The sequence below is a fragment of the Thermobia domestica genome, chromosome 9 (assembly GCF_964235325.1).
Source record: "Thermobia domestica chromosome 9, izTheDome1.hap1.1, whole genome shotgun sequence".
In the NCBI taxonomy this organism is placed as follows: Eukaryota; Metazoa; Arthropoda; class Insecta; order Zygentoma; family Lepismatidae; genus Thermobia; species Thermobia domestica.
Window position 1 is genome coordinate 208408387 of NC_137462.1, and position 144179 is coordinate 208552565.

The window sequence follows — 144179 nt, forward strand, 5'->3', positions numbered from 1 at the left end:
ACTCCCGAAAATCGCTCCGAGAATTCTTCTGGGAGCAGGTGAAGTCATTCAAGGAGCTAAGTCCGACAATGTCGGAGACCGAGGTGTTGTCCAATGTGAAGAACATGTTGCCCATCCGGGTACAGCGACAACTTATTGGGATCCATCTACAGGACACAGAACAGCTGTCCATGATATTGTGGGACAGTGAGGAGTTGGATCGCATCGAGAGCCAGCAGCGAGAACGAAACGCTCAGCGAGGTCAACGGGGTGGAGCAGTTCAAGGTCCCAGGAGAATCCAACAGGTGCAGACACCCGTCAGCAGAGAACAAAATTCCCCTGGAGAAAGAAGAAGGAGAGAACGTCCACACCCCTACCATGGACGAGGGGGCACCAGGACACGAACTGAAGAGCAACCCGTCCAAGATGGTCAGGCACATAGGGACACACGACCAGGGTTGCAAAGAGGATCCAGCACAGGGCGGTATTTTAGAAGAAACTCCAGAGGAGGAAATCAAAGTCGACGAGGGAGTTCCACAGGGGAACAGACGAATGGAACTCGAGGAATCAGGACACAACAAGTGTCGCAAAGAGGAACTGCCAGTAATCGCAGAGGACGGGGTCAGAACCGTCCGCAGGACACGACCTCCAGGAACCAGAGCGACAGTGAACCAGATTTAAATCAGGTCCTTGAGCAGTCCTCGGAAAACTAGAGGAGGACCGCCAACGTAGGGCTCGAGTTGACGGTCTGCACCAGAACGAAGATGTAGAGTCCACCATATCAAAGCATAGCGCAAGCATTAACGCCCCACAGTGCCACGTACAGAGACGTGAAGTGGAAAGAAATGGTTGCATGGAGCAAGGAGAAGTGTCAGCAGAAGAAAAACAGGAAATTGATCCTCCCGTAGTCAGCGTACGCGTATCCGCAACCTGGCTCACTTGCGATGACGCAGAGCAGAAAGAAGAAGAAGAAGAAGAAGAAATCCAGCATTTTACTACGCCGAAAATAGAGGTGAAAATAAATGGTCATCTATTAGAAGCAATCGTTGATACAGGCAGCGAAGCAACACTGATGACGGAGGAGACTTGGAGGAGAATAGCTTCGGATGTACGCAATCCGACTTTGCGCCCCGCCACCGAAATTCGATTAGTTGATTTTACTGGGAAGCGCCAGTCCAGAGCCTTCGGAAGAACGATTGTCCCGATTGAGCTCGCTGAAGTAGAGGTAGCGATAGAAGTACTAATTGTGAAGAGACTCAACGCACCCCTTCTGCTTGGAGTTGACTTCTTGTACAAAATACGCGCCGAGCTGGACTTCAGTCGCTCTGAGCTGCGAACGTTACAGGAAAACAATCAACTTCAGTGCAAATTCTTGAATATTGATGTAGAAGAAGAATTATGCACCAAAGAAAGAGATTTTCAGGTGGCTGCAGTGGTGGCGGAGGAAGACATTGCAGGCAGCATCAAAGAGAAAGTGCGAGCAGCGGCCTTGCCCTCGCTGGAAACACAAAGACAATTGGAACGCATCCTCCGAAAACACAGTGAGCTATTTTCTGAGAGACCAGGACGCTGCCGAGTATACAAACATGAGATTGCCGTAGAAACGAACGACGCCATTGTTTCAAAGATCTATCCAGTGGCACTGGCACATAGGGCGGAGGTGCGGAAGCAGTTACAACAAATGTTGGAATGGGACATCATTCGACCCTCGAAATCATGTCATCTAAATCCACTGCTAGTAGTGATGAAGAGCGACAAGACCTTGCGCCTATGTATAGATTTTCGGGCTCTCAACAAGCACACGAAGGTGTTACAGACTAGACCTTTGGACATCCAAGAGATCTTACAGAAGTTTCATGGCGTGCAATACTTCGCCCGAATTGATATGAATTCCTCGTTCTGGCAGCTCGAGTTGACCGAAAGCTCGAAACCCTACACAGCGTTCCCATTCGAGAACCAACTCTACGAATTTCAAGTAATGCCTTTTGGCCTTTGCAATGGGACGCAATCTTTCACTAATGCAATGAATTTAGTGCTTGGAGATGCCGTTCAGGATTTCACTATCTGCTATGTGGACGATCTGCTAATATTTTCAAGGACACTGGAAGAGCACTTTACCCACATTGATACTGTATTGAACCGGATCAAGCAAGCAGGAATGACCGTAAAGCTGAAGAAATCTGAATTCGCTTTACCACAGATCCAGTTTCTTGGACATGTAATATCCTCAACAGGAATCGTCAAAGATCGTAGCAAAGTTGAAGCCATCCTAAGTTTGTCGCCGCCGCGCACAGTCAAGCAGGTGAGAAGATTCTTAGGAATCTTGGGATATCATCGCCAATATATCCCAGGATATGCCCTGAAAGCGCAACCACTGTACGAGCTCCTAAAGAAGAATAGACGTTGGAAATGGACTCCAGAACATCAGAAGAGTTTTGAAGAACTGAAACAAGCAGTCGCAGAGGATGTTATGTTGTATCATCCCAACTTCGATGAGCCATTTTACGTCCAGTGCGACGCATGTTTGTCCGGAATTGGAGGCTATCTGTATCAGAAACAGGGTGAAGAGAAACGCGTAATTCAATACGCCAGTAGAAGTTTGAGAGGAGCAGAGAAGAATTATGCCATACATGAACTCGAGTGCTTAGCTATTCTCTGGTGTATCCAAAAATTTAGAATATACCTGCTTGGAAGACGTTTTACCGTCATAACGGACCACAAAAACCTACAATGGTTACATCGAAGTAGGAACTGGAATAGTAGACTCACAAGATGGAGTATTCAGCTTCAGGATTATTCGTTTGAAGTTGAGTACTGTAAGGGAAGCGACAATACTGTTGCGGATTCTTTATCCAGATATTATGAAGAAGGACCTGCGAGCACCCTGAATATAAACTCACTTCAAACTAAAGCCTCAATTCTGGAAGTCAGTAGATCGGAACTGGCTAAGCTGCAGCTGGAAGATGACCAATGGAAACACATCATCGATTTCCTTATGAATGGGAACAAAGAGGATACTGTCCAACGCAGTAGAAACTGGATCAATGCATACCAGCTAGTAGATCAGATTCTCTGTTTGAAGAACTTCCACAACCCAAACGTACTAACGATTTGCCTACCGAGGGCACTTGTCAACAAAGCACTACAAGATGCTCATGACGGCAATGGTCATTTTGGCTTTTTCAAATCATGGAGAACGCTTAGTGCTGCTTACTATTGGAAGGGAATGAGGAGAGATCTGAAGAGCTGGATTGCAGACTGCGAGATCTGTGTAAGATCCAAAGTAGATCGCCATCCTCCTGAAAAGACATTGACCAGTTACATTGCTACAAGACCCAGAGACATCTATTATGTAGACCTGGTTGGGCCTCTACCAAGGGCACCCACAGGAGAAAAATACATCCTTACGGTTATGGATGGATGTACAAGATATCTGGTAGCCTTCGCACTAAGAAATACATCAGCGAACTTGGTCCTGAAGTACCTGCAACGATATGTACTGTCAGTTATTGGTGTGCCAAACAGCATCCTGACAGACCAAGGACGTCAGTTCGTATGTCAGCAGTGGAAGGAGCAAATGGAGAAGCATAACATCAGGATACTATATGCACCTCCATATCATCCCAAATCTAATTTGGTTGAGAGAATGCATGCAGAGCTCCACCGTTTGTTCCGAGTATTCTGCAACAAGAATCATACTTCATGGGCGAATCATCTGCCTTGTTTAGTGGTCTTGTTGAATCACGCAGTGAGTGAGTTCTCATCGTACTCGCCTGCAGAATTATTCTTGGGGAAGATCAGGAACAATCCGATACTGGAACACTTCGGAATTCCACGAAAAGAGTGTGAAGAGTGGGAAGACAAACTGTTCCATGCTACGCGCAGAAATATTACGTTAAAGAAGATGCGCAATCAGAAACTTGCGAAGAAAGGACCAGCAGTGACACCAGGAGAGCTCGTTTTCCTGAAATCACACAAGCTCAGTACCCTGGTAGATCAAAAGATCCAGAAATTTTTTGAACTTTATTCTGGCCCGTATTATGTCAAAGTAAAGGCAGGGGAAAACACTTTTGTGTTGATTGATTGCAGCAGTGGAAAGGAGACGGTTCCACAGCACGTAGAAAATATCAAGGTCTGGCAATGTTCTCAGGAGAAGAAGGAAGAATGGATTAGACTAATGAACAAGAAGCTCTCTCCAGACGCGTCCACTAGCAGATCAGAGCACACGAGGTAAAAACAATTAAGGTTCGGATTTTTATGTACTTCAACTTTTCTATGAACTTCAAAATTAGGGATAGGATTTTTATGTACTTCAGAATGTTTTTGTGAACTTTGAAATTTCTGATTAGGGTTCGGATTTTTATGTAATGTTCAATTTGCACTTAGAATTCATGATGCAATGTCAATCACAAAGTTTCTCTTAGGATGGAGATCTGCTTCAACTAAGTTGCATCATCTGCTCCATCTTAGGAGGGGGATAACTGTGACAGTTGCATCATTACCATTTTTATTTAATTTTTAAATAAATCTTTTAAACTCAATTTTGCGTATAATTATGAACATTAGTGAATATAATTTTCATTTTCATTTTTGTTTGTTTAAAGAGGAAAAGGACATTCTCTATTTTCCCTTACTATCCGAGAAGTAAGATGTTTTATTTTTTTCTGTATACCTGTCCGTGCGGCGAGGACAGTTGGAAGACCCTTCCATTGTCTCTCAATACCACTGCCTAAGCCACACACGTAGAAAACCACACACAGCAGAGTTCCCCGCGTGAACGCAAGAAAGAAGAACAAAACAGCTTTTAGCATCTTTTTGTGAAATTGAGAAAAATAATAAAGTCCTAACACGTTGAATAGAATCCAAGTAGAAATATAATCTCTGCGAATTTGTCAAAATCACAGCATAGACCTTATGTCGCCACGCAGAACCAAGATAAAATTTTAACATAGAACTGTGAAATGGTCCAAAACCACGCACGAGACGACTAGGTGCCAAATCAACTCTCATAAAAATTTTCGATATAACATGTGAAATTTGAAGGAAGCACGTACGTTAGAGAAACGACGCCCGAACACCGTAACTAGGCGGAGACCAAGAGAATCAAAATTTAGGACACCAAAATGACTTAACGAATAAGAGAGCAGAGACGAAATCGAAGACACCGTTAGAGGCGTATCCAAAAAGTTCGGCAGGTTAAAAATTCAAAACTCCAAGTCAGTCGTAAAATAATTCTTCACCGGGAAACAGCGTACCACCGCAACACAAAAACATACCCGGAACTTACACACACACTACATTCATAATCAAAAGTTAAGTTCACAATAACAATGTGCGGCTAAACTCACCGAAGCCGAGTGTACGAAATTACAATCTTTCCTTAGCATAGTAACCTACACATTGATCTTCTTCAAAATATATTTATATATATAAACATATATATATAAACTTTGTAACGCTGCTAATATATATATATATATACATAGATCGCGAAACGCCTACAAACATTGTTTTTGAGTGACAGAGTTTTGTACTTATAAACGTAATCACGAGCTATTACAGACAATTAGAATAACCTACATACGCACCGAAAGCACTTGAACTAGTTTTAATCATACATAATCAGTTTTTGAAGTATTATACACAATGCTTAAAAACAATAAACACTGTTTATCCGTGTAACACTACACTTTTAACACCGAGAGTGATGTTGGTGCCGTGTGACGTCTGAAAGTGCTTTTAGTGAGAGTGCATCCTATCAGAAATGGACCAACAGAAGCCCCACCTTGATGGATCAGGAGACGCCCAAGAGCGACGCCCCTTCCAGTTTGAGAGGAGGACGCAGCGGGAATCGAAGAGAGGAACTCCGAATCCAGGACACTTCGCACGAAAGAAGGAAGCCAGTAAACGCAGGGACATCTGTATGTGTGTGCTGAGCTTAGTGGTGAGCTTAGTGGTGAGAGCAGTGTGTACGGCGAAAGGTAGGACCCATCCAAATTCTTTTTTGTTGATCCCAAAAGGGAAATTTTCGTCATTGAATAAAATGCAAGACGTTCGCGATATAAAGTCGGAACTATTTAAAAACTGTTAATGTATTTACACCGCGTGGAGAAAAGATTTTCCAACTCGAACTGTAATTGCTAAACAATTAGATTTTTTTCTTTCTTTTTGAGCAAGGCTTATTAAAAATAGAGATACTTTTTAAAATGATACTTCTATATATAGATATTCTGTGACTTTAGTGAATATGTCGTTGTTTTTATTAAGGAGATAGTAGTTTAGGTCATTTCTCTATTTGTCGCTTAGATTTTTTTGATAACATATAAAGAAAGTTAATTTAAAAGTAGATCGAATGGCAGGTTGTAGACCTTTAACGATGAAAGAAGTATTTACTTTAACATATGGAAATTTGTATGAAGTAAAAATGCATCATCTGCGCTATGTACATGTAATATGAGAACTTTAAGATAATTTTGAACAAGACATAATAGATATTCCTAGAAAATATATTCAAGACATTGCTTCAATTGTCCAAAGATTATAGTGTTTGTAAAGTAATTTTGCATAGAAGTGAACGTACTAAATGAGTCTATTTCGATCTATATACTAGTAAAACTCTAATAAATAATATTGTAATGAGTCATCAAAAATATGTTACGTAAGAGAGCTAAAGGATTAATTAGTAACTATGATGTATGTGCGACTAGTCTCGCAATTAATCATTTTCTTGGTTGGAGATACGTAATCCATAAATAAAGCGGAACCGACATTAGTACAGTCAGGTAGAATACAGATGAAAAATACGAAGTAGGCTAAGTAAAGCCGCAATTATTACGTCAGTCTGATCCTCTAACAATCGAGCGATCAGACGTTTATGCGCATAAACTAGACGAACAAACTAGAGGAATACATGAAAATGTCCGGCCGTATACCAATCCTATTAATGATAAAGAGAAAAATCACGAAAAACTCAATATATTCAGATTAAAAATCTCGAGAGACGTCTTGACATTTATTATTAATATTCATATGTTATTTGATTTTTATGTGTGTATGCATGTATTTACTTATGATTTTATATATATATATATATATATATATATATATATATATATATATCTATATATGTTTGTGTCCATTAATTTTCTACTTGTGTTAATATGAGTATATATATGTAGCCTTTATGCATAACGAAATGGTAATGCTACGCTCATTGATTTTATGTACTTAATAGTGTATGCTTGTTAGGTAAATGTCAAATTGCATATTTATTGCACTTATTCTCATTCTCAGTTATTAATTTAAATAATTAGAAATGGTTAACAGTCAGGCAGTAGGTTTACTTTACTCCTTTAAATCATTCTATGTTTCTTTCATACTTCCCACAAATCTCAAATCAAAGTCATGACTTGTTTCTCAATTTATTTTATTTTAGTTCAAGTTACTTCAACTCATTTCCACTTACTTCAACTAGTTTAACTCATTTTAAATCATTTCAATACTTAGTTTTCACCCGAATAAAATATAGGTTATTATATTCAAAATTCCGTCTAGCTATGTAATATCTTAATCTCGTAAATATTAAAAAGGTTATAGTCAAAATAAATCAGCTAATCAACGTAAACTATATACTTAGCATATGATGTCAAATAATTAGGTATTTCTCAAATGCAAAATTGTAATTTAACCAGTTTGGTATGATATCTATGTAAATCAGGAAAGCTCTATATAAAATGTAAACAATGTAAGATTGCATCTAGCACTGGTTATAAACATCAATTCCACAGATTGTTTATTATTATCAGGTTAATGATAACAATTCATTCACTACATAGTTCAATGTAATTTACTTAAATTGATTTTTTTTTGTGTTAAGGCCTTATGCCTTATTCTGAACATTTGTTGTCAGAAAACCCAAAATTCAATATTAACCTTCAGCTTGCTTAATTTTTTTAGAAAACATTTTTTTGTTATTGTTTTCATTTGCTCATTAAAACTTTTATTACATTGTTAATCAAATTCGTAAGCTTTTTCTTTCATAAACAAGTTGTATCCCTAACCTTAAGCATAACATTGGTTTCCAGAGGATCTGTTAGGCAAATTAGGCAATATTAGCATTTCTCGACTATAGTGGGGATTAGACTGATTTTCAGAATTTTCAACTAAACTCTAAATCCTAGATATTCGTTTATTTTCTGGTTTTATTCTTATTACTACTATTATTGTTCAGTCCACTTGGAAAGTGAGAGTCAGTCTAGTTCGTTCACACAAACCAAACATTAGAGCAAAATTCTCTTTCAGCGTTGCAGCATGTGAATTCAGGATACGTATGCGAGTAATATCAGGTTTCATTTGCTTACACGGTTTTAGAGGGATCTTATTTCCCTAAAGCCCTGGGACACCGCGGGGAGATAGGATTTCCTAACCGTGAGATCAATCCTTATCGAGTCACAAACCATTTTAGTTCGGGGAACGAAGACTTTAACGGTGGTGCAAGGGAATAAATAGGGACAGACGGAATGTGAACCCAAAACCCGCTGTCTATTTTTTTTATTTTTATCACTACAAAACCTGGCGCTACAAGCGATCACCACCGGGATCTTTCTCTTTTCATTTTTCAAATTTTACATGGTTGTTACCGAAGTCCGCTTCGCGGTTAGGCACTGTCTTCAGGGCTTATATTTGGAGACCTAGTAGATCAGGATTATGGATACAACGCGTACAACTACTTAATAATGCTATTCTAATGTTCCTTTGATAGAAGAAAGACGAGGATAAAAATGAAGTTATGCCTCTTATGAGCTCTTATCATATATCGTTTCTTTTTGAACAAAAGAAAATCTTGTATGTTTATATTCGTCAAAATATATGGTATAATTACAAATAGAATAATCCTAAAGTAGATAAAGTCTCCAAATTTGCTAATTTCTACTCAAAATATATGTGTATAGATATTTATACTTTATAGAAACATTCATTGTTCATGTCTATATAAACATCAATACAATATTTCCCTATTAATGTTGGTATATTTACAGTTATGTGATGTTATTTCCAAATGGGAAACTGCGCTAAGGGAAAAAGGCTCAGGAAAGTTCGAGAATACTCGTGTCATCCAATTAACGTATAAGAATCGTTTGTACTGGAGAAATAGTGCCAAAATGGAAACCGATAAGGAGCGGCTACTTTTATGTTACCAAGTGAATCAGCAAGTTATTCAGGGACAGTTTCCTCTTACCAAAGAATTAGCACTTGAGCTGGCATCGTTAATGGCGCAGGTAAGTTTTTAACTTAAATTTTTACTGTAAAGTAATAAAATATCAAACAGGGTTATGATTATTGATATATATTTCTTGAGAAAGCATTTGTAAATTTTTAATTAGAAATAACTGTAAATCATTACTTAATGTCGCAATGTATTGTCATTATCGCTAATCTTTATAGGTAAACTGCATAGATTATTAGTTTTTCTTTTTTTGACCTGAACGATATATTTCTGTAGTATACATTTTTAATACATTATTTGTGAAAGGCTTGACAGAATTGAATGTATATTACCAAAAATAAGTTTTAAACTATCGGAAATTGTTTAAGACTGAAATATGGAGTAAGATTTGTACGCATGAACAAGAAAAGCTATACACGTAATACTAAAACGAATGGACTAACAGCTATAAAATGCTGAAAGAATAATGTGAATAATCCATTCGAGTCAAAAGTTTATATAAATAGGTGCTGCGTAAGCAGTTTCCGAGCATAGGTCTGTTCTGAAATTATATCAATATCACGTTCCAACAATTGCTTTAATATTTGACTTTTTCTGGTTTATTTCTTCTTCTTTTTTCCCCTTTCTCTCTTTTCCTGTTAGTTTTGATTTTTAACACGTACTAGTTAAAAATTCCAAATTCCTTTAATTCACAGCAAATACATTTCACATAAATATCAGTCTGAATTCTTTGTAAGTGTTCTGTAGATATGAAAAACTTAATTACAACAGAGTATTGTTTATCCGCATTAGTTGGGACTGAAGGTTATGCAGATTATCAAATATGCGTTTATTAAATAAAAAAGCACGTTCTTACAATATACTGCACTTTATATAAAGAAATGATCGTACAGTATTGTACACACTATATACACATACAAAAACACAAGATGATAAAAATCAGTAAACACTTGTCATATACGTGCCTAAATTACCCCATTGTGTTACTTGTGCAGAAAAATAATACGATTTCTTTTTCTAGACTAGATTTAATCGTCTTTTATTTTATCATTATTTTCTCCCTCTAAATTCTGGATTCTTTTCAATAGAAGAATCTGGGTTTGAACAACTTTCTTCTTGTTTTTCGTACCACGATAGCGCAGTTTCTAATGCAGTAAACGCCTCTGCGTGACCTGCTCCATTCTCTTTTTAATCGTATATTTCACTCTCTTCATCGTTATTCTTTTTTTGCACTAAAGAAACAATTTCATCATCAATTAAAATTTGGAAGCCTGGGGTCACTGCCACTTTCGAAGCAAGCTTGGGCATCTTTATCGCTCAGAAAAAGCAAAAATTTGTGGAGATAAATCTACAGTTTCATTCAAATCCTCCTAAATATCTGTTTCATTTTGAAACTTTCCTCTCGCTCTCCCATTAAATTATTGCATGCATTTTGAAGATTTTCTTGTGACAAGGTATTCCAAGCATCGGCTAACATGTAACACCAATCATGAAGAACTTTTTTTTTTCGAAAATGCTATTATATTCTTATCATCTTTTAAGAATAAGCGACGTTTAAGATTTTTTTTTTTTTTTTGTACATTCGTTTTAGCTTCTTTATCACATCTTGATTCATTGGCTAGATTAATGCTGTAAAACTCGTTCGTATACCAGTCATAAAATAAGTCATGTCTCATCGGCATTATAAACATGTTCAAGAGATAGCCGTAACTCTTTAAAAAGATCCTGAAAATCATTTTGGAATTCTTCAACTGCAGTCGAATCGCCTCATAAGCGTTCTCCTTGGAGATCTAACTCACGATGACAATGACAATATTTATTTTATTATTATTATTATTAACCAACCGGCATTAGCCTTGAAATTGATCACCACCTAGTTTCTTATTGAATTGCAACCCATAATAAAGACCCAGAAACAGGAACTCCCTTACTTCTTCTTTGAATGAAGCATAGATGCATCTTCTTCACTACTTCACTAACACAAATTTCAGAATTTCATCTTTTCGGATTTTTATATCATAAAACGTCCTTTTTTCAGTCCCAAAACTTGTGGCAAGACATTCAATACTCTCGCCTTTATTGCGACTCCTTTTGCCTTTATCAAAGAAGCATTGTTAAAACATGTTCTCAGTACTATGCTACTGGTTTCTAAAGAATGCCAGGTTGACGAATTTCAAGTTGCTTGGTAGGTGTTTCCACCCCTTCAGGTTAATACAAACTTGAAGCTGTGCGGATAAACGACGTTTTAGTGCACATCGAATGTGGTTTTATACAGTTTGGCATAAATGTAAATGGATCTAGTTTAGTGAAATAAGTTTTAGATATCTATAATCAGGGGTGCCCACAGAGGGGGGCTATGACGCAAACTGCGTCATTGAAATATTTGGGGGGGGTAAAAATCTATATAAATATGTTTGAGGGGGTGTAAAAATTAATCGAAAAGAAGATTTTTTCATGGAAGAACACCTACGGATAGACAATTGGGGGGGTGCGTCATGGACATAAGGGGGGGGGGGCACCACTGCTATAATAATAATCTTATCACGAATGCTGTTTATAAAATATCTAGCTTGTTGAAGGATTTAATATGGTTTGTGTAAAAATTTCTTTTTTAAAATTGTATTTATTTATTTACTTATTTATTCAGATTGATTTTGGAGAGTACAATTCCGACAAGGGTCGAGGCAGCGGAGGTACATCTGGGAATCCTCACCATCAAGTCCAGCAGGCATTAGAGAAATTTTATCCATTAAGATACAGGGAGAGTGTGTCTCAGGAAGAACTGAAGTAAGTGTTTCAGCAGTTTTTCGTTGGGTTTATTTACAGTATGCAATAAAAAAATGAATAGGAAAAGAAAAATCCTGTTGAAGTTAGAAAATTAAATTTAAAAAATGCTCAGGGATTTCCAACCAACATTATTGATTTCAAAGTGAATGTTACAAAAATCAGGGGATGCCAGCATAAACTTGAGTTGGAGCTAGCCAGTTTAGATATTTAAATTAATACTTTTTAATGCAAATGTCTTTTCTGTTTAATTTAATTACCAGCTTCACTAGTACCTGAGGAAAGTAGCATCAAGATAGTAACAATTGAGATTTAAAACATTGCAGTAACATGGCGATTAATAGTGGTTCATACAACAGTATTGATAGTAATTGTGGTGAAATCTTCACTGTTCAAGGTAGGATTGAAAATAGGGAAGGGAATTGCAAAATGAAAGTATATATATATTTATATATAGTACTTCAACACAGGTTTAAACTTTTAATTATGCTTTTGCTCAATCTTGAATTTTAATATTCAGATCTCTTTACTATATTTTCAAAGAGTTGCTTTTAACATATGAAAGTTAAGCTCAATTTCAGCTGAAATCTGAACTATTAGTATACGAGAAGTAAAATAGAAGTATATTAAACTATAAAAAATTAAATATTTCAGTTTTACGTCCCAAGGTTATACCGGCTAGGCTAAAGGAGACGGTGATGATGAGAAATGAAGGCAATAGTGGAATGAATAAAGTGGGAGGAAACGGAAGAATTCCGAGAAAACCCACGCACACGTTGTTTGCCCACCACTAAGTCCACTTGGCGCGAGCTGGGATCGATCCAGGGACCTCGCGCATCAGAGATGAACGATCTACCACTGAGCCATCGCGGCCTCTATATTAAACTATAATAAACATGATTTCAGTAAGACATCGATTTGAAATGTAAGATTTGTAAGTATGGATCTTATATAGCATAGCATGAAAGAGACGAAACTGGATACGTTAAATTTGTAACTACAACTTCCAAAACTAAAAATAAAAAAATACATAATCTTTGCAGGGTAGTAAACATTATGGGTCTTACGCAGAGTCGTTCTGACACGTGATTAGTGCCATACTAAAGAGTTCGACTAAGTTTCCTGCAGTAGTCAGGCCTTTAGTATGACGCTAATCATACATCAAAACGACTCTGCATAAGGGGGTATATTTTTTGATTCCAATAATCTAGATGATCAATATTTCTTTGATCTAATCGCTCATCGTTTTTCAAAATGCATTATAATACTAAACATATTAAGCGTCAGATTTTACATTGTTATCTTCTTAATTTTTATGAAACAATGAACGAAACATTTATTCACCTCAGTGTTTCTTAGGTAATAATTAAGTTTTACATATCAACTATTTTATTACACTTTTTTACAGAGTTGTTTTGAATTATGACATATTTAGCAGAGTTGTTTTAAAGAAAGAAAGTGCTTACTCTTTATCATAAACGTAGAAAATAACGACATATTTTTTCTGTTTATTTTTAGAGAGCTACAGGAGAGCTTAATGACTAAGTGGGCATCTCTAAAAGGACGTAGTCTTTTGGACTGTGTTCGTATTTATCTAACGTGTACAAGGAAGTGGCCATTCTTCGGTGCAACATTGTTTCAGGCCAAGGTATAATTAATTTACTATCTTTTTATTTTTTATTATTTTTTAAAGGTATTTAAATATTCCTCCAATTGCAACACGTTATTTCTTAATTACTAGAAAGTGTATAAGGAATCGCTACTGTGAAGTTACTTTATAACTCAAATATACATATAAAGACTTTTGTTTACCATTAGAAGCACTATTAGGTATTGATTGCATATAAGTGCTGAGAATCACTATTCAAATTGAAATACAACGTACTTGTCACATTTATCTCTGACTAGTGAGTTTTAGCCAAGTTAAGCTGTTGGCATTATCAGGGAAAATATGTAGAGAAGAAAAATGACAAATGGAAGGGTAAAATGAATTAAGTCCATAAAAAATATTAAAACCGCAAAACACATTTCTTGCAATAAGAAACACTATACAGACTGCCGAAAAATTAAAGATAGTTAATTGCATGTTGTAAACAAACAGTGGTACTGGGTAAATTCAAAAATTTCACACGGTCGAATTGTTAGCAGACCTTGTCCCAAGTTCGATCTTTAGTAGGAGACAAACTACAAGCGCTTGGGGAAAGCTAAGTTAAGAAGAAAGAAAAAAAAAAGGAGAGAGAGCAACAGTTAAATCGCAATTAAACAATATTAAAAAATAAATTAAATTACAGTTATTGTATGTATATAACAAATGTTAAGTCTATATTAAAAAGACAGACATCTTACTTAAGCATCCTTGTGTTAATTTTAACACAAATGGTTTCAACGTTTTTCTGGCCCTTTTCTCTGCGTCTAGTATTCCGGTAAGCTTCTAAACTTATGGCATGATGAATAGATTTTTCACTCTTAAAAAAAACCGGTAACTCGAATAAATTGGGAAAACTACCATTACATTCCACACTTCTACGTTGTGTAGGATGAAAGAGTTGAAATATTCTCTTGAAATATCGTTGCTAGGTATTGAAGTGTTTAACTCCTGTTTGTTGTCCTGGAAACATTTAATAATCGCAATTGAAACTTATTTCCAAGACAACAAACAGTAATACTTTACTGTTTCCAATAATGCTTTTTCTTCTATCACAGCTAAAGAATGGAGATCCAATGATGGTGTGGCTAGCAGTCTCCGAGGACAGTGTAACTCTTTTAGAATTGGCTTCCATGCAAACGGTGGTGCGTTACCCTTATACGTCAGTAGTTACATTTGGCGGATGCCAGGATGACTTCATGCTAGTAATAAGTGCAGAAGGTGGATCGCAGAAACTTCTATTTTCACTCAGTAAACCAAAGGTTAGTGCACACTTTTAAAAATGTTTTTCAATAGCAATATTTTATGAATTTCCACATCAGTAACTACGTATACAAAGGGCCGAGTCCATAGCATCTGATGGTGGTTCGGTTTAGTAATTATCGATTTTCTAAAGAATTCAATCCTTCAACGAACGCAAAGCTATAAAAATCCAGTACTGGTAGTTCAAATATACATTCAATTCCAACTTAATTACTTAGGTATAATACGAAACTTTTGAATGAAATGTGATTAAAACGAAGTTAATGTTATTAAATAAATAAATTCAATTTTTGGAATTCCATCCATCTATTATTTATCACGTAATCTAAAAAGTATTAAACCTTTTGTGCACGAGATGGCGTTAGTGTCCCACATCTCAGGATATATGAGTCGTAGCAGGTCAGAACTAACGTTATTTAACAGCTAACAGTTGAAGCTAGTAGATATGTAAAAAAAATCCTGGAATCATATAATCAATCGTAATGTATTGCGCCGTAAATGTGAGTGACTTTCACGCAAAACCGTGCTACATTTTACAATTTTATTTCGATAAGGCACAAACTCATGACCGGCGTGTAGGCAGTTGCGGCATCGCCAGTGGGCTTACATCCATCACTAATCAGTGTTAAATCATTTGGAGAAAGCTGGCTTTTAAAAAAAAGAGACGTTTGGGTGTCTCATGATCTAATTCAAAAACATTTACTTGATCCAATTTCTATCTGCGAATTCTAGTTCTACCCTCTCTCTACTTAACCGTAATGAATTCGATCCATTTCTGAAACTGTTGATCACGAGTGATGAAAACTGAATAACCTACAAACTGTGCGAAATAGGTTGTGGGCGAAGTGAGGACAACCCACACTGAAGCTTATGGAGATTATACTGTGTATTTGGTAGGGTTGAAAGGGCATCGTTCATCACGAGCTGCTGCCACGGGGCACACAACGGCGGGCTCGGACCCTTTATTGTCAACAATTAACACGAATGCACCTAGCAGTGAAAAAAAGACAGAAACTGGTCAACAGAAAGGGTGTTGTATACCATGCTGACAACATCAGACCGCATACGTATTTAACAACCCGTCAGAAATTGAGAGAACTTGGCTGGGAGATTTTAATACATCTACCGTATAGACCGAACCTGGCACCGTAAGACTTGACATTAGTTTCTGTCTGTAGAACTACTTGAATGGTGTTAAGTTAGTTTCAATACAGCCTTGTGTCACAATTTTTGGTCCAGAAACCACGAAGTTCTATAGCGATAGGGTTATGGCGTTGTCGGAAAAATGGCAGAAGGTCATCGAACAAAATGGTACATACGAAATTTCATAAAGTCATTTTCAAATCACAATACATTTCCTCTCAATTTTGACCTCCAAAGGTTCATGCTTTCTACACAACCTTATATTTTATTAGAACTCTGATAATAAACACAGTTCATGCGTTTTAAAGTAAGTTAAAATAATATAAATAAACCGAATGGCAAAATATATTTTTCTTTAATTACAGATATTTCCGTGAAAATTATGTGGAATATGATTTAATGTTGTTAATCATTTTCTTTCAATTCACCCAGCTATTTAAATACGAATACAAACTTTCTCGCCCGAATGCATACTCGCTATTTAAATATCGTGCCTTACGAGCGGGATTTCCTGCACGCACTTCTTAATGCAGAGTATTCAAATTCGCCATTGCTGTGCTATCTATGGATATTTATATTTTAAATAGAAACTTTAGACAGGGAATTATCTGAATACCGCCAGTAGGGTAGAAAAGTAGGGATATAAGTGCCAATTTGAGGGTTTAAATTGCAACAATTAATAAACCTAAGTATACAATGACACGGTCACTGCTTAGCCAATTGAATATAAAATTATCTGATTCAAGTATAATTTTCTTTAAAAGTTTCTAAACCGTTTTCTTTGAGATCATTGCTGTTGTGCTATGTGTTGAGAAATAAACCGCCACTAATATGGTACTTTGGCCGATACTACCAAATCCTGTTCTTATCCAAATTAGTTGGAACTAATCGACTACAGCCTAGTGCATAAAATTCGATCACTTGCAAATAACGCTATATTAGTAATCCACTGTGTTAAAAATTTATTTCCTTGCTGACATACGGCTATCAACTTATGATCTTCCAATCACTTCCATAATAAATTGCCTTGCCCAGAATTTAGTAGTACAAATTAGCACTTAGTTTCTGATAACAATTCTGCATATCAACAAAGTAAACAACGGCAATCGCAAAATTGCTTTGTTTTCTTCTCCACATCACGCATCTACTTACCTAGAAAATATATATAGCCCAACAGGCTATCTCAGCACAATACGTAAAACACATCAACTATTATACACAGTAACCCCAACAACTAAATTTGTGCTGTACATTCTCAGTGTTTATTTTCTCGTACATTGCAAAGCTCAGAAGCGAACCCCATGTCGAATTTTCTTCATATAGATTTTTTTTGGCTTGTTTTCGTGCGATAGTCTCTGAAATATTGTAAGCTGAATTTTGAAACACCCTTCCTCTCTCTATAATATACGTAATGTTATTGCTTTACTTTGGACAAAATCAATTTTGCTTGTTAAAAAAAAAGTTAAAAAAAAGTCGATAGTTGACTATCAATGCAATATGTGATGAATGGCTACAACTGATACATTCTTTTACATAAAAAGTAGTTTTTTTTTCTTTCTTTTTCAACCAACTACCAGTTTTACTTTTCTGCAATATACTGTACATCAACGAAGAGAGTTTACAACATACAGCACTTCTTAAGTCTCAATTTTAACCTTAGGACGAGTATCTTAAATGTTTTTCACAACGGCATGCTTTGTTTCCCTGCAGGATTAAGTTATGAAGCACAGCGCGTATCATTTATGCTGTTTGGGTTGAATTTGTAAGCAAGAAAAATACTACTACTTTGCATACTGAAATAGATACAAAAATACGAAAGCGAATTAATATTAAAATGTATCTCTTCAGTTCAATCTCCTCTTCTAGGAGTTCTCAAATATTTCGTTGAAGACCCTCATGTGAATTCTGTTTGCAAAATTAAAGAAATGAACTACCAGTTTAACTATGTTCTAAACCAAGCGCAGAAGTATAAGATAATGTATTCATATAACTTTTCCAGTGTTTTCTGTGTGGAGATTTTTCAGGTAAATATGTTCGCAATAGAAACCTTCGTTCAGTCTATGCTTCCATATGAAGTATGACTTTAGTTCCTGAAACATATAACTAAGTGAAGTTTTAATTAATACCTTAATTATGAATGAACATTATGAATTATGAATTCCGTGGAACAAAAATAGACATTTAATCTTTCAATACAATTATTACAGACATTATGAACGTTTCGATTTAAAAATTGTTGTTAAACTATATACGAAACTACGAATCATTCGTTAGAACTGGAGAACCCACTACGTCCATGATTGTTTTTTTGGAGGGAGAGAACCAGTACGGAATGACTAATTTTCTTCTTAATTTTCTTTCATCCTGTTTCTCCAGAATAGTTATTATTATTTTCGTATTATACAGAGATGAAATAAACCGTTGTTCCTTCATTTAAATTGAAACTGATAAAGAAAATCGTTTCAAGCTTAATAAGACGGATTTTTCTTTATTTACAAGTAGTGTGTACATCACTGTTTGAACAAGACAAACAACGACACAATTTACAGTACATAAATTCATAAACAATCTGTTTCAGCAGAATTAAAAATACCAGTTATTGCCAACAAACGTCATACTTGTCAGCGCCATAAAAATGAGTTTTCTCGATTTTCCCTAAATAATAGGAGTTATAGATATAAGTCAGTTAATTTAAGGGAGTGAAACCTGCTACAGTTAGTTACCTTGACGGCAAAGAAAACTGCTCAATTTACAAGCATAAACAACTTACAGAGTTGTCCAAATTTAGCAATAGGTTTGACCGTGAGTGTAGAAAAGAGAATCAAGTTAATGAAAGTATTACGAATTTTTTATTTATTTATTTCCTGAACCTGTGTTCATTATTTTTTCACAGATAACTGTATACTGTTTCCTTGTTGATGTTTGTGTATACGAAAAAAGGAATTACGTGAAACAATAATTTAGTTGCCTACCAAATACCTTTCTGATGCATGTATATATGAACTAATATGCTACTGTTTCTTACAGATCTTAGAACTTACGTTATTAATAGCAGACTATATGAATGCAATGGGCCATACTTTACCTGGAACACCACAGACCGGAACACTAACACGACATGGTTCTCATCGATCAGCGCGTGCCCGTCCAGGAGGAACAAGTTCTGGAGTAACACCTCGACTTGGTGCTGAACCTGACATCCTGAAATCCACTCCTGATCACCAAGTGGACGTCCGCTTACAACGAACAGACTCAAAGAAACGAACTCATTTAGATAGTGGGGTGGCATGATGACGAGAGGCATTTAGGAAACAACAAATGACGTTGTAGTGTGGAAATTGGGCCTTCTTTCGGTATGTGAAATTTTGTAAGAAGATATAATTCTGACATCACTGAAGGATATCAAATAGTAAAGAGAAGTGAAATTATTATTTTTCAAATGTAGAAATTAGGAAAGATATGTATAGATTCCTGCCTTAGAGGAAATGCCAGGCGATATGTATGAATTGCCAAAAGTAAAATATGTGTCCATTATGTCTAAGCTGCAAAGTGATATTAAGAACAACCTATAGCAGTATTTTTATGTACTTTAAAAAATTTCCATCTGTATGTATCTGTTCTATCTTCCGGTATTCTGAACAACACATTCCTCATCAAATATACGCAACTGATAGTAAGTGTTCTGGACCGATATTTGCGTCCTCAGGTGATTAAGCTGTTCTTTAGTTATTTATTCCCCTTCCGACAAACTAACTACAGTAGCATTAAGACGTAACTCAAGGCTCTCCATCAATAATTTCTATCTCATATTTGAGAAGAAGATTTCGTATTGGTATCCATTTGATCAACCAATTTTCAAAGTGCTCATTTATATAAATATTGTGTATAATTTTGTGTTCAAAGTGTGAGAACAAAAATAACAAGTTACCATTAAATTGTCTTTCCGAAATAAATGAACTCTTTTTCTGGATGAGTGTTCGAATTTATGATTTGTGAGTATTACTGTACAAAAAAAAGAGAGGAAATGAGAGTAATGAAAAGAATGTTCCTATGTTTATTGGGTGAATCTGACAAGAAAGAAAAAAAGTAAAATATTTTCTTGTGGTAAACATTGCAGACTTGTATAGTACATGCTTTTCGCTCTGTTTCGTAGGAATTTTATATATACTTTTTAAATTATATGTTTTAAGATCTATAGATATCTATAGAGTGAGATTTCATCAAATATTGTTGATTTTACTAACGAAACTAACGTTATTGGTCCTTCAGATATCTTGTATGAAACAAAGCAATTTAACGGACAAAACTGTCAATTTAACTTCTTAATTTTGATTTATTTAATTCTTACCCGTAAATATACTGTTTGTGTTAATAAAATTGTAACAGAAAATACTCAGAAATTTTAAAAAATGCAATAACCAGGAATATAGGTAATAATGCTGGGACAGGTTTTTACAGGTTATATTTTCTAGTCTATGCATTGTTGAGTGCATGTTCTACTAGTCATGATATACCAACATACTAAGTTCTATTTCTAAAAAAAACAGAAAATGATATAAAATGAATAAATAAATAAATAAATAAATGAAAAAAATAAATATGAGAGACTTTACTATACGATCGTTTGTATAGCGTATGATATTAAGATAAATATGAAAAATGAACTAAGTTTAAAGAGTTTTGAATATTAGTTTCTTTTGAAGCAAGAACCTGGAGTAAAGTTTAAAAAAATGTCCTACGAAAAATAAAAGACCAATGATTGACTTTTTACTAATAGTGTTTTCTTTATTGGAAAATACCTTTTTATCTGCATTCCCAGTGCAGTGCCCTACTACCGATTTCTTATAAGTTTTTATCCAAAATGCTGAAAATGGAATTGTGCGATGGGAACGAGCCTCATCTTGTACGGAAATGTAGCCAGTGATATATGAAGTATGGAAGCCTCAAGGAATTGAATGAAACTGTTTTTAAACCATCCCCATAGCTGTCTACAATCACATTTCTATACATATAATGATTTTGTTTTTCAAAAGAAACCCGACAGTAACATATTTTGGATGAAGGCTTGATGTGAATGAAACAGCGGATCTTCTGACCCACAAAAACGCCAGTTTTGCCTGTTTACAATCCATCCTACCAAAAGCGTGCCTCACCTGAAGATATATTAGGCCCGGGTCAATTCATTTCTTTTCAAGTTTGGAGATTATTAAATCAACAAAATCACAATCAAACAAGATTGATACCATATTCATTTCCTTTAGTGGCTGCTGTCAAAATTTTACAGGGAAACAAATAAAAATGTTCTTTAAGAATTCATTGAGGACTGCCAATTTATATCTAATTCTAAAGACGTTCTTCTACTCGATATTTTTCAGCATCTCCGCCTTGCGAGTAGTCGCCCAAAACTGACTCAGTCTTCCGGAAAATTTTTTCACAAGGTTCGATATTGTGTCTGTTAGATCAACATTTCACACCAAAATCTTTACCTGAAAGGCTTTTCTGACTCTTTCTGATAATCGATTATGTTCTTCAGAGATAAATATTAGGCTAAAGAGTAGGTAGTCTATTTAAAAAAAAAAAAAAATAAAAAAAACCTGAAAAATAGTAATAATGAAAACGTGATTTACAAACCGCTAGGTGCGCATAAATTTCATCCACATTTTTACAAATTAATTCCAGTGAAAATTACTTTTACACTTGGTAGCTAGGTTTTGCGCACCCTATACCAAACCAGTGCTTACTCCCACTTTCATCCGCAAATCCTCGGGCAGTGTTTCGGTCGCTGAGCATGGTTAAGTATGTACTTAGCCAATCACCTTGCCATTTTGGCTTGTTGTCCTATCAACGTGTGACTGTCTTTAATGTAGCCACATTCATTTCTTACTTTGTCTAATGGCGTCGCTATCGAAAACTTACTGGATCTTTTAATAAATTTTCACTTCAGTAACACCAAGCTTTTGTCAAATTTGATGAATACTGCTTACAAAGAATGTTTTATTTATATTTCGCAGTTTGTGAAATAAAAGTTTCTAAAGTAAACAGAACATATTGATTCTTCTTCTGTTAATTACTATTTTTCCATTATATCAAGTAGAAATACTGTCGACAAACATGTTTTCCTCCTTTTTACACTGAAGAATTCAGAAAGAACGCTTCAAAAATATTACGAAGGACAGGCCGAAAGTTTCTACATAAACTGAAAAATCAATGTTTACATAAAACATTTACAATTTCTCAAAACAGTCTCCACAAGCGTTAATATACTTTTGCATTCTTAAAAGCCATGAGTCAAATATTTTTTAAAATAAGAAATCATTTCTTGAAATATCAGAAATTTTATTATTATACGACTGCGATAGCCTATTCAATTGTTTGAAAGCGGCGTCCTCGAAGCTTTTTCTTGAGTTTTGCAAAGAAAGCAAAGTCTCACGCAGCTACATCTGGAGAATAAGCCGGGTGCGATAGAATACGGACTTCACTTCCCTGTAAAAACTCCCAAGTTTTCGCTGCAGTGTGTGGTCGTGCATTGGCGTGATGAAGAAAGTGACAGTGGAGACTTTTGGTGGGCAGATATTAAGCTTCAAAGACACTCGTAAAGCAATAAAAAGGAAAAATACCATTCTGCTACCAGTGCACATCGATCATCTAACTATATAGTTGTTACATGGTCGATCTTAGAGGAAAAAAGATGCAACCCTAACTTCATCCATGCTCCGTCCTCGTTTAACTTTCGAAAGTAGAGTTTTATTTTGAAAACACCAAACACCATACTATCGACTGCTATTCTGTTTTGAGGTCATAGTTGTAAATCCATGTTTCATCACTTGTGACGATATTATAAACATCTTTATTTTGCCCCTGTGAACATCTTTTAAGTATATAGTGGCACCAATTCATGTGGTCATTATTTTGCTCAGGCGTAAGCATAGGTGGGACCCAGTGACTGCAACGCTTGGAAAAGCTGAGGTAATCTTGAATTATGGACTGGGCTGTAGTTGATCCAATTTTCAGGTTGACAGAATTTCCTCACATATAATATGGCGATGTTCTTTCACAAGATTTTTTACTACTGCGACATTTTCAACCGTAACTACGAGCTATGGCGACCAGACCGAGGCTCATCTGTCAGGCTTTATCGGCCGCGTTCAAATTCTACAAACCAATTAAAAATGGTTGTGCGTGAAGGGGCAGTCCTCGAGAGACACTTTTAAACGACTACGGCACTGCTCTTGTGTTAAACCGTACTTAAAATCATAAAAGATAATTGCACGAAAATCACGTCGCTCGAGCTCCATTGTTGCCGACTGACAAGTTCAAACTATTACACAGAGTGAAAAAGTGACCGACTGGACCAGGACTCGAACTCGGGACCTCCGGCATACCGTGCCGTTGCGTTAACCACTACCCTACCTAGCCCGCTCTCCAGAACAGCCACCCACTCTTGAGGTTGGTGCTCTTCACTCAGACCACGTGGGTTGTGCCACAGCCCTCTGCTGTGATTGGACAATCCCTGTGTCCATACATTGAGCATCTAACTTACACTTCCAGCCCTCTAATTTTCAAAACAAACAAATTTGCAGTCTTGCAGCTGTACCTTTTACTATTAGAGGGCATATGCTTTTAAAGTGGTATGTTTCAGTACGACATCGCCATTTGAATTTTAGTATCTAAAAAACTTTCGGTATGCCCATCGTATTTAACAATGGAGACCATCGGATTTACGAAAATATTTAAATCACAAAAAGATTTTAAGCCCACTTACAGGATTATCGAAGCTATATAATTTTATTTTAATATCCATTCTAGTTCCAAAACCACATCCACGAAGGAATTAAATATCGACTGAAAGCAGGGAATTCGTGTAGTATTCAGTTCAAACTCTCTTCGCGAATTCTAGGATTAGGAATTATATTTCTGGCTTTTCGCCATGTTAGCCCGTGACGTATGAGGGACGACGTCCCTCGGCGATTACACTACCCGGGAAATTGGCGAGGAACAAAGGAATAGGGAGCGGAACAAGCGCCCTGGAACATTATGTTGGGTACCACCCCGGCATTTGCCAGCTGCGATTGAAGAAAACTTCACTCATACTGGCTGGCCAGAAATAGCTTCTACACTTTTTCAACTATCTCCATAGGAAATCGAACCCGGAACAGCTCGTACCAAAGACAAGAGGTTAGCGACTACATTACTCGAGGCCATTTCGCGAATTTGTCGAAAAATTTGAAGCTTGATATATATAAAACGATAATTATGCCTGTTGTGCTGTATGGTTGCCAAACATGGTCGTTTACTTTGAGGGAAGAATGAAGACTGACTGGATTTCATTCTCAAATACTAAGGCGAATACTCAGATCCAAGAGGGATGGAAATGGGGAATGCCAGAAACTTCATAACGACGAACTGCATAATTTATACCGTTTACTTAACATTGTTAGGGACAATAAGTCTAGAGGCTCAGGTAGGCAGGTCATGTAGCCAGAATGATAGTAGGAACGCTTTCAAAATTTAACTAAGTCGAAGAAGACCAAGTTAGTGTTTGTTCTAGTTAACTCTTCGCCTATTCTTTCCTCGATGCAAAAGGACAGAATTATTGTTAGTAGTGTGTATTTTTATTTATTATTATTTATTACAATAAAAAATACTCAAATAAACGAGCAAATAAATAGAGATATCCAACCCATAGTACATGTACCATTGTTTATGAGTCGACGTTAGAATGTTCCACTTGAATCCTTTTTTATTGTTGTTACAAAGCTCTGTTTCCGATTTTGTGCACTGATCATGGCGTGTGTGCTTTTGGTTGGTTACCCCTAAAGTAAAGTACAACGAAAATAAATTTATGGTAAAAAAAACAAACAACTTTCTGTATTTTTTGCGTTGTTTTTATTCTCATTTTTAATTTATTAGAGCGTGGTTATCACAGATATGCAAAAATAAAATCGCATATTTCTATTACACATCCTCAACAACAATGTACTCAACCTTCTTAAATACATTCGACATTTCAATGTGAAAAGTTAATGAGCTTGAATGTCAAGAATGGAAGCAAGAAAATATATGGAGTTAAATACATCTCTTTCTTTTTTAAAAATAAAAAAAGTAAAATAAAGCTGCCAAGAGTAAGAATGAACCATCGTGTTACCACCGAACGCATATAGTATCTCCATCTTCCACTGAGTAATAGGACAGCGATCGTAAATCATGCTCAAGAGGAACTACAATATCAGGCTCCTGAAACAGACAAAATTTATGTAGTCCTCAACACAATAAAATAATAATAATTACTTAGCTATGAATTCTCATCTTAGGGGTTCGGAGATACGAACATCCTATTGCAATCCCTCCTTTTTTTCCCCACCCACATTAGTTTCTTCCCTTCTAGGTCAAATATATATATATATATAATATCCTCAAACACGTGCCTTACTATTTTAAATGATAAGCCCAAATACCAAATTCTGTCTTTAACCTTCACAGATTCCAAGTTATTGACTCTCATCATAATAATTGTAATCCCTGCATCTTTTCCTTGCCACCTCTTTTTCTTTTCTACATCAAATATGAAAAGATACTAGAACACATATCTTATTATTTTAAATAAGAACTCCATATACTGAATTTCATGTCTCTACCTTCAGATATTCAGAGATATAGACACCTTATTGTGATAACTGTAATTCTCAACCCCTTTTAGGTTAAATATGAAATACGATTTAACACGTGTCTAATTATTTTAAATGAGAAGTTCACCAAACTTCATGTCCCTGACCTTCAGAGATTCCGAAATATTGACATTTTAATATAATGACTGTCACTCCTATTTCTCTCTGAATTTCCATAAATTCTTCCATAGTGGTATTTGACTTCACAAATGTATGAAGTGTCAAGTTTCAAGTTTCAAGTTTCTAGCTTAAGCGGTTTGGCCTGGGTCTTGACCACTCACTCTCCTCTCACCCAAGACTTCTTTCATATATAGAGATTGGCAATTGTTATTGTATTCACTGTTACTATTACAACATAAAAGTTTGATATACCAAGAGAGGACATGATTTCCTTAATTTCAAATGCAATAGCATAATTTTTTTCACGTTTCGAAGACCCCCTCCAAAAAATTTAATTTTGGATAGTTTTGAACATTAGTAATCATTTGTGACAAAATATGATCAATTGCATCAAACATGAAATTTGTTGTGTTTTTTGTTAAAACGACTTTCGCCATCACTATAATTATGAGCAAGATTCGTGCTTCAGTGTAGCGATTGCGTGTGTAATTCTAGGTTCGATGCCGAAGAAAGCACAATTTGGCAATGATTTGAATGCAATTCTTGAGCTGTACACATTGTTCAAAGTAGAGAAAGAATGGCTCCTCATTTCTTAAAATGCTATGTTTCCTCAGATTTTTTGAGCAGCCCTATAAAGAAATGAAATCTTCCAGTTTAGCGTCCCACGATTATGTCTTTTAGGCTAAGGGAGACGATGATTAAAACAAGTTAATGATGATGGAATAATTGGTGGAATAAGAGATGGGAGGAAACGGGAGTACCCCGACAAAATATACGGACACGATGTTGTCCACCACATACTTGGCCGTGGATCGAACCAAACCCCACGCACCAGAAGTAAGCATTCTACCCCTGAGCCCCCGTATCTCTGCCCCATAAAGAAAACATTAATTGCTGTGATACAACTTCTCAACAGAAACAGCAACTGAACAGTAATGTTCCCCAAAATTTTCTAATGCACTTCCAATGTCTTTTATGACCTTGGGTGCTGGGAAAAACGTTATCAATTTCAACAAACCAGTTAAAAAGATTCTATGAATTAGAGTGTACGAACAATGCTCAAGAAACAGATACGTAATACACAAATTAACCATTATTACAGAAAGTTTCAAACGAACTCTTAAGTTTTAATCAAATATGCCTCCTCTATAACAACTGAAAATGTTTGGAAGGCACTGTTTGTGGTCATAATAAACAAAACAACAACAATGTATTCAATAACTAGAAAAGCAGGATTTTTGAAATCTTAGGTTTGGGAGACTAGGAAATAAGTTTCATTAAATATTATTTGTTAATACCTGACGAACATTATATTCTTTCACTAAGAGTAAGATATCCAGCCGAACATAATATACTGTACGAAGTTATAACAAGAAAAACAACCGTTGACTATGATTACGAGATTTTCGAGTTAACGCATGTCACGAAGTTTTATTCTCGAAACAATATTGTACATTACTCCATAGTAATTTTTTTCGCGGACACTTTAGAACCTACTGTAAATATACTGAAGATTGCAACACCAAGAAAAACATGTATGAGTAGAGGGAAATGTATACCATAGGATTCATTACATGATAATAAAGAAATTATTACAATTTCAAAACTGTACAGCATACCTAGATAAACCAATGTAACATGAAGCCTCCATGTGTTGATATCAAAGTTTTATATATATATATATAAATGTATGTATGTCACAGCACCAAATCAAACAAGAGTTGGCTCTGTTTCTCAATAACTGCCTGCCATACATATACGAGTCCATAAGACATCGACACTTTTGCTACAGGACCGCAGAACAAGGTACGAATTAATCATACCCAAATCAGGGATGTTAGTTCTAGCGGCATTCAACACACTTTAAAATTTGCACATTTTCCAATACGGGTGACAGGGCATTATCCAGAGATGTGTAAAGGAAGAGTATGAGCTCGGCCTCTAGAACTTCCCTGATTAATTTGCCCTCAATGCATGTAGCAGCAGAGGTCATGTGCTGTACGTTGTACCCAATTGATTTATTGCATTTCCATACAAACGGGATAGCTCTTCTGTATAAATTAATATGAGGATATGTTGCTGATAAAATGCAGAGTAGATTTTGCAGTTTTTAGACACCTGCTGAATAGTTAACTTGTTTCATAGTATCCCGCGACAACTAGAAATCCCTTCGTAAAACTTAGTTTTGCACTGACAGATGAGGTCGGGACGGGTTTTTGCGTCTCATGGGGTGTACGTTGCGGCTCGAATTTTGCAACATCTAATAGATAAATCTATGTTTTATCGAGCGTGCTACAACGTAGCCTTCTAAAAACCAGTTCACTTTGAGAGCCATGATGCACACCTGGACAAAGGCGAACTGGACATATTACTAGAGGCCTTTGGCTTTCTCCTGCTGTTTGAATCATTCGGATCGGTCGATTCTATGAGTCGGAGTGAAGGCTTAAAATCGGACACATACAGATGGATTAACTTTCTGCAACTGTTTAAATGGATAGAAAATGTTTAAATATGTACCTATAAATGTATAGGAATTAACAAATATAGCATTGTAAGCACAACGTAGAAAGTACACGTTGATTTTCATACACGTATCCCATATTTAAAGACCAAGAGTCCGATTAAGTTAGTCTGGCCATTCACTGAATATTGACCCAATGTATACGCTGACTCATTAACTCGTTAACTCATAAGCACTTCCGATTGATTGATTGATTTTTGGAGCATAACGTCCTTTTCAGCAGCGAGGCTATATGAGACGTGGACCTACTGATTAAGGTGGAATCCGAACCACATGAGCTCCCTCCGGGAATCGAACTCGGGTCTCCCACGCCAAAGGCGCGTACGCTAACCACTTAGCCACGAAGGAGCTCACATAAGCACTTCCGAAATAAACCTCTTTTATGTGAACTAAAATATTACAATGAAAACACAGAAGCTAAAATACGAGTAACCATATTCCAAAATCCTTTCATTTGCGTGATTAGGTACCTTCACTTAATGCAGGATGGGAAACTCTAATAAATTCGATACTCCAGTGAGAATGAAAATCTTCAATCCTTTGCTTTACCTCTTTTTTACCTTAAAAACGAATAGTCAATGCAAACTCACTGTTTCAACAGTATGCAATATTAAAATATAGAAAACTGTGTAATTAGGAGCGCGAGTAAGAGTTACTTCTACAGAGTATGAGTATGCACTAATTTGATAACTAGAAGCATTCACCGCGTTGGGTTTGGCTTTGGCTTTCCGGATCCCTCAAGGTATTGCCAGACGATATATGAAATGCTACTATAAAGCAAATGAAGGCTAATATAGGACGATTGCACTTGGGTAATTTATACAGTCCTGGCAACATCAGTCTAGATAACAGCGTATCCGCACAATTCAACATCAACATTTCCAATCACTATAATGTAAAACGGAATAAAATTTTTGTAGGTCCATGTTCGTGCAAGAAATAAAACAATTCGTAAATAAAACATTTCACAATTCCGAATGAAGTAGTTGGTTGTCTGGCTTTCTCACACGCTTTACACTATGAAAAGCATTATTTTTCTTATCAATCCGGCTGACGACAGTAATTCGGCGAAATACTTATATCGTTTCACGAGAAATTGTACAGTTCGTAGAAAGAACATTCACTACTTTTAATATTTTTGTATTTTTAGTCTTTCGTAGCAAAGAAAAATTATATTGAATAATAAATGTTTGCTAAAGTGTCTTGTACACTTGTAGTAAAAAGTAATATATAGTCAAGAATTGGTTATAATTTCTTCGAAATTCCCTGACTCTTAACAAAAAATCCCTTTACTTTTTCAGGTTAGTTGTCACCCTGTAACCACAATCAAACTGTTTCTATACTATTTAAATTATATGAAGGAAAGACAATTTTTAATAACTTATGTTTGATATCAGCTGACTTAAAACCTAGTTTACTTCTTCTAATTAGTACTAAGCAACGTAGAAAATGTAATAAACACCTTCGAAATCGTAATTCTTTTACCGCTACACTTTATATTTTGTCAAACTAAAGAACAAGAGATCTAAAAGGCAACCCGAACTTACAATTTTTTTCCACGTTCCAATAAAATGCAAAGTAAAGAGGAACCTCTACTACTACATTCTCCAGATAGTTGCTAAGTACTATTCATAGCTATTGTAATAGAAACGACCTGAAGAACAATCTTATCAATAAACTCAAAAGCTATTCATTTTTTCTACTCCAAATTATTGTAGATTGTTTAAAAAATGTATTAAACGTAGAATTTTCACTGGCAGGTATCAATTATTGATACGTGGGTAAGGAATTGTATTTAGTGGGTATAGGGTGTGTGAAAATTAAACGTTTACACTCATAAACAAAAACAACTAACTGCTTCAAGGAATACACATTTTAATTCTTTCTTCTTTAATGGTTGGTAACGACGGTGACTGTGTCAAGATTCTAACTTTAGTCTAAAATGTCCATGTTCATCATTTACTGAAAGACAGACATAAGAGACTTTCTTTTGAACAAATTTGGACTTTGACACTTTTAAACAAAAGTTAGAATACCGTCACCATCGTAATTAAGCGTTGAAGAAGAACAAGAAAGATTGTATTCTGTTGAGCGGCTAGATATTTTTACTTAAGAATGTAAAAATTAATTTCCATATACCCTATCCCTACTAAACACAGTAAATTCTACGAGTGTTTATTAATAACTTAACTCCTAGGGTAGTGTACTATTTCAGGTTTAATTAAATAATCTAATAATATGGAGGAACAAAAGTGAATACCTTTTAAGCTTACTGACTTGTCACAGCTATTTTCTATCCATTCTCAACGAAGTTACTTTCTGATCCTCCCCTAATGTCTTCAATTTCACTTTCATATACGTAAAGAGGAGTCAGTTGTGCTATACTCATTACAACACACTCAACTAAAACAGCGAGGAAATAAGACTAGCTTTTCCAACAGATAGCACTAAACAATCTTTCACTTTCTAATCAACTGAGGTCTGCCTTAGTAGTCAGTAGCAACGTTTTTTGAAACAGATACATACTAATTATAACTATGATTTTTTATTGTTATCTATTGGTAAATTAAAGTAACACATACAGAAATCAAATTAAGATCTAAATGCAAGATATTAACATGAATATAGTACTCAACTAATTTACGGAAACTATCAAATTAACATAACTTGCATTTGTATGCCAGACACATAAATCTCACTACAGTGTTACTAACCTTGTGACTAACATATGATAACGAAGGAATTTCTCCTGCAGTATTGAATAACCGTTGAACTAACCCTCTCACCTTTTCTACTTTCATAGTCTCTGGAAGTTTTCTAACAAAAGGTCCAACATCACTTCCATCTGCAGTAATGGTAACAGCTGCGTACATTTAAGGACCTTATTACATTTATATTTGGAAAAAAATAACGCAGAAATAAATCCGAACTTATTCAAAGGTGAAAGGAGACTGACATGTTATGATTATTTGAAGAATTAATAAGAAAACAAAAATTTTAAAATAACTAAATTTATCACAACGATTATATATATATATAGAATGTTAATGAACTATACCAGCAAACCGTAAGAGATGATTCCTGACACAAAAATAAGGAAAAGTTTCACACGCGTGTAAGTACTACATTGCATATGCGTTATTTCGAACATAAGAAACCGTGAATGGCGGTCTATATCAGCGTACAAGAAATTACACATACAAGAAAGGCCCCAAAAATAATAGGAATTTCCTGAGAAAAAGCATGGTCTTTATTTTTTATTTGTTTAATCCAACATTGTTCCACATACAACTTTAATCACTCTCAAAGTACTCTCCATTAGTATTAATGCACTTGTCCAAACTTTCATTCCATTGTTGGAAGCACCTTGCAATTTCGGCCTCTTTGATACCTGCTAGCGCTGTCGTGACATTGCATTTGAATTCGTCGATATCGGCAAAATGCTTGCCTTTCAAGTCCCTTTTCATCCGACGGAACAGGAAGATGTCTGCAGGAACCAAATCTGGCGAATAGGACGCGTGGGTTAAGGTAGTCGTCTGTGTTGAGGCCAAAAACCGGCGAACATTGAGAGCCGTGTGTGTGGGAGCATTGTCATGATGCAAAAACCACTCGCCGGAACTCCACAAGGCCTTCATTTTCGTGCCACACTTTTGCGCAGCCGTTTCAATATCTCCAAATAGAATTTAGTTGCCAGTCTGGTTTTAAGGGACGAATTCTGAGCATACAATCCCTTTGATGGCCAAAAACAGATCAGCAGTGTCTTCACATTCGATTTAATTTGACGAGCTATTTTTGGACGAGGCAAGCCAGGTAACTTCCATTGATTTCATTGTTGTTTATTTTCGGGATCGTACCCATAGCACCACGATTCGTCGCCTGTGATTATTTCGTTGAAAAACTCTGGATTGTCTCTCTGCGTCCATCAATGCATGATCCCTGTGCTCTTCGGTGAAAAGTCGGGACACTCGTCGCCTTCCCAAATCGTAGTGCAAAATGCGCTAAATGGAGCTCCAAGATAACCGAGATAAATCTTCGAGTTTATTTATTTATTTATTTGTACCTATTACAGGAAATAAATCCCAATTACAATAGGTTTACATATTAGTAAAACACCAGTGAGTATAATATAAAAAAGGAAAAGAAAAAAGAGAACAGATAAATAACAGTTAAAAAATAATAATATAACTCCATAGCGTACAAGATAATTTGAAAATATAATATTCAACTTAAATATTTTCACAACAAGGCTAATATTGGCGCTGTTGTCCTCCGTTCGCGCACTTGAAGGACGACTCGAGCGGAGCTGATCTTCAATGGTCATTTCACCCCTTAAACCGAGCAAACCATTCGTACACTTGAGTTTTAATGAGAGCATGTTTTTTGTAAGCTGTTTTTATCATCACAATAGTTTCTGCTCCGTTCTTGCCGAGTAAAAAACAAAACTTCACAGCCGCACGTTTTTCGTGAGAATCTGCCATTTCTTTGTGTTACAAGTGCACTACAGACACACTCACAAAACTGCAAAAGAAACCACACGCGTCATTGTCGATTGACACCACTTGGCAGACTCAGAGAGGTCCTCCCACAACGCTATGGCGACGCAACCTCGTACTACAAGTACACGATGAACACAAGTACAATTCCGGTTAATTTTGGGTCCCCCCTCGTACGCCATCCAAAAACGTGTATTTCAGCAATACCAATGTGTACGCGAGGGATTCCATACAGGGAAAAATTCCCAGACATGATCCCAATAGAGTTCTCAAATATAGTCTGACTTAAAGTGGGTCTAAAGTGGGCAAAAGGCGGTAAGTGTGCAGTGCATCGGCTGGAAGCTGGAAGTGTTAGGGTGATGAGAAGGTAAACGGTATTAATGTGTATAGTTACTACGTCACAACAAAAATGTTAATAATGGGATATTGGGGTGCACAAGAACTCTAAAGTTGCGGAACGTAACTTGTAAACGATAGAAGGAAATTTATTGAGACAATTATGAATAATTCAAGATCTATGGAAAAGTAAATTTTGTTGAAAATCAATTTCACATGGCAAACGACACTGAACTAAATGTGAAGAAAACAAATAATAAAAAAATAGACACAGCCATAAAATTTCCTTTCATTTCGACATCAAGTACATACTAATAAGTAAAAGGATACTTATAAGCAGGTTCTTCAGTGTCTTTGCTTTCTTTGTGACTTCCCCTTCGTCAGGAGCACCAAATTCTGCAAAAATAAAATGCATATTAGATTACTTTTTTAAAATACCTGTTGTCTTATAAGCTTTTAATCGCAAATAGAGTATTCTGATCCATCATATTTATAATAAAAGGATAAGCACGCTGATTCATTGATTGGAGTTTACTTCAACAACAAAGTTATGTGAAATAAGTCAACTGCTTAAAATGAAATCCTAATCACTACTTGGGTTTAAACTGAAATCTTGAATCTCAACTGGAAATTGAATCTGGGACCAATCATGTGCATTTACTACTTGGTTGCACATTTGTTTAATTGTAGTCTGGGTATATGTGACGGCGACAATAATTTATTGTTACATCTGATCACAAACACACTTTATATACTAATAAACTTTAAAAACTTATCACTGGTAAATAAATTTCGCTGTTCTTTGACTTCGTAACATTAAACAAACACCCTAAAGAATATACAAATAATATTCAGAATAGGATACTGAAAGTTACAAACTTTAAATTCATTCACCAATTGATTCATACATCACAACAGACACTCACCACAATTTGCTTGTGTGACAGATATTTTTTTTTTTTCCTACTCGAAAGTGATGAACATTGAAATACTACTATGGAATTACAGCCAGAGGTCTCCCGATTACGAACAATAACGCTAATTGTTTACTGATGTCTCCCAGAAACTTTAGACGTGATGGATGCTCTCTCTATATAAAGGAAGAACTCTTGACTGATCAACACGTAGTCCAAAATGCTGAAGCTAGAAACTTGAAATTTGGACAGTACATAAGATTTGTAGCGTAACGTACCATACGGAGCAGTTTTTTTGAAATTCGAAGTGGGAGTGAGTGTGAAGGGAGGGAAAGGATTGCAATTAATTATTAAGATGTCTATATCTCGGAATACCTTAAGGAAACAGACATGACTTTTGGTTTCTGCTTTTTGATACTTGATCTAGAATGGAAGAAAATGGGAAAAAAAAATGAAATGAAATCTTTGAGTTTTACGTCCCACGGTTATGCCGGTTAGGCTAAAGGAGACGGTGATGAGAGATGAGTGAAATGGTGGAATGAAGAAAGTGGGAGGAAACGGGAGAACCCCGAGAAAACCCACAAGCACAGTGTTTGTCCACCCAAAGTTCACTTGGCGGGGGCTGGGATCGAACCCGGGACCCAAAGCACCAGAGGTGAACGCTCTACCACTGAGCCACCGCGCCCCCCAGGAGGAAAATGGAGTGGGGGTAGTTCATTACGATGTCATCCGAGATGTTCAAATTTCTTGCAAGACCTCGAGTTTAGAAGGAGAAACGAGGAATATTGCTTGCAGTAACACACGTGGCATATGATAAAACACTCACAATCTATCTTTGATGCATAGTAATTAACGAAAATATACGTACTTTTCACTAGTTGTGGATACTGGGGATGGTTTTGAAGGAATTCCTGCAATAAACCGTTCGTTGCTGTCGTTTCTTCCTTATTTCCACCAGCTTCAATCCACAATTTCCCGTATCTTTTCAAATAGTCCACTTCGGCACCTCTTCTTTCATCGTGATCAATAGCACAACCATTCAATACCTTTAAAGGAATATGAACATAGTTAAGGTCAACATAACTTCGTTATACGTATTAAGGATCAAGTGAATGAATGGAAAACAGAAAACTGTTTTACAGTTGTAGTCATTTACTTTAGAATTGGCGTCCAAAGTCGCCTTCAGTTACAAACTTCTTTCCTATTCTTTTACGTCCTGGTTACACTCAACCGATTTTTGCAGCTTGTTTTGCATACCTTAACGATGTAATCATCTAGTACAATTATCCCTTTTATATTACCTAATGTCGGTATCATTGTCATTCCGCCTACTATGTTAAAGATACAAAGTACGATAGGGAATATTGCGTGGTAGAGTTGTATCAGTGACACTAAACCGGAGATAAAAACAACACAATAAAACTTCCGTATTTCCTTTTAGATATGTTCAAAAATGGTACAATAATGAGCCATTCTTCCCTAAGTACATTTAATACGTTAACTGTAGCGATACTGCACAGAATATTTTATTTTACAATCCAGAAAGTATTAAAAACAAAGTTGGATACATCTTATTAGATGATTGCTGCAATATATAGTTAAGCAAACACTTCCTACATAGCATTAGGCCTAACTATTAAGCCTAATGCTATGTAGGAAGTGTTTGGTTAAGTATATATTGCAGCAATCATCTAATAAGACATCTCCAACTTTGTTTTTAACATTGCCGCAGTTACGGAAAAGAAATACGACTCCCAGAAGATAAATTCAGAAGAGCGCATATGTAAATTTGGCCACACGAAGATTCAAAGGTGATGATTTCTGAAGACTAAGAATGTTGTGCAGCGATGTGCTAAGAAGAGCTTGGTGCTCAAATGTTAAAGGGAACTTAGCGTTAACATGTTAAAGGAAATTTAGTGCTCACATGTTAAAGAGAGCTGAGTGGTCGAATGTTCAAAGGGAGCTTAATGCTTAGATATACGGGAGCTAGGTACTCAAACGGGGGTGAGCGGTGTGCTCAACGGAGTTTAGTGCTCAGATTCAGAAGCTCAAATCCAGGAGGAGTTCGGTACTCAAAACTTAAAGGAGCTTTGTTCTTAAAAAAAAAAAAAAAAAAAAAAATCTTAGTAACTACAGAACAAGATAAGTACGGATGAGGTTTTTGGTTGACAGAAAAGGAGGAATGAACTATGAAGATGGATTGAAGTACCAAATGTTCTTTGGAGGAGACCAGTGTAAAGTGCTGGGAGATAACAGTGCTTTAATAAGTACCTGCTTATAGTAAGATTTTGAGAAGGAATTCAAAAATAAAAAAGGAGTTTAATATGTGGAATATTATGTTACTCACCAAGCTCTTTTAACATCTGAGGACTAAGTTTCTTCTTAGTACATAGCTGTACAACTTTTTTTAGTCTTCAGAGCTCATGATCTTACAGAAAGCTTTTAAACTGTAAAATGTGTTTTGAAAACTTGAAAAATGGAAGTAGTAGATCCGTTGAAGGTCTGACGTATTCCGAAGTTATAGATGTTATTTGCCATAAATAACCACAACAAGATTAGCAGATCGTTTCTAGATAATAATAAATTTTCTTAACTAATCCACTTCAAATACACATAAACAATTAATGTAAAACTTAATGGCATAGCACATACTATACGCTATCCACGAACGTCACGAGAAATTTTGGGTTGTTGTTTTCAAATGGCATTTGTTCATCCTGGTAGATTCACGATTGGCCACCCACTTGGACGCTTCACAGCTGCTTTTCTGCTATTTAAGTTCTTTTTTCTTTTCTTCTTAATTCTTCTTCTTTCTATCTAATTATAAAATGTTTAGCCAAATACCTTATGGCGCACCTTTTCAAGTCTGTATATTTTCTCCACTTTCTAGTAAGTAATTCATTTTCTGTCCCGCTTGGGGATCGCTTAATTCAAACATATACATTACATGTATGCCTTGCACGGTTATTTTCTTGCAAGTAAATGATATTCCCAGCTGCTTCAAATAATGTTTTTATTTCAAATTCCAAAACCAACAATCAAAATAAAAGATACGGTCCACCGCACTAAATTTTCTCGTTCCCACCTCTTAAATTAAATTATTCTGAATTATACCATTATACTGCAGTTATTATGGAAACATTTATTTATGAAACATGAACAAAATTATAATAGGTATTCTCGAAACAAAATGTCCTAAGAAAACTCACCTCTAAGAATACACTATCCCTTGTGGATTTTTTAAAAATGAGAAATGAATTGTATCGTATTGTAGAGATGTTAACGTAACATTTCATGCACAATATGAATAAATTGAATGAGTCGTTTCTAAGATGGTCTGGAAAGAAAACCCATCCATCCCCAAGAGTCAATTATCCCTTTGGATTTTTAAATGAGACATAATCTATACTATATAGTAGATATATTAATGGAAGTTTTACTTCAGAAATATGAACAAAAACAAATGAGTCGTTTTTGAGAATAGTGTTTAAAAAAAACTCACCCCCAAAAGCAAAGTATTTCTAAAAACCTTAAGTTTAAAACCTGGTTCGGATACACTGAGCGGCATGGTCTCTAGGCGAGTAGACATCAGGATGAATGGGGGACATCAAAAAATCACTTTACTGTTTGTAGGGGCCTATATATATTTTATGAAGTTAAGGGATACTCTCCGAAACGATTTCCATCAAGATCAATCCTCTATTTTGGAATTTGCAATTGAATTGCAATACTGTTCTAATATTAGAGGAAACTTAAATAGTATTACTATGTCACTAAAACTTCACATTGATCAATTACATTCATTTGGGATATTTGGGCTTATCTTTAAGGAGGAAATACTAAGTATTAAAAACTAGTAAATATAGTTCGTTCATAGTACAGGAAACAGGCAAGTTCAAAGGAATGATAATCATATAAGGCAAAGAATAATAAGTAGTTTTCGGAAGAGGGGTAAAAAAAAATAAAAGTATTTGTTCACTACAACGCTCGCAAGTCAGTTTTTTAAAAAAAAAAAAATGCTTCATACTAACTTTTCAACTATTTCTATACTGCATTATTTACATTAAATATTTGAACTGTTGGAATAGTACTAAATTTCCTTACTTTGTAATAGGTTGTATAGGAATGTTCATGGTCAAACTTTGTCCATGGGTTCTTCACATCAAAAAATGAAACCTTATTTTAGTACTTGATTATGAGTTCATATCGTACGAGTGATTAGAATTTATAAATCACGTATCTATCAACAAAAAGCAAAAGTAACCATAATGTTATGGTTAGAAATATTCTTTTATTCTTGAATACTCATTAGGTCCACCAAAATATTACTCACCAAATTGCACAAATAATTCTATGTTACATTTGTCTTTGCCCTTCGATGATTTTTCATATTATTTATTTATTTGTTTTGAAGTTTATATTATATTTTTCCGAAACTTTAGTATATCAGGTAAGGATCTATAGCTTGAAGAGGATCCACACCGAATGACCTTCCACAGGGGATAGAGAAGCTGAGTATCATGCATCAAAGACGGTAAAGCTAATCACTTAACTGCGAAAGAGTGAATCTTGAGTCAGGTTTTAAACTTGCTGGCTAGCCATACTTGATCTTAAAAACTCACAAAATAAAAATATTAATACAAAATTAGACATAAAGCATAATATATTATACAATTTTAAATATTCATATAACACTTCACATATTATACACGAACTTAAACTTAAGATTACGTAGAATTAATGTTGTTACGTCTTAAATATATGGCGCCTCTGAGCATAAATGAAAATCAGAGATAATAGGCAAGATTGAAGTGACTGAGACCCAAATATTTGAATCAAGCTACGTATTGACGATACAACTCCAATTCTTACCAACACTTCTCACATTAGATTCATACCCGAAGTTTTGGTTCGTACACAAAATCACTCAAAATCGTTTCTTTCAATCTGTGAAGTAGTTTTGCAAATAATTTTGATTTCTTAATTTTATATTTGGACACACTTAGGTATAAAGAAGCCAGAAATCGCAGAACCTTGATCTTGAGCATCCCTGGCATGCTCCTTTATGCTCGTTTAAATGTTCTTGGTTATGTCAATTTATGTACCATCACACGACATTCTACGTAATCTCAATTGTGATCTGTTTATAATATGATAGTGTTTAGTGAATATTTATAACTGTATATAGCATATTATATTTTTATTTCTAATTTTGGATTTTTTAAATTAAAACCCATGTATACAGAGTTGATTAATTTACAATAAACCGAAGTAAATGTGCAACTGTATCGCGCATACGCAATCCATCGCCGTGAGATTGCCACGAGGCAAGCAACAATATATCGTTAGTTACGTCATAGAGCACTGTGGTCTAGTGTAGTCTGATGCCGCTGAAACTGAACAGATTCTGGGAGAAGCTCATTGTGGCCCTTGATGATGGTAAGTTAACGGTGTCATAAAAATGTGTGAAGTGCGTAATTTTTATGTAGATCGTGCTACCATGACTCGTATTGTATGGAAATATACGGCACAGAGTCCTCGGTCCAACACACCGACGCGAACAGCTAGAACTGTTTCCCAAAACTAGTTTATGGTTGTAGTCGGTTTCTCGTACAAGGCCAAACTAAATCTCCGAAAAGTGGAACGAAACGTCAAAATCAATGCTGCGTACTACCAGATTCATGTTCTGACTGAAAAGTACCAGCATGAAACCTCAGCACTGTACGGACAAGATGTGAACCAGATTAAACTGCACAAAGACAAGGCATCCAGTCGCACGGAAAGAACATCGCTGAAATTCTATCGCCGTATGGAACAGGAAACTGGAATTTCAGCCCTGTCAACAGTCCAGACGCAAGCCCAATTGATTACCGTGCTTTCGGATCCTTCAAGCAGCGCCTGTCATATTGCTGAGTCCGGACCGCCACCAGCCTGTGGAAAGCCTTAAAGAGGAGTAGGATGCAATACCCATAGTCTAGCTGCAACACAATCTCCTAAAATGGACACTCCGATGCCGAGCAACAGTCAGTACATGTTGCCTGCAAATCGAGCACAACCGGTGGTGGAAACAGGGGATTTCCTAGGTAAGCGGCACATTCAAATTCGGCTCAATATGGGTGAATCGATGTCTGTAATTTGCCCGAAAGTTTAAAATAAGACTCAAGAACCAGTTTATCGTTAGAAGAGGGAAGGTCCGAAGTTGAAATGTAAATTCACTGATACAACTTTATTATTTTCAAAGTACATACGAAGGAAGGCTCTTGAAATAGATCAACAAATCCATTATTGAGGCAAATCCCGGGCAATTAGCTACTTCATTTTAACAAAATGTGCTAGACACATGCATCTATCTATTAAAATGCTACAAAAGCAATTAAAAGCTCCTGAGATCCAACCTATAACTTTAGCTTTCAAATCTTTCATTTACGGTTGTGTGTGATTTCACGTTTAACTAGTGGCGGCGGTTGGACGTTAGAAGTGAGGGGGGGGGGGCAAGACATGATCTGAACAATTGTGTATCAATGTTAGATTTCCTGATTGTTTCTAACACTGTTTGATGAAAGATTGTATAACTAATAGGATACTATCTTTTTTCACTTAAAATGCCGTATATCGTACTTCTATTTTATTAAGTAAATTCATAAGAGCAATACAGGTAGGTACTAGCCCTTTGTACTCTTAAACAACGAAAGTGTAAGAAGAGATTTGAGTTCTTGCTCATGAACATCTTAAAATTCTGTCTGGAAAATTGTGTGATCAGATTATTTAATAAATTTGCAAAATTAATAAATAGAAGGGATAATATTAATTATAATAGTAATGAATAATGACGCTTGCTTTGCACAAGTTATATTGAAACTGGGAATTAATGAACAATTTATACTTTTAATTCTACACATGCCATTAAATGAATGTTTTTAGTCTTAGAAAATGAAATACAGTAAGTACTGCAAGCATATGCTATGACATTTAAAGAAATATGCAATTCCAATATTAATTGCTTTGAATTGCAATTAAACGCAATTCCTTTAACTTTCTTAACTCTATGGGAAGACAAATAACCACTACGTACTCACGCAACGGCAAATATCATATGGCACCATTTTTTTTTTCTATGGAACAGTAATACATACAAAACCTTTACCAGGGTGTCCACATTCTGGAAAATAAGTGAAAGTCAGGGAAAGATCAGGGAAGTAAAACTGTATCAGGTGAAGTCAGGGAAATGGCAGATTGGTCAGGGAAAGTCAGGAGAAAAGAGATTTAGGTCCATTGTTCAATTACTGAATTTATGAAATATTGTTGATTTCTTTACTGTTACTGGATGCAAAATGTGGTGTTCTCAATGATGATATTGAGGGAGTCAATGTTCTCTGATATAGTCGTTGAAACTAATTTTCTGCGAGAAACACATCTAACGTCATCCTGGCATATTTGCTCAAAAGGGTAGACGCTCTTCTAGAAGAATTGCATGGTGCCAAGAGGATATCTGGACAAGTGGCTGAGAACGCGAAGAAATAGTATCTCCAGCTCACAGTGAAAGCTCAGACTGAAGAATTTAAGGAACACTCGAATGAATTCATAGCCAATGATAAAGATGGTATTGGACTTGATGAGTTTTTTACTTAGTCTTAGGAAATGGGAAGAACTTCGTTGACTTATGGTCAGTTATGAAATGTGTTTTATCTTCTTTCACGGAAACGCATTTTTTGAAAGTGGTTTCACAATAAATAAACTTTTCATTGTTGACAACTTACAAGAAGAATCTCTGGTGGCTCAACGGGTCATATATGATTCTGTGATGAGAATAAGTGGATCATCAGGATTAATAATTACAAGAGGTATGATAAATTCAGTGAGAAGTGCAATGAGACAATATCAGATATATTTGGAAAAGTAAAGAGAAATAAATGCTGGAGACGAGAAGAGGAGAGAGAAACGGAAGATTCAGAAAAAAAAAAAAAAACTGGAGGAAGAAAAGAAAATTAACCTGCGAAGACAAGGATATTCAGATCAATGAAAAGAAAACTATGCGAGAAAATATGAAAACAAATTTCTAAATTTGTTGCATTTAACAACTGCACCAGCAAAAGTATGTGTTACATTTTTTTTTTTTAAATAATAATAATAATCAGTAAAATCATGTATGAACTGTTCATTACTATAGTCAATATTATAATGCTGTGTAAGTGGTATTATAATGTGTAAGCATATAATGTGTATTTTTTTTCATATCTTAAGTACTTTGTGTATTGCACACTTTTGTTTGTAACTTTACATTTGTGAAATATGTAGGCCTAATCAATAACGGCCTAATGCACATATTTGTAAATTTACATTCCTTTGGAAAGAAAATTGAAAAAGAAAGAAACATAAGTGGAATAGAACAAGGCCAACTATGGGGAGTGTGGAGGCTGGGGTTTCTTTTTTCAATATTTTTAAGTTATTCAGGGGTCAGGGAAATTTGCAACTTTCGTCATGGAAAGTCAAGGAAAAGTCAGATCTTTTCTCCAAATTGTATGGACACCCTGTTTACATTTCCAAATGAAATTATATAAATTAGGACGTCACTTCAAAAAGGTAGGGGGCAACTGCCCCCTCTTGCCCCCCCAATCACCGCCCATGCATTTAACAGAGAAACATTTTAAGTATTTGTACTTTAAATAGTCTAAATTAGTTAATTATGTCTTTTTCATAAAGTTTATGATATAAAATTATTGTTCAAAGCCTTTGTATTTTAATAAGCCTTCTCTAAAATCAATGCATGTGAGTTGTGCTTCCATCTTCCGAGTTCTTTTAAACTATATGTTGAGGACGTTTATATGTTTGTGGTCAATCATTTCGACAAATCTCGGAAACTACAGGCTCTAGAAAGATGACGTTTTCACTGATCGATTGGAAATTTTGCGTAGATTGTCCAGTTCTAATTGAATATTTAAAAAAAAAAAAAAAAAAACATGGCCTTTATTACATTTTTGTAGGGTACACTGGAAACGTTGAAATTAAAAAAAAAACTAAAGCATCATATCCTATGCGCATGGGCGGCGATTAGGGGGGGCAAGAGGGGGCAGTTGCCTCCCCACTTTTTTGAAGTGACCACTTATCTCTTTTAAATTATATAATCTGTTTTTCGGTGATAGGCTAGAATCTTCATTATTCGATTTTAAAAAGTACCAAAAAAGCTTTTTACTTCTGTTTTTTTTTTCTCTCAAGCCTGGAGGCATTATAGAACACGTTACATATGCTTTCACGCCATTTTGCGTCGAGACGTAGAGTGTGATGACGTCATAACTAAAAATAATAATTTTTGTTATGACTTTTTTATTACTTTTTGGAGGGCTTACTTCAAAACCTAGAAGACTGAACTTTTGCACACGCATTCAGTGCGCCTCTTAATATTTTCCAGATTCTTTTCAGATTTCTGCTATAAAGCACGGGGGTCCAGAGGGTCAAAAAGGTAATAAAAAAAAAAAAACTTTTTAACAAAGATCCCTTTTTTTGCGATTTTTTCCCTCCTCAGATATATGATAAAGACATGTGTATGGTACCATTTGAAAGGCTGTTCTGTTATAAAAAGAATGATGTACGAACCATAATCCTAGTATAAATAGGGATGTCTCATTTAATGTTTACCTGAGATCCTTTTTATATGGGAATTTGGAGTATTGTAGAGAGATTATTTTTGGCGGGCTTACCTTTGCACCTAGAAGATCGAATTTTTGCACACACATTTAGTACACCCCTTAGTATTTTTCAATTTGTTTCAGATTTCTGCGTTAAAACAGGGGGGTACAGAAGGGCAAAAATGTACAAAGAAGGAATATTTTTTAAACAAATAATCCATTTTTTCATGATTTTTCCATCTCAGGTACATAATGGAGACATGTGAATGATACCGTTTGAAAGTATGTTCTATTCTGAACAGAATGAGGTACTAACCATGATCCTAGGATAAATAGGGATGTTGCTGTAGCTGATTGACTGAAATTCAATAATTTACCTTTAAAAAGCCATAATTTAAAATTGTTAATGTATATAGTTTCATTTGGAAATGTAAATCTTTTGCATATATTACTGGTTCATAGAAAAAAAATGGTACCACATAATATTTGTCGTTGTGTAAGTGTGTATTGGTTATTTGTCTTCCCGTGGAGTTAAGACAGCTACAGGAACTGTATTTTAATTGCATGGGTCGTAGTACTTACTGTCTTTCACTTTCTAAGAGTATTAATATACATTTAATGGCAAGTGTGGAATTAAAAATGTAAGTTGTTTATTAATCCCCAGTTTCAATATAACTTCTACAAAACAAGCCTCATTATTCATTAGTATGATCAATAATATCCTTTCTATTTATTTGTTTTACAAATATGTTATTACAGAATCTGATCACACAATTTTCCAGACAGAATTTTAGATGTTCATGAGCAAGGAATCAAGGGTCAGTACGTATGTGCGTTGCTCTTGTTAATTTACTTAATTAAATGTGAAACACGATACATGGTATTTTAACTAAAAAAGATAGAATCCTATTAGTTATACAACCTTTCGTAAAATAGTGTTAGAAACAACCAGGAACATTAACATTGATATACACATATTCAGATCATATCTTGCCCCCCCCCCCCCCACACTTTTAACGACCAATCGCCGCCACTGTCTATGCGTTATACATTCCAACACCACATTGTTGTATATTGGGGTTGTATATGTCTCAGGCGTGCTTCATGGCCAAATAATAATGAAAAAGGAAGGATAATCATTTCTCGAGTGTAAGATAAATCTTTATTTTTTGAGTGTTTTGCCCAATGAACACCATATATAACTGACATTATAATTAATTATATATGTAATGTATTTGCTTATTACATACTGCATGCAAGAAGAAAACACTGGTCATACATGAATTAGAAACTCCAACCGGAAGTAGGCTCAAATCTTGTAAACAGTGCGAGATATTGAGAAAAAATAATCGAAAAAATCTTCCATGATACTCCTTGCCGATTTTTTATCAAGACGTCTTTCACTTGTGTCTGTAAAGGGACATGTACATATGTTGTGGGGAATGAGAAGGAGATTTGTGCTCATATGCGAATGATGCGCTGTGTAGAGAGCGCAGGTTCAGCTAGTTCCTCATTACAACCTTCTAATAATAAGCACGAAGATAGTGAATAAGGTACAGTTAATGTAGATATATGTTTTCTTTATTAATACAAGATGTGATTTCACTCACTGTTTCAAACATATAGTCCTGTCACACAATTGGTGAACTGATTAGTCTTGCAGAAGAACTTAAATTTAATAAACAATTCAAGCATAACTTCTTGTCTTTATTGAGCATTTGGCTCTTCTGTAACTTTTTGCACCATGCAAAGTGTTGTTTTATCTAGTTTTTAAGACTTACCTTCAAATTCAATATCCTAGCTATTATAATTTGCCTTCCCGTATTCACTGACTCCTTTTCCAGAACTGGATTATCTCGGACAGCTAAATCTTCTAACTTCTTCAACTTGTTTATTTCGCTGAACGTCTCCCACTTTATATAAATAAAGAAGTTTAATACAATATAAATTAAAGTAAATACAATCACAGAACAATTCACCTATGACTGAAGTTATACAATCAGAAAAACAGTGGAACCTCATATCATAGAACACAACCACTACGCTATTATATATATATTATGCTATATTATAATATTATAAATATGAAGTAAACATCAAATGTACATGCCATTCAGATGTAGGTCCAAAACGTATAAGAGCAATTTAGTAAAACTGCTGAGAATTGAACTTTAGGTTTTAAGGTATAACTATGCCAAATTGCAAATTTCTATTTCCAATATATACATTCCAGGTGTGTCGTTGAAAAGAAGTCATTTTGGATAGTAGTATGACATCACGAGTTGTTACTAAATTTCTGTCTGCACGAAGTGTAAAGTTGTGCATATTCATTGACAGCTGAAAAATGTGTATGGAGACGGTGTACTTACAGATAATACTGTTCAGAAGTGGGTGTGTGAATTCAGAGGGAGGGAGTATCAACGAATGATTTGCCTGGGATTCGACGCCCAAACTCTGTGAAACCCACTGAAAACATTGCCCGCGTTGAGAACCTGGTAATGGAGGACAGACGGGGAACTGTGGAGCACATCTACAACCTAACAGGGTTCTTCCATGACGCCGTGGAACGCATACTGACTGACCACCTGAAACTGAGAAAGGCCAGTTCACGTTAGATCCCGCAAGACCATTGCCAATGGCCTGCTGACACGTAACAGTACTGCCAAGGACAACCGCTTGACAACTTGATCATTATGAATGAAACGTTTATTCCCTTGTTCAATCTCAAAAGAAAACGGTTGTCAAAACAGTGGAAATATTCCTCCTTACTCCACTCCCAAAATTTTGCACGCTCTCCTCAAATGAAAAACTTTTTTATGCCATATTCGGGGATTTAAAAAAAAAAAAAAAAAGGCTAATTCTAGCCGACTCTGTACCAAAAACATACGATCACTGGTCAGTACTGTACTATGTGCAACTTTTGGAGAAGAGATTGCTTCTTGCATTGCAAGAAAATTGACCGTAGCTCGCAAGTTTAGGGTTTCCCTTGCAGTTTGGACAATGCACCGTCACACAATGCGCGTTGTCCTCGACTTTTTGCAGCTCAAACACATCGAATCCCTTCCACATTCAATCTATTCCCCAGATATTGTTTCCAGTGACTTCTGTTTCTCAAGCTCAAGGATTCCCTGTGGGGCAATTATTTTTCAGCCCTCAGAAGTGTCGTATACCAGTGTGTCACAAATACACCTGAAAATGAGTTCGCAAATGCTTTCAAAATGTGAATACACAGGCTGCGACAGTGTGTGAAGGTGAATGGAGATTGCGCTGAAATGTGACTGAAAGGTCTAAATTAAATATTGAACATGACCGGAGCTATATGTGAACAACATGTACTTTTAGTAAGCGACCATTGCGTATTGTGTGTAGCATATAAACTTTTTTACATTGTATATTTTTAAGCACGTATATTAACGTTTAAAAAACTGTAGAAACTGTAGACATGTGTTTATTTAGGATATGAATAAACTGATCATTAGTATATGACGAAAATAATACAGAATCTTACACTAACTGCTTTCCCAAAAAGCAAGTAAAACTACCGCAAAACCGCTACCGACAAAATTCTGTGTCTATCATCACGACCGAAGGAAAAGTGCATAGAAAAATTACATTCAGAAAGAGGTAAAACTTTGTGAGTGAAATTTATTTAATTTCTTTTCACATCAAAAAGGCAAATTTCCATTTCTCAACCACTACTAGTAAAGTACATTGACCAGTATAGCATCAGATAATAAAGTGCCCGTATAATTCTTTAAATGTGAGTTTTATTTTAATAAAAATGTCTTAAACTGCCCTAATTGAGTGTTATTTTATCGGATTAAACAATTTTAACACCCTGAACACACAAGACTCATTCAATAAATAACTGGATATGTGTTTTTTGCAAAATATTTTTTAAAAGCAACAAAATAACTACACTACTATTTTGAATATATTTCCACCTTGTATATCCCTCTCAATTCAATGCACCTAACCAGTGCTTGACAAAGACACAGGTTCCACCAGAAAATAATTCTTTTGGACGTCCTTGACTACTCATGCACCGCTGACGAGATTTCCTCCACATTCTGAATCCTCGGTCTACTTAGTGTATATTTAAATCGACTTATCGAGTAAATATAAAGGATGAGGTAAGCACTCAAATTGCAGGTCCTCGATGGTAGACATGTGTAATATCGCACTGTCATGGAGTAAAAGCACATCATGAGACACCAGAGCATATCCTCTCTGCAGAATGGCTGGTTTCAGGTTCTCGTGCAGCAGGTTGAAGTACGTCGCACTGTTTACATTATCACCTCTACACATGCAATGTTCAAAAATTTGCCCATTGTGATCCCAAAACAAAGCTAACACGACTTTGCTAGTACTCCGTTGAGTACGCACATATTTTTCGGTCTGGAAGACTAAGGACGTTCTTGAGCCATTCTATTGTTGTCCTCTTTGTTCCGGTTTACAGAAATGAACAAACTTCCATTTTCAGTGTAATACGATGAAAAAGTGTCCCACCGTCAGCTTAATACCGGCTCAAAAGCTTCCCGCACACATTAACACGTTTCTTTTTCGTTCCCATTCTCAGTACGTTATGAAAGGCATAGTGGGCTGTTCCTGCATGTATCTCCGTCTGTAAAATAATTTTACGTACAGTAATACGCTGGTTTTCCCGTATCAAGTCTTCCACTTTTGCAGTGTTGCTTTCCGTGACCACAATGAAAAAATAACCTGGACGTAGACAATCTTAACCACTAGTTATGCTCCGTATGAACTTCTCAGCCCACTCGTAAATTTGTATTTGACTCACACAGTTATCAACGTATTACTGAACTCTTACGTGCGATGGATTTCTATTGGTGTCACGCCTTCACTCAACAGAAATCTAAAGACGCTTCACTGATCAACTTGGAGCAATTCTGTAAGGGTGCTGTCATCTTGTGTTTCCTAGCGTCCCGTGAGCGACGCGTGCGACCCAATCTTTACTATGAATAGATGTAGGATGCCAATACAATGTTAATAAACATACAATGATTAAGGTTGTATTTTAGATTTTTATATTTCGGTTAACTACTGACTAAGCCTTGAACTTAGTGTTTTTTAAATGATTCCAAAAACAAGAAAAGTTTCCTTAGCATCACTACAGTGTACAATGCGTCATTACATCAACATAACTTTCATAAAAGAATCATATTCAAAAATGTATATGTAAAAGCTTTTACAAGTTGACTGAGCTTTTCCACAGGAAAAGTTTTAATAAACCACATGTAAATCCTGCGAGTAGAGAAATGTTTTAGTAAACCAAATGTGTGTCCTGCGAGTTACCTGAAATCAAGGAGCCTTTTCCTTGTTGCAGTCCATTTTAAACAAAATATATTCCCTTATATTATCCTAATTACAACAAAATTTAATATATCTTAATAAAAAGTTATGTTCAAAGACTTGTAATGGTTGAGAACAGATTTGGTCTTTCTGATCTGGGAAAAATGTAATTTGTACTAGAGAAAACGTCCAGCACATTACTCGTAACTTAATGCTATAAATAACTTACTGCACCTGAGTATTTTAACAATATGATATTATTTCGAGAGCTGCTCTAGTTCCTTTCGTCAATCACTAGATGAATGATAAATACAGGAATTCAAGAACTCACACACCTACTTGTCTATTTCTAATACTACATTGTAACACAAATCATTAGTATAAAATACAATTGATTAACTGAGTTCCTATCAATCAAATTATTATAACAACATAAACCGAAAAAAAAATCTACTATTAAGAAAACACTTCAGGGAAGAAAGCAGGAACTGCTCTTAAAATAATATCACATAAATATAGTTGCTGTAATGAAAATAAAAATAAGAGAGATCCTTATGAGAGAGATAAGAGAGTACTAATGCAAAGCACTTGTGTTAAAGTATTAATCACAACTATTGCTTGCACACGAAGTACTACAAAAGGATATAATCGTGTCACAAACCACTGCCAATTTTCTACTCGATATTCTCTACACGACAGACACACGTCGAAAGTATGTGTATAATTTGGTAGCGTAGGACTAATGCATCACTAGCCGATTAAGTTTTTAAACAGTGGAAGGATAAAAAGAGTTTTATTTATTGCCGTTCAGAAATAAGGCGGAAAAGAGAGTAATGATATCAGATTTTAAATGAAAATTTCTTAGCACGAACTGCTTACGCACCAAGCAATGCACAATTTTAACAAACGATTTGAGTGAGCAGGATCTATCATGGATCTACCACCCTCTGCTACCTATATATCGGTGGCCGAACGATGTGAACTATTTACGGATCATCATGGTCTCCATTTCGAATAAACTTTGGAAAGAAATATAATAAAAGGAAATAAAATTGTTGTACTTCGTTGATTTGTTTAGAAAAAGCAGTTTTTACCTTGTGTTGTTTGATATTACTTCTACTTATATCCTTCAATATGCATCAGTATGAAGCAGAAAATTAGTTGCTTTCTTCTTTATATGTTTAATGTTATTGGTTTTGCAGTAACTTACCCGATCAATTTTGTTTCCTGAAATATTAAGCCGAGTCACATTTGGGAACAGCTGAGTTTTTCCTGACTTTGGACAATCTGGGAAAGCGATGTCAGATATTCCTATGTTGGATAAAACTAGACATTTCAATCTGAAATAAACAATTAAGAAAAATCTTTTGTAAAACTGTAAACTAATATGAACAAGTTTTCACAATGCATCACTGTAGCAGAACAGACTTACTTGGAGCGATAAATTTTAAGCTATTTTTAAACAAGAGAGATAAAAGAAGGCACACACCTTTATAATTCGTTCTCCATGTGTATTTTACGTAACTGAGATTATGGCACTAGCTACTGTAGTATGATGGTCACTCCACATATAGGTTAATAAAAAGTGTGTTGTAGTGTTAGCTACATGAAGTCATCGTGCGTATTTAGAAATTAGTATAGAAAGTGAATCAATGGCGCGAACACGTTTGTCATTCGGGCAGCGCAAAAACATTCTTAAGTAGCATTAGAAATTTGAATGCTATTGAAGTATGACAGTAAAGAGAAGAAAGATTAAAAAAAAAAAAAAAAAAAAAAAAAAAAAAAGAGAGAGAGAGAGAAGGAGGCTGATGGCACTAGGAACCCTATTATATATTGGTATGCGTCAACGAAATGCAACACTTGAGTTTCATTTCGCAATAATTGCCACAGCAATTATAATTGTTTATTGCATTTTTTGCGCTGCATTGCAATCTGCAAATTTTGCAAAGAGCGATACGTAATGAGCCCCTGGTTGAGCATTTTTTGTAGTTATAAAACGCAAATATGATTTGTATTCATCTTTTGGTGTTCGTACACTTTTAGTATTAATAATACTTTAATACAAGTTATTTCTTTCTTGAACTGTGTATATTTTCTTTGGCAATCTTTAAATATATGGAAATCGAGTCTGTAATGTATCGTTTCGGGCTGGCTTTAAAGTACCAACACAAATCTGATGACAATGTAACTACGACAAATTGAAAATGTAATTGTGAGAACTTGTTATTATAACTACAAAAATAATGCTGTAACGCTACAGAAGCAAAGGAAACGTTTGAACAATTTCCCATAAATATGTCATATTAAGCAATGCTGCCAACACTACAGCAGTGATTGTCATATCTCCGGAACAGTTTGAGATACTGTATTATGATCTTCTCGTCCAATGAAAACCATCTACGTGACTGGATGTGATACTTACTAAGCAGCTTTTCGAAATTAGGCCTTCTGAAAAAGGTCAGATTTCGACGTTTGTGATAGTTAGTTTGTAACACTCAACAATAAATGCGATATTGTTATCCGTTTTCAACATTGGTAACATAGTTAATGTGGAGGTATTGCGGAGCATCAATTTACCTGTTGATATTTGATCGTACAAAATTTCAACTTTTTTTTTTTTTTTTTTTTTTTTTTTTTTTTTTTTTAATTATTAGTTTAAAAGCTACAAGGGTGTTTCAACATCCACTAGGTACATAAAGTTATTGAAACCAACGAATTACAAACAAGAAAATAGTGAAAAACAATGACACATGCTTAAAGAAAAAAAGAATTATTTTGATAAACGCTTCGTCAGATAGAGAGGGAAAGGGGTAGGGGGAAGATGACAGGAAAGTAACTGTCGCAGCAGAATCGTGGGAAATATCTGTCAGAGTTTGCGTTCCACATTCAATAGCAGTGTTTACAATAAAACTAGATATTCGTAGGGGGAGAATAGGTTTACAGAAAGTGTGTGAACCCCTTCCTCCTTAGGATGCTACTTACTTTGAAAGAGAACCCAATTTGTTGATTTCACACCAATTTTCTAACGGATTATCACTTAAATCTATACTGGTGAGTTCTGAAAACATATTTGAGCTTGGTTCTTCCAAAGATTCTATTTTGTTGTACGGTACCTAAAACAAGAAGAAACAATGGCATTTTATTATTTGTAGAACAAAATTAGAGTTCGCGTAATTATACACTTAATATTTACAATACTGAGGTAGTCTTAGAAACTTTCCAGAATTGACGCCCATTGTTCAAAATAGTAATTTAACAGAAAAGTAACAGACTCAAACTCATTCTACTTCTCGATTATCTTGAATCTATATACTTTTTCCTATTTATCCATCCTAATCTTGCAAATAAATCGAATTTCTTGTCTTTCAACTCTGAGGAAACTCTAATATATATCTATACACAGGGTGTTTCAAAACAACACCGACAACGTTCGGGAGGTGATTCCTGACACCAAGATAAAACAAAAAGTATAGACCAACCTGGATGCACAAATGCTTCGTTTCGGAGTTATGCGCTGCGCAAAACATGAAAAAATGAACTTTGAAGGACCATAGCTTCAAAATTATGGGACTTACGGTAGTCGGGTCAATACTTCACTTAGGAACTAATATGAGCCCTATCCAAATATCCATGTTTCAGAATCCTGCGCTACCTCTGGAACAATTTTTTATAGAGGTAGTTGGTGAGTACTTCAAATCATATGCCCGTAGCCAAACTCCCAATAAAAAAATTGTTGCGTGAGTACCTTAGGATTCTGAAACGTATTTTTGGATAGGGCACACATTAGTTTATAAGTGAAGTCTCGACCTGACTATGGTAGGTCCCATACTTTTGGAGCTATAGACCTTTAAAGTTCACTTTTTCATGTTTTCGGCAGACTATAACTCCGAAAAGAAGCATTTGCACACCCAAGTTGGTCTATACTTTTTGTCTTATCTTGGTGTCAGGAATCACCTCCCAAACGTTGTCGGCGTTGTTTTGAAATACCATGTATATATGAGAGAAGAAAAGAGGAAAACGTATTTACTTCCTTGAAATATTGTACGTAATAATAGATTTAAACCAAAGCTTACACAAGTTGAAAAGTTACTGTTCTGCAATCCAAGAGAAAATCAATCTAGCACTTATATAACATTGCGGTATTGATTTTATGAAGTGTAAAACCATTAAGCGTAAAGAGAATTCATCTGGATCAAACATAACACAAGTATAAATTCAAAACACTATCTTTGTTTAAAACAATGTAATTATTACCATTATGGGGATCCTTATTTCTATTCCCAAATGCAAACGCATTTACGAAATCCTGTATACATCTTCCGCTTTCAATCAAATTCACACCAAAGAATGTATGTCTATAGAAGCCGTGCTGATTTTAGTTTAAAAGTTACATTACACTGGCCACCGTAGAGGCCATCCTGCTACTAATTTGAAGATAGCCGGACAACATGACAAGTGTAGCTCATGTGCAAATACATTGTGTAGATCATCGCCTGTGTCTGCAATATCAACACGCCGCCAAAAAAATGTCTATTGTGCAATTAAGTTCCCTATAATGGGACTGCGAGAAGATGGATAGTCGTTCCTTAGAACTGTCAGCTGGATAGCTTATGTGGATTGTCACGTGTCAATTGTCCGTGTCACGTGTCAATCGGTGGTATACAGGGTTCCCACAGCACATGTTTTCAATCAGTGACTTCTCCACAAATGAGCCACATAAATGGTTCCAGTTTCCCTTATTTTAATTGATCTGGTTAAAAGTCGTTCCTGCTTCCCTAACCGGTATGAACGATGACCACCAGTACAATCAGAACCAACGTGACCCTTCATGTGAGCACACTAACACTAAATAACCGATTACTGGGAGCAGGTAAAAAATTTTCCTCGTTTCTCTTGCACAATTACCCCTGTCATCTGCTCAACGCCAAGAACGTATTTGGTAGTGTCATGAGAGAATGCAGGAATGAAGTTAATGGAGGGCGGAAGTACTACTCAGCACTGAGTATCATTTCTGTCTCGGACATAGTGACGACAGTATGTCTATAAACATGCAGATAAGCAGAAAAATCCAGTTTGTACTTATACTAGCCATATACGATTCATACTTGGTACTTTAATATGGGAGAGGGAACCAAAAAAAAAATCCCGCTTGCCTCTAATCTTCATTCAGGAGAATATGACTAATATATTGTATATTCCAGTTCCCTGACCTTATTTGGATGCAATTTCTCAATAAAACAAAGCATATCCCCATACCGCCGGAACAATCCATCATGCTTCACGCGGTATAAGCCCTCCACTCTGCTCGCCAGATATCAGAAACAATTCCTATTTAGCACGTGTGAGACGTGGTGGAACGGTGCCTAACAGCCAGCCGGGCTCCGGCAATGACCATCGGTCAGCTACTTCAAGGTTAACAGCAAGTGTGAATACCTTATCTTAGACTGACGTTCAGCATTTGTACGACCGGCTACCTGCTCAAACAGCTACTTCGAGTAGTTATACATGTTATTACAGTGATTTACCTATATATATTTTTTTGAACATTCCGTATATCATATGTATATTGGGATGGGTGTCACGTTAGTATCTTCGGGGTAAGTGATAGTATTCATCTCATGTCTGAATGCAGCTATGTTTAAAGAGCCTATAGTACAAAAAAAAAAAGTTTGATCAACAGACAGAAATCTTATATTTTAGAACTCAAAACACTTTTTTTTAAAGATTTAAAAACAATGATATACATAAATATCGAAAATCTTCCAGAACGGCTATGGCCGTTCGTCCGTTCGTGAGTCTGCCAACAGAAACAGATAGCGCGAAGCGGTTTCTAGGAATCCATTCAGCGTTCCAAAAATAGATTCCATCTCATCTCTTAATCCTCCATTCAAACTAGGACTGGTGGAAATAGACCATTTCTGATTTTAATTGATCATCAAAGAGCAAAACCTGTGATAGATAGCGAGAAGTTGTTTTATGTAATAGATTCAGCGTCCCAAGAATAGATTATATCTTCATCCACATCTCTCTCTACTGAAACCAGAAACGATAAAATCCACTACAACTTCCGGTTCAATGGTGATCTCCAAAGAGAGAGAGAGAGAGAGAGAGAAAACTAAAAAAATAGCGTGAGTATTTTTATTCATTGTCCGAGAATTAGTTTCCTCTCGATCTTATTCTTCTATTTGAACCGGAAGTGATAAAACTATGATTTCTCATTTTAGCACTTATAGCTATAGTAAAATAATAATAATAATAATAATAATAATAATAACAGCAGATAGCGAGAAGCAGTTTGTGATATGGATTTAGTACCACATGGATATGTTTCCACGTTCCAACTTCGTTCCTCTCTTGTAACCAGATGTGTTGAGACATCTATTACCACTACCGGTTTCAATTTTTTATCCCCATGATCTAAAACTGGTAAGAGAAGCAAGAAATGGCTTTTTGATATGAATTCACCGTCACAAGAATAATTATCATATCAGTTCTTATTCTACTGAAGCCGATAGTAAAACGCAGTACGACTTCCAAATTCAATACTAATTCTTATATAGCAATAATTGTAAGAGAAGGTGGAAAACTGCTTTTGATAAGGATTGAATGTCCGGAGAATACGTTCCATCTCTGACTTTATCCCTCTATTGCAACCGGAAGTTATAGATCAACTACTTCCGGTTTTAGTATTGAATTTGCATAGTTTGAAAGTCTATCGTAGTTTCACAAAGTGAAAGGAAAAACATTTTCCTTTTTTCTTCTCTTAATAGTTATATATATAAAAACAAAAATCTGTTCCTAGATGCCATTTGGCTACATTACTATTATACATACCTGCAATCTTTTTATATGAGGCCACATCAATCCACACTTCAAAATATCTTGCCATGTGTATTCCATTCTTCCTATTACAATATGTTCCAAAGTTCGAAATGCTTCTACGAAATCCCCGGGAACTTCAGGAATTGTTAGTTTATTTTCACTATATACAAAATAAAACTTTTCAGAAACACACCAGATGACATTTTTTATCTAAAACTTTTTATTCAAAATTTACAATTTAGTCCAAAACATATCCCCGCCAAGCCTTGTGCAATATATCATACATACATATTTATTAGCCCGCATTACGCGTCTTATCAACTAATCAAATGAAATGAAATGAAATTTTGGAGTTTTATGTCCCACGGTTATGCCGGTTAGGCTAAAGGAGACGGTGATTATGAGAAATGAACGAAATGGTGGAATGAAGAAAGTGGGAGGAAACGGGAGAACCCCGAGGAAACCCACGCACACGGTGTTTGTCCACCACAAAGTGCACTTGGCGGGAGCAGGGTTTGAACCCGGGACCCCATACACCAGAAGTGAACGCTCTACCACTGAGTCACCGCGACCCCCTATCAACTAATCAAAATAATCCTGCTCGTAAGGAGATCCACAAGAGGAATAAATATATTAATCTCGTTGATAAATATTGGTTTGTTCCAATTGCCATCGAGACAAGTGGTACTTCGGGTCAAGAAGAAGCTAATTTTATCAAGGAAATCGGCATCGTATTTCGCTTATATTGGGCAATAAACGATCTAAATCTTTTTTTTATTCAACGAATCAGTATCGCAGTTTAACGTGGGAACATGTCAGCCATTTTGGGTACGTTACCCACCGGTAAAGAATTAGAGGAGATCTTTCTCATATAACGAAGAAAGTAACGAATTGGTTTCTGAGTAACAACGACACAAAGATATTTTAAACAATATGCACTTAAGAATTTACCTCATCTTAACTGTCATTGTCATTGAAAGATACATTTTCATTTTCACGTTAACTATCCCAATTTGATTCTGATGTATAACTTTCTTTTGCCATTATTTCTTGTTTTTAAGTCGATCATATATTAAATCAAATTGGTAAGACAATAACAAATATTCGATAGAAATTCGAAAAGTGTAAATACTATTTTTGTCTACATGTACAAAGGCTTGTAACACTATCTGGATCTAAATAAGTGGAACTTATATAAATCACGTATATAATTAATTAAAATAATCTACTTTATAACCTCAAAATTCCTACTAACACTGAGCAAAAGTTTCAATTTCATAATGGCTTGTTCAGTCAAGAAATCATCCACTTTATGAGCCTATTCATTTTCAGATTACTTATCTGCAGAAAGTAATGATAAATTCGAAAGATGGGATAATCGGCTGGGAACAAATTTGACTCATTGGAGATCACCTAGAACGAGCACTTTTTCTCTCTCTTGGAGACAAGCATCATCATACAGAATAAGGACATTTTCTGATGAGGTATTATGACGATCAGAAAACATAGTTTCACTGTGTCTGAGGAACATGATGAATTTAGCTGAAGATAATCATAGACAGAACTTTTTGAGAATAAGGACGTGGTTTAGGAAAAAGTCTCGGACACTTAGTAGCATTTAACTGTCAATCGTCGACGGCTGGTTATGTTTTCATCATTGGCGACAAACCGAAACAACATTTATACTTGCATGAGAAAAGCGTAGTTTAGAGCCAAAAGGCTTTATTCATTAAAATCAAGTCATGAAAATGTACTTGTGTTTATTATTTCGAAACAAGAATGGAAAACTAGTTACCGCTATCCACCAGAAAATAGAAATGAAAATTAAATAAAATCTTTCAATTTTACGTCCCACGATAATGTCGTGTAGGTGACGATAATAAATAAATGAAGTGGTGGAATGATGAAAGTGGGAGGAAAGGGGATAACTCCAAGAAAACCCAAATACACTGAGTTTGTCCATCAAACCCCTTTGGAACAATCTGGGATTGAACAAGGGACTCCACTCATCAGAGGCGAATGCTCTATGACTGAGCTACCACGATCTCGTCAGAAAAGAGAGAAAACATAATCACACATACTACAAAAACAAAAAGAAAAAAGTATACTACATTCCAACATGGTGTTCACCTTTTACTATAAATGTAAATGTCGGAGCAAGACATTAAAATATTGTAACTTATGTTGTTGCACATTCGTTGAACCGGCAAGAAACAAACCTGTCGAAAGAATAGTGGTAAAACTATTCATGGCTGACTTGCTGCCGAATACCAAAACACAATGCCAGGGCGAACATGCAATCTCTCAGTTACTGTATGGATATTTTGAGACAGACAAATTTTACATTTTCGAGTAACTCATCTCGAATTATGTCAACAAATATGATCCTCTAAGAATCACTGTACAAAATTTTCCAAACCAGATACAAATGATCAATTACATTAGCCAAATCGGGTACAAACAACTTTTATTTTTATTTTATTTACTACATTGATTATTATTGAGCTTAACGCCCCTTTCCAGCACAATGCTATATGAGATGCGATATACTGTTTAAAGTGAGATCTGAATTACTTGGCGAGTACCCCACGGAAATAAATCCTTGGATCATGACCACAGATAGGATGCGTGTTAGTAACTCGGGCACAAAGACGCATGAACAATCTTGTTAATGTCCCAATAGAATGATCCAATTTTAAGCATGTTGAAAAATTATCTGTAGCTGCAAGAGTCCTCCCATGCTTCAGTTTCAAAGGCGACTGCAAGACAACAAGCGCCCGAAATAATAAGTAAGGCATATCACTCACATATCTACGAATCGCTTGACCTCAAGGTATTTCATTTTATCTTTCAGTCATCCTTTTTACCATAATAGTACATAACACATTAGCCAATGTTTTGTATGCTTCCCTAAGCTTTCATATGTTTTTGAAAACTGAAGCATTTAGTGTGATACTTGCTAGGCTTAAGAAGAGCTATGAGAAAAGCTGGAGAGTAATGATCAAATAATTCGGTGGTCATAATTGGAGTAAGTTGAGAAACCCCACACGGAAAATTTGTTAACAACAAAGCGTACATAGCCTGTGATTCCATCTTCCAGAGTTAAACGCTGTGCTAACTGAGCCATCTTTCATGAGGTCAAACAAGTCTTGCAAGTTTTATTTCCTCTCTTATTGAAAGATAGCATAGTTAGTACAGCACTTAACTTTTACTTTTCATTTTATTTAGCACTTTATTGGAAACCATGTAACTTATATTTTTCTTATACATACACATGGTACTAACCTCAAATTTAGGACTTTCAAATATTTTAACTGCTTCGTTATTTCTGCCACTTCTTCCCAGTGCGTGAAAAGATTTCTTGCTAGGTCCAGTTCCTCGATATTTGGACAGATTTGTTTGATTTCTCCATCTTTTCCAGCTTCCTTTATCTTAAAATCAGCTAGGCAAACCACTTTCAACTCACCGAATTGGCTGAAAACGAATACCAAAATAATTAAAATATTAATGAAAAATTATGAACATTATTATTATTATCATTGTACTAGCTGAAATACCCGTTATTCGCACAGGGACGATAAAGTTTATACAATATATCATATATGAAAGTAAAGAAATGAATGAAATAGAAGGCGTTACCCCTGTCAATATATGTGAAATATATAAATAACGAAGAACTCTTCCTGCCAATTCTCGAGCCAGCTGGCATGTTCGTTCTTGACTAAACCTGAGCTTATATGTAATCAGGACTGTCACCAATTAGTTTAAGGATCCCGAAAACTATGAATTCGGCATTAAAATTTGTCATTTTAGACATGTTATATCAGTCCCCCTCATGACGATGGAGGATAGAATGCCATTAATAGTGTCACTATTTATCTCAACATCACCGGAAACTATGGATTTGACACTAATATTTGTTGGGAGCTCCCTCATGTCTATACGGTTAGCGTATGCGCCTTTGGCGTGGGAGACCTGGGTTCGATTCACGTTAAGCAGTTGGTCCACGTCTCCTATAGTCTCGCTAGCGAAAAGAATTCCCAAATCCGAGCTCCTGAGCTGCAAACAGATAAAGGGCTTTGTACGCGATTAGATCTGGTAAAGATCCATATGTACAAAATATGATCACTCCTTTCTATGCGAAAAGCGATGACAGACAGAAATATTATTTTATTATTAAAGATTCATATATGAAGGAATGTTGGTTGATTGGTTGGACTGGAGTTTAGCATCTCTTTCAGCACCGAGGCTATATCAGACATGGCTACATCAGACAACCCAAATCACCATAATGGGTTTACATTTTTCAACTCTCTCCCACCGGAAATCGAACGCGGGACCCCGCGCATTAAAGGGACGCGTGCTATCTACTAGACCAGCGCGGAGGCCATATGAGTAATTTGTTTGATGAATAGTTTAGTATTTATATACGTTTACTATCTATTGATCCCGGCGCGAGCTCATGTGGTTCGGCTTCCACGTTAATCAATAGGTTCACGTTTCAAATAGCCTTGCCGCTGAAAGATATGTTAAAATCAAATCAAATAAAATCATCTACTGATAGAAGAACTTTTGAAATGAAGAAAGATGTTGCACTTATCCAGAAATCTAACCACATTTATTTACCAAATCATACGATATTTGGAAAGAAATGGAAAATCGCGCAAGTCCTCCCGGTTCTCCACGCAAGGAAAGAGAGAACGAACTATGTACAATGACATCTGCAAGATAAAGTAGACTTCAAAAAATGATAGAATAAAACTATTGGTAATCACAACAGGAGCAAGCAAAAATTGAGAAAAGGTATTTCAGAGGTCTGTACCAAATTACAATTACAAGAAGGAAAATCTGATGATCCCAAAAATAGATAAAATTAAATAATCTAGCTTCAGTAGAAATTTATGAAATTGCTGGAAATATAATGACTAATTACGAAACGATTGCTACAAGCATCAAAAACGGTACTGGTGCAAAAGATCATCATGCAAACTGGAATTTGTAGATGATAGCGCAATAATAGTGAGGCTTGAGGAAAGCAATAAAGATTGGGTGCTGATATAGCCACACGTAGCCACTATTGACTACAAGACTTGAAGTAGTAGTAGAAAATGGAAATATATACAGAGAAAATAAGTGCATGCAATGATAATTTGTGATTTTAATACTGTTTTGGAGAAAGAAGAGAAAGGTTGTGTAGTAGATAGATCTGGATTGGGTGAAAGAAATAAGGGAAGATAGCGAGAGATCTCTTTTTGCCAACGAAACGGAACAATACGACTAGAAGTCAAACTCAATGTCTTTTCGTCCTGTCAAAATGATACGAATATCGACTTCGCACATAAATACGAAATTCTAGGAGACTTGTATTTTAAATTGATATTTTGATACGGAACACACACATCTGATTGATTTCACTGTTCAGCATGGGTTCGGTTGTCTCGAAGGTAATAGCTGTTAATAATTTTGACATGCTCATTCCGAAAATGAAGACTGTTTGTTTCTATCACGTACAGTTTTTGCACAAAACTACAGTATATTACTTTCCTTAATTTAAGAGAAGAAAGTGTTGTTTCAGATGTTGTCAATAGATGGCGCCATGTAAACGTACAAAATACATGTACTTTTCCGTTACAAATCTTTCATTTTAAACTGAATGTGAATAAAAACACTTATTTTGTATTGTGTTGACATGCTGTTGTTAAACTACTTTGACTTTGGGTATTTATAGGCCTATTTACTTATAAATATCCATAGTAGTATTGAAAATGTGTTGTTTTATATGAGTTATCGCGGTGTGTGTAGTTATTTTGCGAGTACTGTGTTGTTCTGAGTGCTGTGTTGTTCTGAGTGCTGTGTTGTTCTTTGATGTGCTGAAAAAATAAAAAGTACTTATTGAGCAGTGTTTGGTGTTTCTGAAAATGAAAATGAAATGAAATCTTTAAGTTTTACGTCCCACAGTTATGCCGGTTAGGCTAAAGGAGACGGTAATGATAAGAGATGAGTGAAATGGTGGAATGAAGAAAGTAAGAAGAAACAGGAGAACCCCGAGAAAATCCACGAGCACGGTATTTGTCCACCATAAAGTCCACATAGCGCGAGCTGGGATCCAACCAGGGACCCCAAGCACCGGAGGTGAACGCTCTACCACTGAACCACGCGCTCCCCTGTTTGGTGTTTCTGGTTGATGGGCATTAACTGAAGCTAGCTAATTTGAAAAGAAGTTCCTATTGTGCTTATTTTGCCAGTGTTGTGTTGTTCTAGTTAATGTGTAGTGACTTAAACTAGTTAACAAATATGTTTTAATGTACTTATTTCAGCAATGCTGTGTTTTCTTGGATAACTTGCGGTGACTCAAGTTAGCTATTTAAAAATATTTTAATGTGCTGGTACTTATTTTGGTAGTGTTGTGTCTTCCTGGTTAGTGCAGTGACTCAACTGTTAGAAAATGACATCGCGTAAATGTTTGAATGACCCTGATATTTTCTGTTATGCGTGTGGCAGTTACACTGTGCTCAAACAGAGACTCTCTATTACAATTTTTAAAAAGAAAGTGTACTTGGCTTATTTTGGTATAAAATTAAACGATCAACATAAATCGTGGGCACCTCACAGTGTGTGCAGAATATGTTTAGAGACACAGATCCTGGGCAAACGGTAAAAAGAAAGGAATGCAGTTCGGAATACCTATGGTGTGGAGAGAGCCTCGAAACCATCATGATGACTGTTACTTCTGTGTAATAAATGCAAAAAACAAGAAGTGTATTCTGTATCCGGATAACATAGCTTCTGCAATTCGGCTTGTTCCTCATGGTGAAAATCTACCGATTCCCAATCCACCAGACTCTATGGATGTTTTATCATCATCTAGTAGTAGTGAAGCAGATGTTGCATACGAAGATGATAGCAACTATCCTAGCACGATTCCGCAGCCGTTTACACAATCAGAACTTAATTATCTTGTTCGAGATTTAAATCTACCAAAGGAGAGTGCAGAAGTTCTTGGGTCTAAACTTCGTTCGAAAAACCTTTTGGCCAGTGGGACACATTACTCATGGTATAGACACCGGGAGAGAGAATTTCTTCCTTATTTCTCTGACGAAGACGGGTTAGTGTTCTGCAACAACATTCCAGCTGTTGTGGATGCATTGGGTGCTTCTTATAACGCATCCGATTGGAGACTCTTTATAGATGCTTCGAAATCCAGCCTGAAAGGAGTTCTTCTGCATAATGAAAACGAATTTGGATCAATTCCTGTAGCATACTCTGTTACATGGAAAGAAATATACATTACCTTGAAATTAATACTCTCTAAGTTAAAATACGAAGAACATGGTTGTTCTGTTTGCGGGGACTTGAGTCATAGGTCTTCAAATAGGAATGCAGCCAGGATATACAAAATACCCCTGCTTTTTATGTGAATCGGATAGCAGGGCCAGAGACAAGCACTGGAATGTGAGAGAGTGGCCTCAGCGCTGTGATTTGTCTGCAGGTAAGAGAAGTGTAATGCACACTCCACTAATTCATCGCAATAAAGTGCTAATTCCACCACTTCATCTGAAACTGGGACTTATGAAGCAATTTGTGAAAGTTGTGGACAAGAATGGGCAGTGTTTTCAATATATAGCTAAAACTTTTCCATCACTGAGTGCAGCAAAACTTTCGGAAGATATTTTTACAGGGCCGCAAATTAGAATGCTGTTAGTAGATGACACATTTGAAAATTCAATGACCGAATTGGAAAAGTACGCCTGGTTAAGTTTCAAAAATGTTGTAGGTAACTTTCTCGGAAACAAGAAACACCCTGACTATGTAACAATTGTAGAAGATATGTTGACCCATTTTCGCGCATTTGGGTGTAACATGAATCTCAAAATACATTTTCTACATTCTCATCTCGACTTTCTTCCTGCCAATCTTGGTGAGGTCAGCGAAGAGCAAGAGGAAAGATTTCACAAAGATATTTCTGAAATGGAGAGCAGATATCAAAGCAGATGGAATATCATAATGTTGGCAGACTATTGTTGGATGATGAAGAGGATCGTAACAGTTACGACAGAAGTGGTAGGAAAACAAAGAGGCGTGCATTTAAAAAGGAATAAGTGGTTTCTCAATGAACTTGAGAACCAGCGCAAATAAGTGTATTCAACATTATACCGTAGGAAATAAGGTTTATGATAGTATTATGTGTATATAGCATTGTTTAGTGTAACCAAAGCAATCTAGTTTATTTGTTTAAATTGTTTTATTGAATTGTTCTGCAGTATTATTCGTGCCTTCCGAAATTATATAATACAATATACGTATATTGGAATGATGGTAGTGTTCGAAATAAAGATTGCAAATTGTAAGAAAACCTGACGTGATAGGCATAAATGGATGTCATTTCTCTAATCAGCGCCCAAAAATCATTTAGGATCACCTATTAGTTTGTAAACAACCGAAACTTTTTTTCAAAATGCTGACCAGTTTTTAGTGAATAGAGGTACCCAGAAAATTAACAGTCCCAACATGCGCAAGCAAGTCTATTCTGAGATTTAGGATTTATTTTTAAAACAAGTTCTTTCTAACTCACTCACTCTATGGCTTACAGAGCGGAGGTTCAATGTCGCATTCACAGAAGCTCTCCACTGACTTCTATCCAGTTTCTGCTTTCTATTTCTATTTCTGCGAAATCTATCTTAATACTGCTCTCCCTGCGCCTAGATCTTCCTAATGAACCTTTTCCGATTGGGTTTTCAGTTAAAATTTGAAAGCGTTTCTATTCTATTCTATTCTGGCTACATGACCTGCCTCCTAGATTCGATGATCCTAACATGTTGGGTAAACGATATATATTATGCAGTTTCCGCCATTTCCCATTCCCGTACCTCTTGCGTCCGAATATTCGCCTTAGGATTTCATTTTCAATACTTTCAGTTTGCTTTCTTCACTTAAAGTAAGCGACAATGTTTCGCAACCATATAGATCAACAGGAATGATTATAGTTTTATATATTTTAAGCTTCAAATTCTTTGACAGGATTCGCGAAGACAAATATTTTGGACTGCATATTAACACGAATTCCCTGCTTTCAGTCGACATTTAATTTCTTCATGGATATCGTTTTGGTCTCTTAATGTTGATCCTTGATATTTGAAAGTACTCACTTTGTCGGAAGTATTATTTGAGATTTTAATGTATCTGTTATTTGCAATATTACGGTCACGACGAAATTCCATGTATTTAGTTTTCTCTCCATTTCTTTCTATTGTTCTCATATCATCCCCTATCAGATTTACATCATCAGCATAAGTCATAACCTAGTGAGTGCCATTCAGCTCTAAGAGCTCAAGGCCCTGATTGATATCTTTTGATTTTGCTTATAGCATATTCTAAACAAAACTGGATAATAATGGAAACAATGTACCTCCATGTTTCAGGCTATTCTCGACGTGAAAGCTCGTGGACAAGTATTTTTCTGGTCAGATTTTGTTTTGGGATTCATTAAAACACATCTTAATTAATCTAACTTGCTTTTACGGTATTCCAAAAGAATGCTATACAATGTTTCCCTCCTAGAGTTGTAGGCGTTTCTGAAATCAATAAATGACTGATGTACCGGGGTATTGTATTCCGATTTCTTTTCGAGTATTTGAGGAATGTTACATATCTGGTCGATAGTTGATCGATTTCGCCTAAATTCGCACTGATAATTTCCAATTTCATCTGCATATGGAGTCAATCCTCTAACAGTATGTTTGAGAGACATAAAAGAGAGATGGCTCGATAATTATTACAATTAGTTAAATCGTTTTTCCTGTGAAGTGGGACAATGATTGATTCTTTCCACTCTTGTGGCAATTCCTCCTTGGTGCAGACGAGGAAAATGAGTTTGTGTATCTCGTTCCAGAACTTTTCCCTTCAGCTAAAATTAACTCAGCAGGAATTTCGACCACGCCCAGAAATTCTTTAATTTGTTTCTTTAATTCCTTTATAGCATTTCCACTTTTGTTCGGGTAGGATATGTAACATATATGTTCTGTTGTATGCCTTCACTTTTTCCACGTACATTATTTTTTGGCTGTATGTTGTACACACTGTTAAAGAAATCTTTCAATCTACTCACAATACTATCAGTATCCGTGAGAATTATGCCGTCCGATTTCTTCAATACGACGGTCTGAAAAAAACAAATCGTAGCCCGACCCAAAAGGAGTGCAGAATGATGAAATTTACAATTTTAATGTCGAAACGCTTGGGTTTTGACAATATTATATTTAGATTCAGAAAGATTTCGATTAGATAAAAGAAGTCTATAATCTAGTGTTTTTGCAACATGGAGGCTCATAGTGTTTCTGATTGCAATGAAATTAAATCTTTAAGTTTTACGTCTCACGGTTATGCCGGTTAGGCTAAAGGAGACGGTGATGATGAGAGATGAGCGAAATGGTGGAATGAAGAAAGTGGGAGGAAACGGGAGAACCCCGAGAAAACCCACGAGCACGGTGTTTGTCCACCACAAAGTCCACACGGCGCGAGCTGGGATCGAACCAAGGACCTTAAGCGCCGGAGGTGAATGCTCTACCAAGTGTTTCTGATTGCACTGGCATTCACCATGTGTTAAAACGGCCCAAACGATTGTTCTGCCCAGACACTCCCCGCTGCGTTGTAGGGTCACGTATGCTGTATTAACGCTCTTGTCTCCCATGGTGCACATCACCAATGGACCACTGACACATCGCACTCCATCTTAGCAGCAATTTTGTGGAACGATCACCAGGATCTCGTACCACCATTATACGGGAACGCTCAAAGTCATTTTAATGCACAATATGCATTTGCTAGTGTCATCCTGCACTGAAAAATACCACAGTGATCTATACAAATTCGTCTTATAGTAGTACTAGCAGCATTCCCTAGCGCATTACAAATTCGCCTTATAGTAGTACTAGCGCATTACTATGTGCTGCGACTTTCAAACTAAAACAGTATTCTCTCTATAAACATGCAATGTATGATTTAAATTTCGTTCGAATCAGATGATATACATGTGGAGTCTTAAACCTAGTAAACTTAATTGGCTTGAAGAACTTGAGAAATAGTTTGTAAACAAAAACGACAAACAAACATGTACATGTACTTATAACCATAAAAAGTGTAGAGATGTCAATATTTACATATGCATACAGTTCTTTGGGGTTGAAGTTTAGATGTCCTCATCACTTTCTTCTTCTAAACTCCGAGAGGAGCTCCCTTCAGCTGGTTCTGGTAGAAGAAGTGCAAGTGTCTCACTGCTGAATGGTTTACTCTTCTTCCTAGATGTCTTCCTGGAACAGCTCATGAAGGGGTCACGAGTTAATAAAAGCCGATTGAAGATATCTCGGTTGCATACTGTTCTGTTAAATTTCCTTGAAAATTTACTTCTGTACATCCGGAAATATTTGTTTTTGGCCTCAGCAGCTTCCTCGGACAGTTGTCCTATCGGTACTATTGCATGTCTTATTACAGTTGCCCAATGCACTAAGACCTTATGCAATGTCGATGTCATGGGGTGCCATTCATAATGCTCTACGCATAATTTGCCTGTTGCATACGTACATTCTTCAAACCTTTTCTCATCAATGTGGTGTCCACTTGTTATTGTTTCCAGGATGACTTTCAGTCTGGTGATCAAATCTAAGTGTATTCCTGTGATTTGTGAGGCTGTAGCTGGATCAGAAAAAAAAAGTCTGACCGTGTTTCCGTCATTGGTGCTACCAAATCCCTGTTTAGGTACATCAACTAGGAGTCCTAATTCTTCCTTACATTTCATCTGGATTTCCTTTTTTCTTTCACTAACATTCTTCTTCTCTTTCGGATTCTCGCTTGCCACTTCTTGATGTTCAGTTTGTATGACAAATGGAGAACTGACTCGAGGAATCTAATCCTGGTGTGGAGAGTTGAAAGACCAAATTTCAAATTTTCAGGGTTTACAGCACCACGTTTTTCAAGGTTATTAAAATCTTTTGACGTCAACCCACAGATATAACACCTTGCAGTTGACGTTGTTCCTGATGCCGCGTTACACACTTTTCCGTCAACCATTGTAAGTAAAAGCGTGTGTTTGATGATAGCTGGGTTGTCATCTATCTGAACTTCAGTGTTCTTTAACGCTTTTATTTGGTCTTCAACATACTTGATCTCTTCTACTGTTATGTCTGTACTTTCATGTACAAATCGTATACGTATCGGTCTGCACAACCTAGTGGAAGAAGGGGTTGGGTTTTGCCAAATAACTTTTTTCTTATCCTTTACGTTTGCCATCAGTTTAAGGGGAACAAACGAACTCTGAAAAATGTTTGCATCACTTTCACTCAAATTCTGGAACTTTTGCTTAAATTGTGACTGCTGTGACCCATCACACCCCCATTTTGAGACCAATTCTAAGTTTTGTTTCTCTTCAACCGAGACATGTTCCAACACTTCCTCCAGATACTTACATAATCGGGAGGTTGTGTGGTCTAGCAATGCCTGCAGTTTAACTTCAGAGAGTGATTCGGTACCGGTAATTGAATCCTCGGGTGGATAGCACTGCTTTTTAGCCTCCTTTACCAATGAATAGCAGGGATATATCTTTTTATTTGCATCCCGTATGACTTCATTCTGATGCCTCAGTAGGTGTATGTTTCTTTATTTCAATATGCTCGGAACTTTCTAATACCTTTTTGAATTTAGAAGCCCTAGTTGGGGTTTCCGTGATTTGTTTAAACAAATCTGCTGCATCAGGATTACCTGCAGCCCTCAGGCTCATGGAAGCAGCGAATGTTAATTCTTCAGGGGTAGTCTGCTGTCTCAACTCTTCAGTTTTCCTCCGTTTACTCCTTTCGCTGGACTCTTGAAATTCCTTTTCAGGGCGGCCTGGAACTCTAGATGAAAATGTTGGCACATTTACACAACCCGACAACCAATCTTAATTCTGCTGCAAAAATCTTTCCTCCTTGTTGTGTGACTGTGACCATCTTTGTTTAAATTGGGTTTTAAAATATCGGAGAGACCGTTTCAGGGCACTTCTTTGAGCTTCGGGACATTTTGTCATTTCTGCTACTCTGTTTTCCATGTATAGTAACTTTTCTTCAATAGCTCTGATTTCGCATTCCTTAACTAACTCGTAGAATTCTCGCCTTTTAAACTCTTTCTCCATCTTCAGAATCATAAAAAAATAAAAACTGAGTATATAACGATAATAATGTTTTATACTTATTAAATCTATTTTATGTGAAAGTAAATTAAAATGACGGCTAAAAGGTTTCGTTTCTGTGCATTTCTGGCTCGTATGTATATATTTTGTATATAAATACGTGTGTATATATTTACAAAATCAATGTTTTACAATTCTGTTATTTATATTCACCTCTTTTACGCACGTAGATACAGTATAATAATTTGATTTTTGTGTTTCAACCTCATTATGGGCAGTAATTATCACTTCGATTTACTGAAAATCTATCTGCACCATGTTACAAAGTACATATATAAGGAAAAAGCAACTGGTTGCGGGAAATTTTATTTTTGAATCAAGTAAGTAGTATACCACTGATTCAGAATATCAATGGGATAAAGCTTGACAGAGCTTGACACAGTGTTAGAATCACTGTGGTAATAAATGTTCTGCAAAAATTTATAGTAAAACAAGTATTCTATGTTTAGACGAATAGAAAAAGTAAAAGGAATAATAGTAATGCAAATATACGTACATAAATCAAAAGCTCTTACATTCCGTTACATCCAAGAAAAGTATGAAGTTGATCCTTTTATATACAGTCTCAGAAAACTATAAACTGATCGAATACGAAAAGTATAAACTTGTGAAACACACACCCGCGCAGACTGATACCCAAACATCAACTAGGGTTGTGACCCACCAGGAGTGACTCAGGCACCGGAAGTGGTCATTGTGTGACTCACAGATATGTCCCCTTGGCGCGGGAGTGCTTTTCACACCTATGTGACGGATTTTAAAATTTGCCTTTTTGGCCAGGTTTATGGCCGTAATACTCCACCGTGCGGCGGTGCGTTCTTTTTTTCTAATGTTTTCTTTTTTCATTATCTTTATTCATATCTTCACCTTGCTATAACATTCAATAAAACATTTAATATGGCCAATATTGGCACAGCACCGGACACTTTTGTTAGTATTATTTTAGCTTTCGCAACTGTTTTGATTCTGATGACGAGATGTCCAGTTTAGGAAGCTAAACGCATTAATTTTGTACCTTTACCTTTAGTGTTTCATACATTTAGTGTTTATAACTACCATGTACTGTACTGTATGTTATAACTAATGTATCTAGTTTTTATTTTGATATTCTTTGTTCTAACAACATCATATGGTACGAATAAGGAAATTCCAAAGCACGTACGGAGATCAATTAATTACCAGAAATCAAATAGACAATCAACACAGATATAAATATACAAGCAGTATAAGTGGTTCCGCTAAAAGCATCATAGGCAAGAAGGTGAAGTATGAAGAAAGAAATATTTAAATAAAAGAGTAGTAATTAAAGACTGTCGAGTTCGGCGCTACCTCAGTTTCCAAACTCTATGTAATATAAAGTGTACGAGATCTGGCTAAAAAATAATGGGACTACTTCCAGGAGTGCGGTTTATGGTCACAAACTTACAAATTAAAGGTAATCCCCTCCCCTCTGTATACACGTTAGCATACGAATTTCCATTGTTGGAAGCAATTATGGAAATATTCAGGTGTAATCGTCTTGAATACAGCTGTCGTTTTCTGCTTCAATTCTTCCAGTCTGAAAATGAGTTCCCTTGAGGATGGATTTCACTTCCGGAAAAAGAAAAAATTGCACGGTACCAAGTCCGGCGAATACGGTAGGTGTTCCAACACCGGAGTCTTCTTAGCTGCTAGAAACTACTTAACGGTCCAAGTAGTATGCGAAGGAAGATTGTCGTGACGCACAATCCATTTATTATTCTTCCACAAGCGGGGCCTTTTCTTTCTCACGCATTCTCGCTGCTTCACCAAAAACTGCTGATAATACTGCTTATTCACTTACCCATTCAATCAAGAGCAGGCCACTGATATCAAAGAACACAACGAGCACGACCTTCACTTTCAATTTGCTCTTGCGTGCTTTTTCATTCGTGGCGATGACGGAGTTTTCCAGTGTGTGGATTGCCTTTTCCTTTCAGGATTACATTGCAAGATCCACATCTCGTCACTAGTGACGACTTTCGTCAACAAATCCGGTTCTGCTTCCAGGTGTTCCATTGTGTATCATCATACACGTTTCCGGAAGTCCTTCTACTCCTGTGTGAGGTTTGTAGTACCATTTAAGTGTAAACTTTGCGCATATTCAAATGGTCGTGCATAATTGCGCGGATAGATTCTCTATTGATGCCCCCATATCTAATACCATTTGAATGCTGAGCCTGCGATCTTTCCGGACGTCAGTCACTTTTGCCACATTCTCCTCCATTGTTGCTGTGACAGAATGACTCGGTCTTTCATCATCAACGTTCTCATGTCCCTTGCTGAAGCATTTGTGCCATTCAAACACTCGCGTACAGGACATTGTATTGTCATCATACACATCCTGCAACATTTTCACACATTTACTCGGTGATTTCTTTAATTTGACCCTGAATTTCAAGTTGATGCGCTGCTCAATTTTCAATTTTCAATTTGCTATTCTCCCGGCGACACGACTGCACATCCCTCTCTTTAGTCGCTGCTTATAGACTAACCCGACTGAGAGCGGCAACTCATATATATATCATTCTCTTCTTGAATGATTCAAAGTTGCTCCGTGCGCATGCGTTCCCCACTGTTTCACTTACACTACTGACAAGATTGCCAGTCCCATTACTTTTTAGCCAAGCTCTGTACACTAAAAAATGTAGCTGCCATTTTATTAAGATTCTGGTATTATTTAATATTTTTTATTCACTCCATTATAGGACGTCCGAAGAAGTATAATTTATTTGTTTTCATAAATCTTTACTCGTATGTTTCAATGTATCTCTGACCTAAAATACTGAATAATGAAATCAATGCTTCAACGAAAAGTAGTTCCAAATCATTTTATTATTGTAAAAAGTACTTACCTCTGTATTTTATTTACTTTATCAAAACCAACAACTTCAACGAATTTAGCTTTCATTTCTCTGCACAGCAACTGCAGGGTCTTCTCATCAACTCCAGCTGTACTGCCTTCAACTTCTCCGTACTTGCTTCTAATAGCCTTTACAAAACTCTGACCAAGATTAACTTTCTCCACTCGGACAAATGACCCAGATGTTGGATGTCTGAAATAAGCTTTATGTTAGTTAAGTAATGCTTCAATACATTTTTCTGCTCTGTTTCACGAAACATTAAAATGTGAAATACTACAACAAGCACATTGGTGAACCCATTTCCCATTACTCAAATGAACTGTTATGGAGAAATAAGGAGGGAAACTAATATTATACCTTAAGTTTATTTCCGACAGTAATGTCCATAAAAACTAAAATTTATAAAATCTTTAAATCTTAAAATTATATGAAAATACCTATGATCTTTGAACACGTTATTCAAAAGAAAACCTTATTAATGATTGCCCGAGAAAACTTTTTTGTATCTCAAACAAACGATGTGGTCTAAGAAAAATATTTTCTCGTATCCATTTCTAAAATTGAATTGGGAATCATGCTATACAGTACAGTTACTACAGAAATATTCACTTAACGACACACGGACAATATAGAGATCACAAAACTTCAAAAAAAAAAAAAAAAAAAAAAAAAAAAAAAAAAAAAAAAAAAAAAAAACTTTCCGGAAGAAACTGATTATGCCAAACCGTAAATTTGGGAATGAAATATTATTAAAAATAGTTGTGGATAATGGAAATCAATAAACAAATAAATAAATTTAAAAAAATTAAAAAATAAAACACACTATATCTATATTGATGAAATATATCTACCTCGCGTTATACGCTCTCCAAAAACTCCTCCAAGAAGAACTCAAATCTACCAATAAACTACTCTTTCCAGATTATTTCCAGAAAAAGTAATTATGTCAATTTGAAGGGTTATTAACTAAGTATTTAGTTCTAAAATATCAACAAAATTGTTATATTCGTTTTCCAGAAATTCACCTTTAAAAATTTTCAAATCAGTAAACAACTCTTTTTCGGTGAACTATGCCATACTGTGTCGTCGTTAATGAAATATTTATTTACGAAACACAAATAAATCCACTAGATCAGTTTGACAAAATCGTCCATATAAAACACCCAATCAGTACACTATCTTTTCTGGACTTTTTCATGGAAAATGACGTACATCATACTGTAGGTTCATAATGAAATGTTTATTTCTGAAATACGAACAAGTTCATCTAAACTGTGTGTATAAAACTTTTCACCATCAATGAACTCTTTTACATTGTTCCATAAGGAACTAATGACGTCACACTTCTGAGTGATTAATTAATTATACTGCCGAAGAGTTTTTTTTTTTTTTTTTTTTTTTTTTTCATCGTAAGATAAAAATTAAATTCGGACTACAAACAGTGAGTCCGTAGAAGCGATGATGGTGATTTTAGTTTGAAGATTCCAGCACATTGACTATCGTGGAGGACATGCTGCTAGTAGTTTGAAGTTGTCAGACAACGCAACAAGTAAAGCTGTGTTTGAATCAGAGTCTGTGTAAGCAATTCTGAAATACCAGGACGACTCCAGCGATTGCCTATTGTCCAACATTGTTCATATGTGCTCTACGTGATGGGAGACAAAGAGCCGCCTTAACTGACACGATGACGACCGCCAGAGCAATCAGAGCATCCGTACTCCCGTTCCTCCCTCATGTGAGCGCAATGAACACTAAAGAATCGACAAGTACACGTTCCCGCTTTCCTCTCCCACAATTAACCGTTGCCTACTACTCTGGTGGGATCAGAAGAGAGTGCAGTGATGAGGCGAATGGAGGGCGGTGGTGTTAAACTATGAGAATAGTTTCTATTTCGGACACAGAGACAGCCATATGAGTGTACGCAAACATGCAGGTGATCTGGAGATCCAATTTTTATTTGCACTCGCCTTACACGAATTACAAATTCATCATCCTTGCACCTTACCTAGGCACTTTCCAGTAGTTCATCTAGCAGGATAACGAGTATCCCCATGCTGCCAAGACAACCCAATGTGGCCTACCTTGGCCTCCTATGTCTCCGGCCCAGGAACTATCGAACACATCACTTTCTGGAATAGTGCCTGACCACCATCCGAAATACGACAACGGCCACCGTCCAGCTACGCCACTATATACAGCGAGTGTCGATAGCATATAATACACAATATAGATATTCAGCATATGCTCGACCTCGAACATCTACTTCTGTAGCCGCTCAGGATGGTTACATGTGCTATTAAGATGAGTACTCTATGTTTCTTAGATACCTTGCAAACTATGTTTGGATTGTGCTGCGGACTTGTTAGAATCACTATCATCTATCACCATCTTCATCTTGTGTACCAACTTTGAATCAGATCCTATTGTTTTTTTTTAAAAAAATAAGTTTCCATCAGTGTATTTATATATGAAATATAAATATAGTTAAGAATACTTTCGGGGAAATCAAATTTCCGGTTTTCACTTTAAAATAAGCTACCATCATATTTGGGATAGCTTGGAATTCAAAACCTATCGGAAACCTCATACTAACTAACTAACTAACTCTATGGCCTATGGAACCTAGGTTCAATGCCGCGTTCACAAAAGCTCTCCACTGACCTCTAGCCTTAGCTAACTGCATCCAGTTTCTACTTTGTATTCCAATCTCTGCAAGATCCATCTTAATATTGTCCTCCCATCTGCGCCTAGGTCTTCTTAATGGTCGTTTTCCGATTGGTCTTCCTGTCAAGACTTTGAAAGCGTTTCTACTTTCTTCCATTCTAGCTACATGACCCGCCCACCCAAGCCTTCTAGACTTGACGACCCTAACAATGTTGGGTAAACCGTATAAATTATGTAGTTCTCGTTATGAAGTTTCCGCCATTCCCCATTCCCGTTCCTCTTGGGTCCGAATATTCGTCTCAGGATCTTGTTCTCAAATACTTTCAATAATAACATTAAGTTTAAAATTTGTTCTCGATACGCTGAGCGGTGTGACTTCTAGTTCTGCCCAAACACGGATAGACAAACGAACAAACAATTGGGCGCACATTCAAAAACCAGTTTCTCGCGTTGTAGAGATCATGACATATGCATTTTTTAATGGCCACAACATTTTCTTTATACATATAATCACTTTTAAAGTAAAAGAAAGAAAATCATTCCTTTTTTTTATTACGGCATATAACATTGCGTCCATTTACACAGCTGGAGCTGTTCCGACGTAGTTAAAAGGGGTCTACTAAAATTCCAAAATGAAATCTCGTGACTTTTTCGTGACCTTTTCTTTCACAAACCATAAACTTTAATAACATGCTCAAGAGCGAATGTGGGTGCAAATTGGGTCGAATTTTCATGCATGCGATAGAAGCGTGCTTTACTTGCAATCTGGTACCGTCTAAAGCCGACCATATACATTTTTGGTGGTGAATTTTGACATTTTATGGAACAACATTTTTCAGTCTATATTTATATTTGTACAGATAAAAATCGTGACCCAAAAGCTAAATTTCTTGACTTTCATGACCGTTTTCTGATTTCGTGACTTTTTCATGACTTTCGTGACCGGTAGACACCCTGTTAAAGGAACATCAAGATGAAGTTAACACTTTCCCTGGTCTGCCTAATTCTCGGACCTGAACATAACTGAACCTCTGTGGTTCGTTTTGAAGACCCGAATCAGAGGCAGATTTCTACCTTTATCCTCTCTTGTGGAACTGAGTGATGCATTGCACAAAGAATGGTGTGATATTCCACTTGCTACCATTCACGACCTTTATTTTCTATTCCACGTCACATCAGAGCTGTTCTGAGAACGAATGGTGTATTTGATGTATGCTTTTTTTTTAATGTTGAAAAATAGCAGTGGTGACAGTCAACAAGAACATCAATAGCGTAGTCGATGGTTTTGCAGGCATAATATTCGTAGATTCATAACTCAATACTTGTTCATTCCATTCTCGTGTTTCATCTCCTCTCCGCCTGTGCTCCACTGCCATTTCTCTGATTGTAAAAGCGTACCGTATGTCATATTTCAGTCAATTGGAAGTGAGTACCCTAGACCAATCCAGCATATCAATTGATAACAATTAATTGACTGCAGGTTATACATTTTTTGGAGTGTACTACAATAATTATCTTAGTAACTGACACGCACTTCAATTAACTATTTTCGAGGTCCTTAATCAATATAATACATTACACATTAAAAAATACAACTTCTACCACCTTCTTTTTCTTTTGCACCGTTAGTGTATCATGTGTTACACATGATACACTTACAGCCATAACTTCTCACACCATATCCAGCATGTAGAAACTTTAACATGCTTTTCTGTCCACGAGCTTTCACGTCGAAAATGGCCTGAAACAAGGAGATGCGTTGTCGCCATTATTATTCAACTTTGTCCTGGAATACGCTATAAGGAAAATCAAAGATAGTAACCAGGGCCTAGAGTTGAACGGTATTCACCAGGTTATGGCATATGCTGATGATGTAAATTTAATAGGGGATGACAGGAAAACAACAGAAAGAAATGCAGAGATCTTATTAAACGCTTGCAGGGACAAGGGTTTAGAAGTAAATGCAAAGAAAACTAAATACATGGAAGTGCATCAGGACCGTAATACGGCAAATTATGGATGCGTTAAAATATTAAATAATACTTTTGATAAAGTAGATACTTTCAAATATCTAGAATCAATATTAACAGGCGAAAATCATATTCACGAAGAAATTAAATGTCGACTAAAAGCGGGGAATTCGTGTTATTATTCAGTTCAAAATATCTTGTCGTCGCGAATTCTGTCGAGCAATTTGTAGCTTAAAATATAAGAAACGATAATCATGCCTGTTCTTCTACATGCATGCGAAACATGGTCGCTTACTCTGAGAGATGAGCATACACTGAAAGTATTTGAGAACAAGATTCTGAGACGAATATTCGGACCCAAGAGGAACGGGAATGAGGAATGGCGGAAATTTCATAACGAGAAACTACATAATTTATACGGTTTACCAAACATTGTTAGGGTCATCAAGTCTAGGAGGCTTAGATGGGCAGGTCATGTAGCTAGGATGGAAGAAAGTAGAAACGCTTTCGAAGTCTTGACTGGAAGACCAATCGGAAAACGACCATTAAGAAGATCTAGGCGCAGATAGAAGGCCAATTTTAAGATGGATCTCGCAGAGATAGGAATACAAAGCAGAAACTGGATTCAGTTGGCTAAGGCTAGAAGTCAGTGGAGAGCTTTTGTGAACGCGGCATTGAACCTCCGGGTTCCATAAGCCATAGAGTTAGTTTAGTTAGTTAGTTAGTTTTAGAAACTTTAACATTTCTCAATGAAGACGACTTGTAAAATAGTCTTCGAGATTCATATTAGCAACTAAATATCAATTTTGAATACTACTACGATGAATTTTATTTATTATTACCATAGAGTTGTTTAACAGACCGTTCCGATTTCCTTTTGTAATATTACTGAACTTTTCTCTTTGTAAGTTGTAGGTTTAGTTCAGGAATAGGCATTTTATCTTTTTCCAACATACTTGACATGAACTGATAACTCGAAGACTTCGGAATATTTTTATCCTTTCTAACACTTTAAATTTACAACAGAAGATACGAATAAATGTCAATGGCTCGCTAAGAAACACTATCATCAAGCTAGCATAGAACAAAACTTCACTGGAGAATTTTCTGAGCCTCTGCAGGTGTGCTCGGCACGGCATGCTGAAACATTCTTAAATGAACATGCAAACCTCTTAGAAATTAAACGATTCTCCAATTCCTTGGCTCAATTGCGGTCTTAAATACTCCATACAAAGTAACTCACAGCTTCCTATACCAAATATTATAGGATCATTTGGCGACGTCTTGACACTTCGCTTGAAGGTATACAGAAATATAAAGTTTACATTGGAGCCATTCACTGAAATCTGAACGACCTTTTTTAAGTTCAACCGTGAATGCGTCTCTCTGAAAGTGATTAAAATATTTGAAGCTATAGAATTCTCTAAAAACGCCAGTGTCAAATAACTTGCGTGCACACTTGCCCTTTCACGGTACCGTACTCTAGAATCGCATATTTATGTCTTTTTCAATAGCTGAATTACTTCATTCCCAAAGTATGAAGACAACAAAGGAAAGTGTTTAATATTTAGTCATGCTGAAGCTACATTTTCCTGGCAATCTCAATTATCGGGAAACATACGTTTGAATATTTTGAAATCTTTAGCCGCAATGATGTATGTCATTACACTTTGAATACACCATAGTAATTTTACTTTAATACTGCTATTTTTTACTACGAATCACTGTAAACTGCTTTATTTCGTTCTCGAACTTGTATCCACTTACATCGTGGATATCCGTCTAAGTATCCACTAAAATCCACATTTGAGCACACATCACCAGAAAACCTTAAGTGCTGTACATATGAGGTACAAACAAGGCGACATTCCAAGTCAGAACGTATTGACTTTGTTATCTTGATTCACAAAGGTACTAACTGTTCCTAACATTGAGATGGATGCGGCCATCTGCATGTGCCTTTTGCCTTTCAGGCGACTTGTTACCGCTCACTGTTCCATGTTACTCAATGAAAACACGCTCCGGCAAATGTTGCAACAAGCAAAAAATTTATCATTTGGTATTTCCCGAATCCATTATAAAAATTATTTAACAACCAGGAAGGATTGAACGTGGTCTTGGAATATTTGAAAATTGACAAGCTTACTATCTACAGAACATTGAATACAACTAACACTGAAAACCACAACTACAACACCTTTTCACTTTCGATCTTGTCTCTGCAAATTAAACAAGCACGCTAAAGCAGCAGAAAGCTGTTACTATGTATCCTCCTCCCTCTCTTGTTGCTCGACCATCTTTCTACACAACAATATGCTGTCGTAAATAAAAGCCTGTCATTAACGATTGTATAAAATACTTTCTTTCGCCACGTATACTGCCTCGATCTACCGCATCACATCAAAATACATTTGCTACTTCTTTTTCCTTTTTGGGACACAAACAGTTTTTGGAACATCAGAAATGAAAATGATGAACTAAAACACGTAAACAACGAAACAAAATCGAGCTCTTACTACACAACAATAAAGCGTATACACTCATTCTTAGGTTGCTATTTATTCAATTCCAGAACTCTGAAAGGCGACTAATGGTTATCGACAGCTCAAAAGCTCGTTGCTTAGCATTTATACTTCACATCAAATCATTCGAAATGAATTGTAAGAACGAAACGAATGCTAGTAAGGGAGAAAACGAGAGAACCTCGAGAACCCCTCTTCTCTCTCCCCCACACACACACCCGGTGTTTATTTACCACAAAATCCATATCGCGCACCCATGCTTTGAACGCAGGAATTTGGACACCAGAAGTGACACCAGACTACATCACGGAATTTGTGTTTTACTATAACCATGCAAAATATTTCAAACCCGTGTAACATCTGAAACATGCTCGATCCCTTGGATCTGTTTCTTCACTAAATGTAACCCATGAAAATAAATCGTTAGCAAGAAGGAACTTGTTTGCTTTTCTTGTTCCAAAACTGAAGACTTTTTGGACATGTAACAGCAACATATGAACATGATGGAGATTCCTCTTTCTATTTTCCTCTACAGTAAAGATATGAAGATGTCAACATTAAAACAGGAATTGCGCATCACAAAATTTTGTTACTTCTACTTGTACGGAAAACAAATTAATAGTATTTTACAACAATCAGAACCGCAAATACTAACAGTCTCCTTTTCTTTCATTCCACTGCGAAGTGCAATATAAAGAAGTCCCGTCTTCATATACGTACACGTATTTTTGTAGAGGGGTGTTGGCAGGGATGTCCCTATGGCGACACATACTCCAACCTCCAGAATAATTTCTCTGTCCCCTCTTAAAAGTTGCATCCCAGTTGCAAAATATATTTACACATCTTGAATGAAGGAATCTTGTTTTACGATACTTTGACATTTGTTATTGACACTGAGAAAGCACACTAAAATTCGGTTGCAAGAATAATTACAGCTTGATGAACACACCTAATATATTTCTAAGATCAAAGATGTATGCATATAGAACGGAGGTGTCTATAACTCGATAGAATTTTCAAATTAATGTTAAAAAAAAAAAAAAAAAAAACTTTTGGTACCTATGCATGTATTCCATATTAAAAAATCAGAGTTCGATGAAATTAGTTCAGCTATCTACTGAGTATTGACCCAGTGCATACGCTTATGTGCAACTTTATCAGGAATTTTCGTCAACTCATAAGCACTTCCGAAAGAAACATCTTTGCGAACTAAAATACACTACAATGAAAACACAGAAACTAAAATACGAGTAACCGTAAGTTCTTTCATTTGTGTGATTAGTTACCCTCCCTCAATGTAGGACAGGAAACTCCGATAACATTGCATTGGTGGGAACAAAAACGGAAAAGGTTAGAATTATGCGTGCGTCGAAAATGAATTTACTATTCGATCGTTGATCCAACTTCATTTTGTAGATGATTCACCAATATAATATTCCACTGTACAGGTGAAAGCAAAATAAAATATGCACAGCAATAGAGCGTAAGTTGTTATAGATCATTTGTGGAAATCACAGATAGTTTGTAAGTTTGAAGCTGACAATTAAAAAACAAGAACTTACTGCATTTGAAATCATCTTAGGATTTTCATTTTAAATATTTATAAGCTCTCATTTTTAGCAAATCGAAATAACCTGACTTTTGCCGGTCTTATCAAATTTCCTGACCTTTCCCGGTTTTCCAGGTTTGTCGCCATCCTGACGTATTTTCTTTGGTATTTCGACAGAATTCCTTTACCTTCATTGGGAACACAGGAACATTAGTCTTTTTTCAAAGAGTCTGAGGAGGAAGTGGGGCAACAATAAATCTGAAAGTGCATGTAAAAACAACAGATGAGTACTGTTCGAAAAGTTGATAATAAGATATTTAGTGTTTCCAACTACTGTGTTAATCTTTACTGTGTAACTCTACTTATCAAAAAAAAAAAAAAAAGTATTCACATTTTATCTAAAATTACTCGGCCTGACTTTCTATTTTACCCGAAAACTGTTATTGCGTGTAATTTTTTGAAGAGAGTGGAATCCTGATTAGTGCAAGAATAGCATTTATTGTCCTCAAATATTATGTTTCGGCGGCTAGTATGTTCAATTATCCTGGTTATATCTTGTGTTTTGTCATCATGCGACTCATTACATTCGCAGCATGCTTCACAAGGAGGAAATATCGGTGAAATAGCTTATATCGCCATTCAGTGATTTCTCTATAATTTTAAAGATGGTTAATATCATTTGAACAGTGTATCTTAAGAATATGAGGGTCACATTAAGAGCCCACAGAATCAAAAGCGTAAAATAACAAAACAAATTTCAAGCTGGACGCATTTATAGCCTCATATTGGTATCCGTTCCTGCGTGGACAAGTGTGTTCCTGCTCGGACAATCTGATGCCTACGCGGAAGATACATGAGGCATTAGTCACTTAGCAGCCTGATGCAAAAACAAGCAAGAATGGATTGTAATACAGTTAGAACATGTTTTTTACAGGAACAACTCATCCTGATTCATTTACCAATAATGGACTGGCGCAAGTAAGTCCTGGATAAGTTTGACGTTTAAAAATCAAAATTACTGTTACTTTCGCAAGTCAAAACGTGTCGATATTTCACTTTAATCTTGAACGTAAACATCAATCGAAATTACATGCCCATGAAGGAAAGTCCTAGACGTGAAACGTCCAGCGTCCGTGGGCTACTATGAACGCCTATAATTCTAAGAGTTTTGGAGTTTTAAGTGTATCATACCAAAATAATCTGGCGTGTCCCTCTTATAGGATATAACTTCCTAGTTGTTTTTGAATCATATGGCGTACAAATTTGATGCCGGGTGGAAGTAGCTGTATTTATGTGTTAGGAGAACAATTTTATGTTGTTCTTTATGAACGTTCAGGATACTTTTCTAGCAAATTCTTTTTTGTATCCACTATCTTGGTCTAAACAATACAAATATATACAGAATTTCTAATAACAAATCATTCTGACAGGAAGAAGAATTGATAGACTTCTACATATATAAAGATAAAGTGAGCCAAGACTTAATAAGAAGAAAATGAAAACATTACATCGTAAAACCTAACAGAAAATGATTACCTAGCAGTAAAATATTGAACTCCTTCATATGAGCCATTATGTTTTCCTCTGGATGGATCATCCCAATCAACACCAAGCCACAGCCCTTTCGTTGGTGCAACAGTGCCACAATACTTTACTGTCCCATATGAACCATTACATTCAATGCGTCTGCCTAATGTTTTTTGGCTCAGGTCTCCATCAGGATGCATATTTATTCATAATATATCTGAAAATATAAACATTAGCATTAATTATATATAGTTACATTTCAGTTATACAAGATGAGTCAGAAATATGACTACACGTTTAAGTAAATGTATTGAGTTATTGCAGAGGGAAATAATAAATGGCATATAAAACTGGAAACTATTTTATTTTATTAATTATTATTATTATTATTATTATTATTATTTCAGATGGGACATACACAGGGTTGGCTGGTTTAAACCAAAAAACGAAAAATAATTGGAAAAAGTAAGTATCGTAAAATCTTGATGAACACACATTTGTGGGTTACCGCGTGTCACTCCCGCATATTATTCGTATTATATTCAGACCTAAATTCCCCATTCATTACTCAAAGAGATTATACTTCAAAAGCAACTTTTTTATATAAGTTTATGAAAATTTCTTTTGGGATTTTTTTATAATTTGTTATTATTGTTATGCAACTGCAACCAAAGAAAAATTCTAAATATTGTTTTGTTTTAATAATGTTTACTATTGATAAAATACATCGAAACACCGTATCTTTTTTTTTTTTGGGGGGGGGGGGAGATCATACAAACCCCACGAGAGGCATTTACTGAAATCAGCAGTATCTTTGGTATCTGTTTATATATAAATACTCAATGTGGACTCAAATAATTCTTATCTTTATTCACTTTTCTTACTGATATGCAAATTAAGTCTTGTATTTCTTTAACTTGGACTAATAAAAGTCGTAGTGAACTAACTTCGACTTAATTAGTTCTTCTGTACTCTGCAGTATTTTGAAATTGTCCATATGTAATTCTGTATAATGGTTTCACTTGTGCAAAGGTTTATCTTTTTGTCCTTCTCAAATGACTCTTGACAATTAGACAATTATATTAAAAGTATGTAAAGATCAGTACAACGTATCAGGAGTCCTTCGTGAGTGAGTCGGCAAACGTATCGCATTTGTGGTCAATTAGTCCCGGTTTCGAGTTCAAATAGAAGACAATTTGTTTCGGATGTAAGTCGAGAAACGGTTTAGACTCCGCTTTAAGCTTATATGACCCCTTCCAGCATAACCCGGTTGTTGCATATTAACACCAAGGTGAAACAAACTTCTTTTTGTCCATATGGATTATAAATACATAGAGCAAATTATTTAAACAAAAAAAAAAAAAAAAAAACTGGTTTAAACAAATAAACAAAAAAAAACAACAAAAAAAGCAGGTTTCAATCAAAACCATGGTTTTTGCCAACCCTGGACATACAGCAGTAACAAATTAGTTACAGTGTGGACGATTGCACATCAGAATGACCATGAGGTCTTAACAGCAGCGAGACGTGATTTTAACATAACAGTGCTACTGTCGACTATCAGAAAGCGGAGAAAACCTTTACAGCGGGAAACATTCAGAAAAAACAACTCCAACAGTAGCGTTGATTCAGCAATATTGGTAACTGCTGATTATACGTGGATGTAAATCTCGGATTATACATGGACGAGCAGTTTAAGGCAATAAAGTAAGTTTCGCTGATATTTTGTATTGTTTTTTAATTAGAAGTATTAACTTTCCAATAGCACCACTTTACCTTCCGTAGACAACCATGCAGCTATATATATATATCGGAGGAACGGATGAAAATATTAAAAAGACATGAAGGGACCATAAAGCATACAAATTAGCTGAAATCTTGAATTCGATTTATCTTGTACAATCAAAGCTTGAAAAAAAAATCCCTTTTGCTAATTCATTAACCTAAATCGATTTTTTATTTAAACCACTTGTAGGTAAAACTGTTAGTACGACCCTTGGTGGGTGGTCAGATATTCATAATGCACATCTACATGTACCTCTGTGACTAATAATGCAGCTAATATGGTAAAAATGAGAGAAAAAGAAAAAGCAAAGGGTTTCATATTCTTACATATATGGGTTCAGCTCATATTTTATATCTGACTGACTGACAACTCTGTATAAAACTGATGAGGCATTCTGTCCTTTTTGTTGTAAAATCCCAGTGTTGGCGTTTTTACCTGTTGAAGATGTTAAACAAGGGCTTTTGCATCTAAAAAGAGACTGCATTGCAAAATGCCTCTGATCTAATAGAGTACTTTGGAAGTACGTACGTTTCAAGCAGCTTTAGAGAAGTGGCAACGGTGCTATCTTAAAATTGAAGCGTCTTTCTCTACAATATCCCCCAAACTCATGGCATACCCACGAAGCAACTCTTGTCGACAATCCGAGAACGAAAAACATTTGTGAAGTTCAAAAACCTAGTAGGACATCACTACCTCACGATATGGAAATTCTTGAGAAAACTTCAACAAGAAGTACGGGTGTTCGATAAGGCTGGGGACCTATCGAACTTCGGGAGTGAAAATTAATCGAGTTGTCATCGGTTACTCGAAACCGTTCGAGTATTTGAAATTATCGAAGTTACGGGTATTATCGAAATTTCCAGTATTATCGAAGTTTCGGGTATTATCGAAGTTCCGGGTATTATCAAAATTACGGATATTATGAAAGTTTCCTGCAGCCAATGATTCCTTCTTCAGCCAAACTAATCAGACAATTTTTACCATCTGATAAGTTATTGCAAAGTTGTATTTGTGAGGAGAAAGGATAGCGTGCAGAAAGGGACTGCTTTTTCGATAGACACACACACACACATACACAGGAAGTTCAATTTCTTCCTGAATTCTAACTCTTGTTTGTTATTTGCTGAACACCTATTGTATCAGTCTTAAACGTATAAATACGGTAATTTGCTCTTCGTACAATATAGTATACGGTCCAACACCTCAATCATATTAATCATGTGCGGTGTTGCTAAAATTTTGTAGCATTTTTTTTTTTTTTTTCAGCCAAATGTGTTATCTTCTGTCATGTTTTCTCTCTCTCAATGGCCTGTAGTTCACACATTGCCGCAATCAGATATGATAATGCTTTGGGCGCAAACTACCCCTTTCGCCTTTCAATAAAATAAATGTTAATCAAATCAGTGCTGATTTCAGGGGGTTGCTCAGAAAGAGAAACATGTGTCTGATCGTGTTCACCTTGGGTTACCAGTATTTTTGCTACTTTCACCCTCCGTGTATTCAAAATCTTCCCATCATCTCTATCATCTTAATCAAGGGAGGTTAAAACCCCGAAAAAACCCATTGCGTACACCACTAATTCACCTAACGTCGAAGTATTTTCTCTCTCTTCTATCCCAATTTTCCTCTGGTCTCAGTTTATTCATTATCTCATCTTTGTAGGAGTATTTGGGATAGGACTCTCTCATTTCTGTATTATTGGCTGACATATCATGCTGGAAGAGATATGTTCTTTTATTCGTAGTGAAACAAACTTTTACTTTAACTTAGAGCTAAGCGAAGTAGTTAATATTCGTATGGTTCCGGTTTTGATCACAATGAATGTGCTTGCCCTTGAGAAATGTCAGAGTAATGTTTTGAATCTCACTTTATGAAATAGGGCTTATCCCATATAACCTTTGTATTGAACTGTAATATTAATACCCAATCCAACAATCGATTGTGAATTTTACAGTCATGACGATGCATCAATATAGGTTACAGCAAAAAACTCATTTTCTGAATTGCAATACAAAACATCAGTAGACCTGGTAATCCTGAACACCTGTGGAAGAGAAGAAAGTCAACAAACATTCTGATAAGACTCGTTGTCACTCTCCCCACTCCCTTCATTGGTAGAGGAGCTTCGTGGTCAGAAAATTCTTAGAAGGGACACAAAAATCACAAAGAAGGCTTGGTTATTTGTAGGCATGCGCAGTAGGACCTTTTCTCTCTCTCTCTCTCTTTGTCATACATTGTCCATCTGTTTTGCAGTACTGCTTTTTGTCTGATTCCATCTATATCAATCCATCAACTGGGTCTACTCTTGAACTTATGTTGCTTGGTTCCGTCCTCTAGTTCCATTAACCGAATCCACTGTCTCAATCCGGCTCTTCCTTCCGCTGAGCGAATCCGTCTTTTGATTTCGCCAGTCAATCCCCTTCCTTTCGGAGATTCGATCCCTTCATTCCACTAAAGGATTCGTTCTTTTGGAACGAATCGTTCTGGAACTACCCATCACTAATTTAAAGTAGGAATATTATCAAAAGTTCGAATATTATCGAAGTTTCGGATATTTAAAAGTTCTAGTGTTATCAAAATTTCGGATAATTTTGAAAATTTGATTATTACAGAAATTTAGGGTATACTCGAAACTTAGATTAACAAAATTTCTGGTATTCTCGAAACTTTGGGTATTATCGAAATTTCGAGCATTATCCAAACTTTCAATATTACTGACATTTCGGTTGTTGTCTAACCATTGGGTACGAAACTTCATTAGTCGAGTATTCAAAAGTTTTCGAATGTCACCAAATTTTGTCAACCACGATTTCTTTTTTTGATGTTTGGTTGTAGGCCCGTCTCTTATGCGCGACATTAATGGTGCCAAAAGAAATACATGCCTCAATGACATTCGAATCAAGGATCCCCAGCTTCGGAGTGCAGCAAGCTAGCCTCCTTTGCAAGCAAGTTTGGCATGAAATCTTGAGTGCCGGTAACAATGCGGAAATTAGTAATAATTATGTCAGGTATGAAGGAAAAAAAGTGCTTATTAATGCTTGATATTTTACCTGTAATTTGAAAGCTTTAGAATTTATCAATGTCGCTCCATAGGAGAGCAAATGGATACTACTAGATGTTAACATGGTTTTCCAAAAAATTGGGATCAAATCTTATAGCCGTCGAGCAATCCATTCTGACCCATTTTTCTCTCCTTTTTAGCCCACCCTATAAGAAGGAACGGGCTAAAGTAACGGCTCGCGCCGTGTGTGTGTCTGTGCCATGGAAAGGGCACCAGATAGAGCGATGCGCTTTTGCAGGTACTAACATTGCAAGTTAGTGCGACAGACAACAGAACCGGCACAGTAAAAGTTGTCAGTCGCACCATTTCATTTCAACATGGTGGCCAAAAGAAAATGGAGGCAATGGAAAAGTGACGAAGTATAATCATGCGAATATTCTAAACTGATAAACCGAATCGAGTGATTCTTTGCACGATTACTGACCTTAGTCAACTACAGTTACAGGCTTATAATTTCATGAGGGGAGACTCCGGCGGGTGCCAAAAGGAATGTTCGAAAACGGCAAAATGAGGGTTCTTCTGCGAACCTTCTTATCGGGGTGGAATGTGTCTGATTACTACGGTACGTGGTTATAGACATTTCAACATGGAGCAAAACAGGAATATTGTTCATAGAAAGGCACGCTAAGAATAGAAGGGCGGTCTCAAGACCCAATTTCTAATCGTTACGTATTACTATAGTACGTGATCATAGGCATTTCAAAATGGCAGCAGAGAAGAAAATGGAGGGCAACAAGATGGTGGTTAAAAAAAAAGAAAAAGGGAACACTGGCGGAAGGGTGGGTCTAGCTTGTTTTCCATGCAGCAAATATTTGATGGAAAGAGATATTTAGTAATGTAATGAAATTTAGTTTTCTATTACCATTGCAGTATTCGCCTTTTTTGATTGTAGTTAAAATTTGAGTTGAGTTAATTTTGAGTTTAACGTCTCGTTTAGCAGCGAGACTGTATGAGACGTGGACCTACTGATTAACGTGAAATCCGAACCACATGAGCTCCCGCCGGGAATCGAACCCGGGTCTCCCACGCCAAAGGCGATTACGCTAACAGCTTAGCCACGAAAGAGCTCTAGTTAAAATTTAATTGGGTTATATAACTTTAAACTATTCTAAATCATGTCAATAATTTGGTGTAAAATCTACCTTCTTCACATAACACAAGGTATCATGAGTGTACTATAAAGAAAGGAAAAAGGCTGAAATATACTACTGAAACGTATTAAACGTCAGATCCAAAAAAGACAGTAAAAGGTTATAGTGGTAATAGTAATATTAATATTGAGAAAACCGTAATATTAATAATAGTCATAACATCGCGAATACGTTCAAAGTAAGAACAAATACTCGAATTCAAGGAAGTTCCCCTTGTCGTAAGACAACCAAAAACAGCAGGTGCATGATAAAAGCAAAGAGAAACATTTTAAAGTAAGTTCCATCAAAATCGTACAATCTGTTCGAAAGTTATTGTCGGATATCACATACAGAGAGAGATCTAGAGTGAGCTTCGCACCGAAAATTCCCAAAATTTGTTTCAATGATACTCGAACTCCAGAACTTCAATGATATACGAAATTTAGACAATCTCAAATACTCAAATAGTTTCAAGTACCGGATAATACATTCTCAAAACCGAAGTTTGTCTTTAGCCTTATCGAACTTCCTTACCTCTATCTATATCAGAAGCTGTCTTCATCCAGAACTTTAATTTAAATCCTCGAAACCAAATAAAAAAAAAAAAAAAAATCCTTTTTCTGACTACTCTGTTGTTGACAATCGGTAAAGTGGCAGTTTGTAGACTAGTGGGGCTTTATGCAGAGTCGCTTTGACTTATTATTAGCGTCATACTAAATGCCTGACTGCTGCAGGAAACATATATTAGTCGAACTCTTTAATATGGCACTAATTATGGGTCAGAACGACTCTGCATAAGGCTCATGGTATCTTGGATTCCAATCCTGTTTGGGTGTGCATGTTTCATCTTCGTTTCTCTGTCTCTGACTGCCTTTTTCTCTCTCCCTTTCCTGACAGACCACTTAATCCTGTGCATGGATAAACATTGGTCTTAAAGACATGTGGGTAGAAACTCTTCTTTCACTTCATTTCAAGGGAGGCAACTTTTAAAATGAACACCCTGCGTATATGTAGTACATATATAAGCCTACACCTACGATAACGTCGATTGCATTGTTTCTTCCAGATCTTTCAGTATTTGCTGCTTTCAAACAATTCGAGTCTCTCAAACTCGTTGAATATTTCTAATACTTCGACTGTCTCAAACGTTTAGAGTGTCAAACAATTCGAGAGTCTCAAACATTTCGAGAGTCTCGAAAGTTCGATAATTCGCTAAAATTAAAATTCTTTATCGACGAAACGGTTTTGATATTTTATCGAACTGTTATCGATTACTCGATTATTGGAGCAGCCCTAACAAGAAGATGCATTTTCATATTTAAACTCTTTGTTCAGTGTATATTTTGATAATCAATTTCCTTTTTCCTTTGCCATTTTTCCGTTTACCTAGCTAGAGACGTTAGTGACCGTAGTGTTTAGAAAATTTACAGGAGAAATGTGTTATATATAAGAATTAAATACAGGATATATCCTGCTGATATGAGCCAGGGTGTTTTACATAATTAAGTTAACACTTACACTACCGCTATACGAAAACTTTTTGATCCTCCCAGGGCATGAGCAATGCAATATCATTCTCTAGTGTATAAATAATATGTATTACTGTTATGATTAAATAAATTTTGTATATTTTCCTTGTAGGTGTTTTTTATACCAGCAGCATGACTAAATGAAGCTAGTATAAAAACCTGGTAATCAGTATGCACACACCGTGGACTGTTCAGCCTGAGAAGTAACATTTCTATTTGCCCACATGGTGGGCTGCCCGGCACCCTAGTATAAACAGCGGTAGCCCATGCTGTGGGCAACACACTTTAAGTGTTAATTGCTTTAAAATGTAATATCTCATCCATTGGTATTCTTACAGTTACGTTACATTATGTCCTGGGTGCCCTCCGTGCACACTAACTTTAGGAGGGTTTAACCAATATGGGTATAGAGTCTAAAAATATGCAGGAAAAACGAAAAATGAAATCTCTGAGTTTTACGTTCCACGTTTATGCCGGTTAGGCTAAAGGAGACGGTGATGATGAGTAATGAATGAAATGGTGGAATGAAGAAAGTGGGCGGAAACGGGAGAACCCTGGGAAAACCCACGAGCATGGTGTTTGTCCACCACGAAGTCCACACGGCGCTAGCTGGGATCGAACTGGAGACCCCAAGCAACGGAGGTGAAAACTCTACCACTGAGCCACCGCAGGAAAAACGATTTTTAAAAGAAGTGATAGGTCACCACCAAAAACCAGGAATTGCATCTGACTCAACGGCAAGATGTAGCAGGTTGCGCCTCTAGGGAGCAGGCGCGTCACCGACGATGGGTAATGTAACCCGTAAACGAGGATGCTCCAAAAGAGTAATGTCGCATTTAAATGCTACACAATGATTAAAAGAACGATATAATGTTTGAAACCATTTCACTACCCTATATCCCCCATAAACATTTCGACTTTTTTAGTACTTCTGGCTCACATTTGCGGAATTAAATCGCATCCTTGTGGATCGTTTTTCTTCTTTCCTCGCACGTTATTTATATTCAAGTTTTCAAGGTCCAGCATGCTATTAAAAAAAAGAACAGAAAAGTAATGTTACAGCAAGTTATTTATGAAAGCGGAAACATGTAGGTCATTGTCATTTATTCCGTTAATTCCCGCCAACGTTTTAACATGATAGTAATAACTTATGAATAAGTCAGATTAGTTTCGGTACTGATTACAAGTTTTGTTCAGTACATTGATTTGGTGGGGCGGGATTTATCGGAACTTAACTGTTATCCCTAAACACAAAACAGCGAGAAAAAAAATGCAATGCTTGTAGCACTGCCCACCTAGCAAACGTTGGTGTGTGGTTTTCGCATTCTTTCTTTTACGTGCGTACCCACCGTCACTTCGCGACTGCTCTTTATTGACACACCCAGAGCTTCGCCCTGTCCCGAACAGAAACAGAAATATTTTGTTTATAGTGACCACCTAGCACATAGTGTATAATTATAGCTCACATCTGGGGGTAGGTAACTATTTTTTTGTGTATGATGCATAAAACGCTTGTTTATAGATACAACGATTTTGTTCGCATAATAAAAGGGCCTATGTTTAGCAGAAGGGGTCCAGCTCTTTACTCTAAAAAATGTTACAATTTTGGTAATTTCTGTTCACATTCGGTTAGTTCAGGGTAGGATTTGTTAGTTTGTTAGGTTAGGCTAGTTTAGGTTACGTTAGGTTAGGTTAGTTTATGTTATATTAGTGTAGGAGTCCCGCATAATTTTCTAAACAAAATGGTAGAATTTCGCTTATTTCTACTAATATTACGTTAGTTTAGGTTAGTTCAGGTTAGCTTACGTTAGTTTATGTTATGTTAGGTTAGATTTGGTTACGTTATGATGTTACGTCTAAGTACTTGCGTCACTCATTTCTCCTGTAAATTTTGTGTTTTTTACGTGCTTCTGGACCCCTTGTACTAAACATATCCCAATAAAAGTAACTGCGATGCAGTTTATAGAATATGGTTGTTTCAGGTGCTAAGTAACTCTTACGGGATAAACTTTACAAGACACGCTCCAGCTGCGCATCGATAAGTAGGGCCCTTTTAAAAAGTATAGATTAGGGTAGGGTAGAGTAGAGTAAGATATGAATAGGGGTTAGGAACGGGTTAGCTTAACGTTAAGTAAGTCTTGATCCATTTTCATAAAATTATTAGTGTGTAATTTCTCGTTTCTGAGTGAGTATACCTGCTGGAGCGGGCGTTGTAAAGTTTACCCCTTTTATGTACTGATAGCTAACTTGACCTTTCATTTTAGCATGTTCTGGTGATAATCATAAATTCGACGTGCAAGCCCATGAACAATATTTGTTTTTAACATATTATCACCAGAAACCTGTGGGTTATTCTTAACTTCTTACGAACAGCCTTCGTTCCTTTATTCTACACTTATTTATTTATATCCAGTATATCATGATTTCCACAGATCCCAAAAGAATCTTTATACAAATAATAATCTTAATCTTTCATTGTACATCAGTTTACCTATTTATTTTCCTTTAAATGCAGATATGCAGACATAAAACAGAACTACAAACTTTAAAATTGATATTCTTCTTCTTCTTCTTCTTTCTTAACACCTACTCAAGTGATGCCAAATCCACAACTCAACAATGAACGTGTAGAAATACTTTCTTGTATGCACGAAAAATATCCCTACAGTTAGTGTAAAATTAAGAATATCAACAGAACGGCCCACTATACTAAACTTTTTCTTTCCAATTCCTTAAACTAAATCATAATATGCTCCAGTTAACCAAAAAACAGCTCCAGTTATTACTGAAATATTTATTTATTGGAGAACTTCATTCGTAGGAAAACCTAGTCCCAAAAGTAAATTACCCTTTGCGAAGTTTTCCATGAGAAATTACTTCCCATATATTCTGGTAATTAATGAAATATTTGTTCATGAAGGATTAACAAAATAGCATCAACCTTTAAGGATTTTTTTTAAAAGTGCATCTTAATTTGAAGATCAACACATTTTGTAAAGTTTACGGAGAAAATCGAACACACTATATACTATATTTAAGGACATATTTCTGAGGAACAAATTTTTGCACTCAACTGATTTAAATAGTATTACATTGTATGTTTGTAACTGTAAAATTATTATTAGTGCTATACGAGGGTTAAAATAACTAATTGAAAAAGATAAAACACAATGGGCAAAGATGGGCACGGGGACGGCGTAACGTCATGCATCCCCGTACCTTTTCAGATGCACTTTTACCCCTGCTCTTAACTAGAAGGTTTAATATTGGACTAAGGAAGAAGCTTTAGTCAAGTGCTATATACACTGATCAGCCAGAACATTACGACCACCTGCCTATAGTAATCGGTATGTCCATTTTTGGCACGGATAATAGCGGCAACGCGTCTTGGCATGGAAGCAATGAGGTCTCGGAAGGCCGCTGGAGGGAGTTGTCACTACATCTGCACACGCAGGTCACCTAATTCCCGTAAATTCCGGGAAGGAGGTGATGCGCTCTGACGGCACGTTGAATCACATCCCAGTGGCAGGGCCGGATCTAGGTCGGGCAAATTCGGGGCATTTGCCCCGGGGCGCAGCAGGTTGAGAGTATGTAGGGGCGCCATTTCGATGCAAAATTGGTAAGAAGGAGGGCAGATATACGTCTTTGCCCCGGGCGCAATATTTCGTAGATCCGGTCCTGCCCAGAGGTGTTCGATGGGGTACAGATCTGGCAAGCACATCAATTGGAACTCGCCACTATGTTCCTCGAATCACTCCATCACGGCTATGTGACATGGTACATTATATTGTTGAAAAATGACACTGCGTTGGGAAAAATGGTCATCATGAAGGGGTGTACGTGGTGTGCAACCAATGTACGATAGGCAGTGGCGGCGGTTGGACATTAAAAGTGGGGGGGCAAGACATGATCTCAATATTTGTATATCAATGTTAGTTTTCCTGGTTTCTTCTAACATTTTGTTTGACGAAAGGTTGTATAACTATTAGGATACTCTCTTTTCCAGTTAAAATACCATATATCGTGTTTCATATTTTTTAAAAGTAAATTGGCAAAAGCAACGCAAGTAGATACTAGTCCTTTTTACTCTTAAACAACGAAGGTGTAAGAAGAGATTTGATTCCTTGCTCAAGAACATTTTAAAATTCTGTCTGGAAAATTATGTGATCAGATTAGGGGCATATTTAATAACATATTTGCAAAACAAATAAACGGAAAAAATAATATTAATCGAATAGTAAAGAAAAATGAGGCTTGTTTTTCAAAAGTTACATTGAAACCGGGGATTAACGAACAACTTATATTTTAAATTCCACACATGCTATTAAATGTATGTTATTACTCTTAGAAAGATAGTAAATACTAGAAGCATATGCTGTGACATTAAAGAATTACTTTTGCAGCTTCCCGAAGCATGTTCGTTGCATGTACAATTTTCTCTTTCTTGGAATACGTACATCAAAACTCAACAATACTTAGAATCACTCCAGTTATACAAAATCATCCTAAAACATAGAATTATGTTGAATTCACTAAATTTAATTGTATATACGAAATTGTATATGTACACCGCTAAACTCGTATATTACACTGCAAACATTGCCGCGCTTTTGACGTGGGAAACCCGGGTTCGATTCCTGGCGTGAATTCATGTGGTTCGTATTCCACGTTAATCAGTAGGTCCTCGTCTCATATTGCCTCACTGATGAACGGGATGTTAAACTCAAAAAAAAAAAAACAAAAAAAAAAACAAATCAAATCAAAATATTCCTTAGTATTAGAAAGATGAAAACACATTTTAGGAACTGTCGATTTTTGTGCAATTAAGGAATAATTTGTGATTCACAAATTGCGAAGGACTTCTTTTTGGTACGAAATGTTATCTCAATTTGTACCAAAGCGGGTGAGTAACATAGTGAGCCCTTGTAAGAAGAATGAAAATACACTCGAATTATGGCGCTTCAATAGGTTAATTTTTGGGCCATTTTTCGTGGCAATTAAGACGCAATTCCTGTAGCTTTCTTAACTGAACCGGAAGACAACCAATATGTACTCACGGGACGGCAAATATTTTATGGCACAATTGTTATTCTATGAACCATTAATACATACAAAAACTTAATATTTCCAAATGAAACTATATACATTAATGGGTCATTTCAAAAAAGTGGGGGGGCAACTGCCCCCCTTTGCCCCCCCTAATCGCCGCCCATGACGATAGGCCTCGGCCATCATGGTGCCTTGCAGGAGCTCCAATGGACCCATGGATGCTCAGGTGAGTGTTCCCTAGAGCATAATTGAGCGGCCGCCCGCAGTATAGGTGTCAAGGAGCTGTTCCCCTGGAAGACGTTGGATTCGAACCTTCCTATTGACATAATGAAGAAGGTATCGGGATTCATCACACCATGCAACTCTCTGCCACTGCGCCAAGGTCCAGTGGCGATTGTCAAGTGCCCATTTCATTCATAGTTTCCGATATCGTCATGTTAAAATTTGCACATGGATTTGTCGTCGGCTGCGGAAGCCCATCGTTAGGAGTGTTCGGTGCACTGTATGTTCAGACACACTTGTACTCTGACCAGCATTAATGTCTGATGTTAGTTCCGCCATAGTTCGCTGCCTGTTCTGTTTTACCACTCTGCTCAGCCTATGACGTCCGGTATCTGTAATGAGGGAGAACCGCCCAACTCCTCGACGTTTGGACGTCGTTTCACCTTGGTTTTCGCCACTTGTTGAAAACACTCACCACAGCACCCCTTGAACACCCGACAAGTCGTGCAGTTTCCGAATGGAATGTAAGGTTCAGAGAGTTCGACGTTGAGAATGAGAAATGAATGAAATGGTGGAATGAAGAAAGTAGGAGGAAACGAGAGAACCCCGAGGAACCCCACGCACACTGTCAGCGTCGTGGCACCCAGAGGAACCCCATGCCACTGCGCACTGTCATTTGTCAGCGGCGTAGCGTAAGGGAACGCCGGTGTGCCCGGCATCCCATGTTAATAAGAAAAAGTATGTAGGCCTATTTCATTATATACTGTATAAACTGTTTACTTGTAATTATCATAATTATTTCCACTGCAATCTTCTGAACACGCTCTCTCGCCTTACTTTGACAAGTGGAACCTACAGATGCGCGCAGTGTGACCACCCAGCAAAAATATTTCGTACTAACCCATGCAGAAAAAAAGTACTAGATCTAGGAAAAAAGTACTAAAATTTTACCTGCCCCCATTTCACCCTATTTACGACATTTTACGATATTAATATCTTATTAGAAGGTTTCCGGCAGCTCCTCCTTCCCTGTGGGTGGGGAGTGACCCCCACATTCTTTGAGAACCTCCAACTTTCAAAATTCTCAATACCTAGATTCAAACCTTCGACTTTCAAACTATCTTTACTTGGTCGCTCACGACAAGGTTGGACGACGACAAGCTTGGACAACGACAAGCTTGGACACTTCTCAATTTATCCTCTTGCGCCAGACTCGAACGAATTCCTGAGGTATCCAAGCTTGTCGTGCCTGGACACATCTCATTTTGGGTAGTTGACGACAAGGTTGGACGACGACAAGCCTGGACACATTCCTGAGGTGTCCAAGCTTGTCGTGGTCGATCCCGACAAGCGTGAACACCTCATTTTGGGTCGCTGACGACAAGGTCGACCAACGACAAGCCTGGACACACATCCTGAAGATGTCCAGGCTTGTAGGGATCGACCCCGAGATGCTTTGACATATCTCATTTTGGGTCGCTGACGACAAGGTTGGCCAACGACAAGCTTGGACACAAAAAGTGTCCAGGCTTGTCTTCGTCCAACCTTGTCGTCGTCCAACCTTGGCGCGGTCCCGTTCTAGTACGTTCACCAACAAATCTAGTACTTTTCTCCTCTTCTTCTTTTCTCATAAATACATTTGCGAGAGAAAAAGGAATCTCATGAAAATTTGACAATGTACGAAAATTTCATTGTTCCTGGTAACTTTTTTCTGCCTCTTTTTTTTTCCAACAGTGGTATTTACAAGAGCGGAAGTGGGACATAGCTGCCGTCCGGTCGACTCCTCCAACTAATAAATGACCACAGTAAACAATATTACATATTTGGTAGTCTGTTTAAATAGCAGACTACTAAGGAATTAAAACTCAATTTTCTCAATAAGCCCATTTTAAGATATTTCTTGTTTTCTCTCGACATTCTTTATATTTGTCATACTGTGATACTTTAGTGGCTTTACAGTGAGTTCTAAATTAACAGGGACTATGCCAGAACTTTTAGTTTGGGAATATAAAGTAAAAATTGGGAGGGTGTAAGTAGTGATATGAGGTGGAAAATTTTCTTTCAGGAAAATTTTCCATTTTAAAAAAATATCAGTAATCAAGCAACAATTCCTCAGCAATCAAAAAATTGGTTGAATTCATATACAGAAATGTAAAAAAGTGAAAGATCGTTTAAAGAATCTGAAAATTTTCATGGCTCACACAATTTTCAGTACTATGTAGGAACAAGCTAAACAATTTTTTTCAGAATCGAATTATTTTCTGTCTTATATGGAAAAATTGAAGAACTTTTTATGAGTCGGAAAATTTTCATCATTTTGAAGTAAAAAGTGAAACAACTTTTTGTGCATCGGAAAGTTTTATTGCTCTGTAGAAAAAAAGTGAAAGGATTTTCATAGATCGGAAAATTTTCATCACGATGTAGAAACAAGTGGAAAAAACTTTTCATAAGCTGGACAATTTTGGATATTATGTATAGTGGTATTAGGTGGAAAATTTTCCACTATATTTAACTGCACATTCAGCTACAAAATTGAATTTCTGTAGAGGAAAGTTAGTCAACAACAAATTATAATTTTCCAATTAGCTTTTGCACAGTTTTTCTCTCTCTCTTCATCTACGAGCTCCTTCGTTGCTAAGCGGTTAGCATACGCGCCTTTGGCATGGAAGACCTGGCTTAGATTCCCAGCGGGAGCTCATGTAGTTCGGATTTCACGTTAATCAGTTGGTCCCGTCTTATATACTCTCGCTGCTGAAAGGGACGTTAAACTCAAAATCAACTCAATTCAACTCCTCTCTCTCTCTCTCTCTCTCTCTCTCTCTCTCTCTCTCTCTCTCTCTCTGTGTGTGTGTGTGTGTGTGTGTGTGTGTGTATGCAAAGTGCAGAGAACATGCGTTCGTAGACTACAAATTTCCCATTCTATTATTTAAAATTTCAATTTATTAAAAGTCATGAATGTTTTCCGATTCATAAAAACATATTCCACTTATTCCTACATCGTTGTTTAGCCGTAAAGTTTATTGGTGATAAATATTGTCTTAGAAAGTTTCATGAAGTGAAAATCTAACGATTCTTCATTTCAAGAATGTTTGAAAAACTTCAATGCGCTCTTCCTTCAGAATCCACCTTTGATCTTACAATATTAGATTTCGTCAGTTTAATACGCATAAGACGGTTTTCTCATAGCCTTACTACTTTTATAGATTTACATTCTGCAACACTTATAAATAAGTAGATATAATAGAGAAAGAGAGAGAGAGGGAGGGGGAGAGAAACAGTATGTAAATTTTTACTTCCCAACTTGAAATATTACAACATTTTCTGGTTCCCGAAATCTAATTAGAAAATTATAATTTGTTGCTGTCTAATTTTCCTCTACAGGAATTGTATATCTCAATGTGTAGTTAAATATAGTGGAAAACTTTCCACCTAACATCACTATACATAATATCCAAAACTGTCTCGATTATGAAAAGTGTTTTCACTTGTTTCTACATCGTGATGAAAATTTTCCGATTCATGAAAATTCCTTACATTTGTTTCTACAGAGCAATAAAACTTTCCGATTCACAAAAAGTTGTTTTACTTTTTGCTTCAAAATGATGAAAATTTTCCGACTTATAAAAAGTTCTTTAATTTTTCCATATAAAACACAAAATATTTCCATTTATGAAACATTGTTTCACTTGTTCCTACATAGTACTGAAAATTGTGTGAGCCATAAAAAATTTCAGATTATTTAAACGATCTTCACTTTTTAACACTTTTATTCATGATTTCAATCAATTTTATGAATACTGAGGAACTGTTACTTGATCACTGATATTTGTTAAGAACGGAAAATTTTCCGGAAAAATATAGAAGAAAATTTTCCACCTCACATCACGGCTAAACATCGATGTACGAATTAGTGAAGTATGTTTTTATGAATCGGAAAATTTTCCGGAAAATTTTCATCACTGTACAGGACAGACAATTCTTCGATTCATGAAAAATTGTTTCACTTGTTCCTACATAGTACTGAAAATTGTCTGAGCCATGAAAATTTTCAGTTTCTTTAAACAATCTTTCAATTTTTAACATTTTTATACATGAATTTAATCAATTTATGAATACTTAGGAATTGTTACTTGATCACTGATATTTATTAAGAACGGAAAATTTTCCGGAAAAGTATAGAAGAAAATTTTCCACCTCACATCACGACTATACACGGATGTAGGAATAAGTGGAGTATGTTTTTATGAATCGGAAAATTTTCCGGAAAATTTTCATCACTGGGTGTAAGTGGTTTGCATGGTTTGTATCGAATTTTCAGATGTTTTGCCAGATGTTTTTGCAACCAGGTGCGTTGAGGATACTGTATCCAAAGAGTCTTCTTGTTTTACACTAATGAATACAGATAGGGCTAATGTTCTGTCCGAAGAGGATCGATCTGCTACATCAGTACTTGCTAGTGAAATGTTCGACAATCTTAGTCTGTAACGGTATGGATTGGCATGAATTTTTAAATCAACCCTCGTATTTCCCCAGCCTCAATTCTTAGAAATGAAAGCAGCCAGCGAACAGTTGGAAGAGAACAATGCTTAGGAATTTGTCACCCAAAAGGTACCTCACTTCTCCAGACAGTCTTGCTTCCTCCCGTCAGTCCATATTAAGAAGAAAAATTTTGCTACTCTCGAGAGAAACGCCCACGCACAAGTCCTCATGACGATGACAAAGTTTTACGTGACAATGTGAAGTCTATCAATAATCATCAATTGTACTACTTATTCGAACAATCAGTGTTTTTAATGTGTTCTCTATTAATCTATGAACCATTCATTATATATAATTAGCAATATTGTGAAGCAAAAACTTAATGTTTTCTACGAACTATATTTTAATTTGTCAGTGTATTCTTGCGCTGCTAGCTGGCAACGATGAGGAGCGCAGGAGAGCATTACTCACTCTCGTAAGATAGGAGTCATCGGGTGAGAGAGGACATTCTCTCTTCTTCAATATGTAAAGGGCAGAAGAAGAATACTTACTCGCTATGTAAAAGTCAACGTTTGTATGTGTTAGTACCTCTTACACAAACGAAGACATTTGTGTTCTCAAAATGTGAAGATGCTAGTGTATATACTCTCAATAGAGAGAGTATAAGTTTCAAAATGTAAAAGTAAGAATCTTTCATAATATCAAGCTAGTGCAACGTATCGAATTTACATTATCAAATATTAATTTGCATCAACTTTAAGTGCAACTTATAGGAAGAATGTAATGAATCTATACTACGTAAATCCTGATAGTCAACTGTTCAAATGGTAGTTTTCACGCCGCCTAATGAAAACAAACATGTTTTGTGAACTTTCTACAGCGATCGAAGTGAAGTTTCTGCAGTGGACTGCATAGCCACTAACCAATTCATCATCCTCGTTCGGTCGAAACTTCGCGTATTATCTCGGTATCGTTCGGTCGGTAAACCACAGTGATTGGGCCACCATTCTTTGTTTAAGTGAAATATTGTGTTTTCATAAGCTTGTAAATGTTCTATATTCAGTGAAGATAAAATTAAATATAAGTGTTTCTATAATATCTTCTTTTTTAATATGTAGTGAAAATAATATCAATAATTTCAAAGTATGTGATCCATATTGTTTTTCCCAGCAAGTGGAGAATATTATTTTTTATAGTGTACATAGCTTAGATTAAAACCAAACAGGTAAGGTACATCTAAGCAGTGGAGGTCAAACATTACTTTCATCTCTCACTATCCATCTGGCGTAAATCATGCATTGCTGTCCCACCTTGCACTTTTTACAGGTACCGACCAGAATATTTTGGAGCTGACGCAACAGCGATGGTGGGTATACGGCTCATGCCTCTGATGTTTAACGCCCGAATCCCAGAACCGTAGGAGTGAGAATATTTGTTTACCTACTAGTTCCTTATTGGATCTATCAGTCTTTGGCAAATGAATGATGTTGAGGAAGACTCTAAAAAGGATCCAAGGTTCGAATCCCAATATTATTATATCTGGCTTTCGTTACGTAAACAAACTCCTATCATAAGTCCTGGAACATACCAGGTTTCCACAGATTGGCCTTCTAGAGCCTACAGATATATCTTCGATATCAGAAATAGACGTTACGTCTGACTCAAACCAGGAAAACAACACACACGTTATGGTATCTTGTGCTGAAACGACGTAAGGTGAAAGGTCTGCTTCGGTTTCTACAATCGGTAGTGCCAGAAATAACTTCATATGATCTCAGAAGAAATTCAAAGAGAACCTTAGTCAAATACTTCCACATCATCTGCCTTTGATCAGCATCTTTTCTGGCCAGCTCCAATCAAAAACGAAACTACCAAACATGTGCCAAGTGAAAAAGGTTCAAGTGCAATATCCCCAGAAGAATGGATAAGTTATCAGATGGTAAAGAATGAAAATAAAAGAAAACTAAAAGAGGAACGTCTAATACGAAAAAGGAAGTCAATAAAAAAAGGAAAATTTGCAAAAATCAAACAGAAAGAAAAAGACTGTCAAGCCAAGTAGCACTAGTAGTTGGGAAGACGAGATACAAGAAGTTGTTGAAAACCGTGTAAGGCCTATGAAGAAGAATTGATAAATGATATTGAAAACGACACACAAATATATTGAGTGTGATTTTTGTGATCATTGGTACCACTTAAAATGCACGTGCCTCAGTGAATTATCGTACGAGGAAGCTGATAAACAAGTGTTTGTGTATCCTAAATGTGCTTCATGAACTTCATATTAAAGGGTTAATGTCATAGCTAAGTATAAATATCAATGTAAATATAAATAGGCCAGTCTAGGCCGAGGCACATTTTTCATATGATAAGTACAAGGAATGTTTTTTCCGTATCGCAATATATTTTCCACGTATTTTTTCTCTGTAAGAACTCTGAGTGCAATATATTTGTCCCTTAATTTGCTAACTGGGGAATTGGTCTCTTAAATTCCATTGAAAAAGTCAATTCTATAGTGTGGCTGAGTACTGGTTAAAGTAATGGCTGACCTTGGGTTTTCATAGGCCGACTATTGTTTTTTTTTTGGGGGGGGGGGTTTCTGGTATTTTCTTCTACCTGTGTAATTATTTATAAAATATTTCCTATGTGAGCTACACAAACGTAAAATTTAAACACTGCTCTCTTTAATGCCATATGCAGTAAAAGTTATTACATAGTAGAAAATGGATTTTTTATACTTTAACAAAGTTGGAAATCTCCTTAAATGGCCGACTACTGGCACATTTACCATATACAGTGAGTGTAAAAAGTATTCATACAGCCAATATTTTTGTTAAAAAATGAGATTTTGTCTCGCTTCCATGATATGTAGATCCAACTCACTGGGCGATTAGAAAAAGGTGTTCCGTAAAGGAAGACGTGGGGGAAGTATAAACAGCAAATGCTATTTTGACCTTGGTTTAGAGAGACAAAAATGGAAAAGTCTGAAAATTCATGTGTAAAAAGTATTCATACAGTACCACAACTCTCACAGGAATATCTCACTCTCCATGTACAGAATCGAACGACAGGCCTGTAAAGGCACTCTAGTTTGTTCTACGTTCCCGCGGAGTGCATTCAAGTTCACAACATTATCGCGGAGTTTGGAAGTGCGGCAGTATGGGGCGTAAAGGTCATGAAACTACAGAAGAGGAACGAAGAATTATAATTCGTCTGCATAACCAGTGTAAGTCACTTTCTGAAATCTCAAGCATTGTTGGTAGGAATTGAGGGACTATTCAAAGTATTATTGATAGAATGGGACAGAGAAAAACGTTGAAAAATACACATAGAACAGGACGTTCAGTGAAATTAAATACACATTGTCAGTCATTGATAGTTCGAAAAGTAGAAAAGCATCCGCGTGAGTGTGCCAGAGCTTGCAAGTGAGCTTTATAATTAACTTAAAACGCATGTCTCACATTCTACGATTCGCAATTACTTGAGAAAGCGTGGCTTTTATGGTCGGGTAGCCCAAAGAAAATATTTTGTGAGTGAAGTCAATAGGAAGAAAAGGTTAACATTTGCCAAAACACACCGAAATACATCACAAGAATTCTGGAACTGTGTGATATTTACGGATGAAAGCAAATTCAGCATTTTTGCATCCGATGGACGAACCATGGTGTGGAGACAAAAGAATATGGAGTTTCGGAAACAAAACCTAAAACCTACAGTGAAACATGGTGGTGGTTCTATCATGGTTTGGGGGTGTATTAGTGCATCTGGTGTAGGGTCCCTGAACTTTATAGGTGGTACGATGAATCATTATCAGTACATTGATATTTTAAAGTCGAATCTCTATTCATCTGCTGAACAAATGGGCATTAGACAAAACTTCATATTCATGCAGGATGATAATCCAAAGCATTCCACTTTAAACACACGCCTTTGGATCTTGTACAATACGCCAAACTACATGCCAACACCTCCCTAATCCCCCGACATTAATCCGATTGAGCATTTATGGGACTACCTTGACAAACAGATTAGAAAACGACCGATTTCAAATAAACAAGACTTGCAAAATGCTCTGCAAGAGGAATGACAGAAAATTCCCTCATCAAAGACCAAGGCTTTAGTAACGTCAATGCCAAAGCGTATTAAAGCTATTATAGCAGCAAAAGAATATCCTATGAAGTACTAAAGTGGCCCAATGTGACGATAACAAAGACACTAAGTGAAGTGTATGACTACTTTTTGTTGATTGATATTTCTTTCTTTTCACAACCTTTTTGAATTTCAGTACACAAATTTCATAATTTTCCCGTGTTTCGCCGCTTCTTCTGAAGAAAGCTGATGTGTTAGCGTAAAACGAAGTTCATTTTTGTCATCAGCATCCTAAAATTATATAAAAAAACATGAGAAAAATCTGTCATCAGAAACTTCATCTCAAAACGTCGGATTGTGTGATTAGAGGTTAATAAATATTAAAATTAGTAAAAGATACACAAAATGCAGCGTATAAAATACGAAGAAATGTCTAAATTTCGTTTTCTAAAACGAACTGGAAATTGCTATTCATTCTGTTTGTTCAACGAACGAAATAGAAACGAGTTTCTAGTTTAAGGTTGATTTAAAGGGACAAGTTTTGCCGATAGTCTACGTATCTCTCCCATGTATTATTATTATTATTATTATTATTATTATTATTATTATTATTATTATTATTATTATTATTATTATTATTATTATTATTATTATTATTACCTTTCACGAAAATTCACGATTTCTGTTACAAATTTCAACCTACAGACTTCAAATTTTTAGAAAAGGAACTTCATAATCTATCGAAGGCAATAACCCGAGTCGATTTTCTTTTAACAAAAGAAACACTGACCAAAGATTAAAACCCACTTTATTTTAAATTATAATTTGTAACTGTTTCGGATATCTTATTCTTCGGATTCGGATATATTAAAACTGGATCAGTGTTTCTTTTGTTAAAATAAACAATCCAAAGCCATGAATAGTCTTACTATCGATTTCCTTATTTAGAATTTTCTTCATTGTTGAAATGGATATCCAAACCTTTAACAATGGAACTGTTTCAACAATGAAGAAAATTCTAAATAAGAAATCGGCACTGATTGTTCCCTTTAATAGGTTATGAAGTTCCTTCTCTAAAAATTTGAAGTCTCTAGGTTGAAATTTGTAAGAGAAATTGTAAATTTCGTGAAAAATAAAAAAATAAAAAAATACATGGGAGAGATACGAAGACTGTAGTGACATCTATCGGGAAAACTTGCCCTTTATACTAACCTTAAGGTCCCACGGTTATGGTCTTTGGGTTAAAGGAGACGAATAGTTAACGAAATTGGATAGTCGTGGAATAATTAGGGGAATGAGAATGTGTGAAGAAACGGTGTAACTCCAAGAAAACCCAGGAACATGATTTTGATTACTACAAACACGCATCAGTTGGGATCGAACAAGGAACTTTTCGCACCAGAGCTGAGCTCTTTACCATTTTCGTTTTATTTCGTTAAAGCCAGGTACAGTAATTTTACAATATAACTTACTAAAATACATACTATGTATGTAATAGTAAATGATATATTTCAAGACAATATGTTAATACTTAAAAGAAAGTTGAGTTGAGGTGAGTACGGTAATAACTGATCACCTAAAAACAACGGAACCCTCAGTGGCCCAGTGAACTCGCTGGAAGCAATTTATACCAAAGACAAATAAAAAATTTGTTTGCTAAATATCTGATAGTTGTGTTTGATGAATGAATTTTTAAGAGTTTTTATCTCTTCACAATTACTCCTTATGTAATTTAAATTTATTTATGCATTTTTCACGGTATAATTATTTTCATTCTCTGTTCCACCGTCACTTACGTCTTCTGCATTTTTACTACCACGACCTTTACTGTTTGTTTAGTGTCCTATGCAATCTTGTTCATGACCAGTTAATTTCTGTTACCTAGTAAAAGTAAGTAAAAAGTGACAAAGCGCTTATCTGTCTTTTGTGGAGACCAGTGACGATGCTAGAGGAGGGCGAGGGGGCGGGTGCCCCCGGTTACATCGTCCATCTCCCCGACTGTACCCAATAGTGTCTCTGACCCTCCGCTTGTTGCCCCCGCCCCAAAATTGTAACTGGTGTGATGGACGACGCTGTTTCAATCCAAGTCCACGCCAAGTGTAGTGGAGAAACACGTGAGTTTTCTTGGTGTTTTCCCGTTTTCTCTTACTTTCTTCATTCCATGCCTTCTTTACTCTCATATAAACGAGGGACGCTATGATAATCATCTGCAACAACAAGAAAATTACCGAAAGTTCTTTTTCCTTACTTTACGTGAGAATTTAAGTTTTTCTTTGAAGATATTAAATAACTTTCTATTATACATTCCTTGTTCAAAAAATGTTTAGTAATTTCACAAAGTCAAATCACAGTATTTTGTTTCTGTAATGGAAAATATTTATAAATCTGGAAAAGCTATAAAGTTTCGACGGAAATTTTTTAGTGTAACGACGTTATAGGCTATTTCTTACAAGTAACAAGATGGCACTAACTAGACGCAAGTTCGTAATCTGTGTTGAAGGTTATTAGGTGGTGAACGATTCACATAATTTAAGGATTAAGTGAGATAATTAATATGGCCTAGTCTGGTATTTCTTGGTATCAAATCATGAATACGTTTACTAAGTCACCACGTCCTCTCGTTGCATGTGTTCTCTCCTTTATCTCTTGTTCTAAATTTAATTACTCTTTTCTTGTCTCTGTATATTTACAGGTATCTTCTGTTTTCTTAATGTCTTCAATGCTTTAATGACTGTTGAATATACCAAAATATACTTACTAAGCAAGTGAAGGTCTACCTTCATTCAAAGTTTGATCCAGATCAAATGATATTTTTTTTTATATCGTGTGCGATATATCAAAAGAGAAATCGAATGGACTTGAGCGGTTACGTTTATAACTTTAAAAGCTCAAAAAATATTGAATATTCGTTATATAGAGTTTAGTGTATGATGAAATACTTTGATTTAAGGGGAAGAATCTGTATGTTCCATAATGATCTTCATATCTAGTCAAAATTATGAAAGAACTAGCCGAATGCATGTTCTTGGCATGGGAATAAGACTTATAGAAAGTATATGAAAGATATACACAGTTTGATATGGTTCCAAAATAGCTGTTAATGCAAGTTGGATATCAATGATTACATAAGCATTCATCCCCGTTTCACCTTCACGGGTGACATTTTGTGACACTTCATATTATTTTCAGTCTAGATTACATGGACAATATTTGTACAAAATTTCAAAATTTTACATCTAAAATTTAAGAGATCTCAAGAACACTAACAAAAATTTCAATATATCGTTTCTTATCGTTTCTGCCCTGTAGGCAGGCCCGTGCTGGCCCACCGGGACGTGTCCCGGTGCGCCCTCCGAAATATCACAGTATAAATAAAGGTACAAGATTTAGTAATAAATTCTAACAGTTTTATTGGTAAAGAACCCGTGAAGGGTGCAGTGCGCCTTTTACATTAGGCGCCCTTGCGAGACGACATCAAAGATGAACTATTTTATTCACTCTTATGTACAGCACAGTTCTGTACAATAAATACACACAGTTACTGTTGGCGAAGAACCCGTGAAAGGTACAGTGCGCCCTTTACATAAGGCGCCCTACGAACATCACATTATAGATAAGTGGTTTTAGTTATCCTGTATGCCAGCTTTGTTTAATAAATTCAAATCCTGACTGGTAGTACAGAACCTGTGAAGAATACATAAGAGTACATAAGAATACACAAGGCGCCGAAATATCACAGTATAAATAAAGGTACAAGATTTAGTAATAAATTCTTACAGTTTTATTGGTAAAGAACCCGTGAAAGGTGCAGTGTGCCCTTTACATTAGGCGTCCTTCCGAGACCACATCAAAGATGAATTATTTTATTTACTCTTCTGTGCAGCATAGTTCTGTACAATAAATACACACAGATACTGTTGGCGAAGAACCCATGAAAGGTACAGTGCGTCCTTTACATAAGGCGCCGTACGAACATCACATTATAGATAAGTGGTTTTAGTTATCCTGTATACCAGCTTTGTTTAATAAATTCAAATCCTGACTGGTAGTACAGAACCTATGAAGAATACAAGGCGCCCTTTACATAAGATGCCCTGCGAAATATCACATTATTTTTTTTATTATTTTATTCTTCTGTATTTCAGTTTTGAATCATAAATTCATACAGTTGCTATTGGGAGAGAAAAGGTAAAGAGTATAATCACTTACAAAAATATTATAAAGTTATATAGCTTTAAAACGAAACAATATGATACATTAAGAATAGTTCGGAAAGTCAAACGTACGATGCATTTATGTAATACTACACTGACACTAGTCTCTAATTTACGATTTTTACGGCATCGAAGCTTTCACAGCCTTAATATGCATCCATATATCCGAGCATATTGATTGTTCCTGTCTGTTTTAAAGCAGTGTTTGGATAATTAGTACCTGTTGTATTTCTGAAATATAGCTGTATTAATTTCCGTAAAATGTGGTCTTCCTGTCACCACGGAACGACGTGTCCTCAGGTTGGGATCGAGGAGAAGGCCTCTGGGATATAGAGGTTAGATGTGAGTACGCAGTCGCGGACAGACAAGGGGTGATAAATCCAGCTTGAGAATTTGGCGTGAGGCTAACAACCTCATCCTGTAAAAAAAAGGATTATTCAGATAAGTTCGCAGAATCCTCGGATCAGAACTGATAACCTGGCACGAAGTCCGCAAAGTAAAATCGACATGAGATTTGGAACATGAAATATAAGAAGTTTCTATAGAGCAGGCGCGTTAAAGTTTGTAAAAAATGAGTTTAGAAATAGAGGTTGGACCTAGTGGGATATCAGGAAGTTAGATGAGAAGGAAATGGAGGAGTCAAGTCGGGAAATTTTACGTTCTTTTACGGGGAACAAATTAAAAATTGCCAACTAAAAACAGGGCTTTCTGTTCACAAACGAATACGCAATACATAGGTTGAATTTGCTAATGACAGATTTTCTTTTACTTCTCTTAAGGGTCGGTGGTGTAATATTATTGTTTTAAATGCACATGCCCCTGCAGAAAATAAGGATGGCGATTTAAAAAATACAGTTTTTACGAAAGAATAGAACGGGTATTTGATCATCTCCTGCATTACCGTATGAAAATTTTGTTAGGCGGTTTCAATGCGAAGGTAGGACCAGAGGGTATTTTTAAACCGATTATAGGGAATAAATGTTTGCATAAGGAAGGTTGTGACAACGGCGTTAGACTCGTGAACTGTGCAATATCCAGAAACCTTATCGTGAAGATTACAAAATTCCAACATCGCGACATTCATAAATATAGTTGGACTTCATCAGATGGAAAAACACATATTCAAACTGATCATGTTTTAGTAGACACAAAAGAACAGTCTAGCACAACTGATGTTCGATCGTTCAAAGGAGTTGATTGTGATAGTAAGAGAGAGACTATCGTTGAATAAAGGAAATATTCAATATCTGAAAACGGAGCGGTTATTTATTTATTTATTTATTTATTTATTTATTAGATAGAGGAGAGTCAGGTGAGAGGTGAGCCAGATTGAAGTGTCGAATAGATTCTCGGTTTTAGAAGATTCGGAGTGCACTAGTGTTCAATATACTTGGTTGAAATTAGAGATAACATTAAAATTTCAGCAAAAGAAGTATTGGAGCACGCAGAAACAAGTAGGAACAAACCATGGTTCAACCAGGAATGTACTAAGGTAGCAGAGAAGAGAAAAGAGAAGAAACTGCGTTGGCTACAAAATCGGAACGAAATAACTACATAAAATTTCATTGTCATCTGACAGAAAACTGCTAAACCTTTTATAAAAAAGAAACGCGACTTTTGAAAGTTAAAATTAATTAACTTGAAGATAATAGTGAAAACAAAAACATTCGGGACATGTATAAATGTATCAACGAACTTAAGAAAGGCTATCAACTTCGTGCTTATATATTAAAGAAACCTAAAGGAACAGCTCTCACTGAAACAGATAGCATGTTAAATAGATGGAAAGATTTCTTTGACGATTTGCTTAACACATAGCCAAAAACAAATGCGCATGGAGAAAGTGAAATGCATGCAGCATAACCGTATATTCCAGAACCTAACCAGACAGAAATAGAAATCGCTATTTAAAAAAATTAAACACACATCTCCGGGTGTAGACGAAATTCTAGTTGACTTAATTTTAGTTGGAGGAGAAAAATTGTAGAGCAAGATACACAAACTCATTCACATATTTGGAACAAGGAGGAATTACCACAAGAGTGAAGAGATTCAATCATTGTTCCAGTTCAGAAGAAAAGCAACAAAACAGATTTAACAATTATCGAGGAATTTCTCTTGTGTCAACATCCACTAAATCCTCTTGAACATTGTATTAGCAAGATTGACTCCATACGCAGATGAAATTATTGGAGATTATCACAACGGATTTAGGAAAATCGATCAACTATCGACTACATATTTACCATTCGACTAATACTTGAAAAGAAATGAGAGAATACAACATCCTGGCAAATCAATTATGGACTTTAGACTCTGGTAGGGGGGAAACATTTACAACATGTTTACAGAATTTGCAATACCGAAAAAGGCAGATTAATTAAGATATGTTTAAATGAATCCCAAAGTAAGGTTCGAGTAGAGAAATTCTTGTTCACGAGCTTTCACGTTGAGAATGACCTGAAACAAGGAGATTCGTTGTCGTCATTATTATTTAACTTTGTTCTGGAGAACACTATAAGGAAAATCAAAGACAGCAATCACATCCTAGAGCTGAATTGTATTTGCCAGGTTATGGAGTATGCAGATGATGTAAATTTATTAGGTAATGATAGAATAATAGAAAGGAATGCAGAAATCTTAATATCTTGCAGGGATATAGGCTTAAAAGTAAATGCAGAGAAAACTAAATAAATGGAAGTTTGTCGGGATCGTAATACTGCATTTTATGGATGCGTTAAAATACCAAATAATATTTTCTTTCGACAAAGTGAATACTTTCAAATATCTAGGATCATTATTAACAGACCAAAACCATAATCATTGAAAGCTTTGATGTCAACTGAAAGCAGAGATTTCGTGCTATTATTCAGTTAAAAATCTTTTGTTGTCGCTAACTCTGTTGAATAATTTGTAGCTCAAAATATAAAACGATAATCGTGCCTGTTGTGCTGTATGGTTGCGAAACATAGTCACTGATTCTGAGGGAAAATCGCAGACTGAAAGTATTTGAAAATAAGATTCTTAAACCAATATTCGAACTCCAAAAGGAACGGGAATGAGGAAAGGCGGAAACTTCATAAGGAACTTCATAATTTTATACAGTTTACCAAACATTGTTAGGGTTATCAAGTCTAGGCGGCTTAAATGGTCAGGTTATGTAGCCAGAATGGAAGAAATTACAAACGCTTTCGAAGTTGTAACTGGAAATCCAAATAGGAAAATGACCGCTAGGAAGACCGATGCGCAGATGGGAGGACAATATTAAAATGGTTCTCGCAGAGATTGAAATATAAAGTAGAAACTGGGTTCAGTTTTCTAAGGACAGAAATCAATGGAGAGCTTTTGTAAACGTGGCAATGAGCCTCCTGCGTCCATAGGCGTGCTATATTAAGTTGTTGATACATTTAGCTTCTTTTTATTTGGCAGAAATGTTATTGCAGGAACTAAAAAGTTTTTCTGTAGTAAAGAGGATTTCGATTCCAGGTTAGCTATTTACGTTAATACTAAAACAAATTTGGTGGTGATTTTGATATAAAATGACGCCCATACTTTCTTTCAAAGTCCCTCTCTCTCTCTCTCTCTCTCTATGGGCGCCCGTTTGTATGGGCGCCCTTGTAGTAGACACGGCGCAAGGTAACTTTGCACTTTGAAAACGTTACTTCCCGAGCGAGTGAGAAGAAAATGAGAGGAAATGGTTGATCCTACGCATGCGCAAGATATGTTGCCAACCGCGATTATCCAAACTTCTCAGTAGTATATCCTAAATCTTTTTTTTTTTTTTTTTTAATAGTTTGTTTATTACTGAATGTTTGCCTCTTTGCAAAGCATCACACATCCTCTCCACTAATTTGCAACTGGTACAATTGACAACAATAGACCATCGTTTGCTCTTTCTTTCTCAAAGTAAGCTCTGACATTATATATCAATTCCCTACTTAGACTTCTGATCGTAGTACTGCTCCCGAGTTTTTTTTTTTTTTTTTTAAAGATCTTTTATCTTCCATATCATAGCGTTAATTAACCAAAGTATAAGAGACTTTGAAATCAATTATTAAAATTAAGAATAACTGAATGTATCAAACATCTGAACGTGCAGGCATAAAAATAGGGTAAAGAACTCATACAAATACATCCACGCAATCCCAGACATTAACACACAAAAGAATAGATACACATAGTATTTTAGTTCTACAAATCACAAAAATTCAGATTTATATACACCACTATAATACAATGCTAAGTAATACTGAGTGGAAAACATTCTTTCACCATTCTTATTTTGACCTTTGGGTTACAAAAAAAAAAAAAAAAAAAAAAAAAAGTAAAGAAAACGAAAGAAAAGAAAAAGGAAACCTCCCACACATCTGTTGGTCAACAGAACACATGGTACATTTTGGCAATCGTAGCATTCCAGTCGCTTAGGCGCGCTATACACCACGAGATCAATCCTAGGAAATATCTTAGGATTTATCTTCGGAAAAATGTTATGACATATCTTGTAGGAAATCCTACCCTTTTTGTGCCATACACGTTAAGAGTTTTCCTGTCTGACCGAATGACGTTTATCAACATTGTGAAATAGTTCTATTTAATAAAAGTACAAAATTGAAGAATTACTATGCTAACCATACTGCACATCCCACTGATATTAATAACAGGCGTTATAGTTAAATTGGATACCTCTAAAAAAGAACATAAATGTCAGAAGGGTGCTGGAATACTTTTGGTGTACCATTTGTTACAAGATTTACAAATAAAATTTAATACTTTGCATGGAAAGATATATTTATAAGGATCAAATTTCTGCAAACAACAGAATTAAATACAAAGTAATACAGCTGTATTTATGTTTACAATTGTAGGGTTATTAGTGTAAAATTATTATAAATGTTTTAACGATGGATAAAATAGGTGAGAGACAATGTTTAGCAGAAAGGGTCCAGCTAATTTTTCTAAGAAATGTTGCAATTTTGGTAGTTTCTATTTACATTAGTTTAGTTTAGGCTGGTTCAGGTTAGTTACGGTTATGTTACGTTAGATTATATTAGTATATGCTTCCAGCTACTTTTCAAAAAGTGACAGAATTTCGCATACTTCTATTAATATTATGTTAGTTTAAGTTAGTTAATTTCATTAGGTTAGATTTGGTTAGGTCTAAGTACTTGCATCTTCCATTTCTACTGTAAATTTTGTATGTTTTGCCTACTTTTGGACCCCTTCTGCGAAACATTTACCTAAGTGAATGCATATGAAAGATGACCGGTGATACTATTTTCCACCGCCGGTTTATTTCTGAATAGTTTACAGAAGCTATAGTTTATGTTTACAAGTGGAGCGCTACCACCACGATACCATGACAATTGCTATTCAAACTCGTATCATTGCCGAAACCCACTCGTTTTCACTACATTAACTGACGCGCCAGCTTCCTTCGCTCGCACCCCCTTACTGACGCTCGAGCCCCGGCTTCGCCCTGCTCTGACTGTTAGATAGCATTCGTGGTTTCCAGCGGCCACCTAGCACAACTTGGTGATCGTTTTCTGCACTATAGTTTTTATGCTATATATCCGGCCCCCGTATTTGTACGCAAATCGTAAAAGAATTGTAGTTTATCATCAATTGCTTGTGATGATTCTCTTGAGGGATTTTATTTATGCTATGTGAATAATTTTCATGTCGGTTAACGTAAATCATTTAAGAAACAGTGATAAATTATAATTTTTCAACAATTATTTCGAGTGGTACACCTAAAGTTAACCTGTACGATCAGACGATACCTCATCAGTTGTGTTTTCACTTGTTTTATTTTCACTTTCTCTCACCTGATGTGGCTTAAATCGAAATCTTACGAATTTTCTTTCCGAAATAGAGCGTGCTCTAAACAAGAGAAATCTCATAGGATCGTTCAGAACACAGGAAATGACATGAGATCTGATGCCATACACGTTGAGATTTTGACTCTAGGACAAATCGTAAGAGATTTCCTAGGATCTATCCTATAGTGTATAGCTCGCCTAAGGGTCTAAAACAAGAGACATTGGTCACTCACCCCTCGAAATAAGATATTTCCGATGCTTGTGGAGGTTTTGTTCTTTCGCTGGGTTTCGTGTAGTGTGCTGGTAGATTGAAAATAAAGTGTTTGTTGTTACTATTGTATTCCGGTCCAGTGTAGTGTGGAGAGGCTAGTGTAATAGTTTGTAGGTGTATCGGTGTGTGTGTGTTGTAGTGAATTAACGTGACTATGAACGTTATAAACTCCAAAGTGAAGCACAAAAAGATCCATTCACAGGCTAGAGAGGTGATTTGGAATGTTATTAAATTTATGGAGATGGAAGCTCGAGAAGGTACCTTCACAATTCCTGTTGGAAAAGCTTTAGAAAGAACAGCGAAGGCTGTAGGGGTATCGTTACGAACGATCAAAAATATAAAAAAAGAAGGGCAGACAGTTGAACCTAAGAAAACTTGTTTTGAAACTCCGAATAAAATCCGGCGTTGTCAGAAACCTGTGGTTGGGGTAGGTGAGTTTGACAGTGATGTTATTCGGAGAACAATTTACGACTTTTATAAAACGGAACACAGAGTTCCTACTGTTTCGACACTGAGGGAAAAGCTTTCAGAATCAATAGGTTTTCAGGGTGGGTGTACAAGCCTTAGAAAAATTCTAAAAGATCTTGGGTTTCAGTGGAAAAAGACTAAAACTAACAGAACCGTGCTTGTCGAGTCTCAAGAAATTCGAGAAAAAAGAATTTCCTACTTGAGACGTATAAAGGACTATCGAAACCAAGCGCGAAATATAGTTTATGTAGACGAATCATACATATTATCATCTCACGTTTCCAACAAATCTTGGACCGACGACAGCTCTCACGGTCTATTAGCACCAGTCTCTCGGGGTCAGAGGTTAATTATGATTCATGCAGGAGGGGAAAATGGGTTTGTACCCAATGCATTATTAATGTGGAAAGCAAGTCAGTCTACAGGTGACTACCACAACCAAATGAACAAAGAAAATTATGAAAAGTGGGTTACAGATAAATTAATACCAAATCTCCCTCACAATTCTGTCGTGGTTTGTGATAATGCATCCTATCACAACGTTATTTTGGAAAAAGCACCTACCTCTGGTTCGACTAAACAACAAATGATGCAGTGGCTGACAGAGAAAAATATTTCTTTTAATTGTAATATGCTGAAGCCGGAACTGTATAGTTTAATTCAATCACATAAATCAAGATTTAAAAAGTTTGCAATTGACGAAATTTTCAAACGCCATGGACACTCTGTGCTTCGTTTACCCCCCTACCACCCGGAACTGAATCCAATTGAAAAAATTTGGTCTTTGGTGAAAGGTTGGGTTGCGTCACGAAACACAACTTTCAAAATTAATGATGTTCAAAAACTCTGTGAACTTAGGTTCGGGCAAATCGGGAGGAAAGAATGGATATCAGTTTGTAATCACGTGAAGCAAACTGAAACTCAGTATTGGGAAGCAGAAGGAATTATGGATGAAATTACTGAGAGGGTCGTTATCAGTCTGGGTGATGTCGATAGTGATAGCAACAGTGATTCAGAAGAGGATAATGACGGTGACTTATCCGGAATAGAAGAAATGTAGGTGAGTGTTTCCTTTTTGTACGCATACACATAGATGAAAAATATTTGACATTTCATTTTTATTTGTGGAATGCAACGTCTATTATTTATAGTAATGATCTAGATATACATAGATGAAAAAGTACAACGTACGAGTTATGAATAATATCTCACATTTCTAAATTCATGGCGAATATTTATTTCAGTTGGCAACGCTGATAAGTTCACTTTTCTGCCTCCTAAATCACGGTCAGATGGGAGCCAAATCGCGAACAGCATTACGTCACTCAAGGCAGAGTTGTTGTGCGTCGTGTCTACACTTGTCCACCGCCCTCATTAGTATCCCAGCACGGCCCTGCCTGTGGGGGTTACATTTCGCAAAATCCTGTCTTACCTATACTGGGGTACTATTTCTTTAGAATTTCACAGTTCTATTCCAAATAGCTTCAAAAGTCTGGAGAGGGGCTATGTCTAGTTGAAGGAGTCTAGAAGTATACCTATTTTTTAAAAAATAGAAGATTTACAGGAGAAATCAGTTGAATTAACGGAATTGTAATTAATTTCTGTCATTTAAGAATGGAATTGTACTACATGTCGTAGAAATGATAAACGCAAAATGCCGTAGAGACTATATATACTTACCCAGAAGCGCACCTAAAGTATATGAATATAAATACACAAGTAATATGAATATGAATAATAATAATAATAATAAGTAATAAGAATAATATAAATAATATAAGTAATATGAATATACAAGTAGTTAGCCCTAACGTAACCTACCAAACCTAACCCATTCTAACCTGAACTAAGCTAATATTAACAGAAATAAGTGACATTTTGTAATTTTCTAAAATAAGCCTGGACCCCTTTAACTAAACCTAGGCCCTGGAGGGTGCCATATAAACTTTCAAGTCCCCTTTTTGCCCTTAGGAGTCGAACCTCACAAACCTCTGTCTGACATACCATCTCGGAGCAAGAAGATTATTTCTACAGAATTTCAAGATTCTTCTTTTAATAATTTCATAACCTAGTAATGAGTAGGGTTAGGATTTTTAGAAGTGGTTTTCATAGTAAAGAAAAAAGTGGGAGAAAGTGCTAAGTATAAAGGGGGTATAAAAGATGTTATTTCCCTCAAGTAATTTGACGACTATTTTTTTCTATAATAATACAGAGAGGGCTTACACTTATCTTAGCTGTCACCACAGACAGGAAAGGAGAATAAAGCTGTTTTACTTAACAACATTGAGTACTTTAGTTGTTAAACGTAAATTTTTATTTTGCAATAAGACGTCTTTGTAGGTGCTAAAACTTCCTCATATACTGTAGGTATATCCACAGAGAACTATGGGGCAAATTTCATATTAACCCTGAGTGGCAACTCTACAGATAAATTTTTGAAGAATTTTCCCTCAAGTACTTTTACTCGCATAACCATTAGAGGAACCACAAACTGTTTGATTTTTTTCTTTTTTCTTTTTCAAAATTTTCAAACAGGAAGACAAGACACACTCAATTTATGTTCCGCAGCGAATAATGAACGGAAAATTTGGACTGATTAAGGATGCGGTTTCTTTGTGGGCAACAACGTACTTCGGCGTATTCAGAATAATTTTCTTCGGGATAGAGATGAACTGATTCGTAATATAATACCGTATTGATAGCTAGTGGACTCTCAAACATTATGATGGGAAGGTACTAAACATGTTAAATGCTTTTAATTATAGAAACAATCGTTTGAATTGCTTATCTACTGAAACCATATACGGAGTGCCTGGTCTACAGACATTTTTAGGAACTTAACTTGCACTGTACTGCCATTAGAATTCTCCTATTCCTACGTTTTGCACAAGATGGGCTTCATTTCTTCAACTGTGAGGTAGAACATCAAAACACTCAAAACTTGTTTGTTCAATTGTGGTTTCATCTGTCTGACTGTGGTCTGTGGTTTCACCTAGGATGGCTTCCACATCAGAGTCCAGCGCTTTCCACGTAATCGTTTGTACGATTTCGTGGCTCAATACATTGTTCTCTTAAAAGTATTCTCATAAGCATTGACATTCGTCTGTTTTCGAGATATTACGTAAAGAGTGGGTAATTTGCCTTCTTGACTAGACATACAAATCAGTATTACATTCTCGTTAATTGCATCTTCAAAATAATGATTGTTTACGGCTAATTCGTAGCAGGAGTTGTCGGATTACTTTCTGCAGAGTTTAGAATGTAGCAATGAAGAGTAAATGGGATTAAGGGAAGATTAAAAGGAAAAAAGGTCTAAAAATGATAAAAGTGCTGGAAGATTATCTGTATTCCCATTGGTGCAATGGTATTTGGTGCAATGAGAACTTTATGAAAACCCTTTCTTGCTCTAAAAAAAAAAAAAAAAAAAAAAAAAAGTTGCGCGTCTAAAAATCCTAATGTCAGTGATGAGTAAATCAACGAAACAGTCAGTAGATTTACTCCTATAGATCTTAAAGTTCAGTGAAAATCATTATTTCTTTAATCAATTCCATTATTATTGATTAGGAGCATTGCATTTATCATAGTTGATTAATTTGAAGCAGGAAGAATTAAATTCATAAATTCGTTAATGCATATTTAAAGAAATGAGATAATAAAAAGCCTTTTCGACAGTTTCCAATTCTTCCGGAAGAAAGAAGGAAAAACTTTTCCCCAGCGATTCAAAATTTCCGGAAATTTAGAACACTATCCACACACATACATCTATTTTTTCATACAAGGCAGGGGCGGATGCAGGGGGACGATCGGGGCAATTGCCCTTCACCCCCAGAAGATTAAACTTTTTAATTTTATATGCGAGTATAAATAAAACGCATCCCAGAGTTTGGATCTCTTAAAAGTAGCTCTAAGTAGCAGTATTACAACCCATCGCCCCCCCCCCCAGGAAGTCCCCAGTGTTTCTCCACATTGTATCGCTAAGAGTCAGCAGCGAGCATGAAACGAATTGCTGACAAGGGCACCAATTTCTCTGTAAATTGAGGGGGAGGATGACTCAGACGCAGAAGGTATAAATATGACGATGTTAAGACAAATTGCTTTCAAATTATGCCAAATATTGTATATTCATAAATACACTAGGGGGACCCACATGAGCTTTGGGGGGCCCAGGCCCCCCAGGATCGGCGCCCTTGATTGCTGATATTGACCGCAACATGCTATTAAAGGTTTGGAAGGAGATAAACTATCTCCTTGACGAGTGCGTGTTACGCAAGGATTTCACATAGATCATATGTAATATATTTGAAGAAAACTTTGACAATTTACCTTTCTTAGTACATGTTTAACAGTAAGATATTTATTACATTTCACTCAAGAAATTTCTGAAATCGGGTTCATTATTTTGACTTGCCCTGTATAGAGATGAAGGTGGTGTTAGAAAATTTCCTCCTTTTTGTCTTTATTTTAAAAATTGAGCTTCGATTTTTCTTCAAATTTTAATGAATAGGAATGCGCACGAGACGAGTCGAGACAGGATTTTCCTGACAAAATTCGAGTCGAGACACGGCTCTTCCAATAGAGAAATATACATTTTTCGAGTCGAGACATCACTTTTACAGCACATTTTCGAGACCAGACAACCACAAATCTTGTCTCGTGCGCATCCCTATTAATGAATACTTGAACTACAATACATCCCAGCCCCCGCCAAGTGAACTTTGTGGTGGACAAACGCCGTGTGCGTGGGTTTTCTCGGGGTTCTCCCGTTTCCTCCCACTTTCTTCATTCCACCATTTCATTCATTAATCATCATCACCGTCTCCTTTAGCCTAACCGGCATAACCATGGGACGTAAAACTCAGATATCATTTCATTTTCATTTTTGAACTACAATATTTTTAAAAATCTACTGTTAAGATATAAACCAATTTGATTAACTATAAGAATATGAAAAAAATATTAAAGCCAAAGGAAATCATGTAGAAAAAAATGTTTACATTTATATGTTTTGTGCTAGTAATATGAGGCCCTAATAATAAATTATGAACCATTAAGTTATTAAAGGGGTCTTTCGAAATCTAATGGAAAGAGCTATTCGTAAATCTAAATTAAAAGGCTCACTAAGGGACTATTTAAAAGTTTATATGAGAGTTTCTGTGTAGTCCTAATGTCTATTTGCAAAAGATAGGAACGTAAACATTCTTCTCCCATGCAGCAAGTCCTTATGTGCTCAGATTTCGCTAATAATAAGTTATTCCTACAGTTCTCCTCGGTTATCTGCCGAAAATAGTACCTCGCAAACAGTGCCGTGCCGTGGAAAATCAGCGCCCGGGGCGAGAGTATACGACGGCGCCCCAATTCATATATTCCAAGTAATTTTTCCTTTCTTTTGCCCCTTTTTCTCCCGATTTTTTCTCCCCCTTACTTCGGCGCCTGGGGCCGTCGCCCCGCTCGCCCCCTTACGGCACGGCCCTGCTCGCCAAATAGACAAACTGCTTCATTACCTGAATTTCCCATTCTCATTGGTGTTTCTAAGACAAATTCCCCAGAAACGATATCTGATTCACATGATTTCTTATCTGAATCTTCAAGAAGCTTCCTTTTTACTGTATGTATGTGTGCTTTCTTATGCTATTGGTCATCTTTTTTATCCTTCGTTTCGTATCCCTTCAGCTAGTTTTCTCTTTCTGTTTTTGTCAGCAGCCAAAGTTTTGGGGGATTATATTACAACCCTCATTATATTGGAATTGAAACATTGGTAACAAATCTGTGTAACTTGCGAAGTTACATCATATGTAGGCCTACACAGAAACAGTTTTTGAAACATGTTTTATCATTTGCAATAATATACAAGGATGAATTTAAATGAATAAGCACTGTAAATTAAAAACACTAACTTTTCAAAGATTTTTCTGATGGAGAAAATATAAACAACACGTTTACTCAGAAACTGTAAGGTTTAACCGTACAAGAGTGCTCTGGTGGCAAAAAGAAAGTTACTAAAGTAGGAGTTCAAATCGTCACCACACAGGTTGAGAGATATTTTATATGAATAAGGTTCCCAGACGACCTATAGTGTTAGAAGATGAATAGTTACTGGGAAATCTAATATCAGCTGATAAATGTACTAATGAAGACCTTTGTTAAATATTAATTGGTGATAGAAATGACATTATGAAATTTATAAAATACCTATTAATCAAAACGATTAGGTAATTAAGAATATGCTTCGCGTACTTTCAAATGCTAAAATACCTTATGTATTTGTACGTATGTTAAGAAGTCGCCTTTCATTGCAAAAATGTAGCAATCATTTAGTATGAAAAGATATTGAGTGGACACATAAAAAAGCTTTACCTTTATAGAGTAATAGTCTATATTAGCCAGAAACACCCGCAAGATTTTTCCAAGGAGAAAAGACGAGCAAAAGACCGACAATAAGTGAAGTCGCAAATATACACAATACGATGCACATAATACTTCCTGTAAAACAATTATTATTGATGCACGTTGGATAGATTTTTTTAGCTGCAGTAAGTATATTAAATACTGTGGTGGGTGTGTAAGCAAATCTATGTTTTGTTGTGTATCTCGAAGAACTGAACTCCTTTAAAAAAAAAAAAAAAAAAAAAAACAGTAGAGGGGGATTGGCTCACTCTTTCCTCCACTGGGGCCACCCATGATTTCACTTATTATTAATAATGTAATTTAACGATATTAAGAGTTCATTTTTGCTATAATTTAATCAAAATCATTTTTATATGTTGTATTCCTTTCGTGCCATTTTCTTGAACTAACTTTTCAGTCTTTGTTCCTAAGATAACAGGAAACGAATGTCGCAACTTTTTTTTTTTTTTTACTTTGTTTATATTTGTTTCTAGAACCTATTAAAAGTCAGTTAATGAGTTTCACTTACGGACTAATAAGTCTACCGTCTCCTATGATTAAATTACAAACAATGGCTACCAGTCCCCCATAATAAAACATGCTCAATCTCACTTTAATTTCTATTTATATTACGGATATGAGAGGCCCATAGCCAGAACTAAGACAGGAGGAGCTATAATAGTTTTTATTAGGGGGAGGGTAACTTGAGCTCACTTCACATTGTTGATTGCTTGTCTAAACAAAGAACTGAAAGTTTCCGGGAAACTGATCCTCCCGATCAGTCCTAGATGTGAAGAGAAATTGAGTATGTTTTATTATGTATTGTCCACTCAAAAGGTGGGGGTATCGCGCTTGCCCAAGGCGCTCATTGTCGCTGGATTTACATAATAACAATATATTAATACCTATGAGTAAATGGGCTTTTAAATTTTAAAACAATTACCTATATAGAGAATGTAATTAAAATAAATTTGAATGTCATTTCTATATTAATTTAAATAAAATGGATGTGTTATTTGACTTTCATTACTGTCAATATAAAATTACCCTTTTAGAAATATTTTCTCCAGTAGATATCTACTTTATTTAAATTACTTCTATTTCAAAAGTATTATCCAAATAGTGAATTTATTAATAACACTATTATTTTACTTAACATTTATAACAAAAAAACTTACGTGGTGCGTGTTTTCCTACTTGATATCTGGAAATCAGCATCCCAAAATCAGTATAAAACAGCAGGTACTTGATTTCCACCTTGTTGAAACTTATTTAAAATTTGTTGACTAGTGTTACTTACCCCAACCACTCAGTTATTTCTTACACGTATCTAAACTGTTTAGCTGCGCTCTAATTGGTGCTGACCGATTATGACTGCATCAAAATTTATCTTATTGAGTTTCAATGCTAAAACTACACTTGAACTCCCATAACTTCACTCCGTGTACACTTCCCTGAAATTCTGTATTTAGGCATAGTAGACCATTCTCAACAGTGTTCAAATTTGCCGGCCACTTTCATTACAATACATATCCTAAGCGGGAAAAACAAGATGAAAATTGAACGCAAAAAATATAGTATATAAGAAACCTCTCATTATCGGAAGATATACAACTCCCAAAAATGTGTGACCACACTCTCCACCGTTTTCGAAAATTCCGCCTCTAGCAGAGAATGCGGGGCAACTGCTCCAATATCTCAATTTTCCATTTTTTGTTCATAAGCTGGCAAAAGTGAATAAACGTTTCAGCTGTTTAAAATAAATCTTGAACGTAGCAGATGGATTCACTTGGATCTATATCATCTCACTTTCATTGGAATGCTATCCTATTTGGGGACAAATTTTAAATATTTCGCAAGTAATATTTCTGTATTACGCGCAAGTATTTATCCAACAAATTCTGGTTGGGTAAATTGGTAGACACTTGCTACTTTCGTTTCAATTACGTACGTATATGTTTATTTTGAATGTAAGCTTATTTCGATATATTATTAATGGAAAAGACTTTAGAACACCGTTACCTTTGATCTAGAATCATACTTGTAATTTTATATTATTATCTTAGAATAAAATAAGAAAAACATAACAGAATAACACCATATCTAAAACTCTTATACTACAAAAATAGCTGTTTCTTCGACGGAGAGGGGAAAAAAATGTACTTGAGGAATATTCAAACATAGTTCAACTAATTCTTAAGTAATAACTGTATCCACTACGGTATACACTCATATGCTGCATTCTGCTATAAACTTTAAACAGCAAGTGATTTTTATGTTTCTATTGTGTGAAACATACCATAACAGTTTTTTTTTGTTTGTTTGTTTTCGGTGTACTATTTTTATTATGTATAGTGTAAACTGCATTTCTAAATTTAAGATACGATATTTTGTTATGTTACCAGGATCCTCAGTTTTAAAAGTCTTAATAAAGTCACTTACATCATTATTAAACGAAATGATTTTTTCATATTTTCCATTTCTTCAAGGGGTAAATAATAGCCTACTATTCCTCGAAAAACATGCACTTTTCTTTTGTGGTAGATAATACATACTGTACGTACGTACTTTAACGTATAAAACTATTTAGCATGATAAAACATAAATCATCCAGATGCTTACAAACTTAATTTTGCTATATGTAGATCTATCTAAACATTAAAGAATACTTTAAAATATATTGTCATTATTAGTACGTCTAAATGTATTTTTTTTCCTATAGAATGTCATATCAATACTTATATATATATATATATATATATATATATATATATATATATATATATATATATATATATATATATATATATATATATATATATATATATATATATATATATATATATATATATATATATATATATATATATATATGGTGTTTCGAAACAAAACTGATAACGTTTGGGAGGTGACTCGTGGCACTAAGATAAGACAAAAAGTGCCTGATACCTGTGTGCACAAATGCTTTCTTTCGGAGTTATAGGCTGCCGGAAACATGAAAAAAAATGAACTTTAAGTTCCCTAGCTCCAAAACTATGGGACCTACCGTAGTCGGGTCAAGACTTCATTTAGGAATTAATATGTGCGCTATTCAAACATGCATGTTTCAGAATTATAAGCTACTCATGCGACAATTTTTATAGAGGGAGTTCAGCTACGAGCATTTGAAGTACTCACCAGCTACCTCTATAAAAGTTATTGCAGAAGTACCACAGGATTGTGAAACGTGGATATTTGGATAGGGTACTACTAGTTCCTAAGTGGTCTTGAACAAATTACGGTAGGTTCCATAATTTTGGAGCTATGGACCTTTAAATTTCATCTTTTCATGCTTTCGCTAGCCTATAACTCCGAAAGGAAGTTGGTGCCGCGGTGGCTCAGTGTTAAAACGTTCACTTCTGGTGCATGGGGTCTCTGGTTCGATCCCAGCTCACGCCAAGTGAACTTTGTGTTGGACAAACACCGTGTGCGTGGATTTTCTCACAGTTTCTCGTTTCCTCTCACTTTCTTCATTTCATCAATTCATTCATTCATCACCACCGTCTCTTTTAGCCTACCCACCACAATCGTGGGACGTAAAATTTAAAATTTTGATTTTTCATTTTTTCCGAAAGGAAGCATTTGTACACCCAGGTTGGTCTATTTTTTGTCTTATCTTGGTGTCAGGAATCACCTCCCAAACGCTGTTGGTGGTATTGGAACATCCTATACATATACCCGTATATATATTAGCTGAAACGCCCGTTTTTTGCAGGTGAAGAACAGATATATAAAAATATATATATTTAATCCGCTCGTAGAATATTATATAAATGAAGGTATAATAATGGAAAAGCAATGAGATACTTCATTTTTCGCAGTAATGTTGACCCCTACTCCTTTAGTGGATACCTTTTAATCAAAGTAACATGAAAATAAACTTAGCTCAAGGTCGGTAGTAACTATGTTCTAAAACTCATGTCTAACTGTTCAATCATTCCCCCATTATTCAATCACAAACAACGGGCAAAATCTCTTTCAATTTGAAGAAAGAAATTCACTCTTGAGAGACTCAATTTTTCGCGTAAATTTTGTCCCACTCCCCGCCTTCCCCTTAGTAAGTGATAACTATATCAAAAAAGATATTTCAATTTCAGTCGTTTTCCGTGATTCGATCACAAAGAAGATCAGCTTCATTTTTACATAAAATAAAGGAATTTTTCTGACGTTTCCATTTCCCTCCTCAAATCTCATAAATAGCTTCAACAATTTACCAATAGGCCTAATAAAACAAGACGACAAATGGAAGTATGTCTACTGATTTCTACATATTCTGCTTATATTCCAGTTACTCCATAAAGTAATACAGAAAACTACTCATGGCACTCCACCCAATATTCCCTTCAAACAATAACACCACATAAACGCTACAACAGTGACACTTCAAAACAAATGGAATAAATTATCAGATATAGTCATCATCAGGGAATATTTATTTATTTATGTAAAATGAATGATAGTGAAATAATTGGTGTAATTTTAGTCTGGGATGGAACGGGATAATCCCAATCAAACCCCACAGAACAGGATGTTGTCCACTGCGAACTCACTTGTTCTGCGATTGAACCAGGGACTTCTCTTAACACAGATGAGCGCCCTACCGCTGAGTACTTAATGTTTGAGTTAGAAAATCTGTAGGAAAATGATCTTGAGTAGGGCAGCAAAAACAAAGCACGGCGTAATATATGATATTTCCTTTTTCACAGCGTTGAACTCAAATTATTATGATTAAATTGCATGTTAATGCCTTTTCCAATCCACTTTTGATAATGTATTTCAAATATTACGAAATAGCATTTTTCAATTGCTAAATTTACTATTGATTATATAATGGCCGTTATGGAATAATTTGTGGCTTGCTTTTAAAAGTGTTGTAATACCGTATGAAAGTATTTATTGGCGTCTACTAGCAGAAGAAGCAGTAGGTTACCGCGAACACAAAACTGCTAAGAAACCATGGGTTACGGAGCAGATGTTGCAGAAAATGAGGGAGAGGAAGATGTGGAAACAGGTTGATACAGAAGAGGGCAGAAAGATGTACATAAAGTTAAATAATGAATTACGAAGAGAAACAGACAGAGCGAGGGAAGAGTTGACAAAAGAAAATGCGAGGACATAGAAGAATTAGAAAGAGTTGGGAAATATGAGGAAATGTACAAGGAGGTGAAATCTATGGAATTTCGGAGGAAACAAGGGAGTATTATGATGGCAGTAGAAAATAAGAATGGGAAGGTAGTCAGCGAGAGAAATGAGGTCATAGGAAGGTGGAAAGAATACGTTGAAGACTTATATGAGAGTAGGGATAGACCTTGTAGCCTAAATGTTGAAGTGGAAAATGAAGTAGGCGAGGATGATAAAGGATTTAGTATTCTTCGGGATGAGTTTGAAAAGGCTATATCTGAGATTAGGAATGGAAAGGCAACAGGAATAGATAACATACCAATTGAATTCATTAAAAATATAGGAGACAAGGGAAAGAAAGAATTGTGGCGACTATGCAATGAAACAGGAGAATGGCCAAAAGACTTTCTGAAAACGATCATGATACCGATGGCTAAGAAATCGAACCCAAAGAGATGTGAGGATTATAGAACTATTAGTCTCATATCTCATGCAGCTAAAATTCTGCTCCGAATACTGAACAGAAGGTTATATGGAAGAACAAATAAAGATGTTGAGGAAGAGCAGTTCGGGTTCAGAAGAGGCAAGGGCACAAGAGATGCTATTGGATTATTAAGGGTGATCGGTGAAAGGTTTATAGAAAAAGGGAAAGAGGTGTATGTTGTATTTATTGATCTAGAAAAGGCTTTTGACCGCGTGAATTGGGAATTGTTGTTGGGAGGGGAGCAACTGGATTGCGCACACTGTAGATCCCGAATTGCGCACAAATCTCTGTTGGCATTTCTGAACACAGATTTTTGTCCAACGTTGCCACAATGGTAGATTTAAAATCTGTGCGCAAAGAAGGTTTTCCTTCAGACTAGGAAGAAACAGAAATTAGAAATAAAATTCATATTATATTGAGGATTAACTAAATATAATTTGATCAGTAGATACAAGAAGTCATGATACCTCCAAATTTACAATCCAAATGTTTAAATTTTCTTGTCTCATACTCTGAACATGTATCATCTTTAACCATTTGGAGTTCTAGTACCTATTTTTAGGTACTAAAGTAGCGTCTTCATTATTCGATTAAAAAAGAACCAATAAATTTTTATGTCTTTTTTTTTTCAAGTCTAGAATCATTGTAGAACACGTTTCACGCCTTCTTGCGTCGAGACATTGGAGATGATGACGTCATAACAATTTTTTTTGATAGGCCTATTTTCATTACTTTTTTGGTGGGCTTTCTTTTGAACCTAGAAGTCTGAAATTTTGTAGAAACATTCAGTCCACTAAGTAGTATTTATTAGATTTTTTTCAGATCTCTGCGTTAGCACAAGGAGGATCCACAGGGGCAAGAAGGTAAATAAAAGGGATTTTTTTACCCAAAAAAACTTTTTCGCGATTTTCCCGCTTCAGATACATGATGGAGACATGTGAAGGGACCGTTTGTAAAGCAATTCTATTCTAAAGATAACAAAGGGCGAACTATGAATCTAGGATAAATAGGGATGTCCCAGGAAATGTTCTACTTGAGATCAAGGTCTTTTACAGTAATTTGTGGCATTGTGGGGATTATTGATATTTTCCCCGCCCCTACTGTTCAAGATAGAATGTTGAAATTTTGTACAAACATTTAGTACACCCCTTAGTGTATTCCAGTTCAGTTTCAGGTTTCTGCGTTAACACACTGTGGGTCCAGAAGGGCTCAAAATTAAAAGAAAAAGAAATATTTTCAGAGAAAAATCCCGATTTCTTTCAAAATTTTCCGCCGCCTCAGGGACATAATAAGGAGATGTGAATGGTACTGTCCACAGCAAAAAATACCTGCAACATGAGCATTACATTTATTGTGAAACTACTCCTAACAGCCCAGGGAATTAACATAACGTCTAAGTGGCACGAATCACGCCAGGAGAAACCTCGGCGTCACGCCCTGCACACTTATTTTGGAGCAAAAGACTTCGTCGTTTCACAATAAACTTACATGCTCATGGTGCATTTTTTTGCTGCGGAGTGTACCATTTGAAAGATTGCTTTATTGTGAAAAGAAAATGAGGTATGAACTATGATCGTACGATAAATAGGGATGATGCTGTAGCCGCTTGACAGAAAGTCTATATTTTATCTTAAAAAGCCGGAATCTATAAGGGTTAAGCATTTCATACTGCCTTCGTATAAACTTATGTTTCTTTAAATCTTCCTTTTTGTGTGTGTGTATTGGTATCTCCTTTTGCAATTGATCTTAATTTCAATTTTATTTCTGATTGTATCTTCAACAAAGATGAGATTGCCTGATAAATATCTGGACCCAGTTAATAGAATTATTCATTGTAATGTTTATGAAATTCTTTCTCCCTATTTGTCGTTCGAGGAGCTACTGAGGGTTCTGAAGCCCATATTCTAGGTGGAAACCTAAATAAAACGAAGCAAACAATTATGATGACACTCTCAATGTTAATAATAATAATAGCGATATAGTATACATATTTCCCACTACTAACCAAGTTTTATGGAAAAATTGGCAATTGAAAAAGTGAATAATTTTCTCCATTGTGTTAAAGTTTTGCTTTGGTAAATTTATTAAGGTCTGTCGTCAACGTCTGTTTTTCCCCGGTCATATAATAGGATACTTGTTACAATAATATGTGCGATACAATAAACTTAGATTACAATACTATTAATATAATACAACGATGTGAGTAAACCACTTCCTCATTTAAATTACACTTCATTCCAATATAATCCTTGCAAAATTACACGATTTACGTATTTATAATATGGTATCTGTCAATATATGTTAAATAACCTTCCTAAATCTAATTAGAATATATAATTAGAAACAGTATTATGTAGCTACCTGCTAGTTTTATTACGACTATGTACAGTAAATGCTATCATTGTTCGTACCTAATGTTACTCGCACAAGTTAGGACGATAATCTTCGCTTCTTCATTTATAAATAGAAACTTTTCTCCATCATAACTGAATCCAACTTCTCTTTCAATCATTTACTGAACAGCCTCTGTAATATTTCTCGGACGAACTAGTGTGAGTTTTTTTTTCTAATACAGTATATAGCTTCTCTGTCCTTATGTGTTAATTCCTCTGTATTTTCTAAATTAGCTCAATCCTAGTGATTTTATTCGACCCTTGGTTCGGGTATTCCGCTTCTCTTTTCTTACAGGTTTACATAACAGAAGAGAAAATATTTTCCATCTGACAACATTGCTTAATTCTTCTGTGCGCAATCCTGTACATTATGACAGCTTGTCAATGGCTTATCAGATAAAACTGATAAAACTGGAAAAGTGTGCGCAATCTCATTGCAGCTGTTGGGAGTTCTAACAAAGATAGGGTTGGAATGGAAAGATAGAAGACTCATAAGAAACTTATACATGAACCAACAAGTAAGTGTTAGGATAGGGTAAGAACTGACGGAAGAGAGTGCAATTGGAAGGGGAGTTCGACAAGGATGCTGCCTCTCGCCAACACTATTTAATGTCTATCTAGAAGAGATAGTGAAAAAGAGCCTACATGATGATGATGGCATTTCGGTAGGAGGTAGAATGATTAGATGTATAAGGTTTGCAGACGATATGGCGCTTGTTGCGGAATCTGAAAAGAAAATCAATAAAATGTTAGAAAAAATGAGAAAGGGCTTTGAAGAATATGGGATGAAGATAAATGTTAGAAAGACAAAAGCCATGGTGATTGGAACGAAGGGGTCTGTGTCAAATATAAAAGTAGGGGGGGGAGAAAATAGAACAAGTGAATAGTTTTCGATACCTGGGTAGTGTTCTTAGTAATGACATGAAATGCGAACGTGAAATAAAAGCAAGGATAGGAATGGCGAAAGAAGCCTTTAAAAGAAAGAAAAGTCTGTTTTGTGGGACCTTGAACAAAGAGTTGAGAAAAAGACTCATAAAATGCTTCGTGTGGAGTGTTGTATTGTATGGGGCGGAAACGTGGACATTACGTAAAGGTGACGAAAATCGACTGGAAGCCTTAGAAATGTGGGTGTGGAGAAGAATGGAAAGAATTAGTTGGGTCGAGCGGAAAACGAATGAGAGAGTGTTAGAAATGGTGGGTGAGAAAAGAACACTTTTAGATATTATTAGGAAGAGGAAGAGAAACTGGTTGGGACATTGCCTAAGAAGAGATTGTATCATGAGGGACGTCCTAGAGGGTATGGTGGCGGGAAAGAGAGGAAGGGGGCGAAAGAGACTACAATTAATGGATGATATTAAAACAGAAAGATCATACGCGAAGACGAAAAGGTTAGCGGAGGACCGTGGACAGGGGTGTAGCCAGCAGGTTTGTGTAGGGGGGGCCCGTCGTTTTTGAGGGGGGGCCAGCTACAATGTACAAAGCCAAAAAATGTGTTGCTGCTAATGTTTTTGAGGCCTGAAAGAAGGGAAAATGTTGGTTTCCTTCTGGAAGACTAAGAACACTATTTTAGCTTATTATTATTATTATTATTATTATTATTATTATTATTATTATTATTATTATTATTATTATTATTATTATTATCCATAAATTATATTCAATATAGTTTTTATTATGCTTAATCAAGAACTACTGCCCGGGACCAAACGCTATACTTTTGTGCATAACTATAAAGGTAACCAAGAAAGTTCTGTCCCTTTTCGTTGAGGTCTGTGTTCAATTGGACCTCACACTGTGAGATGAATGCAAGTGGAGATAAGGCGAACGTCAGTTGTTGGTGTGGGTATATCCAATATACTACCTGGTTGTGGCAATTCAGACACACCGTGAACTTGCGTAAAGGCAGAGGGAACATGGGACATCCACAGAGCGTCATAAGAGCATGTATGCTGAACGAGTTCAAATGGAGGTCAAACGCCGCTGTAACAGGACGGAAGATATGCCAGGCCTTTGGTGAGGGTGTCGTGACGACGCGGACATTGCAGCGATGGTTTAACAAGTTTAAGAACGATGACGAAACACCCGAAAACACCACGTGCCAGAAGACCAACACATGTACAAAGAGGAAAAAAATGAAATGAAATTTTTGAGTTTTACGTCCCACGGTTATGCCGGTTAGGCTAAAGGAGACGGTGATGATGAGTAATGAATGAAATGGTGGAATGAAAGAAGTGGGAGGAAACGGGAGAACCCCGAGAAAACCCACGCACACGGTGTTTGTCCACCACAAAGTTCACTTGGCGGGAGCAGGGTTTGAACCCGAGACCCCTAGCACCAGAGGTGAACGCTCTACCACTGAGCCACCGCGGCCCGTATGTACAAAGAGGAACTGGGACTACAATTCAGTATGTGGTGAAACCATTCGGCAGCACATCCATCAACTTGTGAAGCACTACAAGTTGGGTCGATGAGTCTCTCATATTTTGACTATGGGCCAGAAGGCAACGCGGCAGTCGCCTGTGTTTATTTACTGTTAAGGAGCCATTTCTGGACAGGGTGTTGACATGTGATAAAAAATGTGTCCTATACGAAGCTCCACGGCGCCGTCATCATTGGTTAGCATCCCATGAACCGATTTCAAAACAACAGAAACCAGCACTGTACCAGAAGAAGGTCCTTCTGTGTGTTTGGTGCATCGTGCATCGGGAACTGCTACCAGCTGGTCAGAGTATCAATTCAACTGTGTACTGTCAGCAGTTGAGCTGTGCTGAACAAAAACTCAAAACTCTGGAGCCATCACTTCTGAATTCCAAATGGGTCCTCGTTTACGGGACAACGCTAAGTCCCACGTGGCTAGGATGACTCAGGACACCATTTTCCGCCTTGGATGGGAAACAATATTGCAACCACTATATTCTCCGGGTATTGCACCGTCCGATTATCATCTGTTCCATTCTTTGGAGAATCACCTTAGAGAACGCCAGTTCAAATCCCTAGTAAAAGTCCAAAATGCAGCTGATACCTTCTTCGTTTCACGGCCCACCAAGTTCTACCGCGATGGATTCCATGGCCTTCCAGAACGTTTTCAGAAGGTCGTCGATGCTGATGGGGACTATTTTTGACTTCCATAGGTGACATAAGTGATATATCGATGTTCGAAGGTGGTGGGTGAAAAAGCAACAAAACTTTTCCTGGTTACCTTTATATTTAAATTTAAGACCTTGTATACAGAACCTATCTACACAAGATTGATTTTCTTTGAAATTTCACTTAATTTCTTTATGGTTTCCTGACAAAAATATTTATTTATTATTCGTGACTAAAACAAAACATAATTATTTTATTACACTGAGTAGAAATAAAAGAGAGCGAATGAAATCCAAATTGAATAAAAGCATTGTTTCTCACCAAGTTTTCCATCCTCTATGTCTTTTAAAACACGTTAAAGCATACAAAATATACTGTACTTACAAATCAGTTTAGTACCTTTGTTTTATGGCTGTATTTGTAGTACCTTGTTAAAACGTTTGTCTTAAAACTGTCAAATATAAATCGCAGTAAATTGTGTAATCTGCTGTCACAAGAAGTATCCTATTTTTCGATCGGTATAAGGAAGAGATACTATACTATTTTTCGATCGGTATAGAAAAACAATATTTCTCCATGCTATTTTATCATAAATTATTAATTGTCAATAAACTTTGTTACTTTTAAATAAATGAAGCGAGATAATTTTACTATGATGTTTTAAAAGTTGGTCATTTGGGGGGGCCAGGAAACCATTTGGGGGGGCCGGGCCCCGATGGGCCCCCCCTTGGCTACACCCCTGACCGTGGAGCATGGAAGCTTCTCAGCTGCGGCAAGTGACCTGCCAATAAAGGCAGAATACCTATGATGATGATGATGACTAGATGGCCGCCAAAAATTATGAATACTTTACTTGATATAGTTGTTCAATATGAAATAGAAATCAAAATATTTCAGTTAATATAAATGTCTAATACTACATTAATTCAAAGGAAATTGTAAAAACGTGAAAATTTATAAATTAGTTAAGTTTAATCGTATAAGTAAATACCAATATCGTTGAAGATCTTAAATCAAAATATGATTCCTTGTACACCACAATTCCTAATTACGGCTTGCCACATACTTGATTTTCCATTCCCTTTTTTTTCTTTTTGGAAGGCATTCAGGGTCATTTATACCCTGCCTACGTTATAACAGAGGACGTCAGTACTCTACCACTCGTTTACTATTTCCAGTTGAAGGGGAATCTCCATAATGTATGAAATTCTCGGGTGCAAGTAATAACTTTATTATTATTAGTAGTAGTATTAGTATTAGTATTAGTATTATTATTATACAGATTTAGCAAGCTCGATATAATGTATATCGATTCATGTATGTGTTATCTTTGGACAATGTTATAGTTAAATAAAAAGTAATGTTCAAGAGTTAACTGTAATTTGGGTGGTTTTGCTGGAGTCATATTGGAAACCTTGATGAGAGTGTAGTTCAGTATCGGCTTCATCTTAATAGATGGCGTATCAACAACAATATCTTTAGTACATCAACTTTAAGGTTTACAAAAATATCGTTTATCTCGCTTTTTTTTTTCAAAAAACACGCATCATTCACATTATTTAGTTTAGCTTGACATATATTGATTGGTATAAATTTCATTTTTGAGATTTTTTTTTTCATTAAGCGTTAAAAATATTGGAGAAATTAATTTGATACTTTCATAGGACAATATGAAAGACATTTAAAAATAAACACAAATAAGGAAAATACACCTATCATCACAGAGAAAAAAATTTAAATATCTTTTTCTTAAGCATAGAAATGCACATACATGTATGACTCTTGGATTGTTACAAAAATTAATATCGGGTTCTTGATATATTCATTTTGACTCATAAATCTGGTTATGAAACAAAATGTCTACATGAAATAAAGTGCATATCATTTGAAAGTATGGTAGCTATACTACACTTCTCTTTATGAAAATTGCAACACACAGAAAGAATGGTCCAGATAAATCCAAACTTTGTGAATATGCGTAAGGATGTTGTAGGAGGAAGCGATTAAAATTTTATAGAAGTGGAGTTCACGTATGACAGGCAGCATCCTCTCGACTGTGATCAGAGTGGTACCACACAAGGTCAGTGCATGTCGCAGGGAGGCAGTGGATAGTGAGCAACTAAAGTGACGCAGGAAAGTGTCAGCATGCCTCGTTGACATCAATGAACGTAATATCCACAGTTGAGTGAGTTCAAACAGAGCAGAATGATCAGTCAGAGGGAAGCGAGTTTGTCGTACCATGAAATTGCATGACAGTTGTCAACGATGTCTCAACGATGCTGCAACGACAGTGATGAGTATGTGGAAGCAGTGGACAGAAGAGGGTCATACAAAGCGACAAGCAAAGACTAGATCACGCAGTGTGACTACAGTACGAGATGACAGACACATTGTCCTGATGGCCATAATGGAACGGACAGTGGCGTACAAAGTGTTGGTTCAATGCTGGAGCACTGTTACGGGTGTTACTATGCCTGCGTCGAATGTTCGATATCGTTTGCTAAAGACTGGACTGGTGGCTCGCATACTGTTGTGACGACTCCTCTTAACCATACAGAAATCACAAAAGCTTCAGATTGATATGGGCACATGAACATCGTCACTGGTCCTGATTGGTAAAATGAGGTGTGTTTTCGGATAGAGTCCAGTGTCATCCTGTCCTACAGTGGTGTCCTGTTCCACAGTGATACGCGTACGACGCTGCCATTGTGAGCACAATATGCCAGATTGCATTGTTGAGCATCATAGGGGACAAGTGTCGAGTGACAAGTGTTGAGCATCATACGGGACAAGTGATGGTGTGTGGTGCTATTGGTTACAACATGCGATCGCAACTCATCCTTATCCAGAGCAATTTGAACAAAACCTGTATATTGGTGAGATTTTAGAGCCCGGGGTGATGCCCTACCTACAGACAACTTCAGACGCCATATTTCAGCAGGGCAATGCCAAGCAACACCGTAGCGAGGAATATGCAAGCTTGCTTTGCAGAACTCCAGGTATCACTACTTCCCTAGCCTGTCAGTCGCCTGATATGTCGCTCATCGAGCATGTCTGGAAAATGGTTGGGCGCAGACTTCGTCACGGTTCGCTACTGGTAAATCTGCATACCTTGTGAACCCAGAGTACCCCTCGGAAAATAACCAGCACCTTTTTGATTCCATAGATGCGCTGATCTCAGCTGGTGATAGATTCCCATGATACTGATTTTTCAAGGTCATAGGTGATGCACAATTCTGAAATTCTTGCCATATACCAAATTTCTGAAATAAATTTCATTGTTCTAGCATAGGCCTTTCTGGGTGTTGCCATTTTCATAAACAGTAGTGTATATTATGGTTACACAACCATAAGTAGAACACATCTCTGTGTTTTCGTCTATGTTCAGGTTAAAGAATATAGGATGTCAAAATAGCATTTACGCCAAATCTGTTATTATTTTAAACATGACTCCAGTAACACATAAACACTTCGAAGCATTAATGACGTATGCTTTAAAGGTGAACGAATTCATCGTGCAACGTCGGTTCCGAAATTTTACTGTGTGTGAGGTACTAAAGCTTGGAATATAAAGAAGGTTCGCGGCGTAGTTCTCCCGGTAACATCGACAAGTTGAATGAGAGTAGTTTTGTGGGAACAATACGAGGTGTTCTAAAGGAATTCGACGTTAGTTATTTACCATGGCACTGCATTTGGAGAAATAGGAAAGGTGAAAAAGATTAATAAATGGGCGTTACGAATTGTTTATAAAGAAACACACGCACAATGGAATTGGTATTAAGAATTCCGAACTGTGCAGCAAACATGGCCCATTTCTTGATCTGTGAATTCTGGTGGGTTTGCACAGTTGAACATCACACTTGATTTTTAGAGAGAGCCATGGTCAATGATCCTGTGGCCTGTAGAACAGTCCCAGAGAAAAAATCCAGTCTACATGAATGGCCTAGGCGTGCCTGTGGTAGCAGTGTACAACGGCGTAAACCAGTAGGGTATTGGCAAGAAAGTGTATTCCTAGCTGGTAAAAGGCAGCTGGAAACCACCATTGTATTTTCACCAAAACATACAGCATGCGAATGACAGTTTAAAAAAAAAAAAAAAAACTAAAGTATTCTAAATGGGCAGAGCAACTCAAAGTCCCATTCTGTGAAAGCAGTTTGCTCCACGGATTTTCAAAGAGGCAAAAAGTCGGTTTGGAAAAGGGGGAAAGTTGCGTCAAGCCAATCGAAAGAATTCTGGTCCGAGAAGAAAAAAATGAAATGAAATCTTAAGTTTTACGTCCCATGATTATGCCGGATAGGCTAAAGGAGACGGTGATTATGAAAAATGAATGAAATGGTGGAATGAAGAAAGTAGGACGAAACGGGAGAACCCCGAGAAAGCCCACGCACACGGTCTTTGTCCACCACAAAGTTCACTTGGTGGAGTTGGGATCGAACCCAGGACTCCACGTACCAGAGGTGAACGCTCTACCACTGAGCCACTGCGGCCCGTGGTCTGAGAAGATTGAGATATGCGAGTAGTAATAGATCTCATTAACAGCAATTACATTTTACACAGTAGTTGGATCGGATTTCTGCTTATGTGGAAGACCTTACACCTAAAAAAAATCATGGTGAGTGTGTGGTGATTCTTATGGGAAAACTACTGCTCATGGGCCATATGCGGCACCCCTGAAACTTCTATCCCGCTCGTGACATGAATCCTCATCTGACGAATGAAGGTATTGCTTATTTGTGTTGTTTTCTAATTGATTATATTGGATCGCCTAAAGTATTTTGTTTCTTCCTTGGCTCACTTAAAAAAAAAAAAAAAAAAAAATTTGCTCATCACTGTAACAAACCGCATTTGTTCACTACTACTTCCTCAGTCTGGATAAAATCATTAACCTAGGGCACTGCTGTCATGATTGAAAGAATGTACCAGAACCTGCAAAGTAATTTCCCAGCAATTGTTAAAAGGAATGTCTCTGAAAAGTTACACATTTGGTGGTATCATTATTCACTATCCGCACACACATTCACTACGACATCCGCACAAATTCTCAAATGAATTTGTTTTAAAAAATGAAATCAGCTGCTCAGAAACCTTTCGAAAACTTTAGATGCTCCAGAACCACGTACGTTTATTTTACTGGAATAAGCAATCTTGTAGTTGATAGAACGGATCTAGGTCATAATTCCCACACTTACGTGAACTTTTTCCTAATCAAATCATCTGCAGGAATCATACGGAGAGGTACTGTAGTGAAACTGTGAGCTTATTTTATCCATTCCGCTACAAATGCATCAGTGAAAAGAATTTTTTCGCGTAAAAGCGAATAAAAAAACCTATGCTCACAATTCACAAGGCCAAAACTGACTTAAAAGCTCAGCATTAATCTTTATCGAAAAGAATCTGCCTTCGAAACAACAGAAAGAACCAAACTTCTATGGCCAGGTAATTAATTATTTTGACCAAAAAAAAAAAAAAAAAACCAAAAGAATTGAGGATCGCGTGGTCCCGGGTTCGATTCCCGGTGGGGGTACTGTTGAACGACCAAAGTGGTTCGGATTCCACTATAATCAGTAGGTCTCCGTCTCCTTTAGCCTAGCAGGCATATCCGTGGGATGTTAAACTAAATCAAACCAAACCAAACGAAAATGATTGAAACTCACTTCAAGTAGTTCTAGTTTCAGGCAACTTTTTAAAACGTATAATTATTATTTTAATAGTAGTGGTAGTAATAATAATACTGTACTACTAGTAGAGTAATATTAGGAATAGTGTAACAGCTGTAGCCAGTGTCTTAGATGTTATTTGTAGTAGTGGGTTTCATTCAAAGTTAAATTATTTTACGGTTTACAGAAAATAGACTTACAAGCTTCATAGGATTGCTTGCATAGGATAGTAATAGGACAAGCTTCATAGGATAGTAATTTCATCACACGCCACTGGAAATACTAGATTACGTAACATATGAAATGCTCTCCAATTAGTCATCGTTAGAACTATGTTTCTTATTGGAAATAACATTTAGACCCTATACTTTAATTCAGTGGGATAGGTTTACTGTTGAATTATAAAAACACATTTAGTGAAGTGAGATAACATTAAAATATTTTGGTTTTGTTTGATTATTTCGAGCTTTGTGTCCGTTTCCAGCACCAAAACCATATAAGATGAAAGCACGGTGCCGATCCTGTGGCTCCCCATTATTTACATCACCGCCTCCTCGAAGGCAGTGATTTACATACTTTTGATTAGATCTTTGCTTGGATATCTTATAACGAAACACACATATGTGAATGCCTCCTTCTCTCTAAAAGTTATAAAGAAATCGTCGCTGAATGGGACGTGAATATTTGACTGAGGTTTAGAACTGCATATATTTCCCGATTTAGAAAGGAACCTGAATTTGAGCATGGCATTTATCTACAGCAACATACACGAAAAGGATTTCTGGAAAATCTTTCATCGAGCCTTCCAAAAAGAAAAAGGTTATCCTAAAAATATACTTAAAATATAAGCATTCAGGGTCATTCTTAAATATTAAGATAACCACTCAGGGTTATTCTTAAATACTAACATAAGCATTCAGGATTATTCTTATGCACTAAAATAAGCACTTAAGCTTATTCCGTAACACTAAGATAAGCACTTGGATGTATTCTTAACCACTCAGGGTTAGTCTTAAATACGTACTAAGATAAGCATTCTTATATTATTCTTGAACATTAAGGCTAGCACCCAGGGTTATTTCCTAACACTAAGATGAACCCTCAGGATTATTCCGTAACAATAAGATAAGCACTCAGTGTTAAACACTAAGATACACCCTCAGGGTTATTATTGAACACTAACAAACAAAATACAGGATTGAGAAATAGCGTAATTTCTAAGAAAACTGAGAAATCCAAAGACTAAACAGAAAGTGCTTGAGTTACTTGAAATATTCTTTTCTTATTATTTCCCCGTAGATCTCTCAAGGTAAGCAGGGTAGGCTTCTATAAAATACATATCTTCGTCGAAAAATAATGTAAGTCATAGGCAATGAAATACACAATCTATCTTGTGTGAACACTAAATAATTTCCAGCCTTGTGTCTGTTACAATACTCTAGATGGCTCAAAATCTCTATACTCTTATAAGGAAAGTACTGCTATTAACCATCCACGGGAACTTACTGTACTATGTTTTAAGAATATTCATTAGAGGACTTGCTCTAGAAATCCCCTATTATACAAGTAGAAATTAGATACCTTCAATGTGTGGCTTTGAGTAGGCAAGGAATAAATTATTACAAAACTTAGCCCAAGCATGTGCACATGTTGGTCAGGGCTTTATAAATCTATATGCCCTAATGGAAAAATTTTCTAATGTACTGGTGTATTATTGAGTTATTAATCAATATACAATTTAAGTGCGAAGGGAAAATATACAATTATAAAATATACATGAGCCCATCCGTTGATGTAGGGCACCAAATCAGTCACATCCTCTCGTCGGTCCCAAATGAGATCAGAACTAGTGTCATCGTACATGATTTCCCCTTACCTGAAATTTAATTTATAGAGGTTTGTATTTTTTAAAGAACAATGTAAAAGAAACGGACCACCTAGTTCTTGTTCTAATGAAGGTTACAAGCTGGCTTCGAATAAAATACTGCTACAAGTAACAGTGCCATAATTTGGTGCCGGATAATTCCTTCTGTATGCAGAACAAGACCCAAGAGGGATCACTGGCCATTCAGTCGTACAAATGTCCAAATAATATACGAAAAGCTGGGCATTTCATTCCTCCAAGACCTCTGGTAACAATCAATACACCTCACCTTCGGAATGCTATCAGAAACTCAGCTAACTTAGCCATAGTAAACATCAAAACACAAGAAACACATATCAGATGCCAAGACCCCGAACACCGACCCGTGGCAAGAAAACGGATATACAAAAGTAGTGATCTGATCAGGACGGTATTTAATTATATATTTTACGCTTCTGGGCCCAAGAAAAGTTTGCACCACACCTTATTTGTTCATAATGAGTTAAGACTAAGCCCAAACTATTCAAAAACTGAGAAAACGCAAAACATTATACGTAGTGTGTGTCTAGGACGGGATACTAAAACAAAAATTAAGATGAAAGTTGGTCTACGGAAGAGGGACTATACACGACAGAGTAATTTTTAATATTGTTTGTATTTTTCTTATTTTGTCTTACTCTAATCTCGATTTTCTCGACACTTTGTAATAGTTTAATCTTCATTTTGTTTAATATATCATCCAGAACCGGATTCTTGTAACCTGTACGTAAATAAGGGCCTGGGTCGGACACTGAAACACGTGGACACCCCACTAACAAGTTAATACCGTACCTCAATAAAAGACTTGAGTGCTGGATCAAACCTTCTTTATATTGAAATGTCAAGATATTGTCTATTTGTATAAAATATAGGAAAGTTTATACAGAAAATTCTTCTCTCCGAAGTCTAAGGGATCCTCTAATCCAGTTTTCTTAGAAACCCAATTCTACACAAGAAGAATTTGCATGAGGGTCTTTGTCACGAAATTTAAATTCTAGTGTGGTTCGTAAACTAAATCAAACACATTTTCGAAAAAAGGAATGGAATGTATGAAAGAGTTACAAGTACAGTCCCGAGTATCCGGCCGAATGTGGCGAAAGGGCAGGCCAGATAACAAAAAAGCCGGATAGGCCAGAGTTCACTGTAGTACACTTAAAAAACATTAAGCATACCCCAAGAACAATTTACGAATACAGTACTGTACTGTACGCACCGTACAGTTATAATCAGGAACAGCAGCAAGCGTATTGTATTGAGGTCCGTTTGACTAACGAAAAAATGAACAAGGGGCACGCCGCCCCTCACCTTCGAAAAATGTGTACGGCGTCCCCCCAGTTCCTAAACAAATTACAATAGGCAAGGTGACCAGACGTCCCGTTTTAGACCGGACAGTCCCTTATTTTTAACCGTTGTCCCGTTTTTTTCTGATTCTCAAACGGGACGCCTAAATGTCCCGTTTTTAAGCAAATATGACCCAGGTGTCCGGTAATTATTAGTCAAAATATAAATGATCAATGCAAATTCTACACTCTTCCGTACCAACACTCATTGGGAAGGTTCAGCCGTGCCTAGAACATCTGAATATTCAAATGAGAATTCGAGTGTTCTGTGGTTCAAGTGGGAATTGAGTTCGATTTCTGAGTGTTCAGGTAGTTATAAGTATTGTTAGGTAGTACTTAAGGTAGAAACGCTGTGTTATCATTCTTACTTGTGTATTTTGTAAATTGAAAACACTGCTGAGTCCCAAAATGTAATGTGGAAGCCTTCCCCCCCCCCACCCGTCGCCGATTCGTATGCGTCCCGTTTTTGAAAGTGAAAGTTCTGGTCACCATGACAATAGGCAAAGATAGGCAGGGGATGGCGTGACGTCGTGCCGCTACCTACCGTTCCCCTACCTCTTCAGATCCACTTTTACCCCTGATTATATACATATATTACCGTCTATGAAACAAAAAAAAAAAAAAAAAAAAACTATTATTAAATAATAATGCTTGAAGTTTGTTTCATGTTAAATATTATTGTAATTGATTCATAATCGAAGCCAACTAGAGTTTTCGGCATATATTAATAAACTTCGGTGACTTCACTATTTTAATAAACAGTTCCTATAGTATTACGATTATAAATTTGATGTATATCAATGTTATGTAATTTACCTTATAACTGCAATTCAAATTCATTTTCTGCAGAACAGTTACACATGCGCACGTACTTAAACAAATATTGTTTCGGAATCACTATAGAAACAATTGATAAAAAAAAAATCATTGTTGTCCAAACATACTACAATAAGTGTAAATTCGCAAAAATTGACTTCATTCCTTTATTATTATTATTTTATGCTTTTGAACATCTTCTATCAGTTCTAATTTTCTTCCCTTTCCTTTCTTTTCCTTAACAAAATACATAAAACAATAGCGTCTGCTTACCAAAACACAGTTTGAAAATTATTAACCTCGTTAATCCGAATATTTGTTTGCACGAGCTGTTCGGATTATCAAAAAGTTCGGATTACTAAGGACTGCTAAAAATAAAAACGCCAGAAACAAGCTTAAAATAGTACGTAAATTTACTGACGTATGTACATACGTATAATAAATTTTAAAATTACACACAATAAGGACTTACTACAAAATGAAACTTTGTATGTTACTGTTCTTTAAATACTACAGCACAGTAACTTTACGTAAAAAAATCACTTTAAAAAGTCTTTAATCGTTTTTTATCTCCTTTTTTGATCCAAAAATACAGTACGTATGTACAGTAGTGCTCTCAACGGGTCGGGTCGGGTCGGGTTGAAGACTGACCCGACCCGACCCGTGACCCGAATTGACTGACCCGACCCGATGACCTGACCCGAACCGTGATCCGATCTGATTGACCTGACCCGATAACCCGACCCGAGCTGACCCGGTTGACCCGACCCGACAACCCGACCCGAATAACCCGACCCGAGCTGACCCGATTGGCCCGACCCGACAACCCGACCCGAATAACCCGACCCGACAACCCGACCCGAGTAGCCTGACCCGACAACCCGACCCGAACTGACCCGACAACCCGACCCGAGTTGACCCGACCCGACCCGACCCGTTTGAGAGCACTATGGTCACGACACTGGGTGAACGCCAAAATGCACTCACATTGGGAAACTAGTTTTAAAAGCATAATTTTAGAAAATAAAGCATAAAGCATAATTTAAAATATAGGCTATAGCACAATTCTTGGAAAATTCTCTTTAACTGAAAGTTTAACATACTGTGTTAATATTTTTTAAAGCCAATATTTACAATGCAAAATCATTGAGAACATAACAATGCAACAGTGAAAAGCTTATTTTCATTTCTGTAAACTTTTCGGTGTAATCCTTTGATGTGGAGAAAAGAAAGTAAAAGAAGAAATTTTTCCGCCAACAATGAATAGTATGCAAGAACTCCATACTTAATTGTTACAGTGACGACGCCAGCTTTAAGTTCTTAGGGGGGCAAAAGATGGGCAGATACATTTTCGGGGGGCGGCTATTTGCCATACCAAAAATGACATATTTATTACGTTTGACTCATTTTACATTACATTGTGTATTTCGTTGCTGTTTTTATGTTAGATCTATATGATTATAAATTAAACTTATTTCAAATAAAATTTGTAACTAACAAATAAGTAACGTCTGCACATGAAATATTTTTCAATGAAACTTTTGAAGCCTAAACATAAATTGAATTACTTTCGCGTATGCTACAAGTAACACATTCGTCTATATGCTACGTATCTCTCTCTCTCTCTCTCTCTCTCTCTCTCTCTCTCTCTCTCTCTATATATATATATATATATATATATATATATATATATATATATATATATATATATATATATATATTTGGTCTAGGAATTAATTCGTGCGGTTGGTACGCACACATTGAAGCTGTAGTACAAACACAAAATACATAAATACCTTAAGAAAAATATTGTCCATCGCTAGCCACCACTTTCGCCCATCTGTCAGGCAATGTACGAATTCCGTGGCGAAAGAAGTCCTCATCCTTGGAAGCGATCCAGTCAGAGACCCATGTTTCGATATCTTCTGAAGAAGTAAACCGCTGTCCAATCAAATCGTTGTTCATGCAATCGAACAAGTAGTAGTCCGAAGGAGCAACGTCTGGTGAATACGGCGGGTGGGGTAAAACTTCCCATCCGACATTTTCTAAATAGGTTTTGACCGGTTTTGCGACATGTGGGCGAGCGTTATCATGTTGAACAATAAGTTTATCATGTCTGTTCTCCCATTCTGGTCGTGTTCTGGCCAGAGCTTGCTTCAAACGCATTAATTGTCGTCGATAACGTTCTCCATTCATAGTTTCACCAGGTTGCAGCAGCTCATAGTACACCGCACCTTTCATATCCCACCATATGCACAGCATAACCTTTGCACAGTGAATATCTCGTTTTGGTTGTGATGGACCTGGTTCACCTGGTTTTACCCAGGCCTTTTTTCGTTTAGGGTTCTCGTAATGGATCCACTTCTCATCACCCGTAATAATTCGATGCAGAAACCCCTTTCTGCTCTGTCGTTGAAGCAGCAATTCGCAAATGGTTTTTCGTCTTTCAACGTCTCTGTCTTTCAATTCATGTGGAACCCAATGTGACATCTTTTGAATCATTCCCATGGCTTTCAAGCGTTTGGAGACTGTTGTTTGATCAACGTCTAATGCTGCTGCAAGTTGTTCCTGCGTTTGACACGAATCCTGCTCGAGCAATGCTGTCAATTCTTCGTCTTGAAATTTTTTTTGGCTGTCCAGCTCGCTCTTGGTCTGCCAAGCCGA

General features: G+C 36.2%; 2 protein-coding genes across 8 annotated transcripts in view; one reads left to right on the plus strand and one right to left on the minus strand.

Moving 5' to 3' along the window:
• LOC145660567 (uncharacterized protein CG43867-like) overlaps window positions 1-20540 on the plus strand; it is a 714987-nt gene extending 694447 nt beyond the window's left edge. For all 6 annotated transcript variants that reach the window (XM_081725794.1, XM_081725789.1, XM_081725790.1 and 3 more), the window contains 5 exons: window positions 9018-9257; window positions 11853-11992; window positions 13508-13637; window positions 14693-14896; window positions 19068-20540. In XM_081725794.1, coding sequence (XP_081581920.1) covers window positions 9018-9257; window positions 11853-11992; window positions 13508-13637; window positions 14693-14896; window positions 19068-19331 — 978 coding nt within the window. In that variant the 3' untranslated portion in view covers window positions 19332-20540. The remainder of the gene's footprint in view (window positions 1-9017; window positions 9258-11852; window positions 11993-13507; window positions 13638-14692; window positions 14897-19067) is intronic.
• Window positions 20541-24903: 4363 nt separating this feature from the next.
• Tbce (Tubulin-binding cofactor E) lies at window positions 24904-92313 on the minus strand. 2 transcript variants are annotated; one of them, XM_081725797.1, is made up of 12 exons: window positions 92175-92313; window positions 82187-82394; window positions 71937-72137; window positions 59133-59321; window positions 55860-56007; window positions 52008-52138; window positions 50236-50365; window positions 45494-45625; window positions 34958-35135; window positions 33506-33571; window positions 31133-31209; window positions 24904-25274 (listed from the first exon to the last, which is right to left on the minus strand). In XM_081725797.1, the coding sequence occupies exons 2-12, from the start codon at window positions 82375-82377 to the stop codon at window positions 25182-25184; spliced, it is 1536 nt and encodes a 511-aa protein (XP_081581923.1). In that variant the 5' UTR covers window positions 82378-82394; window positions 92175-92313; the 3' UTR covers window positions 24904-25181. The 2 variants fall into 2 exon arrangements, with proteins under 2 accessions (XP_081581923.1, XP_081581922.1); XM_081725796.1 differs by having other exon boundaries at window positions 31061-31209.
• Window positions 92314-144179: the final 51866 nt, after the last annotated feature.

Coding starts and splice junctions, on each gene's coding strand:
- Tbce (XM_081725796.1), bottom strand. CDS start 82,377: ATGCATCCTGATGGAGACCTGAGCCAAAAAACATTAGGCAGACGCATT. Junction 52,139..55,859: donor CTCATATAAAAAGATTGCAG/GTATGTATAATA, acceptor TTCTTGTTTTAG/GTACCGTACAACAAAATAGA. Junction 33,572..34,957: donor GTATCCACAACTAGTGAAAA/GTACGTATATTT, acceptor TTATTTTTGCAG/AATTTGGTGCTCCTGACGAA.